General features: G+C 39.4%; 1 protein-coding gene across 1 annotated transcript; it reads right to left on the reverse strand.

Moving 5' to 3' along the window:
- Positions 1-29,610: 29,610 nt before the first annotated feature.
- On the reverse strand, positions 29,611-86,496 carry PIP4P2 (phosphatidylinositol-4,5-bisphosphate 4-phosphatase 2). The gene is made up of 7 exons (XM_090282921.1): positions 86,190-86,496; positions 67,711-67,859; positions 63,196-63,302; positions 60,715-60,838; positions 39,168-39,220; positions 31,885-31,975; positions 29,611-31,093 (listed from the first exon to the last, which is right to left on the reverse strand). Exons 1-7 carry the CDS (start codon positions 86,293-86,295, stop codon positions 30,950-30,952), a joined length of 774 nt encoding a protein of 257 aa, XP_090139047.1. The 5' UTR covers positions 86,296-86,496; the 3' UTR covers positions 29,611-30,949.
- Between the last annotated feature and the right edge of the window lie 57,683 nt (positions 86,497-144,179).

Genomic DNA, 144,179 nt, shown 5'->3' on the forward strand with positions numbered 1-144,179 from the left:
ATAATAGTAAAAGTTAATTCCAGGACAACAGCTGCTCAGCTGGACTGAAGAGCAACTGGTCTGTCCTTGAACAGGACCATGGAGGGTTATCAAAGGAAAGTCTCCTTTAGGATTCTGAGCATCTACAACAACTGATAGTGCCGCATAACAAAAATATTACAGAGTGACAGAATTATTGGAACATTTGAGGGAAAAAATTAAGTTACACACACACAAATAAGGCAAACATTAGCTCCAGGGAAAATAATAAACTGTATGGAAAAGAGCTATGCATCTCTTAGCTAAGCAACTGTATTTACATAGTCATATAATATGAAGAGTGATAATGCTTTAACTGAACTTATGAAATAGCTATGTAGTGGGAAGGGGATACAGAAGGTGAAGCTAGGGGACTAATGAGGAAGATGTAAGTTCTCATTTGTCAAAATATATATCAATAAATGAGAAATTTGGAAATAGCTTAAACACTATTTAGAAATATGAAGTTAAATCTAGGAAAAAAGCTAACACAGTATTTCATAACTTAATTTTTAAGCTACACACATAAATTGATAAAAATGTAGAAACTAAATTATTTATTTTTTATTTTATTAAAAGTAGTTGGTGTGGAAGAGACTACTGATTCACCATCGGAGTTCTTCCCTTCTGGTTCAGTAAGAGAACTAGCTGGCTGCACAACTCTGCTTTGTGCAGCATGACTAAGTTCTGGCTAATGAGGTATTAAGTGGAAGAGTCATACATAACTTGTGTGTCCTACTTTTAAGGAATACTTCCTTTCCTTGGCTAGATAGGGGACATGGTGGCTGGAACAGAGGCATTCATCTTGGGCTATTTGAGAGAAGCCATGCGTTAAAGACAGCAAAGCAAATAAGACAGTATAGTTTACCCTTCAACAACATGGGGGTTAGGGCTGCCAACTCCCCACTCAGCCAAAAATCCATGTATAATGTTTAATTCCCTCAAAATTTAACTACTACTAGCCCACTATTGACTAGAAGTCTTACCAATAATATAAACAGTCAACACCTATTTTGTATGTTATATGTATTATATACTGTATTCTTACAAAAACATAAGCTATAGAAAAGAAAATGTTATTAAGGAAATCATAAGGAAGAAAATTATATTTATAGTATTTACTTAAAATAATTCACATGTAAGTGGATCTGCACAGTTTTGATCAAGGGCCAGTTGTATACATGAGCCAACAGCAACTTCACAGAACAGAACAACTACACCAGTTTAAAATGTTATAAGACATAAATAAGTTTATACCTATTTAAGCCATTGTTATTATGGTCTCAACTTTGGAGCAAACTTACAGCCTTACTAAAATGAACAGAAATAAACCAAAAAAATACAATAAAATTTCTTATGTACATAAGGTCTGCAACTAAGCAAATATTAACTCCACATATGCTAACATTCTCTTATGAAATCTTGGAATTATAATAAAAATTTACCCTTTTTAACTGGAGACTGATGTTGCTGTTCATCATTCAGACCTTGAGAAAAGGCTTGCACTCCATTCATCTTACACTATTAAGAAAAAAGAAAATACATTTTTAAATTAAAGTTTAAAATTTTAATATAATAGTTCTTTTGTACCATCCAAAAATATTCTCCTTAAATAATCAAAGTATTAGTCAAGGTTTATTTTTGGGATAAAGAATAAACATCATAAGTATATTTATTAAAACAAGCAACATTTATTCTGGTGACACAAGGTTGGTACAATATCTGCAAACCAACAAACTTGATATAACATATAAACAAAATTAAGAATAAAAACCACATGATAATATCAATAGATGCAGAAAAAGAATTTGATAAAATTCAGCATCCATTTATGATAAAAAATCTGAAAGGATCAATGAGTTCAGGAGTTGATTCTCTGAAAATATAAAGAAAATTGACAAACCTTTAACCAGATTCATCAAGAATAAAATCAGAAATGACAGGGGAGAAGTAGCACTGATACCACAGAAATACAATGTATAATAAGAAATTATTATGAACCGGGACAACCTAGGCAAAATGGACAAATTTCTGGAAACATACAATCTTCCAAACTGAATCAGGAAGAAGCAGAAAACCTGAATAGACTGATAATACCTAGTGAAACTGAGGCAGTAATCAAATAACTCCCAGCACACAACAGCCCTGGACCAGATGGCTTCACAGGCGAATTTTACCAAACACTCAAAGAAGAACTAACTATTCCAAAAAATTCAAGAAGGGGGAGGATTCCCAAACTCTTTTTATGAAGCCATTTTTAACTTAATACCAAAAACAGGTAAAGACACAACAAACAAAGAAAATTACAGGCCAATATCTCTGATGTTCATAGATGCTAAAATCCTGAACAAAATATTTGCAACCAGACCCAGTAATACATCAAAAAGTTCAAGTGTCTGAGCTACTACGGCTGGAGAGCAGTGATGGAAATTGCTTGGCTCTTATATCAAGATTACCTTCTTATTAAGAATTAAAATATTTTGACAGTGGGTAGCTCCACTGGCACGGCTGCCCAAAGGTCAGAATTTCCAGACCCGCGGCTCTGGGATTGGGCAGACACAGCCACTGCCGCTGCCTCGGTTGTTGGTTCCTGGGCTTCAGAGAGGGGAGAGAGAGGGAGAACATTGATCCACTGCTCCAGTCATTTATGCATTCACTGGTTAACTCTTGCTTGTTCCATGACCAGGATCGAACCTGCAACCTTGGCATGTTGGGAGGATGCTCTCAACACCTGAGCTATCCACCCAGGGAAAGAGGATGATAACTACGTGAAGCTCCATGCTGAGGACTTGTGCTTAGATTTCCTTGGCCACTTCAAGCTGCAACCATAGGTTATTTAGAAGTTTACAGTGCAGCAGAACATTCCTGGATTGACCACACGCCAGAGCAGGGGACCACTACTGGCCCACACACACACTAGTCAGTGCAGCACACGCCCCTGGCTCGCCCACCCACCAGAACAGGGAATAGCTATCAGCCCGTGCGCACGCCAGCTAGTGCGAGGGAACACTTCTGCCCGCTAAGGTGGGAAAATGCTCCAAGCACGCCTTCCAGCACCTGCCCACTGCCCCGGCCCACCTGCCAGCTGGCAGAGAAAAGCGCACTTTCCACACTCAACCTGGACTACAGCTGAAAGAAGGTGAAATGAACTAGAGGAGCTTTGGAAAACTTTGGACGCTGGTTCTGGAGAAAAAACTGGAGGAGCAGCAGACCAGATCACAGGGCAGACTCAATCTCAGTGCTACAGGAGAAATCTCATGAGCAGCCTACTCCCCTACAAGAGGCATCACCCAGAAGGAGCTCAACAATTGTCAGAAGTGGGCAGAGTGACTCTCAGTCATGTAATGTAAAGGAAGGACCCACCAAAGAGCAACACAACAAACAAAACTAAAATACTACTAGAGTTCAAATAAAAGGCATAAAGGGCATCCCAAGAGCACAAGTTAAGGAAAGCAAGGAGTCTGCACTACTGAATAACAGATTTCTATCACAGAAGGTCACAACACAAAGGCAGAAAATAAAAGCAGATCAATCTAAGAAATGGAAATAAACAACACAAACCACCCAAATGGGGAGGTGGAATAACACCCCACAAAACAGGAACAACACTCCACTGAAAGGAAATGAAGAATTTCCAGAAGGAGGGGTAGATGAAATAGAGGCAAGCAAACTATCAGACATGGAATTCAAAATAGTAATGAGGAAGCTCAAAAAACTCAACAAACTCAAGGAAAACTACAACAAACTCCAGGGGAACAACAAAGAACTCCAGGGAAACTATAAAGAACTCCAGGGAAACTACAAGGAACTTACTAAGAACTACACTAGCATGAAAAAGGACATAGAAACTATCAATAAGAAACAGGAAGAAATGAAGGATATAATTTCTGAACTGAAGAACACAGTAGAATCAACAAAAAGCTGGCTAAATAAAACAGAGGATTGGATCAGTGAGATAGAGGATAACATAGAAAAAAAAGTCCCAGACAATACAACAAAGTGAAAAAAGACTAAAAAAGAATGAAGACAGTTTAAAAGAACTGCAGGACAACATGAAACTAAACAAGATATATATCATAGGGATGAAAGAAGAAGAGGAGCATGGGATAGAAACCCTGGTTGAAAAAGTAATGACATAAAATTTTCCGACCTTGACAAAAGAAAAAGTCATGCTAGTCCAGGAAGCACAGAGGGTCCCAATGAAGATGAACCCAAAAAGGCCCACTCCAAGGAATACCATAATTAAAATGACAACATTCAAAGACAAAGAGAGAATTCTAAAGGCAGCAAGAGAAAAACAGCAAATAACATACAAGGGAGCTCCAATAAGACTATCAACTGATTTCTGAACAGAAGCACTACAAGCCAGAAGGGAATGGCAAAAAACACTTCAAACAATGAAAAACACAGGCCTACAACCAAGACTACTCTGTCCAGCAGGACTCTTTCAAAATGGAAGGTGAAATAAGGAATTTCCCAGACAAGGGAAGACTAAAAGAACATCTCCACCAAACCAACATTGCAAGAGATGCTAAAGGAAATGCTGTAAGAAAAAGAAGAGAAAGAGAGAGGGAGAGGAACACAGGTACAAAAGGAAATGAATAAACACCTGTCAATAATAACCTTAAATGTAAATGGATTAAATGCTCCAATCAAAAGACATAGGGTAGTGGAATGGATATGAAAACATGACCTACATATATGCTATCTACAAGAGACACACCTCAAACAAAAGATTTCCACAGACTGAAAGTGAAGGGATGGAAAAAAGTATTCCAAGCAAATGGACATGAAAAAAAAAGCTGGGTAACAATACTTATAACAGACAAAACAGATTTCACAGCAAAAGCCATTAAAAAAAGAGACAAAGACATTTTGTAATACTTAAGGGAACAACCCATCAAGAAGATATAACCATTATAAACATATATGCACTATGAACCCAACATAGGAACACCCAAATATATAAGGAAAATACTGAAAGACTACAAGAAAGATATCAACAGCAACACACTCATAGTAGGGGAATTTCGCACCCCATTGTCAACAATGGACAGATCTTTGAAGCAAAGAAACACCAAGGATATCGAGGCATTGAACAACACTCTAGATAAAATGGACTTAGTTGATATATATAGAACTTTTCACCCCAAAGAAGCAAAATATATATCCATTTCAAGTATACATGGAACATTTTCAGATAGACCACATAGTAGGACACAAAACAAGCCTCAACAAATTCAAGAAAATTGAAATTATATCAAGCATCTTCTCAGATCACAATGCCTTGAAACTAGAAATCAACCTCAAGGAAAAAACTCAAAGACATTCAAACTCATGGAGAATGAATAACATGATATTAAGTAATGAATGGGTTAACAATGACATCAAGGAAGAAATCAAGAAGTTTCTGGAAACAAATGATAATGAGCACACAACAGCCCAAAACCTATGAGAAACAGCAAAAGCAGTCTTGAGAGGAAAGTTCATAGCAATAGAGGCCTACCTTAAAAGGATAGAAAAATCTCAAATAAAAAATCTAACCCTACAGCTACAAGAACTAGAATAACAACAACAAACAAAGCCCATAGTGAATAGAAAGAAGGAAATCATCAAGATCAGAGAAGAATTAAATGACATAGAGACTAAACAAACAATTCAAAAGATCAACAATGGTCAACTAATATTTGACAAAAGGGGAAGGAGCATAAAATGGAGTGAGAAGAACCTCTTCAACAAATGGTGCTGGGAGAACTGGACAGGGAGGTGCAAAAAAATGAAACTAGACCACCAATTTACACCACACACCAGAATAAACTCAAGATGGATCAAAGACTTAAATGTAAGCCATGACACTATAAAAGTCCTAGAGGAAAACATAGGAAGGAAAATTTCAGATATCCCATGTATCAATATTTTTACTGATTCATCTCCTAAGGCAAGGGAAATAAAGGAAACAATAAACAAATGGGACTACATCAAACTAAAGAGTTTCTGCTCAGCAAAAGAAAACATCAGCAAGATGAAAAGGGAACGAACCATATGAAAAAATATATTTGCCAATGATACCTCGGACAACGGATTTATCTCCAAAATATATAAAGAACTTAATGTCTCAAAACCAAGCAGACAGCCCAATTAAAAAATGGACAAAGGACCTGAACAAACACTTCTCCAAGGAGAATATTAGGAGGGTCTATAGGCATATGAAAAGATGCTCAACGGGGTGGGGATTGACGGTGGGAGAAGGGGTGGGCTAGGTGGGGGGGAGCAATTAGGGAAAAAGTGGGACAACTGTAATAGAAAACCAATAAAAATAAAATTAAAAAAAAAGTTCATACACCATGACCAAGTGGGATTTATTCAAAGGATACAAGGATGGTACAATATTCACAGACCAATAAATGTAATACATCATATAAACAAAATGAAAGACAAAAATCACATGATCATATCACAAGATACAGGAAAAGCTTTTGATAAAATCCAACACCCATTCATGATAAAAATACTCTGCAAAATAGGAATAAAGGGAACCTATACTTGGAAAACTATCAAATACTGAAGAAAGAAACTGAGGAAGATACAAAAAATAGAAGCATATACTGTGTTCATGGATGTTCCCAATGAAACATCAGACAAGGGTTTAATTTCCAAAATATATAAAGAACTCATATGACTCAACACCAGGAAGACAAACAACCCAATTTGAAAATGGGCAGAGAACCTGAATAAACACCTTTCCAAAGAGGACATACAGATGGCCAATAGACATATGAAAAGATGCTCAACATTCTAGCCATCAGAGAGATGTAAATTGAAACCACAATGATATACGACCTCACACCTACCAAAATGGCTATCATTAATAAGTCAACAAATAAGTGCTGGAAAGGATGTGGATTAAGTGAGCCCTAGTCAACTGTTGGCAGGAATGCAGACTGGTGCAGCCACTGTGCAAAACAGTATAAAATTTTTTCAAAAAATTAAAAATGAAATTGCCCTTTGACCCAGCAATTCCACTGCTGGGAATATAACCTAAGAATCCTATAACATTAATTTCTTTTTTTTTATTAGATATTTTATTTCATTTTATTTTTCAAGTGTATTTTATTATGTTGTTACAGTAGTCCCAAATTTTTTTCCCCTTTGCTCCCCTCTGCTCAGTAGCCCCCTTCTCTCCAGCAATCCCACCTACCTTAGTTCATGTCCATGGGTCGTGCATATAAGTTCTTTGGCTTCACCCTTTCCTATATGATTAACTTCCCCCATCTATTTTGTACCAACCGATTATGCTTCTTAGTCCCTGTACCATTTCCCCCCTGCCCCCCTACCAGCTGATAACTCCCCAAATGATCCCATTACCTATGATTCGGTTCCTATTCTGGTTTGCTTAGTTGAATTTTGTTTTTATTTTTTCTATTCAGTTGTTGATAGTTGTGTTTGTTGTCATTTTAGTATTCATGGCTTTGATCTTCTTTTTCTTAAGTAAGTCCTTTTGACATTTCATATAATAACGGCTTGGTGATGATGAGCTCCTTTAGCTTCACCTTCTCTGGGAAGCACTTCATCTGCCCTTCCATTCCAAATGATAGTTTTGCTGGATAGAGTAATCCTGGTTGCAGGTTGCCTTTCATCACATTGAATACTGCTTGCCAGTCCCTTCCTGACTGCAAAGTGTCCTCTGTGTAATCAGCTGATAGTCCTATAGGCGCCCTCCTGTAGGCAACTCTCTGCTTCTTTCTTGCTGCCCCCAGGACTCTTGTCTTTATCTTTCACTTTTGGCATCTCAGTCATGATGCGTCCTCTAGGTCCAGCTCACCCAGGACCCTCCGTGCTTCCCAGACCTGTATGCCCATCTCCTTCACAAAATTTGGGAAGTTTTCCTCATTTTTTTCAATTCTTTCTTCCTCATTCTGCACTGGCGGACTGTTTTTTTCTTCCTTATATTCCAAATCATTGATTTGAACCCCGGTTTCCTTCCCTTCATCATTGGTTTTGTGTGGATTTTCCTTCATTTCATTTAGCATAGCCTTCACTTCTCTTATGTGTTTGCCATACTCAAGCATATCTGTCAAGCCTGTGCATCTTTATCACCAGTGTTTTGAATTCTGCACCTGTTACGTTATCTCCTCATCTGTTAGGTTGGCTATCTCCTCGTCACTTAGTTCTCCCACTGGAACCTTGATCCAGTTCCCATTTTGGGTCACACTTTTCTGTCTCGTCATTCTGACAGGATCCTGTGTTTGTTTGCCTCCACATCCCAGGTAGAGCTGTCGCTCCTGTTACATTGTAAGGGGCAATGCCTTAGGGATTCATCAGTGCAGGGTGACCTGTTTCACCATGTTGTAGTGCTGTATGTGGGGGAGGGGTCCAAGAGGGAACAATGCCACCAGCCCAGCACTCACCCCTTTTCCAGGCACCTCTTCCAATACCGCACCAGAGTGGCTCCCCTCTAGCTGCTGCCCTGGCAGTTGTTCGCAGAGTGGGCGGATGTTCTAGGACCATGGGGGCCCTTTAAACAAGCAGACTCTGCTGAGACCAGCAGTTTCTGCCTCCACCCCAACCCCCACTAGTCTGCACAGTCAGAAGCAATGAGGCTTGATTTTCCCCAGTGCTGGGACTTTGAGCTGTGAGGTCCAGTGAGGAGCTGGGAACGCTCCCCAGGTGTCCCTCCTGACTTTTTAAACCATGTGCCTGCACTTTCCGCTGGCCTGCCGCTGCTGCCGCCACCACATCGCGTCCTCTCCTCCCCGGCTGCACCCCTCTACCTGTCTGGACAAGTATTTCTTCTTCATATCTTTGTTTGCTGGACTTCTGTGCAGTTTGATTTTCTGGAACTTCTGGTTGTTTCTAGTTTTGAGGTAGCTGTATTCCTTCTTAGTTGTGGACGGAGATGCAGTGTGTCTGTCTATGCCTCTATCTTGGCCAGAAGTTCCCATAACATTAATTTCAAAGAATTTTTGCACCCCTATATTTATAGCAGAGCTATTTATGATAGCCAAGATTTTGAAACAGCCTCAATGCCCATCAGTAGATAAGGGGATTAAAAAACTATGATACATTTACACAACAGAATACTACACAGAAGACAAAAGGAAAAATTCCTACCTTTTGCGATAGCATGGATGGAACTGGAGACTATCGTGCTAAGTGAAATAAGACAATTGGTATGATCTCACTGATAAGTGGTATCTAATGAATGAAATAAACTAGTGGGCAAAATAGAACCAGAAGCATAGAATCATGGAATAGACTGATAGCTATGAGAGGGGAGGGGTGAGGTAGGGACTGACTGAAAGAAGGTGAAGGGATTAGTCAAAGAACATATAAGGTGGACAAGGACAATGGTGGTGGGATTGACTATGAAAGTGGGGGGAGGGCTGAAGGAGGATGAAGGGGTGGAAATTGGGACAACTATAATAGCATAAACAATAATAAATAAATACACACATACATAAAATTTTCTAAAACAAATATAACAAAATATTTAGATTTGAAGTTGCAGGGTAACAGATAGAATGAGTGTTTTATTCTCTTTAATATATGCTTGAAATATATCATAAAGTTTTTTAAAGTATTTAAGCACTTAGCACAGTAGCTGGCACATAACAGCCATCTGACAGATGTTACTTTCCAGTCAGTAACACTTCATGTTATAATTTCTAAGACTTACTCTGCTAACTCCACTTTGTAAGTACTGAGTGTTGCATGGGTATTCATTTTGAAAGTTGAAAGGGAATACTGTTCCTGTTAGGAGAGAAAAAAGAAACTATTTTAAATATCCATGTCTTCAATAGATGATATAATATCACCTAAAAACCTTAATTATCCAGGACAGTCTAAGCACTGTTTTAAAATGTTTTCTGATAATTCACTTATTCAACACTATGAAATGTCAGCCACTGTATTATGTATAAATGTGAAAATAAAAACATTTACACTCTATTTTAAAGCACAAGCTCATAAATAATGACTATAAAAAATAAGTTATAGCAGATGTGCAGAGAAAATGCTAGTGGAGAGCTGAGTGGGCTTTGTAGTATCAAGGGAGTTGTCACAAAAAGAAATAATTCAATTTGGGTTTTAAAGGCAACAATTTCTTTGGGGGTGTGAGATAAACAAGAAGTATAGAAGTATGTTGAGAAAAGCCAAAATTAATTTCTGCTTTACTAAGCTTTGCCTAAATAAACCCTAATCTTGCCTGGATCTTAAAAGGATATAATTCAATGAGAGATCAGGGCTACCAGCCCACTCCTATTTACCTCTGCAGCAACCTTGGAGGGAAAGGATCTATGAAAAACTGAACCTGTAGGTGTGAGAAGGGAAGGTGTGGTATAAACACACAGGTCATAAAAAGGAGCTGCTGACAATGGCTTTATATCCTTCCCTTTAGGATAAAATCTGAGACTTGACCCTACACAACTATTTCTTCAGCACATTAGAAGGGCATGGCATCAGCATTGCTAAGATATGATTCAGAAAACCCATTAATTTAATTTGTCTTACATCACGGATGTTTTCAAAGGAAACATCACCAAAGTGGCCTTCCTTGTGGGAATAAAGGATGGTGAAAAAATGGAGGACTGAGAAATTGGTGCCACTTCTATCTTTTCCACTTCATGTTTCAACCCAATAAAAAGTTATTTTCACCTTTTTTCTAAATTAGAATATAGAAGCCATTCTGGCAACAAGTAATAAAAATAATAAAATGGTCAATATTCCAATTTAGGAATTAAATACCAAGTATTCCAAGAATTTTTTCCAAAAGATTAGTTTTTGGTGAGCTGGGCAGAGGAGGGTGAGGGGAAAATTTGGGACAACTATAATAGAATAACAATTTAAAAAGATTAGTATTCCATTAAAAATTTAGTTTTTGATATACCATTTGTTTAGATTTCCTGAATAATTAGATTATAGGTTCCAACTCAAGCACAGCCCTAATCTGTACATTGTTTTGCATTATTTTTTTTTCAGTTAGATATATTTTTTAAAAGCTAATTCTCTCTCCAGCAAGTGTGCTCTGCAGTGATCATAATCACAGGGCACAATTTGTATTGAGAGTATTATTCTCCACAAAAGTCAGCTAACCATAAAAATTGGACATAAAAAAATACACAGAGATACTCTCACATCAGAGCTATTCCTACCTCAGTTGGTCTGGTAGACTAGTAAGAGTCCTTTTCTTTGGTAATACTTTTAAATGCTGCAGAGGAGATCATTAGTTTTCATTATTTCTTTAATATTCACCATAAACAATAACTTTATATATTATTTAGCCTTTGAAATGCTAATTAATATTTAAAGATGTGTGCCCTATGTTACTCACCAGAGGAAGAAGTCAGATGACGAATAGGTCTTGCTGGTCGAAGTGATTTACCAATCAATTTTTTGGTTTCCATTTTCACAAAGACCTTGAGGTACCACACTTTAGAGGAAAATACACATTTTTTGTTTTTTGGACACTATAACCAAAATTCTTTAACATATATTCAAATAACTATAACCTTTATTTGAAGATGCCTGTTTTGTAAGTTAAAGTGCAAAACATAAAAAGAAGCATTTACAACAATATGCAGAGTGGGAAGATGGCGGAGGAGTGAGGAGAGGCTGCGGTTTCAGGCTCCTGAGACCCTTCTGCAGTTTGGGCTAACTGCAGACAGAACATCTCAGTGAGCAGCTGGACACTGGCAGGAGTCGAGCCAAGGCACTGCTGGATTAGAGAAAATCTATCTGGGAACAACCTGTTTAGTGAGGATAGCGGAGAAAAAGGGGACGAAACGGGATTCCTGACTGGGAAGGCTGCCGGAGCTGTGGCTGGAAGTAAACAAAGGCTTTTTGGCGACCGCAGGCTACCCAGGAGAGGTGTTGGGAGGAGAGCGGATCTCTGCCCGTTGGCAGAGACCAAACTCGACCAAGTGGCATTAGCGCTGAAGGACAGGAGACAGCGTGCTGCCGGGCAAGTGAGAACATAATTCTCCTTTATATTTTTCCTCTAGTGGATGGTGGAGAGGGGAGGAAAGTTTGGGGGTGGTAGGCCATTCTTGAGGAGCGCAGGCGCAGTAGTGCGCTCATCCACCCCCCCCCAACCCTCCCCCTGGGTCACGGAGGCGCGCATAGGGAAGTGCCCTCATTCACTGGCCCAGGTGCGCAGGGCTGCGCGTCCAGGTGCCCTTCGGACACACACCAACAGACATAAAATCAGTGACCCAACGGGCGCAGGGAGGGCCCACTGGACACGCAGAAGACTGTGCGCAGTCGCCCCTGGCAAGCCCAGTGGGCGCCAGGCCAAAGTACCAGGCCGGAATCCGGAGCGCAGAGCACTTGCCCAGGCTCTGCGCGTGCCTGCTCAGGAGGTGCCGGAACGGTGGGCAGCAGCGACTTACAGACACTCACGTCTACTGAGCACAAGTGTCTGCGGCCCTGCCCTAAGAGGAGAAAGACAAACTCCCGGAAAACAGCGCTGCAGGCCTGAGGCTAGCTCCCCAGCCTCTTGGGTGCACACTGGCACTGGAGCCAAAAAACACCTCAAGGGCTTTACCGGAGTGCGGCGCAGCCGGGTTTCTCAGAGCGCGGCGTGGCCAGCTTTCTAGGAGCGCAGCGCGGCAGGCCGGAGCTTAGTTCCCCGTACACCTTGGGCGCCCACCGGTGCTCGAGCCAAAAAGACACCTCGAGGGCTTTCCCGGAGCGCAGCGCGGCCGGCTTTCTCAGAGCGCGGCGCAGCAGGCCGAAGCTTAGTTCCCCGTACACCTTGGGTGCCCACCGGTGCTCGAGCCAAAAAAACACTGCACGGCTTTCCCGGAGCTTGGCGCGGCCTGCTTTCTAGGAGCACGGCGCGGCAGGCCTGAGCTTAGTTCCCCAGCCGCTTTGGGTGCACACTGATGCTTGAGTGAAAAAAAAAAAAACACCTCACCAGCTTCCCCAGAGCGCAGCGTGGCCTACTTTCCTGGAGCGTGGCGTTGCAGACCTGAGGTGTGCTCTTCTTGGCTGCCTTGCATTGTGCCCTGCCAGCCACCTCGCACACACCACGGCTGCAAGGAATAGGAATCTCTGACCCATCACATTAGACCAGCTGTGGACGCAGAAAAAGAAGACGACACAAGAAGGCTGAACTGACATCTCCACAAAAGAATTCGAGATAAAGTGGCTAGAGTGACTCTCAATCAACAAGCCAGAAGGAATATCCTAACAAAAAAAAAAAAATCTGAAATATCATCAGACAGCATAAACAAACGATATAAAAGGTACCCCAAGAACATCAGGCTCAGGAGAGACTGCACCACTGAAACCCCCAGATCTACCATAAAAAATCTCATACCACAAAGGTGGGAAGGCAAAGCAGACAAATCCAAATAACAAAAACAAACAAGAAGAATCCAACATGGTAAGACGCAGAAACAACCTCTCAATGAAAAGAAAAGAGGAATCCCCAGAAAGAGAGGTAGATGGAATAGACATAGCCCAAATGTCAGACATGGAATTCAAAACTATGGTGGTGAAGAAGCTCAATATGCTCGAAAACCTCAAAAACAACTATGACAACCTCCAAGGAAGTTACCAACAGCTCCAAGAAAATTACAGGGAACTTGCAGAGAACTACATCAGCATAAAAAAAGACATAGAAACTATTAACAAGAACCAGGAAGAAATGAAGAATGCAATCTCTGAACTGAAAAACACAGTAGAATCAGTCAAAAGCAGACTAAACGAAGCAGAAGATCGGATTAGTGAGTTAGAGGATAATGTAGGTAATAATTCTCAAATGATACCGCAAAATGAAAAAAGATTGAAAAAATATGAACAAGATGTAAGGGAATTAGAGGATAGCATTAGAAAAATAATTTAAGGATCATAGGAATAAGAGAGGGAGAAGAAAAGGAGCATGGAATTGAAAAACTGATAGGAGAAATAGTGACAGGTAATTTTCCGAACCTGATGAGAGAAAAAGTTATGCAAGTCCAAGAAGCACTGAGAGTTCCAATAAAGAGGAACCCCCAAAAACCCACTCCAAGGCGCATCATAGTTAAAATGGCAACATTCCAAGACAAAGAGAGAATCCTAAAAGCAGCAAGAGAAAAACAGCAAATAACTTACAAGGGAGCTCCAATAAGGCTATCGACCGATTTCTCAACAGAAACATTACAAGCCAGAAGGGAATGGTCAAAAATATTTCAAGCAATGAAAAACAAAGGTCTACAACGAAGACTACTCTACCCAGTAAGGCTCTCAAAATGGAAGGTGAAATAAGGAGTTTCCCAGACAAAAGAAGACTAAAAGAATACATCTCCACCAAACCAGCATTGCAAGAGATGCTAAAGGGAATGTTCTAAGAAAAAGGAGGAGAAAAAAAGAGTAGAGGAACAGAGGTACAAAGGGAAATGAATAAATACATGTCAATAATAACCTTAAATGTAAATGGATTAAATACTCCCATTAAGAGACACAGGGTAACAGAATGGATAAGAAAACAGGACCCACATATTTGCTGTCTACAAGAAACACACCTCAAAACAAAAGATTTACATAGACTGAAAGTAAAGGGATATAAAAAAATAGAGACTTCCGGACAAGATGGAGGCTTAGACGGACGCGCTCGGTCTCCCTCTACAACTAGAGAGGAATACAACTACTTCAAAACAAAGGATAACTAGAAATTCCAGAAAATAAAACTACACGGAAGCCCAACATATGAAGTTATAAACCAGCGGCGCCCTTTGGGCAGGTAGGGGGAGCGAAAGGGGGCGGCGCTGTTTGCGGTCGCACCAGGGACAGCGGCAGGGAGAACAATCCCAGCGGCAGGGAGAACAATCCGAGCGGCAGGGAGAGCAATCCCAGCGGCAGGCAGGACAATCCCAGCGGCAGGGAGAACAATCCCGGCTGCAGTCGAACCCCCGGCAGCTTGCAACCCCAACGCTGGGGAAAGCAGCCATCACATCGCCTTGAACAGTGAGGCCCAGGGGGGCGGGAGGACGGATCCCGGTCTCCTAGCTGAATAACTGTGTGAATCCATCTTGGACCCCCACCCCCAAAGAAAGCGCCACAGGGCTGCGAAATAGGTCGCAGACAGGCGCCGGTCGCTGGGTCGTGACGAGTACACAGGCACTGCCCCCTACAGCCGGCCCAAGAAAACAAAACGCATCTGTCAAAATGAGGCAGACAACTATAGAAATCCCGGTGGCACAACTCACCAGGCAACAGATGAGGAATCTGACAGATGAACAAATAAGAAACCTGTCAGAGGCTCAGTTCAGGGCCATTGTTATCAGGTGGCTTACAGAATTAACAAAAGATCTGGAAAAAGATGAGAAAGAAGCGAAAAACACTCATAACGAAAGGAACAAAACCACATACGAGACAGATGGTGAGGACAAAAAATCCAGAGTTCATTTCAACAAACTGGAATATGGAGAAGGAACAAGCAGTCAACCAATGCAGAGAGAGGAAATGGGAAGCAACGATGAGAGGATCAGAAACCTCTGGGACAGCTATAAAAGGCCCAACATAAGAATCATTGGTTTGCCAGAGAGTGAGGAAGATGAACTAGAACTTGAAAAATTGAGTGAAAATATAATAAAGGAGAACTTCCCAGACTTGGGGAAGGAAATAGACTTACAGGTCCAGGAAGCACAGAGAATTCCAAAACAACTGGACCCAGGGAGAACCACTCCAAGACACATTATAATCAAAATGTCAAAAGTTAAAGATAAAGAGAGAATCTTAAAAGCAGCAAGAGAGAAGAAAAGAATCATGTACAAAGGGGTTCCAATTAGACTATCAGCTGACTTCTCAAGGGAGACCCTGCAGGCAAGAAGGGACTGGCAAGAAATATTCAAAGTAATGAAAATCCAAAACCTACAACCACAAATACTCTATCCAGCGAAATTGTCATTCAGAATAGAAGGGCAGAGAAAGTGTTTCCAGGACAAAATAAAACTGAAAGAGTTCATTAGATCCAAACCACTGTTATATGAGATGTTAAAGGGACTGGTTTAGAAAAAGGAGGATCAAGACTATGAAATCTAAAATGAAAACTGCATCACAAGAAACAACAGAAGCTAGGGAATTGAAACAAAGGCAAACTAAACAGGCAACGAGAGTGGAAAAAGAACTATAGGTACGGGGAACATATTGGGGGGAGGTCAACAGGGAGGGGGAATGGGGAGAGGGAGGGAGATGATATAGGAATTAAGGATCATGGTAGGAGGGAATGGAATAGACAGAGAGAGGTTGAGAAGAACTGTATGCACAACTAATGGACATGATCTAAAAGAGGGGGACAACTGGAGGAAGGGGGGCCACTGGGTGGAGGGGAGCAGAGGGAAGGGAAATTGGGACAAATGTAATATTATAATCAATAAAACACATTAAAAAAAATATTCCAAGCAAATGGACCTGAACAAAAAGCTGGGGTAGCAGTCCTCATATCAGACAAAACGGATTTCAAAGCAAGGGCAATAAAAAGAGACAAAGAAGGACATTTCATAATACTCAAAGGAACGATTCATCAAGAAGATATAACACTGATAAACATATATGCACCCAACATAGGAGCACCCAAATACATAAAGCAAACACTAGAAGACCACAAGAAGGATATTAACAACAACACACTCATAGTAGGGGACTTCAACACTCCATTATCAACAATAGACAGATCATCAAAGCAAAGGAACACCAAGGATATACAGGCATTGAACGACACACTAAACCACATGGACTTAACTGATATATATAGAACTTTTCACCCCAAAGAAGCAAAATATACATTCTTTTCAAATCATAGCAGCCGACCGTCTTGAGAGACGATGGTGTAGCTTCTTAAGAGTCTATCTGCACCGCCGAGAATGGCTGTGCAGTCCGACTCGGGAGTGACACGGTATCTGTCTCCTCCCGTGTTGAATCGACATCTTGCGATGAAGCTACAGAGCCTGGGCAGGGTGATATGGAGGGTCTGCTGTTGCCCATGCAGTAGACCCCCCCTCTCTTCGCAGCTGAAGGATCCAAGGGAAAGACGGAGTCAATACAGCTTGGCTTCAGGTGCGCCGCAGGAGTTGCCGGTGTTGACTACAACGTCAAACCGCCTTAGGGACTCCGGCTCCGGATTTCCTGTCGGGGTTTACTCCCTTAGCCTTTCCCCTGAAGAGGTATGCCGCAAGGCAGCGGAGGTTTTTTAGAATCAGAGTTTTCCTTCTCTGATGTGCCCTGACTGGAAGATCGAACCAGCGACACTTAGCTCACAGGCCGACGCTCAATTCACTGAGCCAAACCAGCCAGGGTTCATAGCAATACAGGCATATCTGAAAAGGCTAGAAGAATCTCAAATAAAAAACCTAACCATAAAGCTACAAGAACTAGAACAGCAACAACAAACAAAGCCTAGGGCAAAAAGAAGAAAGGAAATCCTCAAGATCAAAGCAGAATTAAATGACATAGAAACCAAACGAACAATCCAAAAAATCAACAAAACTAGGAGCTGGTTCTTTGAAAAAATAAACAAAATCGACAAGCCTCTAGCCAGGATCATTAAGAAAAAAAGAGAGAAGACTGAAATAAACAAAATCAGAAATGAAAGAGGAGAAATCACGACTGATACCTCAGAAATACAAACAATTATAAGAAATTACTACAAACAACTATATGGCAAGAAATTTGACAACCTAGTAGAAATGGACAGATTTCTAGAAACATATAACCTTCCAAAACTGAATCAAAAAGAAGTAGAAAGTCTCAACAGACCAATAACAAAGAAGGAAATTGAAACAGTAATCCAAAATCTCCCTGCACACAAAAGCCCTGGACCGGATGGCTTCACAGGAGAATCTTACAAAACATTTAAGGAGGAACTAACTCCTACCCTCCTCTAACTATTCCAGAAAATCCAAGAAGAGGAAAAAATCCCAAACTCTTTCTATGAAGCCAGTGTTACCCTAATCCCAAAACCAGGTCAGGACACAGCAAAGAAAGAAAACTACAGGCCAATATCACTGATGAACATAGATGCTAAAATCCTCAATAAAATTTTGGCAAACAGGATCCAACAATACATCAAAAAGATCATACACCATGATCAAGTGGGATTCATCCCAGGGATGCAAGGATGGTTTAAGATTCGCAAATCAATAAATATAATACATCACCTAAACAAAATGAAAGACAAAAATCACATGATCATATCTATAGATGCAGAAAAAGCATTTGATAAAGTACAACACCCATTTATGTTGAAAACACTCAGCAAAATGGGAATAGAGGGAGCATACCTTAACATCATTAAGGCTATATATGAGAAGCCTGAAGCCAACATCATACTCAATGGACAAAAACTGAAAGCATTCCCCCTGAAATCAGGAACTAGACAAGGCTGTCCACTCTCCCCACTTCTATTCAACATAGTGTTGGGAGTCCTAGCCACAGCAATCAGACAAGAAAAAGAAATAAAAGGCATCCAAATTGGGAAAGAAGAAGTAAAACTATCACTATTTGCAGACGACATGATAGTATACCTAGAAAACCCTATAAAATCCACTAAAAGACTACTTGATATAATAAGTGAATTTGGCAAAATAACAGGGTACAAAATAAATATACAGAAATCTAAGGCATTTCTGTACACCAACAATAAAATCTCAGAGACAGAGGCAAAAAAGAAAATACCATTTACTATACCAACAAGAAAAATAAAGTACCTAGGAATAAACTTAACCAAACAGATAAAAGACCTGTACACTGAAAATTATGCAACATTGAAGAAAGAAATTAAGGAAGATACAAATAAATGGAGGCAAATACCATGTTCTTGGATGGGAAGAATCAACATCATCAAAATGGGCATACTACCCAAAGCAATTTACAAATTCAATGCAATCACTATTAAAATACCAATGACATATTTCACTGACCTAGAACAAATCTTCCAAAAATTCATATGGAACCAAAAAAGACCCCGAATAGCAAAAGCAATCTTGAAACAGAAGAACACAGCAGGAGGAATCACGATACCATACATCACACAATACTACAAAGCCACTGTGATCAAAACAGTCTGGTACTGGCATAAGAACAGACATATAGATCAGTGGAACAGAATTGAAAGCCCAGAAATAAACCCAGGCCTCTATGGTCAACTGATCTTTGATAAAGGAGGAAGGAACATAAAATGGAGTGAGAAGAGCCTCTTTAACAAATGGTGCTGGGAGAACTGGACAGGGACGTGCAAAAAAATGAAACTAGATCACCAACTTACACCACACACGAGAATAAACTCAAGATGGATTAAAGACTTAAATGTAAGCCATGATACCATAGAAGTCCTAGAGGAAAACATAGGCAGGAAAATTTCAGATATCACACGTAACAATATCTTCACGGATACATCTCCCAAGGCAAGAGAAATAAAGGAAACAATAAACAAATGGGACTACATCAAACTAAAAAGTTTCTGCTCATCAAAAGAAAACATCAGCAAGATGAAAAGGAAACCAACCATATGGGAAAACATATTTGCCAATGATATCACAGACAGGGGACTTGATCTCCAAAATATATAAAGAGCTTATACGACTCAACATCAAGAAAACAAACAACCCAATTTAAAAATGGGCAAAGGACCTGAACAAACACTTCTCCAAAGAGGACATACAGAAGGTCCATAGGCACATGAAAAAATTCTCAACCTCATTGGCCATCAGAGAGATGCAAGTAAAAACCACAATGAGATACCACCTTACACCTGTCAGAATGGCCATCATCAACAAATCAACAAGCAACAAGTGCTGGTGAGGATGTAGAGAAACGGGAACCCTACTGCACTGTTGGTGGGAATGCAGACTGGTGCAGCCACTATGGAAAACAGTATGGAATTACCTCAAAAAACTAAAAATGGAACTGCCATTTGAACCAGTGATTCCACTGCTAGGATTATACCCGAAAAATCCTGAAACCCTAATTCAAGAGAACTTATGCACCCCTATGTTCATAGCATCCCTGTTTACAATAGCTAGGTGCTGGAAACAGCCTAGGTGCCCGTCTGTGGATGAGTGGATCAAAAAACTGTGGTACGTCTACACAATGGAATACTATGTAGCAGAAAGAAAGAAGGAACTCCTGCCATTTGCGACAACATGGATGGAACTAGAGAGAATTATGCTTAGTGAAATAAGCCAGGCAAAGAAAACAAAATACCATATGATATCACCCAATACAGGAAACTAAAGAGCAAGACAAACAAACGAACTAAATAGGCAAAGACTAGAATAGTAGTCAGTAGGGGGGAGGGGGGAGGGAGAGAAGGGGGATAAGTAAGGGAAGGGTCAGGTCAAGGAACGTATATGAATGACTCATGGACATGGACAACGGGGAGGGATATAATTGTGGGAGAAGGGATGGGCTGGGAGGGGGGAGCAATGGGGTAAAAATGGGACAACTGTAATTGAATAACAAAAAATAAAATTAAAAAAAAAATAAAACAATATGCAAAAACTTTAGACCCTTTTATAGCATCCGCCACAACTGAACATTCCCTTTCCAAAACATTTTCCTTCCTTTCTTTTCTTTTGGTTTATTTCCTATTTCTTTAATTGCTTCTCCTAATTTCCTCAGCTGGTTCTTCTTTACTCCAAATCAACTTACGAATTCTTCCAAATTTGGCTTTGGTTCTGCTAACTTCACCTATTCTCATTATTGCAGCTATCTATACCTGCATGGTAAATAATATCCAACATCTACTTCTCTTTTAAATTTGTTTATTTTTCTAATTGCCCCCAAATATTTCCATTTATATCTTATCACACCCCTGGCTGGTTTGGCTCAGTGGATTGAGCGTCGGCCTGCGAGCTAAGTGTCGCTGGTTCGATCTTCCAGTCAGGGCACATCAGAGAAGGAAAACTCTGACTCCAAAAAACCTCCGCTGCCTTGCGGCATACCTCTTCAGGGGAAAGGCTAAGGGAGTAAACCCCGACAGAAAATCCGGAGCCGGAGTCCCTAAGGCGGTTTGACGTTGTAGTCAACACCGGCAACTCCTGCGGCGCACCTGAACCCAAGCTGTATTGACTCCGTCTTTCCCTTGGATCCTTCAGCTGCGAAGAGAGGGGGGGTCTACTGCATGGGCAACAGCAGACCCTCCATATCACCCTGCCCAGGCTCTGTAGCTTCAGCTTCACTGGAGAGGACACTCCAGCGACATCGCAAGATGTCGATTCAACACGGGAGGAGACAGATACCGTGTCACTCCCGAGTCGGACTGCACAGCCATTCTCGGCGGTGCAGATAGACTCTTAAGAAGCTACACCATCGTCTCTCGAGACGGACGGCTGCCGACGAGGGGATATCTTATCACAGGCACCTCAAATTCAACATATCCAAAATCAAAACCATGACTTTGACTTCAATGATGTCCCTCCTCCTGCATTCCTTAAAGTTATCACTAACTCCCTCAGACCACCCTTAGTTAGAAACATTTCAATTGGACATTCTAAGTTAGAGACCCCACACAACAATCAGTCTCTAATTCCTGTCCACTGGATTTCCAAAATGTCTCTTAAATCTATTTTCTTCACTCCCACTACTACTCCACAGTAGTTTTCAATTCCTCTCCTTAATCACCCAGTCTGGTTTAAATACTCCCTCTCCCTATGTTCCTGGGACACAGTGAATATAGCTACACAGGGTATTCAGAGAGGATGTGCCATACTACAAGTGTCCAATTTATTTGTCTTCCATATTAGTCAAAAGTGAGGAACAGATTCTTCTTAAACTGAACAAATGGGTGAATGCAGCCTGTTTCTCTCCAAATTAGGATCCCTTTATACATACCTGTTTAAACTTCCCCATCAGTTCCCTATCACCTCCTGCATTATTAATAATAGAAACATGAGCCAACATCCTTGTCTCATGCCTAAGTTACATTATTTAATATTCAGAACCATTCTATAAATTAGCCACTATTAATAGAGTTTAGGTCTCAGATCAGCCTACCTGGGTTCATATCATGGCTCCACCACCTAGTAGAACAATGGAAAATAATAGCCTCCACCTCCTAGGTCTGATGTGAAGACTAAATTAGATAATCTGTATAAAGCATTAGCACAATTCTGGGTACATGGTAAGACTTCAATAAATGTTAGCTTTACTTTTTATCCTAATTTTATGTAAGGCTTAGAGAAGTTAGGTAACTTACCCCAGGTCATGACTCTACAAAATGATGTCTATGCCCATGCCTTCAACCAGCATTCTACGATCAAGCTAGCTTCTACCTCTTTTTTCACACCAGAACCAGAACGAACTATTCAAGTTTTGGTCAAGTATTCTTGCATGCTCACAGCATTCCTGTGTCCTCTTCCCATGTGGTACTTATTGCACTTGTTGCAATTACCTATGACCTATGAAATTATAGCCCTTTTACTCAGGTATATTTCCAGTGTCTATCACAGTGGATGTTCAATAATATGTTGAATATATAAATGGTATTTTGTTTCACCATATATCTATACATTCAGATGCTCTGTCTGAAGTTACCTCACTCTCCCTATTGCTCCTCTTCCAAATTGCTATTCATCCTTCAATGCTCTGTCTGAAGTTACCTCACTCTCCCTATTGCTCCTCTTCCAAATTGCTATTCATCCTTCAACACCAAAGTTAAGTTCTTGCTATGCCCTTGGAAAATGAAAATATCCTCATGTCTCAATAGTAACAGTAAACAAAATAGTTCACATAGCTATCTCATTCCTAACAAATAGTGACAGTAAAAAATAAATAAATTGATCTTTTCTCCTACATTGATTACTACTGCATTTTGCCTATCAGTTTTTCTAAAATGTAGTAAGTAAATCTATTACAGTCATACCTCAAAGATATTGTGGCTTAGATTACAGACCACCACGATAAAGAGAGTATCACAGGAATGCAAGTAGTAATCTTTCTGTTGGTGGACGGTCTTGCCTTCCATATGTAAAATACACAACACATGTGAAACACAATAAAATGAGTATGTCTTAATGTTCACACCTGTTTGATTAGACAGAACTGAGGTAAACACACACACACACTAGACCTTATTTATCTTTGTATCCTAATATCTGCAATATAATTAGTTTTACTAAATAAATCTATAAACTCAAATGCCTCCTAAATATAACTAAAATCTTCTTATGCCTAAATGGAATATAGTTTTTCAAATTTTGATGCCTAACAAAACAAAGTCAAAGGTAAAACTCACCTGAATTTGCATAGGTCTCATCCAGAAACAATTGTAACCATATGATCATAAGCAGGTCATTAGTCTAAATGACTGTTTCCTTAAGTATAAAATTTGGGTTCATACCTGCCTTTTAGCTCCAAAGATATGCTTTCATATATTTTTAAATGCCTTTGGATGTAATTCAAATGTTAAAATCATAAACTTATGAACAACCTCTCAAAGTTAGCAATAATGAATAAGCACAAAAGTTATTTTTTTTCCTGAAATTTAGAGGTAAACAAGCCCCTAAGTACTCCATATTAACACCTATCTAGCTTTGTAATGTGTCTGTTAACTGGTATATCAACATGGCTATTAACAACCTTCTACATAAAGCTAATGTCTGTATTTGCTGGCAATACAAATTTGACATAACATAAAAAATGTTATAAGCATAAGTAGCAAAAATATTTCAAATATGTATTGAATGTTTTTGATATGGAAGGGAATATTTAAAATGAGGGCCAAAAAGCAACCTAATATTGCATAATTTAACATTTATTCTAACCATTTTAGTTGGGACCCTAATACTGGTATGTAGTAACTTTCCATCCTATTTCTCATATGAAACACATGAATCAAAACACAATAGCGTTCTTGTTTTTCATTGCTCAGCTGAAATTGAGTTGGTAGATTTTAAAGTCTTTTTCAGTTGCTGAGCAATGCAAATCCACAGTACTCAAACAAGAGATTGTCAAAAGTTGAGAAATTACGGAACTATTGTATAATTTTAAAATACAAGAAAATAATCAAAAAATAAAAACTTTTAGTACTGCCTACCCTTCAATTTGTAGTAGGAAAACTGCAGCAAAAGTTCCAGACATAGAAATCCACAATAGTTAAGAAAATTATAAAAGATGGTGCCATAGAGACACTGACATTATGGGGAATGAGCTTAGCATGCATACTATGTACAGCATCATGTCTTAAACAGTGTTATTAATGGAACATTATTATTGTAAAAGTGATCCACAGGGTGATAATCTAAGGACAGGACTCCACAAACCAAAGCCTAGTTCTCAGTTTAGGTTAAAAATAATAGACTTTACTGAACTATGAAGTTGGTATATAAAATATTAATACTTCAACTTTAAACTATAATGTTTGCTTCACTCACTGAATGCACAGTTCCAAAAGTTTCTTTAAACTTGAGTGTAGGCATTTATATCAACTGATACAAAGTACAATAGTCACAAAAGAAACAATCCTGCCTACAACATCAGGTAGCAAGTAGTGGACCTCATAAAGTTTATGGGTGGGGCAAAAGTAGGTTTAGTTGTAAACATTCAAAACACAGAGTTTATTCCTGTATTATTATTCATTAATTATTGTATTATTTCCCATATGAACAACTGTAAACCTACTTTTGCCACACTCTGTATACTAATCTTTTAAAATTAAAATTCCTTTTTTGAGGTCCTACTACATGCTAAATCCTTTATATATGTATTATCTCTAAGTTTGAGCCATACAGTAATGTTATAGAAAATCATTATTCGTCAGTTTACAGAAGACTCAGAAAAATAAGACATGCTTAAGTTCACATATTTAATAATTGGTACAAATTAGGACTCTGACTATAAAGTTCATGTCCTCATCTGTAAACTTGGGTGTTCAGTGAGTAAAAGAAAGACATCTTATATGGATTAAAACATTAATTATAAATAGGGACATTTATCTATGAAGCCTCGCTGAATAAATGAGTATGTCCTAATAATTTCTGTTTCCTCTATAATTTTTCTTAGAATACAAAATAAATTGTGGAATTATTATGCTTCCCTCATTCTGTAGACATGGAATGCTGCCATACCAATCATAAATCACAACATAAGAAATACACTATGTACTGTATTTAAAAGCTGGGTATCATACTTAAAATTTCTAACTTGACCTTAAAGATTAGTTGAAAAAGTGCTGATGGATCTACTGCAATTATGAAATGAGACCATGTAAAATTCAAGAAATAAGCTAAGTGAAAAGACCAGGTTTCATCTACCTCATGTATATTTCCCACATGATAACCAAGTACGTTTTAATCTTAATTTTCCACTTCAAAATAGTACTTCTGCAAAGTCAGGATTCCTTGAAACCAAATGCAGCTTGTAAGTTAAGAGCACCTAAAAGCACACCTATGAAACATTGCAGGTTCGACTCCACACCACCCTAGTGAAGCACATGTCCCAGGGAAGCGGGTTGTAAAAAACTGCAACACTAGTGCGGCGCAATAACAGTGGAGCACAAAAAATTGAAGCCCAATACAAGGAGGTGTGCCCTAACCAATAAACCGAGATGAAAAGTAACATAAAGTACGTAGAGGAAATTAAGAGGCAAACCATCATGATTTAGGCGGTGAAGACATTTTCATCAGGTTACCACATTCAGGAAAAATTGAAACTAATATATCAAAAAGTCATAAACCGAGACTGTTCCATGACGTTTTCCAATTCCGCGCCTTCTCTTTAAAGCAGACAAAATATTTTTCTCTTCAGAGTGTCTTTCAATTCAACACAATTGAACATTTAGGTGGTGCTTTTGGTGGAACTGTACTTGTACAAACTTTTACAGTAGCTTTGCCTCAAATACCATTAAATAAAACTTTTGACACAAATATTGAATCACTGTGTTGTACACCTGAAACAAATATACGTCATTTGATAGCATATCATTATATCTTAATTATTTCGTTTTCTTCTGTGAATTGACCATACATGGTTCTTTGCTATTTTATTTCCCTATCGGGCTTTCTTTTCTTGACTATAATTTCAGGTAAGTAGTTACAAACTAGTTTGACATGTATTTTATTAGTAATAAAAACAATTACAGTAATATATAAAAAACACATTTGCCCAAAGTCAGTAAGGACGATGTCGGGGCACGGGCGAAGAAAAGTGGTTCCTACCCTACCTCCTAGGGCCTGGTCCAGTAACGAGTTCGCAGAGTACCTACTCCTGGGCGCTTTGGTTTGGTTTGGTTGTTTCCATCACCCCTCGGCTGGAATGCAGCAGGAGCGGCGTGCAAGTCGCTGGGCTTTCCCTTCTTTCCCAATGGCTCGCTCCTTTTCCCTCCACGCCCAAGCTCTTCCCTGTTCCCCTCAGCCTCCCGCACCACAGAGGAGGCCCACCAGCTCTTCATACCCAACCCGACCTCTGGCCAGCTCATCCTCGCTGACACCTACCGCCTCAGTATCCGGGAGGCTACTGCGCTCAGCCCTGACGCCGGTCGGGAACGGCCTCCGCCGCGTGTCCGCTCGAGTCCTGGACACCGGGAGCAGGCCGAGGGCGGCTTGGGTAACACACCGGCAGAGCCGAGGACAGCTTCGGAGAGTGAGGCTCGAGGGCTTTGCCGAGGATGGTCGTCGGGGAGGCTATGAGGAAACACCTATACTAGCCCGAGCCGTTGAAAGGGGTGCGGGAACGCTGCCTAAGGCATCTTGGGGAAAGGTATGGCGGGGTAGGGGCTGAGAGAGGTTGGGTGGGGCTCGTGGGTGGGGCCTAGGTGGGCCCGGGAGGCAGGACTGAGGGACCGGGTGGGGGGCATCTGGAGTGCTCGCGGGCGGAGCCAAGAGTGGCTGGGAGAGCACGAAGGTGGGGCGAGGGTCTAGACTGAGGGCGGATGTAGGCGTCGGGGCCCAGCCAACAGTGGCCGGTGAGGAAAGGGGTCAAGGCTTGGGGCCAAACTTGGCCGAAGGGCAGAATCCTGTCCGAGACTCTTAGGCTAGGGGGTGGCTCCCTCTGTGTGGTTCCTGAGGTCAAAGAGGTGGCCCCGCCCCGGCGTCCAGTTGGGCTAGGTGGAGGGCCGTCAGGAGTGACAACTTGAGACGAATACTTTATGTCAATGCAACTCCTTCCGAATCGAACCCTTTGTTTTCAGTCTTGTTTTGCAGGTTTATTCCAGCCCTGGGGACAGTTGTGGGGACCGTTATGGGGCCGCACAAACGGACGGCCTAGAGATTCGCTGCAGGAAGAGGGTTGAAGGGAGAAGCGTGTATGGGGTGGGCACGAAACAGGAGATGTGGCGTGAATCCTGTTTTGAACCTTTTACAGGTTGGTTTGTTTGCTTTTGAATATTTGAAAGATCACCCTGATAGCAGTAGGAAGGATAGAGTTTTGGAGAAAGCATACCAGTATTAAATCCACCACAGAAAGGCTTCCCTGGAGGTGTTTGCAATAACCCCAGGATGGAACAGGGTCTCAGAAAGTTGGGAAGTACAGTCAATGAAGTTTAGTGACAGTGGATGTAAGGGGTGAATGAGAGAGCATCTAGGATGACTCTTGGGTTTCCAATTTAGGAGAACAAGTGAGTAGCTGATAGTGACATAATGTAGGGAATACAAGAGACAGTACAGGTTTGGAGAAGGAAATTAGTTCAGTTTGGGACTTGTAAATATGACATTATAATAGGATATTTAATTTGAGGTGTCTGAACAGCTATTTTATATAAAGGCACAGAAAATATATACGCAGGCATTTTAGCATATAAATTCATAGGCATATTATAAATAAATTGAAACATTGGAAAGGGGTTACTGATTTAGAAAACGTACCCATTCTACTGGGAGAAGATGTCATCTAGGACTTTCACAGCTGGAGCAGAGAAGTCAGTTATGGCTTTAGAGCTTCAAATAATAGGCTTACTCTCTTGTTAGGGGCTCATGCAGTCGGTGACTTTAAGTTGAAGACAATGCTCATTTACTGTTATGAAAATCCTAGGGCCTTCAAGAATTATGCTATATCTACTCTGCCTGGGCTCTATAAATGGAACCACAAAGCCTGGATGATAATACACCTGTTGTAACATGGTTTAATGAATATTTTAGCCCCATGTTGAGGCCTACTGGTCAGAATAAAAGATTTATTTCAAAATATTACAGCTCACTGACAGTGCACATGATCACCCAAGAGCTCTGATGGACATGTATGAGGAGATTAATGTTGCTTTTTCATGCCATTAGTCCCTCTTTATATTAAAGATTAACTCTTCCTACTATCGTGAAAATAATCTTTGCTAGTTTGTCTTTTGGCTCTGCTTTTGATTATTTTCATACAGAAGTGTTTTTTTTTTTTTTTCTTTTAGTCATACAATGGATCTTTTCCTGTATGATTTCTGCTTTAGGGTTTTAACATAAAATTATGTACATATTTACCTATACATTTTGGAACAAAATATACAGTCCAGGCCCAAAAGTGTGTAAGAATTTAACATACCAATTCATTCAATCATTTATTTATCAATGCAACAAATATCCATATACATTAGGCACTGTTCTAAATGTTGGAGATAAAGCAGCAAGCAAGATCACCAAGGTTCCTGCCATCATGGAGATATATTCCAGAAGGAATACAATCATGTGGCATATACAATGTGTGGCCAAAGTAGGTGTACAGTTGTGAGTACCTGAAACACAGAGTTTGTTCTTGTATTATTATTTATTAATTATTATATTATTCTCCATGCAAACAACTGTGAACCAACTTTGGCCCACCCTGTCATTTAACCTGAGATTTCAAACTAATATGAAAATAATGGATTATTCAATATATAATGCTGTTACTAGTTAACCATTAAGAAAAAAAAAGATTCTTTTTTCATACCTTACAAATAGATACAAAATCGATATTTTAAAAATAAAATCATGAAAATACTAGAAAAAATAAGTGAATACTTTATTTAAAATGTATGTTCTTAAAAAAAATTCAGAATAAGATCTCAAGGCAATTTTAGAAATTACATCTTATTTTTAAAAGATGGAATATCGTCGGCAGCCGTCCGTCTCGAGAGACGATGGTGTAGCTTCTTAAGAGTCTATCTGCACCGCCGAGAATGGCTGTGCAGTCCGACTCGGGAGTGACACGGTACCTGTCTCCTCCCGTGCTGAATCGACATCTTGCGATGACGCTGGAGTGTCCTCTCCAGTGAAGCTGAAGCTACAGAGCCTGGGCAGGGTGATATGGAGGGTCTGCTGTTGCCCATGCAGCAGACCCCCCCTCTCTTCGCAGCTGAAGGGTCCAAGGGAAAGACGGAGTCAATACAGCTTGGCTTCAGGTGCGCCGCAGGAGTTGCCGGTGTTGACTACAACGTCAAACCGCCTTAGGGACTCCGGCTCCGGATTTTCTGTCGGGGTTTACTCCCTTAGCCTTTCCCCTGAAGAGGTATGCCGCAAGGCAGCGGAGGTTTTTTGGAGTCAGAGTTTTCCTTCTCTGATGTGCCCTGACTGGAAGATCGAACCAGTGACACTTAGCTCGCAGGCCGACGCTCAATCCACTGAGCCAAACCAGCCAGGGAAAAGATGGAATATAACAAGGTGAGTTTTGAACAATAAGCTTTATTAGTATATTTTCAAAGGTACATAAAATCCTGAGCTATATAGTTATCATTCACTTTTCGAAGTTTACATGTATTTTGCTGCAAAATTTTTGATGAGTACATTTTTATACAAATAAGGAACATAAATAAATTAAAATATTGTTCTTATCCCTGGAATAGCCAATTAATTTACTCAGATAACTCATTTTCTAATTCTACATTAAGAGCTTAAGAACATAGTTTTTCAACTGAGCAATTTCTTTTTCAAAACTGCAAAAAAGATGGGCAATATGAGGTCTGATTCCTTAAATCCTAGTGAATTCTTTGAAAACTATGTTGCTTTTGGTTTTTAATCTATTTTCATGAATAAATTTGTAATTATCTGACCAATTATATTTGAGAAAAATGGTAAGAGTACCTCTAATCTTAACGTTTTAGCTAGTGTAAAATGTCATGGGCTCCCTTCACATATAAGTAGTCCACAATTATCCCAATAAGAAAAATTTAACATGATTTAATAAAGAGGTCAATCTAATGTAAATATATCATTGTTTAAATGGTTAAGTATTATAAAACATATTTTGTAAGCTACTTCCTCCAGGCTCTATAAAGAAATACATACAGCTAATTAACATTGAATTCATCTACCAGAACTTTTATAATTGGTAAATAAAACAACAAATAAATAAAAGATAAAAGTCCTGTGATCTTTGCAAAAAAATATCCAACATCTTCTTTAACTGTGAACAAGTAAATATTTTCATTCTTGTATTTTTAATTACTACCAAAATAGTGTATCTTTCTACAAACAACAAAAAACAAGCTTACAATATCTAGAAATGGTTTTTATCTGACAAGAATATCAAGTCTCTGAAGGTACACTCAAATATTTTTCCCAAATAAGGTCACTATGATCTTAGGTTAAAGTTACAATAAGCAGTTCAAGCAAAATGCACATCGCTTAGATTTTAAAGCAGACAATTTTGATAGTTTGATTACAATGTAAGTATAAATGTGAAGCTATTGTAGAAACATTTATAAACATTTCTATGATTACTCACAGATCAGCAAGTAATGGAATAATTGGTTTAAAATGAAAGGTGATATTAGATCTAATGCTTGGTGACAAATCCAAAAATATCTTTCAAACATATAAATGAACATGAAGATACGGGCTTTATTACTTGGAGCTTGAAAACCTAGCAGCAAAACAAACTTATTATTTGCATATAATGTAGTGCAATGACCTTTCATTCATAAAAGACTCCCAACATCTTAAAACTTGACACATGAACCAGAATGGAATTCATTAGGATAAATGATTTAAAGATGTCCAGAGCAACTTACTAAGAACTGCTAGATACTCTCACCTGCATTGCTTACTCATAAGCAAGCTCATGCAAAACTGTGTTCTGGATAACTCACTTTTATGGCTCCCCAATAACAAGCTCGGATAAGGCAGATCAAGCCTAAGAGATAAGCAATTGCCCATGAAACATAGGTTGCATGAAATCGCCTTGCAAAATCTTGAGTGCCAACCTAAAATAAAAAGCAATATAAAAATAAAAGGTTGGGAATTATTTTTTAATTACTTGCTTAAATACTTTATGTTGATTTACATGTGATTTTTATGTAAAAATCACAGGCCACAAAATCCCTATAAGATATGAGTTGGTGTACTTTTGACTATCACTGACAGGGTGAAATTTATTAAGATGATACTGCTAGTTATATCAACAACTAATTTTGATGAAATAAGCAAAGAAACCCACTAAACTATGTTATCTCTAAAAGGAACTTACTCTATATAATTTCACCTGGCTAATGATATGAGGACAGGTGCAACAAAGGTGCATGGAAAGTAAATGGCAGCAAAATAGATCAGTCCCTTCCTCTCCTCCTGGGATTATCCCCATGTCAACAGTTTAGCTTCAGTCTCTTCTGGAAACAAAAAAACAAAAACCCATATTGATAACAACCTGTGCTTCACTTGAATAAAGAGGAAAGCCTCCATAGTTGATTAAATATTGCTTCTGTTTTGGCTGGGGCCAAATTGGTTCTGGCATAAAGTGAAAACAAATGGGCTTTTGTTAAATAAGATGGTAAAGTCCCCAATGTCAAGGACCTTCAGAGGAGTCCCAAGACACCATTTCCCCTGGATGTGCAAGCACCACTAAAAACAGGTCCATGGACTGAACTTCCATTTGCCCATAGTCCTTCAGAAGCTTCTGGGCCTGATATGCCAGGGTGGCAGGCTCTTCAGAACTCACCATTTGCTTGAGATAAAGTTGAGAGGAAAGAATTCTAATAGTGAGTAGAGTAATACTCACAGTTAATCCAACTCCAATGAAAATACAGATAATTCCAATGGTAATATATGCACAGCAGCGTCTTCGTGGAAGAGCAGTACCCACTGAGGAACTACAAATTCATGAGAACAAGAGAGAAGATTACCTATATAATCATTCTCCATTTCCTCTTTGTGAGTACTCATCTAATGGCTTTAGTAACATACGCACTTCCATTTATTTCTTCAACTTGAGAGACAAGAACATGCATAAAAATGTCATTGTTAAGAACTAGTGAATCATAATCATAAATAATGAATTTGTGATATATTATTGTAGCTTTAAATAAAGGTGAAGCCTTGGTCATTGACAATATCCACAAAAAACAGTGTGGTCAATAATGATCATCCAAGATAAAAATCTACCTCCAAAAATTATATTCCAGAGTGGAAAATTAGTGCTATCTTACAAATACCATTTGATTTTTTAAAAGCCATCTTGATTTTATGTCAACAATAAAGTTAAAAGACTAAATCGTGTACCTTTGAATCTGCCTCCAGCAGTCTAATCTACCATGGATTAGAAACCAATGAAGTTTATTAGAATTATGTATTGAATAAATCAAAGATCCTTCTTAATTATGTTTTTTAAATTTTATACTTTTCACTGAAGAAAGAAACTTGGATAAGAAGAATTAACTATTAAAATGTCCATACTACCCAAAGCAGTCTATAGGGTCAACACAATTTCTATCAAACTACCAATGACATTTTTTACAGAACTAGAACAAATAATTCAAAATTTTATATGGAACCACAAAAGGTTCTAAATGAATATTAGAGCAGCTATTTTGTGGGTCAAAAGAAATCAATTTAGTACATTAATTTCAGTGCATGAATTCTACTTGGAAAACACGCTCACTTTCATCACAACTTAAATAGTCACTACCTCTGGGAAATCTTCCCAGAAAAGAAAGAACCTACTGTCCCTCTACTACCCAAGTGCTATCTCATCACAGGAATAAGGCAATGACCAATAAGCACCTATTGCATGGACAATAAAATTTATTATACTTTGAATACATATGTGATACATGTATGTAATTTATAGTATTGTTCTGCATGTGTTAAGACTTTATGTATATGTGTTAAACTGTATGCTTCTGTGACTTGCCTTTTTATTTTCTCCATACTCTACATGAGACTATTCCATGTTCATATGTGGATACCTAGTTCATTCATTTTTACAACTATCCTTCTTTATATGAAAATATCAGTTTATTCTCCCTGTTGATGGACAGTCAGGGTTTTCTTTAAATTAATTTTTTGCTATTATAATAAGGCTGCTTTAAACTCTGATAGGCTTCCTCATGTACATATGCAGGAATTTCTCAAACATATACATAGGAATAGAATTGCTGGGTTGTATTGTAGACATAACTTTCACTTCAATAAATGTCAAAGTTATATCCCCACCAAGACTGTATGGAGCTCCCATTGCTCCCCCCTTACCCTCCTCAATACTTCCATACTTGGTTTTCTTTTTTTCATACTTGCCAATTTCATGAGTAGGAATGGTTTTCCATTGAAGTTTTAATTTGTATATCTCTGATTTCTAGCATGTTGGACATCTTTTCAAATGCTAGTTGGATATTGGTTTTCTTTTTCTAGTAATTGCTTATTTATATCTATTGTCCTTTTGTGTTTGGCTGCCTTATATTACTGATTCACAAGTCAATGTAAGAAACATCCAAACCTGTAAGAATTTTTATGATTTTATTTGAGCCAAACTGATGACAGCTAACAGAAAGCAAATAAACAACATAACCTTACGTCTAAAAGAACTAGAATAACAACAACAAAGCCCACAGTGAGCAGAAGGAAGGAAATAATCAAGATCAGAGTAAAATTTAAAGGTAGTCCTTTGCTGTGTCTGCCATTTTATTTTTCATTCAATCCCAAGGTTTTCTTGCTTTGCTTTTTCCCTGCCTCCCTAATCTATCACCAATGGATTTTATATAACCCCCCTTACGCCTCCTCTTTTAATTGTAATGTATAAAATAAGGAGCAAAATGACCATTTTCCAGAGCACTTTCTCAATCTGTTGAGGTTTTGCTTCCCAGCAATTGTCATCAGTTTGGCTCAAATCAACTCATGAAAATTCTCATAGGTTTGGATGTTTCTTATGTTGACATATAATAGCAAAATCTAGAATATAGTAGCTTAAGAAAAAGTATATTTCTCTTGCATATAGGAATGTGAAGGTAAATGTACGGGCCCGGGGTTGATAGCTGGCTCTGCTCCATGATGCTATTGACTCAGCACAGGTGACTAGTCTCCTGCTGCAACTTCCTCTTCCTGCCAATTGTGGAGTTAAGTAGGTGTTTTTCAGGTTTAGAGGAATGAGAAAGGGATTAACCAGGTCATTCCAGGCCTAGCAGCATGAGATTTAAGGGACAAAAGCAAGGAACTATATTGTATATTTATGTAAGTAGAAGACTTTGTTTAAGCAGGGACACACAGAGTTGTGTGCAGAAGTGGAAGAAAATGTAACAAAGATATTAGAGAAGTTAGGCAAATACCTACACCTGGAGGGTTTTATATATCTTACTAGAAGTTAGTAGTTTGATTTTGCATTTTAGGCAATGGGCATATTTTAGGCAGAAGTCCAAATAGTGCATTGATGTCAGTAAGTAGAAAATGCCCTTCCTCTGTATACCTTATATGCCTCTAATAGCCAAACCTAGGATAACAATAGAAATATCACTTCTGTGGGTTGTCCAGTGTTTAACCTACACAACCATATACCATAGTCATGAATTTGGAAGCTACCAAAAGATCTGAGGCCAGAGCATTTAAAATCCATGTTTGCATTTGAAGACCATCACTCTAGCAAATGGATAGAAAATTGTAAGGCTAAAGGCCAGGAGATACATGAGAAAGTTGTTGTAGTTGACTTGTAGAGATTTTGAAAGCATGAACAGTGAGACTAAGAAATGAAAATTAAAATGACAAACAGAATTGATAGGATTTGTTTTCATTTGAATGGGGAATAAAGATGCCCTTAGATATCTAGATCCGTCAGCTGGGCAGATGGGATAACGTTCATTAATATAATAAATTCACCTACCAATACATTAATATAATACATTCATCAACTGTAGAATGGGGTAAGGAAGCTGGATATGTTGTATTTGAGAAGCCTATGGACACCTGGGTTGAAATAACAATAGGTAAAATAGTGAATACAGATTGTATAGTTTTATCTGAAGCTGCAAAGAGTGAGCAGGGGTGATTTAAAGGAATATTGGTTGGGTTTACTGACATGCAAATGACAGCGGAACCTATGAGAAAGCCCAGATGTAATGTGGGCAAGTCGCAACCCTGGAGAATAAAAATATTTGATAAGTTGGCAGAGAAAGTGAAGTCAACAAAGGAGATAGCAAAGCAAGGATCCAAGAAGTGAGGGAAAAATGAGAGAAAGTGGTGTCTGGAAACTAAGAAAAGAATAAATGTTATGGGGGGAAAAAACAGCATAATCAACAGACCCCAACACTACAGAAAAAAACAAGCAGGATGAAGGCTGAACAGATCTATTAGAATTTGCAACAGGGATGTGAATTTTATCAGAACAAACTCAGTGGCCTAGTGACTAATTGCACTCTACTCCAGAGAGAATGGAATGCCATGATCACATGAAAGGAAAAGACCTGCTCCTCTCTGAAAAGAAAAAAGTGAAGTGAGCACATAGAGAGAGGTTTCTAAGTAAGACGTGACAGGAGAAGTAGTTCACAGATAGCCTAAGTAATCTCAGAGACATGAGGCAACTCCTTTGCTGAGACAGAGTAATAGGCATAAGGGATGGACATTTAATAGGAACAGTAACTATCTGGAGATAACTGATTTGGGGCTTAGGGGAGAGAGTTAATCAAGAACACTTAAAAAAGGAATACCAAGCAAGGGTTTAGCTGAAGTGTAAAGCTATATGTTTGCAAAGAGCTAATCAATACAGAGTTTCTTCAGCTCTCAGATATCTCGGGGTGAAGGAAGGAAGAAGTCATGGCCATATTGGTGGTTTGAAAAGCAGATGGGTGTATTTGAATTTTAAGGGATGAAGATAGCTAACTAGAAAACCTAGAAGTCTCTCTAAATCTTATATAACCAAAATGAACTTAACGTCTCTCTGCCAGACACAATTCTAGATCCTATATTCCATATCCTAGTAATGGTTCTGTATTCTCTCAGATGTGTCGCTTTTGACCCCGGCTTTCTCTTATGCCTTCATATCCAACCCTACTTACCACATTTCTTTAACATTTCCACTGACCCCTCTTTTCAAGTAGGTCCTCCCCACAGGGCATCCCACCATTTTTCACATCATCCCATATATCCCTCCATCTTGGACACCTTCTCCCATTTTCCCTTTCCCTCCAATCTGAATCAGGGGCTCTTCAGAGCAGAGAATGTGGGACATACCTTTTTCAAAGCAGTTAAAACTTTATGGTGATGGTTTATTCTTATTTTTATACCCACAAGATGAAATTCCCTGAAGGCAGGGTTATATCTTTAATTTCAAGTACAGTACCTAGCACAAGACTGTTTGTTTAATTAATGAACAATGTAAAAGAAAGCACTAAATTGCAAAATAAGAGTAAGAGTCTGCTGTTGTTTAAAATGGTAGGAGGTGATCCACAAAGAAGTATATCAGTGGTATGGAGAAATTATATTTAATGATCATTGTAATCACCATCTCTACTTGCCTTAGGCTTATTATAATATTTACATGGAAATGTAACCCAGCTTGTATTTAAAAATTCTAGGACTTCATCTCCTGGCCAGCAGTGAACGCAAGGTGCCCAACTGAAAAAGAACCTCACCATCAGCTGCAATAGAGCAGTGGCTACTTGAGTAAGAAGCAGTGATATGAAAAAAAGACTTCTTAGTCTCAGGTGCCCTGAGGGAAGCCTTCCCCACATGTCTTGTGATAGTTTTACAGTAATGATTTAAAAATAACTTAAAAATAATTTTAGGGTATTTGCTATCTGTGTTTAAAGAAATAAAATTCTGTATTAGAATTTTACTTCAACAGATGATTTATCATTTTGTTATGAAGAAAAACATTCAAAGAGAAAAGAAATCTAGATATGAGCCAAGAGTGTTCATGTGATAACAGCATCTCTGCTCAAATGAATTCCCTGAGTCTTCCCATGTTTAGCATGTGATTCCAATTCTACCAACATTCCTCTAGGATGACATTTAGCTTATTTAGTCCATGCGAATTTCTAGTAAGTTGTTCCTTATGTAATTGATAAAAGTTTTTCTTCACATTAACCCACTGTCTTGTAATGTTTTAACCAATCACAGACTACCTAGACATTTAATACTTCTTTATTATTTGCAAAATATTGCCACTGTTCTAAAATAATTAACCAAGCAACATCACTTCAGCTAAAACTTTAACCTCTCTAACAGTTCCTCATCTGTAAAATAAGGATAATAACTCTTGCATTCCTGGATTGTGGGACAGATTACAGCTAGTAAGTCTGTGTCTAAAAGCACAGAGACTGCTAATCACAGGAAGTCTTTGTTTTTTACTTTCTATAGAATTTTAAAATCCAATTTAGTGTTCTCAGTGAGGATATCTACAATTTAATTTTCTTTGTTTTTGTGAAAATACAGATGATGCACAAATATGGATCATTCACATACATATTCACATACTTGTGTTTGTGGGGAGAGTACCCCCCCAAGTAAATATTTTTTCTACATACTTATTTGTAGTTATTCACTTTTTTCCATACACAGACTTATAATAGATTCAACAAAGTAAAGAATTCAGATTATTAATTTCACAAATAAATAAGAAAAGAAATAGTTGTTCCTTTGAAGCTAGAAATATGCTGTAGAGTTACTCCCTCAAGGCTATATTTAGCTGAAACCAGTTTAGTAGAGATAAAGGGAGATATTTTGTTACATATTCCTTACTTCTCAGACAGTTTTAAATTATTTTTTCCTATAAATCATTCTTAGGATTTCTCTGCTATCAAAATAGATAAAGTATTGATGTCAAACTAAGGATCACACAAATTAAAAACTAATATTTTCAAAACTGAATTGTCAAAACATTATAGTTTAATTTCCTTAAGTTACAATTCACACACATATATAGAGAATAATAATTTTTAAATTAAAATTTATTATCAAAATAGATGCTGTGCAGAATATTGTTAATCCAGTAGGCCTGAGACTGCAGTCCTTGGAAAGATCTGCTTGCTATGTCAGCCCTTGGCTGGGTCTGGAAACTTAGATTTCTAGGAAGTTCCCACCATTCCCTAACTAAAAAGAGTGGCTTACCATGCCTAAATAGTGGAAAAAATATGGTTAATGCTGAACATTGGCTTTCCTTCTGGGAGTCTAGAAATGAGGTTTGTGCTATGCAGCAGGTGCCTATGGGACAAGCTCCAGTAAAAACCTTGGATACTTAGTCTCTCATGAGCCTCTCCCATAGACAACATTTCACATGTGTTACAACAGTTTGTTGCTAGAGGAATTATAAGGGTCAGGTCCTGTGTGACTCCACTGGGAGAGAACTCTTAGAAACTTGATACTCTTTCTTCCAGACTTTGCCCCATGTGCCTTTTTTCTGTTGCTCATTTGTTTTGCATACTTTCACACTAATAAATCATAGCTGTGAGTACAAGCACATATTACTAATTCCTACTAGTTCCCCTAGAAAATCATGGAAAATTGGGGTTACTTGGGGAACTCCAACACAGCTGCCATAAAATGTCTTTAATAAAAATATCTTCTATTTTTCACAATAGTTATATTGTCTTTTATTTTCCTTAAGTATACCATTTAGAAATATAAAGAAATAGACTCAATAGTTAAGGTAGATTAATAATTATGTAAGCTTTGCTGTCAGATAATAATCTTAGGCAGGAGATGAGAAAAGCTAACAACTACTTTTTCTCCCAAATATAGCCCATATTTTAAAATATAAATTTTAGATTATCTGCAATAGACTATAACCTCTTAGAACATTTTAAGATGCTCACAAGGTTATTGATAATTTTAGTAATTTCTTAGAAATTGATTTCCTTGCAAAGAGTGATAGTCAAGCCTAATCATTTAAATTTCACAGTGAAATATATATCAAGGTTTATTCTCTTTTTTTTGTTTGTTTGTTTTGAAAAGCATAAATATATTAAGTATCCATTCATTCATGGCATGTCTTAAAACAAAGTCTACTTAAATGAGAATTCTGAAATCTTTAAATTGTTCACAAGTATTTCCCAGTAGCATTTCCAATGGTAGGGAACTTACATTTTTTTGCAGTGTGGACATTTTGCCAGAGTGTTGAACCTCAGTTCCATCCACTGTAAAATAAATAAAGAGAGGGATTGAAAAGAAAAATAACTAAAAACTACCCTAACTGTTAAAATGTTTCTTTTAGTTGAAATGTCATCCTGGATCACAGCAAAAGCAATCACCTTCTCATGTTGCATGATCTTTTCCCTCTGACGGTTCTCCCTCTGCCTTAAAATAAACTTTGGAATTCCCATCTGAAACGGTTCCCCTGATTTTTTCAAGGTTCTGACGCAATCTGGGTTTGCTTTACAATGAAAACTGAAAGTACTGCTGTTAATTATGGTCATTTCTTTCAGATTTATGTCTTAGTTCACTCCCGGAAAATAAAAACATAGTTCATGTATCTTCAAAGTTATTTTTCTTTTAAATCCTGAGAACTAGCCTTTTAAATACATGGGTATTTAGATTTATTAATAAAATGTAGCTATTTATTATATTAATGTAGGAAACCCACAAAGTAAATAAACTAAACAAATTAGATACGCGTAGAACTCAAGTCAGGAAGCTACTTCCTGTTCTGTCCTTGCTCATTCTATGTAACAAAAACACATTCTTGTGATGCAACCTTCTCCTTCAGTTCCCTTCTCTGTACAGGTAGGTACTAGAACAGGCTACCTTCCTCACAGAAATGTTATTCAGATACTTAAAATGGATCACTGGTAGCAAATTCACTGGTTGAAAGAATGTGCTATATAAATTTAAAGTAAATCTTTACCACAAAAAATATATATTTTAAAATGCCTTCCTCACCTTGCAGCTTGTTTGATTTTCTATGTACTTTCTTGTAAAGTATATATTTCCTTTATAGTTTTGGAAGAATTCCTTTAAGCATGTTAGCAGTTTTATCATCAAAACTTTTATTTTATTAAAATTAATTTTGTTTAGGATTTCAGGTCACTCGCTTCTCTTTTCAGAACTTTTCAAGTCTAGGTACTTCAACTCTCTGCTGTCTAGGTGTCTTAAGAAACTTCTTTATATTCATGCGGGACTACCTGATAGCTATATATTTCCTTTATTCTTCTGCAAATTTATTTTCTAAGCAATGTCCCTCAAAATATTACTCTGGCTAGATGATCCACATGAAATGGTTTGGAGGTTAAAAAATATTTTTACATACTACATTAAAACTGCCTCCCAGATATTAACAATGATGCACGCTGAAATGGCCAAAGAATGCACCAATTAAAAAAAAAAAAACGTGTATTTTTTTATCCACCCAAATTCCAATGACCATGAAACTCTTTACTCACATAACACCTATTAATATTCTATAAAATCAGTATTCTATGCAATGCCTTCTGGAAAACACAAATTTAGCTTTTCTAAACATTATTCACAGTTCTAACCAGGCTATGAATTCCTGGTAAATTTAACTTTAGTGTTATAACACTGATGTAACAAAAAATGTTGAGGATCCAATCCATTGTATTGCTATTTTATCTTTATCCATGGGAATAATTCTCTTTTGAGTTGCAGTAGTCCAATAAAGGTTCTCCTATGTGACCTTTTTAAAGCATCATGAAAACCTTGTAAAAGATTGTGTTTTCCTCCTTTCATTGATTTTAGGAGACTCAGAGCTAAAATTTAGTCTCATTTTAACAAATACACAGGATTAAATATTACGCATATTTATATTCTTATGGATTACATCATATTTTTTCTGTCCTTTTAAAAATTTTCCCTGAGTTTTTAAATTTTATTTTCAGTGCTATTGAACTTTGTGACTTGTCGATTGTTTTTGGCCTTGTAAGTCAAGGAGAAAAAAAGAGAATAATCAAATGAATTATCCTAATAGTTAAAAGCTTGAAGAGCAAAGAACATACTACAAACGACATGACTATTTATGATCAGCATAATAATAAAAAGGTAAAATTCTCAAGTCAGAATTTAAAACTTTGCAGTTTGTTCATTCTTCATACATTGAGCATCTCTCATTTATCTCAAACTCTCAAAGGTAATAATCATCCTATAGATATATAGTGCATTCCCTTACTCACCAAACATTTTGTTTTCCAGGAATTTTGAAGTCATCTTCAAATACCATATATTAATCCAAAACACCCTTTCCTGCTAAAAAATTAAAGTTCCTAATCATAATAACTGAGCTAATATGCTAATATGATTCACTCACCTGCACTGAATATTAAGTAAGAAAGAGCCAGTTTTAGAAGTTAGTCTTTGGCTTGGATATTACTTTAGTAATTTTCTTCCAGGAGGAAAATATCTAAATGTATAATTGCTTTAAAAGTAGTAAAAATCATGTCACAAACATATCTATTTAACTTCTCAATTGGGATCATTCTCTAAAATTTACTACCAGATGATTTCAAAATAGTTGTCTTTGATTTTTATTCTTCATTTCCTTATCTACCCTTTTATCAGTAGGTATGGTGATTCTCTCTCTCAAATTCATTATGCTATTCCCGACCATATTCATCACTTTTCTGAATGATAAAAGCCAAACATCTACTTGTGTGCTCCCTCAGTCTTGCCCCATGCAATCTATTCTGTGCACAGCATCTGTGTGTACAGAATTAATTATAAAGCTATATATAGCATTCTGCTACTCTTAGGATAATGTAAGGTCCTCTAGACTAGGCACTTCTATGTGTGCACTAAGAACACTATATTTCATATAATTCTTGTTTTAATTGTCTTTCTCCTTCTATTAGATTAGAAAAATCCATGAGGGCAAGGAATGTGCTTTCCTCTCTCCCTAGCACTTAGCCCTATGCCAGAAACTCACTCAATGTATAATTTTGAACACATACAGTCAGCTGGCTTATAATGTGACTATAAAAGATTATCCACAGCAAGAACTTGGAAGATAAAATATAACTAGGAAAAATGCAAGGAAATAATGGAGGGGAGCTCATTGAAGTAAGTGGAAAAAAGCTTTTTGAAGATTTTAAAACAGAATTTCAAAATATAATTTTCTTACATGTAAGAAAGAAAAAAATATATATTTAATTTAGTCCAAGTTCTAAATGTAGCAATACCTATAGTGTATCATTCTATATTAAATCAATAGATAATTTTTTAAAAATTTGTTAACTACCTTCACCACGTATATCCTCCAAGTTATGTAGTTTGTCACTGACATCAATAAAATATAGATGAAAGGAAGATTTATCTTGCTCTACTAAATAAGAAAAATCTTAGCAATTCTGGCTAAATGTAGTAAATTGGATAAATGCATGCATTTCCATTTCCTTGCCCAAATCTGACTAAAATAATAGTAAATGGATTTTAAAATGTATCATACAATAAAGACAAAGAGAATCAGAAGAGAAATGGCCTCAGATTTTTGGACAGTGGAATGCTGATGTAGACTTGGCACCTAACTTAGTGAATGGGTGCCTAACCACCTGTTGAGGTCCTATCAGTGAAAAGCAGGTTGATTCACATGAAGAACAGCAGACAGCTCAGGTGTTGGGGCTAGCAGGTGTTTTCTCTCAACAGTAGAATTTAGGAGTAGTGGTAAAAACAAGGGTATCAGTTGTAAACTTCCCACCACATCACAAAATCAGGAGCTTCTCCTTCCACAAAACATGCAAGAGAAGAGTTATTTATTCTGAATGAAAATGGACTAAAGGTTTGTGGCCTGAGCAACACTATCCACAGCAGAGGACAAGATTAAGACAGCATTCTAAAAACAGGAACTAAGTGAAAGTCTACAGTTTGAACAGTGGGTGAGACCTTCACCCTATTACCTTTCTTATCTCCTAGAAAGCATCTTCCAGGCATATCCCTCACAAGATATCTCAGATATGGAACACCCCATAGAAACAACATAAAAAAATAACATTACTTCCAGCCAAGATGTAGGCCTAGACTGACATGCTCCATCTCCCTCCACAACTAAGAAGGACTACAACTATCGCAAAACCAGAAATAACCAAAAGTTCCAGAAAATAAAGCTACATGGAAGTCCAACATATGAAGTTATAAACAAGTAGTGCTTGTCCGGATGGGTAGGAGGGGCAAAGCTGGGGTGGAGAGGTCAAGCTGTGTCAGCGGTGGCAGCAGTGGCGATCAGCAGTAGGACTGTGGTAAGCACAGATGCCTGTATTTAAGAGGAGGTGAGAAGCACCAGGGGAGCACCCCCAGCTGCAGACCAAACCCGTCAGCTCGCAATTCCAATGCCAGGGAAGGCAGATCCCTATTGCCTCAGACTGTGAGACTCACAGGGTGTGGGGACAGAGGAGGAGGCTCCCGGTCTCTCAGCAAAGACAGAATGGCAGGAATCCATCTTGGACCCCTTACCCCCACACAAAACGCCACAGTGTGGTGAGAAGGGTTGTCTGGTAGTGATGAGTGCATGGGGCTCCACCCACTATAGCATAGGAGGTATGACAGCCCCATCCAGGAAGCAAAAAACTGCCAGGATGGCGGGAATAATGATAGAGATCCCAATCATGCAGCTGACCAGAAAGCAAATACATGAATTAATCGACGAGCAGATAGAAAACCTTTCTGAGGCTCAGTTCAGAGCTATAGATATAAGACAGCTCACAGAAATAACAGCAGGACTTAATCAAGATGGAGAAGGAATGAAGGCTAGTGAACAAAAACACATACAAAACAAGTGGTGAGGGAAGGAAAGCCATGGTTCAAATCAACAAATTGGAACATAGGGAAGGAACAAACAGTCAAACAGTGCAGAAAGAGGAAAGAAAAAATGAGGAAAATGAGGAGAAGCTCAGAAACCTCTGGGAAAACTATAAGAAAGAGAACATCCAAATTATAGGGTTGCCAGAAGGTAAAGAAGAAGAACTAGAAATAGAAAAATTATGTGAAAAAATAATGGAGCAGAACTTCCCTAACTTAGGGAAGGAATTAGACTTACAGGTCCAGGAAACACAGAGAGTTCCAAAACAACCAGACCCAGGGAGAACCACACCAAGACACATTATAATCAAAATGTCAAAAATTGAAGATTAAGAGAAAATCTTAAGAGCAGCAAGAGAGAAGAGAATTACATACAAAGGGGTCGCAATAAGACTGTCAGCTGATTTCTGAAAAGAAACTCTGCAGGCAAGAAGGCACTGGCAAGAAATATTCAAAGTAATGAACATCAAAAACCTACAACCATGATTACTCAATCCAGCAAAGCCGTCATTCAGAATAGAAGGGTAGAGAAAGTGCCTCCAGGACAAAGTAAAACTGAAGGAGTTCATCAGATCCAAACTACTGTTATATGAGATATTAAAAGGACTTGTTTAGAAGAAGGAGGATCAAAACTATGAACATTAAAATGAAAACTGTATCACAACAACCAACAACAGAAGCTAGAGAATTGAAACAAAAGCAAACTAAGTAGGCAACGAGAGTGGAAAAACAATTAATAGGTATGGGGAACATATAGGGGGGACGTCAGCGGGGAGGGGGAAGGGGGAAAGGGAGGGAGATGATGCAGGAATTAAGAAACATAGTAAGAGGGAGTGGAGTAGATAGGAAAATGTTGATAACTATATGCACAACCACTGTGCATGGACTAAGTTGGGGGTACAACTGGAGGGAGGGGGGTCACTGGATGGAGGGGAGAAGAGGGAAAAAATATTGGGACAACTGTAACAGCATAATCAATAAAACATATTTTAAAAAAGCTAACAAACATCAATAAAAAAGCAATAAAACTAGGGTTATCCCAACCTCTATTAACGAAGACTTGGCCATCTTCTCACACTATCCAAGATGACCAAATAAATCCTTAGGAATGAAACCCATTTTTTAAAACTGTATATATAAACTACTTAACTGGTAAAAAAAAATAATAACTTAGTGACACTAGTAGTTGACAATTCTTCACAAAAAGGGAAGGAGGAGAGGAGGGGAAAAGGTGGGAGAGGAAAAGAGTAAGAAGAAAGATGAAGGAAAAATTTAACTCCTGTTACATGCTTAGAAATGCCATCAGGAACTTGCCCTCCAATAAATAAACTTTTCAGTAAAACCTATCACCGAAGAAGAACAGATAAAAAAGTGGATAGAAAATAGAGATAAGGTATAAAAAAGAACAAATCTCAGAAAACATATAATAGCTGCAAAAAAATGCTATAAAGAAGTTAATGCTCTTTAGAAAAAGGAAAAGTTAATCAGAGAACACAAGTAAATTCATGCAAATCAAAAAATAAGTTATATCAGTGAGTAAAAGAAGCCAAAAGGGAAGAGAAATTATATGAGAGAGAGAGAGACAGAGAGACAGACAGAGAGTCAGTCAGTGGAGGTGATTCATAAAGAGTTCTAGAAAAAGGGAACAAAGCGAATATTAGTGGACTGGGAAGAACCACTGGAAATTCAGTGAGTTTGCACACATAACCCCAAGGCATATCTGAATGCAATTTCAGAGCACTGGACAAAATAAAAGAAGAAAGGACTATATAGAGGAAGAAAGGGTCACACAGAAAGGATGAGGAGTCAGAACAGCAGCCAAATTTTTCAACAGCAGAGCACATCCTTAGAATGTTTGAGAGGGAGGAGAAACAAGATGGCGGAGGAGTAAGTGGAAGCTACACTAACCTCCTCCCACAACTAGTCAGGATTTACAACCTAATTTTGGAGAAATCATCTGGAACAACCAACAAAATACTAGCTGGAGAAAAGTTTTATAACCACGGAGAGACAGAAAGGCCACTAAATCACAACGTGACCGGTAGGGAGTGCAGAGACATGGAAGGGCTGGCTGGGCTCCCACGGGTGGCAGCTGAAGGGACTGAGAAACAGCTCAGGAGCTGGGGGTTCCCCCTGAGAAGGGCAGGGTCTAAACCCCCAGCTGGGCTTCCCAGCCTACAGCAACAGAGTGGAAAGTAAAATAGTATCCAGCTGAGAAAAGCGAAAAGCCACAGGGTTTCTTGCTAGCTGGAGAGAAACAGGGGGATAAAAAGAGCTCTTAAGCGGATCACATACAAAAATATTTTACCCCCACTTACCCTGGGCTCAAGCAGAGGGAAGGCAGAGAGGACTGGAGATGCTTGGGGAGAGTTTGGTATGGTGGATTTGAGGGGAGAGCTGGGGAAGCGGCCGACCGGGTCCCAGTGCTGACTCATCCCCAGTACTGCAGGCAGACCATTCCCCCACTCCAAGTGGCATCATCCTGAGGGAAACAGAAGCCCTGCCTACAGGAATTAAGCTGCCACACCCACGGTCCTTAAACCTGATGGCTAATCACAGATTGAATAGATTAACAACTAAAGAAGACAGACAAAGGCAGTAGATCCCTGGAAGTCTCCAACAGGTTGCCGAGGCCCAGACTGGTACAGGATCTGACACCACCAGTGGCAGATCCAGGAAGTGCAGATCATTCTAAGAAGCACCAACAAACAATAGGAGTCACAAAAATGGGGAGACAGAGAAACAACCCCCCATCGAAAGGAAAGAAAGAATCCCCAGAAAGAGTGCTAAATAAAATAGAAGAGAGCAAACTATCAGACATGGAATTCAAAACATAGATTATGGAGAAGATCAATGAGCTCAGCGGAAACTACAAAGAACTCCAGAAAAACTACAAGGAACTTACTGAGAATTACACCAGCATGAAAAAGAACATGGAAGCTATCAATAAGAGCCAGGAGGAAATGAAGAATACGATCTCTGAATTGAAGAACACAGTAGAAGGAATTAAAAGCAGGCTAGAGGAAGCAGAAGATCGGATCAGCGAGCTGGAGGACAACTTAGACAAAAACTCTCAGACAATGCAACAAAATGAAAAAAGACTGAGCAAGACGGAAGAGGTTCTAAGACAGCTGCAGGACAACATGAAACGTAATAATATCCGTATCATAGGAATTCCAGAAGGAGAAGAAGAAGAGCAAGAGATAGAAAACCTCTTTCAAAAACTAATGACAGAAAACTTCCCTCACATGAGGAGAGAAAGAGTCACGCAAGTCCAGGAACCACAGAGGGTCCCAATGAAGATGAACCCCAACAGGCCCACGTCAAGACACATCATAATTAAAATGGCAACATTCAAAGACAAAGAGAGGATCCTAAAAGCAGCAAGAGAGAAACAACTAATAACATACAAAGGAACTCCAATAAGGCTATCATCAAATTTCTCAGCAGAAACACTACAAGCCAGAAGGGAATGGCAAAAAATATTCCAAGCAATGAAAAACAAAGGCCTACAACCAAGAATACTCTACCCAGCAAGGCTCTCATTCAGAATGAAAGGTGAAATAAAGAGTTTCCAAGACAAAAGAAGGCTAAAAGAATACATCTCCACCAAACCAGCATTGCAAGAGATGCTAAAGGGTCTGCTTTAAGAAGATGTAGAAACAGAGAGAGACAGAGAGGAACACGAGTACAAAGGGGGAAAATGACAATGAATAAGTACTGAAAGAAAGAAGGAACTTCTACCATTTGCAACAACATGGTTGGAACTAGAGAGAATTATGCTTAGCAAAATAAGCCAGGCAACAAAAATAACTTATGCTATCACCTATTACAGGAAACTAATGAACAACACAAACAAATGAGCAAGATTGAACCAGAGGTATGTAAACAAGGAATAAACTAACAGTAACAAAGGAGGAGATGGGAGGGAGAGAAGGGGGTAAGAAGGGGAAGGGTCTAGTCAAAGAACATGTATAAATGACCCATGGACATGGACAACTGGGTGGGGACTGAATGTGGGAGAAGGTGGGGGCAGGGTGCAGGGAAGCAAGAGGGGGAAAAAGTGGGACAACTGTAATGGAAAAAAAAACTTTTTAGTGGAGGAAAAATAAAAATATAAAGAATAGAAATGCAAGTTCAGTGAATATTAGAAGGACAAGGATTTTCCTTCACACTGTATATTTTTCTCCTTATCTGATCCCTCCAGAGTTCGACATTCTAAAGAAGTAAGTAATGACATAAGTTTCTTTGCATAAAACTAATAAGACCAGTTGTTAATAGAGGTTTTTTTTTGTTTTTTTGTTTTTAACTAAGACTTTGAATGGAATGTCATGCCTAAAGGAGACATGCTTGGACTTTGGTTGTTACCAAAAAGCTCTGAGGAACTGGGATTGACTTTCAAAGGTAATAAAAGTCCACAAGATAAAAGGCCTGGTACCTTGGGTGGATGCGTGGTCCATGGCAATCTTTCCAGGGAAGGAATGAAGGCTGTTTTCCTGAAAGATGGCTATATGGGACCTTAAGGCACAATGGAAATGCAGAAGGACTTGGAAAAGACAGGTGTTTACAGGCAAGGCTGAATGCCAGATATGTGGTTCTGCTTCTGTGCCCTGAAGAGCAGACTGAAGATCACCCTAAATGTTCCTTGCATAAGTTCCAGCAAAGCAGAACTAAAGATCATAAGTGATCATTTTCTGCTCTTGTGTTTATGCAAGTGAGCAGGATAAATTAAAAACGGACTTAATGCAGTCCCTTTAATGACAAGGAGGGTAATCTTAGGGAGAAAAATCGCGATTCAAGGAGAATCACAATGCTCAGTGGTAGACTATAAAGTAGTGCAGCTAACCATCTTTAAAGTTTCTTTTCTTTTCATTTAAAATTTGTTTTCATTTGAAAGTTAAACTATGTCTGTGGCATTATCAAAGATGTTTAATTTACAGGCAAGAAGAATGTCAAATGTCTTGCAACTGGATGTCTTTCCAATAAGATAGTCTTACAGATTTAGACACTTGTTTGTGGGTTATATTGCATAAATTAACATGTGTTTTCTGTTTTCAAAGGGCATAAGCCTATGATCTCATTACCTGAGTGATTGTCTGTGCATATAGGCCTCACTTAATCCTGTCTGCAGCGCTGCCTCCTGAGACTCAATGGTTTGGCTGAACCAAGTGGATGAGTTTGTGAAGAATGGGGTTGTCTGTGGGCTTCACTTTAAAACTGGTTTCTCTTTTCTGTCCTAAAGGCTTGGACAGAAAGAGCACAGAGGGCTGAGAGTGGGGAAACCTAAAATATTTCCCTCAGCCCAAACTAAGTATAATGGGCTAAAGGGTTTTGGAGAGGTGAGATGTACCTGGCACACCTTCCTCCAAAGAAGCCTTTCTTTTTTCTAATGTGGGACATTGAAAAATTAATACCTGTCTTTTGTTATCTAGTGTTTATGGATTGAATGATGTCCTTTAACCTGTTGCCAAATCTGTTGCCTCCAGAATACAACAAGAGTGCCAGCCTGTTAAATCAAGCATGCCATTGTCCGGGAACAGCCAACCAACCTGGAGTCTGCACGATCCTTCCCCATGTGGGAAGGCTAACCTCCCCACCACACCCTTATTAGGGATTTCTGGACCCAAGGGTAGGTAGGACAACGTCCATGTCCAGTTTGAAGCAGCTAGAGGAGCTCGAGACCTTTGCTCATTGTTTTTTTATAAGATTATGAAAAGTCTTAAGTCTGAGAAGAAGGGATTGTTATTTTTTATTGTTAAAATAATTAATTAATTAATTATTTTTTAAAAAAGAAGACGAATATATGAAAGGGTGAGGCAGGAGAGCTTGTATGTATGACCCATGGGCATGAACTTGGGGGGGGATTGTTGGGAGGGGTGCTGGGAGGAGGGGAGCAAAGGGGAAAAAATTGGAACTATTGTAACAATAAATAAAATATACTTTAAAAAAATGTTTGAGAGGAAACAATGGTCAACCTATAATTCTAAATCTGAACAAATTATAAAGTGAATGTGAGATTAGATTAACAACTGTTTAAAGAGTAAAAGTGCTCACATTTATATTCCTACATCTTTTCTTAGAAAGGCAAGAAATGATGTACTCCACTTGAAGGAATAAACCCAGGGATCCCACATGGGAAATGATTCAAGGAATTCCAAGGATAATATGAAGGGAAGTCCCAGGGTGATGGCTGTGAGGCAGGAAGTTGAAATAACAAGTTCCTTGACTATATTGATAGAAATTTTATAGTTCTGTGAAAGAATATGAGAAGAATTAATGATTTCTATATACAAAAGTAAATTAAAGAGGGGAAAGAAAATTATTAACAAATTCAAGAAAAAATTTAAAAGCCATAAAGGAGAGAAATGTACTGTAGTATTTGATTCAGATGGGAACACAGATTACTTAATTATAAGAAATGCAAGCACTAAGTATTAAATAAAATATAACTCTACTGGGAGTATGGAATGAGAAAAAAATATGAGTTGGGCAAGGGTGGGATGAGTGCTAAATCCTCAATTTGCATTTTACAAGGTAATAACAATATCTAAGATTGTTTAATCAAAAAGAGAAAGGATAAGCAAACAATTTAAACACATGGAAGTAAATGTCAGCAAGCAGCTGAAAGAGGTGAAGGTTTCCTTTTTTTAAAGTATATTTTATTGATTATATTGTTACAGTAGTTCAGATTTTTTCCCCTTTGCTCCCCTCTGCCCAGCACCACCCCTCCCCCATCACCCCCTCCACCCCCCAATTCATGCCCATGGGTTGTACATACAAGTTCTCTGGCTTCACCCTTTCATATATCATTCTTTTTTTAAAAAATAATTAATTAATTAGTTAAATATTTTAACAATTAAAAAAACAATCCCTCCCTCTCAGACTTGAGACCCTTTACAATCTTATAAAGGACAATGGACGAAGGTCTCGAGCTCCTCTAGCTGCTTCAAGCTGGACATGGTCATCGTCCTACCCTTCCCCATGTGGGAAGGCCACCCCCCGCACACACACACACACACCCTTATTAGGGATTTCTGGACCCAAGAGATGAAGGTTTCTCGGTAGAGGTGTTCACAGGTGAGTTAACTAAAGAAGTGACCACCATTTTCCAATAAAGCTTTATAGTTCTATTTAACATTTGAAATTATGTACACAAACTACTAAAATAAAAATTGGAAGAAGAAAAAAGCAAATCATCTTAAATTCATTTATTCCTTAGTGACAGGTTTTGTTTATATGGAAATTGCAATCTCCAGAGCTCCACCCATGCCTGCCCTCAAATAAGTTTTTTTAAAGGCCCTAGGGAGAGAGTGAAAAATGGCGGCAGAGTAGCTAGCAGCCCTGTCAACTTGCTCCCATCCCAAACCGAACTTGGAGTGAAAACACAGAATGGAAAGTCAAGGAGAGCAGCGGTGAGTAAGCGCAAACACGGACGGGAACATGGGGACTGAAGAGGAGCAGCCAAGAACCCATGCATGCAGGGCTCTTGTGGGAACCTGTGCTTCCTAAGCAGGGACCAGCCACCGCTGCCAAGCCTAGCACTTCTGGGTGCACAGTGTAGAGACAGCTGCTGATCGGCTCAGGAGCCATGAGCTACTGGGGAGGAGAGAAAAGGCCTGGGAGGTGCGGTCCCTAGCAACTGCCTGCCCTAGGTGGAAGATCGCTGGAAGGAGCAGGGCTGGGACTCCACCACTGCCCCGTATTACTGAATCACCACAAGGCTCTTACCGGTGTCATGCCACCCAGGGAAAGATCCAGTTAGAAACTTTATATTCAAAAGTCGGAGGCTCAGGAAAGCACAGGCCAGCCCAGACCATGAGAGACTGTGATTTTGCGGGAGGGAGTCCGCATGGAAAACCAGACACCCCGGGATGGGTACTACAATGAGAGGACCACACAGAGACTTTTAAAAGGGGACCTGAGGCAAGACCTGAGACTATACAGAGACCAGGGGTTTGCTTGCCTTTTGGCGGGCACAGTGGCTCTGCTAAACAAAAACTCAGAGGGACACAGTGCACAGCAGGACCAGGGGCTGGGACCAGACCCAGTCTGGCTTAGAGCAGAGGGTAGGTCAGAGAGGAAAATATGACAGAGCAACCAGGGAGAGAACAGCAAGCTCAGTACTGGGAGGCAGGAACTGAATGCAGGAGTACCCTGCTGAGAACATTTCTGCAGGGGAAAGAAGAAAAAACTCTGAAAAGACCCTTCACCAGACACCAGGAGCTACACAGTTTCTAGAGCCAAGGAGGCACAAACCTCCCCCTTGCATAGCTTTTAAACAGCCATATGTTGCCCTTCAAGCTAGAGCCTAATGCATCACCAGGTTTTATATTATAGTTTATTTCAAACCTCATATATTGCCCCCTCTTTTTCTTACCCCCATTTGCCTTCTTCCTTTCTCTTTTTACCTTGGATTTAAGTTCTATTTTTCTCTAGCTACGACTTATTTTTATTCTCCACTCTTACTACTCCCCTCCCCTGCCTCCAGCCTCTCAAAACCATTTGTGATTATCATTAGCTATCTTAAATTCTTTTACCTGTTCTTAAAATACCCATATTCATGCCTCACCTTTATTAATCTTACTCCGTACTGTGGATAAGGTGGTTGTTAATACATTTCTTCAATCTCATATCTACATAGTCACTATTTTTGTATTTTAAATCTCAAATTTTATCACTCCCCTCTCCTACTCCATCTTGCCTTCCTCCTGTACTTTATATTTTTCATTTTAAATGTAACTTTTTCCCTGTCTTAGCCTGGTTTTCATTCCTCACTTTAAGTACTCCTTCTCCCTCTACCCTCTCCTCCCTCTAATACCCAACCCACCTATATAAATATTAGCTCATTTGTTGTTGATAGTGTTGGAAGGGATCCTTTTCTCCAGTTAGATCCCTATTACTTCTTACATTTTTGTTTTTTGGTTTTTTCCTTCTTTTTCTCCCATTATTGGTTGGTGCAAAAGTAATGTCCGACTTTTTTAAAAGGAAGTTTTAGATAGTATTTATTAAATTTGTGCCTCTTCTTATAATTTTTTGACATCACTGACTAATTTATACCTTATTTTTCAGATTATCAAAGTACTGTTCATAATCATAAGCAATATTTGCATCCATGTTCATCCCATCTAAAAGCCACATTAGAAATGTTTTACTCTATGAGTTTCATAAAGGTGCCAATGAAAGTACAGCAGCAAAGTCTATTCAGAACGCTTATGGGGATGATGCAGTGACTGAAAGAATTTCCAAGAGGTGGTTTTCCCATTTCTGAAGTGGGGATTTCAGTTTGAAAACTGAGCCAAAAGAGGGTCATCCAAAAAAACTTGATTCCGAAGTGTTGGAAGCTATTGTCACAGAAAACCCCAGCATTACCTCTAAGGAACTTGCAGAACAATTTAACGTAGCCCATACAACCATGCTACACCAACTAAAAAGGATCAGAAAGGTTTCAGTAGTTGGAAAATGGGTCCCACATGAACTGTCTCCAGAGAATCTGCAACGGTGTGTTGCTTGTTGTGAATCATTGCTTCCACGACACTTTTAGGCACCGTTTTTAGGTAGGCTTGTTACGGTGCTGAGAAGTGGATCCTTTACCATAACATTAAATGCCACCAATCGTGGATCAATTGAGGAGGAAGAAGAGTTCAATAACCAAGAGGAGGACTTCATCCAAAGAAGATCATGTTGAGTATATGGTGGTATATGGAAGGAATTGTCCATTACGAACTATTAGACAACAATCAATTACTGCTAATCTTTACTGTGAACAACTTTGTCATTTAAAAGCAGCTTTGAATCAGGAGTGACCTTCCTTAATCAATAGAAAGGGTGTCATCTTCCATCACAATAATGCTCATCCTCACACAGCTCAACTCACCAAAAATTTCTTATAAGCGCTTGGTTGAGAAATATTGCTTCATCCTCCATATTCTACTGACCTTGCTCCTTCTGATTATCACTTGTTTTGGGAACTACAGAACCATTTTGATGGTCTTAGGTTGACATCAAGAGAAGAGGCTGAAAATGAGTTGGATTCACATTTTGCTTCAAAACCTAAAAAATTTTACAAGCGTGGCATTTATAAGCTAGTTGACAGATGGAATGCAGTTCTAGAAAGCAAAGGAGATTATATTAATGAATAAACATTTTCATAATCATGGGCTTTTTCATTTTTAAAATAGACCTCAAATTGGACATTATTTATGTACCAACCTTATATTTAAATTTAGGCTTAAGCCTAATACTATATGCTTCCCTTCTCTTACTCTACTCAACCTTCCCTCCTCTCTTTTTCTCCTGTGAGGTAAATTTTACCTTTTTTTCTATGCCTCATCTGTATTCCCCACTCTTATTATTCTTCCCCCCTCTACTCTCACAAAATCACTTTTCTCTGTTAGTCATCTCATATTTGTTTTTCCTTTCTTATAACAGTCTTAATCACTTTACACCTGTGTTAATATTGGCTTACTTGCTGTTGATAATGTGGTTGTGGCTGGGGGTTATTTTGGTGACTGTGATCTGTTTCCTGGGCTGTTTGGTTTTGTTCTGACAGCACCAGTACAATGGAATAAAAGACGTGGTGGGCAGAGTGACCTTCAATCAGCCAGCTAGAGAGAAGGACCCACCAAAGAATGACCCAACAACAACCAAAACACAATCACAACCAGAAAGCCCACAAAAACAGCAAAAAAGGACCATCCAAGACCATCAAGCTCAAGAACTCACAGGAACTATACCACTAAGTCCCGCAGTTCTCCTAACCCAGAAGGTTACACCACAAAGACAGGGAGGAAAAGCAGACCAAGCTAATACACAGAAACAAGTAAGAAGAGTCATCTAAAATGAGGAGACAAAGAAACAACCATCAATTGAAAGGAAAGGAAGAATCCCTAGGAAGACTGCTAAATGAAATCAAAGCAAGCAAACTATCAGACCTTGCGTTCAAATTAATAGTTATAAGGAAGCTCAACAAGCTCAATGAGAACTACAAAGAACTCCAAGAAAGCTATAAGAAACTTACTGCAAATTATAGCAGCATGAAAGAGGACATAGAAACTACCAATAAAAGCCATGAAGAAATGAAAAATTCAATTGCTGAAATGAAGAACACAGCAGAGGAATTAAAAGCAGGTCAGGTGAAGATGAAGCAGAGGATTGAATCAACAAGCTGGAGGACAAAGAAGTAAAAAATTCCCAGCCAGAGTAACAAAATGCAAAAAGGTTAAAAAATGAAGAGGCATTAAGAGAGATACAGGGCAACATGAAACATAATAATATCCATATAAGAGGGATACCAGAAGGAGAAGAAGAAGAACAAGGGATATAAAACCTGTTTGAAAAAAATAATGACAGAAAACTTCCCTAACTAGGTGAGAGAAAATGTCCCACAAATCCAATAAGTATAGAGGGTCCCAATGGAGATGAACCCAAGACACATAATAAGTAAAATGACAAAATTCAAAGACAAAGAGAGAATCTTAAAGGCAGCAAGAGAAAAACAACTTATAACATACAAGGGTGATCCAATAAGGCTACCAGAAGATTTCTCAACAGAAACACTTCAAGCCAGAAAGGAAAGGCAAAAAATATTCCAAGCAATGAAAAGCAAAGGCCTACAACCAATACTACCCAGCAAGGCTCTCATTCAAAATGGAATGGGAAATAGGAAGTTTCCCAGAAAAAAGGCTAAAAAAATATATATTTCCACCAAATTAGCATTACAAGACAAGCTGAAGGCACTGCTTAAAGAAGATGAAGAAAGAGAGAGGGGAACACAGGTACAAATGGAAAAATGGTAATGAACAAATACCTATTGGTAATAACCTTAAAGGTAAATGGGATATATGCTACAATCAAAAGACATAGGGTAGCTGAATGAATAAGAAAATATGACCCTCAGATATGCTGCTACTAGAGACCCACCTCAAAACAAAGGATCTGCCAGGCTGCAAGTAAAAAGATGGAAAAAAAATATTCCCAGCAAATGGACATAAAAAAAAAGCTGTGGAAGCAATACTTAAAGCAGACAAAATAGACTTCAAAACAAAGGCCATAAAAAGAGACAATGAAGCACATTTTACAATAACTAAGGGAAAAAGCCATCAAGAAGATATAACCCTGGTAAACATACATGCAACCAACATAGGAGCACCCAAATATATAAGGAAAATCTTGGAGGACTTCAAGAAAGATACAGACAGCAACACACTCATAGCAGAGGATTTTAACACCCCACTGTCAACAATGGATAGATCTTCCAACAAAGAATCAACAAGGATGTTGTGGCACTGAACAACACTCTAGATCAAAGGTACTTAATTGATACACACAGACTCTTACACCCAATGAAGCAAAATATATAATCTTTTCAAATCCACATGGAACATTTTCAAATATAGAGCACATGGTAGGACACAAAACAGCCTCAACAAATTCAAGAAAATTGAAATCATATCAAGCTATCTCTAGGACCATAATGACTTGAAACTAGAAACCAACCTCAAGGAAAGAGAAAAATTCAAATTCATGCAGACTGAATAACATATTATTAAGCAATGAACGGGTTAACAATGAGATCAAGGAAGAAATCAAGAAGTTTCTGAATACAAGTGAAAATAAACACACAAGAGCCCAAAACCTATGGGACACAGGAAAGGCAGTCTGAAGAGAGAAAATCATAGCAATACAGGCCTACCTAAACAGGATAGAAAATTTTTAGATAAACAACCTAACCCTACATCTATAATAACTAGAGGAATAACAACAACAAAGCCCAGAGTAAGTACACGGAAGGAAGTAATTAAGATCAGAGCAGAATTAAATGACATAGAGACTAAAGAAAAATTCAAAAGATCAATAAATCCAGGAGCTCGTTCTTTGAAAAGATAAATAAACTTGTCAAGCCTTTAATCAGACTCATCAAGAAAAAAAGGGAGGACTCAAATAAATAAAATCAGAAACGATAGCTGAAAAATCACAACTGATACCACAGAAATACAAAGGATTGTAAGAATTACTATGAACAACTTTAAAACAAGAAGTTTGAAAACCTAGATGACCTGGGAAAATTTCTGAAAACATATAATCTTCCAAAACTGAATCAAGAAGAAGCAGAAAGCCTGACTAGACCAATAACAATGAGTGAAATTGAAGCAGTAATAAAAAAAACTCCCACACACAAAAGCCCTAGACCAGATGGCTTCATAGGAGAATTTCACAAACATTTAGAAAAGAACTAACTCCTATCCTTCTCAAACTATTCCAAAACATCCAAAAAGAGAGAAGACTCCTAAACTCTTTTTATAAAGCCAGTAATACCCTAACTCCAAAACCAGGTCAAGATACAACAAAGAAAGAAAGCTACAGACCAATATCACTGATTAATAGATATTAAAATCCCCAACAAATTAATGGCAAACTGGATCCAGGAACACATTAGAAAGATCATACACCACGATCAAGTGGAATTCATCCCAGGGATGCAAGGATGGTTTAATATTTGCAAATCAATAAACGTAATACACCACATAAACAAAATGAAAGACAAAGATCACATGATCAAATCAATAGATGCTGAAAAAGCATTTGATAAATACAACACCCATTTTTTATGAAAAAACCCAAAAATCTGGAAGAGAAGGAGCATACCTCAACACAATAAAGGCCATATACAAGAAACGTGAAGCCAGCACCATAGTCAATGGGCAAAAACTGAAAGCATTCCCCCTAAGATCAGGAAAAAGACAAGGATGTCCACTATGTCCATTCCTAATCAACATAGTTTTGGAAGTTCTAACCACAGCAATCAGACAAGAAAAAGAAATAAAAGGCATCCAAATTGGAAAAGAGGAAGTAAAACTGTCATTATTTGCAGATGACATGATAGTGTACATAGAAAACCCTACAGACTCCACAAAAAGCTACTCAACCTACTAAGTGAATTTGGCAAAAACAGCAATGTACAAAGTCAATATTCAGAAATCAAAGGCATTTCTGTACACCAACAATAAAATGTCAGAGATAGAAACTAGAAAAAAAAAGCCATTTACTATAGCAACAAGAAAAATAAAGTACCAAGGGATAAAATTAACCAAGAAAGTAAAAGACCTGTACTCGGAAAACTACATAATACTGAAGAAATAAATTAAGTAAGATACAAATAAATGAAAGCATATACCATGTTCATGGATGGGAAGAATCAACATCATTAAAATCTCCATATTACCCAAAGCAATTTATAGATTCAATGCAATCCCTATTAAAATACCAGTGACATATTTCACAGACCTAGAATAAATACTTCAAATATTCATATGGAACCAAAAAAGACCCCAAATAGCCACAGCAATCTTGAGGAAGAAGAACACACCAGAAGGAATCACAAAACCTGAAATCAAACTATACTACAAAGCCACTATAATCAAAACAGTCTGGTACTGGCACAAGAACAGACATAGAGATCAATGGAACAGAAAAGAGAGCCCAGAAATAACCCGGGTCTATATGGTCAACTGATATTTGACAAAGGGGAAAGAAACATAAAATGGAGTGAAAAGAGCCTCTTCAACAAATGGTGCTGGGAAAACTGGACAAGGACATGCAAAAAAATGAAACTAGAGCACCAACTTATACCATACACCAGAATAAACTCAAAATGGATCAAAGACTTGAATGTAAGGCATGACACCATAAAAGTCCTAGAGGAAACCATAGGCAAGAGAATTTCAGATATCCCGTGTAGCAATATGTTCACCGATGTATCTCCTAAGGCAAGGGAAATAAAGAAAAAACAAATGGGACTACATCAAACTAAAGAGTATGCTTAGCAAAGGGAAACCTCAGCAAGATGAAAAGAAAACCAACCATATGGGAAAACATATTTGTCAATGATACCTCAGACAAGGGTTTGATCTCCAAAATATATAAAGAACTTATATGACTCAACACCAAGAACATAGACAATCCAATTAAGAATGGGCAAAGGACCTGAACAAACATTTCTCCAAAGAGGACATACAGAGAGTCCATAGGCATATGAAAGAATGCTCAACATCACTAACCATCAGAGAGATGCAAACAAAAACCACAATGAGATGTCACCTCCCATAGGTCAGAATGGCCATCATCAACAAATCAACAAACAAGTGCTGGTGAGAATGTGGAGAAATGGGAACCCCAGTGCACTGTTGATGTGAATGCAACTGGTGCAGCCACTATGGAAAACAATATGGAATTTCCTCAGAAAATTAAAAACGGTACTGCCTTTATATCCAGCAATTCCATTGTTAGGATTATACCCAAAGAATCCTGAAACACCAATTCAAAAGAACCTATACACCTCTATGTTCATAGTAGCACTATTCACAATAGCCAAGTACTGGAAACAGCCTAAGTGCCAATCTGTAGATGAGTGAATCAAAAAACTGTGGTACATTCACACAATGGAATACTATGAAGCAGATAGAAAGAAGAAACTCCTACCATTTGTGACAACATAGATGGAACTAGAGAGAATTATGCTTAGTGAATAAGCCAAACAATGGAAAACAAATACTGTATGATATCACCTAATACAAGAAACTAATGAACAACGCAAATAATTAAGCAAAATTGAAATAGAGGCATGTAAACAAGGAACAGACTAACAGTGACCAGCAGGGAGGGAGAGAAAGTGGGTAAGAAGGGGAAAGGTCTAGTCAAGGAACTAGCATCAATGACCCAATGGCATGGACAATGGCGTGGTGACTGACTGTGGGAGAAGGGGTGGGCAGGGTGTGGGGAGCAATGGGGGAAAAAGTGGGACAACTGTAATAGAAAAACAATTAAAAATAAATAAATGAGAAAAAAACTGTGGTACATTTCCACAGTGGAATACTATGTGGCAGAAAGAAGGAATTTCCACTTTTTTGTGACAGCTGGATAGAACTACAGAGTATTATGCTAAGTGAAGTAAGCCAAGCTGTGAAACACAAATACCATATAATCTCACCTATAAGTGGAAACTAATGAACAAAACAAACAAACAAGCAGAGCAGAACCAGAGACATGGAAATAAGGAACAAAATGACAGCGACCTGAGAGGACAGGTGAGTGGGGTAATGGGGGCAAGAAGGGGAAGGGTCTTGTCAGGGAACAAGTATAAAGGATCCATGGACATGGACAACAAGTGGGAATTGACCATTGGGGGGTAGGGAGGCAGAGGAGATCAATAGGGGCAAATCTGGGACAACCGTAACTGAACAACTATAAAATTTTTAAAAAATAAAATATAATTGTTAGGGAATTTTATTTTCTACGGAGGCTGAATAATAAAAGAAAGCCTGTTTTTACTCTTCCTGACAGCATAAGTCATTATGAAATTAACTTTTAAAAATCAAACTTAGGGTTAAGGGTAAAAGTATAAAACAAGAACTCAACTTTTGCTTATATCAAATTATATATCTCTAAATTTTTATCCATTGGTTTATCTAATTACAGAGACCAGAGTTAATTCCCTTTATTTCATTTGTTTTTTAAATAAGAAAATTTTTGAGAAGTTATACTAAGAGTTTTTTCCTGAATCTATAAACTTGTACTTTGTGTTCCACTAAGGAGGTGAGAGTAGGGTGAAACTGCCATTAGCCAGGCAAAGGGAAACTAGTGCTCCTTCTCTCTTTTAGCCTATTCAGAAAGGCCCACTTTTGTAAATGAACCAAGCAGGTGATGCACCTTTTATCTAATTCACAGAAAATGCATTATATTCTAACTGTACCTCTTTCTCAAAAAGGCTCCATTTTAATCTGTTGATGGGTTTACATGGGACAAAACTATAAGACCATGAGCAGTGGTCAAATCCACGTGATCATGATCAACACTTACAGATTGATGTCATTGTAACAAATGCCTGATTACTTACCAGGAATGTGTTTCCACAGTGTCCACACATGACTCTTGTACCTTCCGGTTGGATTGGCAACACAGATTGAGCTGGTTGTTCTTCAGAAGTAAGCATTACTGGGCCAAGATTAATTATGCGTCTACTGTGGAAAGAGAACGGAAACAACTTAATTATCCCACCAATGGGCTGGGAAAAACCTGCTATGTATAGCCAAAAACATGTAATACAGCATTAAAAACGGTTTATAATAATTGTTTTTAAAATTAAGTGAATTAAGTATTTGGCTTTGGAACCAAAAAATAGCCAATATTTTAAACAACAACTTGGGAATCATTTAACTGCCATTTGCAGGTTCTTATAAGTTAAAATCAGAAAATAGTTCTTATTTCCTATATCTATGAAGACAACTTGAGTTTGGAAGAAGACTAAAGTAAAATATTCTACATCAACCAATAGTGTATGCCATGAAGGTATCAATGTGCTGAGTCACAGTGACATTTTTTAGAGAAAGCTGGCATTCATTCCTTGATGTCTACTTAGAATCAGACAAAAAAAGAAAGTGGGTGAACTCCTTTTCTTTCAGGCAGGATTGCAAATGATTTATATACTGGTCCAAAAGCCAGAAACCACACAAAAAAGCAGTCAGGGTCTTGATATTCTACAACCTGGGCAGAGCCTTGGTGACATTTGGCATGCGAAAAAACTCCAGAATTTATTGTACAGATTATGCTATATAGAAATTAGTGCAGCAGAAGGCAGGTACACAATGATGATTAAAACAGAAAACACTTAACTGTCTTTAAAGTTTCTTTTCATTTAAAATTTGTCTTTATTTGAAAGATAAACTATGTCTGTGGTATCATCAAAGATGTTTAATTTACAGGCAAGAAGAATGTCAAATGCCTTGCAACTGGATGTCTTTCCAATAAGACAGTCTTACAGATTTAGACACTTGTTTGTGGGTTATGTTGCATAAATTAACATGTGTTTTCTGTTTTCAAAGGGCATAAGCCTGTGATCTCATTACCTGAGTGATTGTCTGTACATATAGGCCTCACTTAATCTTGTCTACATCGCTGCCTCCTGAGACTCAATGGTTTGGCTGAACCAAGTGGATGGGTTGGTGAAGAATGGGATGGTCTGTGGGCTTCACTTTAAAACTGGTTTCTCTTTTCTATCCTAATGGCTTGGACAGAAAGGGCCCAGAGGTCTGAGAGGGGGGACACCTAAAATATTTCCCTCAGCCCAAACTAAGTATAATGGGCTAAAGGGTTTTGGACAGGTGAGATATGCCTTACACACCTTCCTCCAAAGAAGCTCTTTTTTCCCCTAATGTGGGACATTGAAAAATTAATACCTGCCTTTTGTCATCTAGTGGTTATGGATTGAATGATATCTTGTAACCATGTTGCCAAATCTGTTGCCCCCAGAATACAACAAGGATGCCAGCCTGTTAAACCAAGCACACCATTGTCCAGGGACAGCCAACTGACCTGGAGTCTGCAAGATCCTTCCCCATGTGAGAAGGCCACCCTCCCCTCCACACCCCAACTCTTATTAGAGATTTCTGGACCCAAGGGTAGGTAGGACGACGACCTTGTCCAGCTTGAAGCAGCTAGTGGAGCTCAAGACCTTCACCCATTGTCCTTTATACGATTATAAAGGGTCTTAAGTCTGAGAGGGAGAGGTTGTTATTTTTTATTGTTTAAAAATTAATTAATTTTTTTTTAAAGAATAATATAGGAAAGGGTGAAGTCCATGGGCATGGACTTGGGGGGTGGGTATCGCTGGGGGAGGGTAGCAAGGGGGAAAAGATTGGAACTATTGTAACAATATAATCAATAAAATATACTTAAAAATAAAAAAGAAATTCACAAGAAAAGTGAAAAAAATAAAAATAAAAATAAAACAGAAAACACTTCTAGGTTAAGATGAACTATATTAAAGGCAAGCTAATTAGTTATTTTTAAATAAGTTTAATAAGGAACTAATTTATCATAGTGCATTAAGTATGTACATAACATCAAGAAAACTTCCATTGCACATTCAGGAATATTATATCTTACAAATACTTGCAACCATTAATTTCAAACTAAGCATTTAATTCCTTTAACAAAAAAAATAATAAACTAGGTTCTGTAATTACTATAAGGACAATGACTCTTGTTTAGAACAATGCCTGGCACATATGAGCCTTAAAAAAATACTTGTTGGGATATGATTGTGGGAGAAGAGGTGGGCTGGGGGGCGGGGGGGAGCAATGGGAAAAAAATGGGACAACTGTAATTGAAAAACCAAAAAATAAAATTAAAAAAAAAAAAAAGTAGAACTAGGGTTTGAAACTTGTGTAACTCCAAAGTTCAGGCTCTTAAGCATTCTGATATACTGACTCCACAGTATATGAAATGATTGATGCATATTTTTAATAAATGTATTTTTATTGTGCTTGTGCAAAAAAAAAATACTTGTTGAATGAATAAATGAATCTTCATCTCTTACCAGTTGGGTCTCGGACAGCCTATTCGCCGAGATGTGTCCTTGCAAATGAGGAGACAGTTACAAGGGCATCTGACATATTTCTTCCCTGTTGGGGGATTTTTGATTGGCTAGATAAGGGAAGAAAATGCAAACACAATAAATTAACCAAAGTACAGATTAGTTTGTATGGGTCTTTTAACATGGGAGGAATATTTAGTGTACACCAAGAGTTGTTTTCTCTTTGAGGTTCACAAGACAAGCTCATCTCTCTGTCTGGCCAGTTGCAAACATTCACTGGGAACCTGTGCTCCTGTCTGGGAAGAGCAGGTTTTGTAAGAATAGTGGGCAAAGAGTATATGATAAATTTAAAGTTTTCCTAAACTTTCCTCACTAGAATATCAGAAGTGGTTAATTTTATGACAGCTTTTATTTTAGAAAAATTTATAACAGCACTTAATGGTTGTAGTCCTTTTTTTTTTTTTCCTTGAATTTTACAATCAATTTAAAAGCAAGAATAAGTAATATCAAAGAAGACACTTCCTTCAATCTTAGGACTTAAGCTTGTTAAATATCTATGGTGCACTGAGAGAAACATAATATCACTCCTGTGGCATTTCTACCAAAAATGTGTAACCTGAATATAACCATGAGAAAACATCAGATAAACCCAAATTCAGGAACATTATACAAAATATTTTCCATGTACTCTTGAAAAAATACCAAGGCAATAAAAGGTAAAGAAAGATTAAATTTCAGATAAAGATTAAAAAGACATGATAGCCAAATGCAGCATGTAATTCTACACTGATTTAGGGAACAGAAGTTTATTTTTAATATAATATTAGACAAACATGAATTAAGTCAAAAGATTAGATAACGGATTCTATCAACGTTAATTTCTTGCATTTGTTAATTTTCCTGTAAATGTGTAAGTGGATGTTTTATTTTTAAAGAAAATCACACTAAAATGTTTAGGGGTAGACAAGCACCCTGTCTGCAATTACCTTAAAAGTTATGAAAAAAGATAATTTATTTATTTAAAGAGAGAAAACTAATGTTACAAAATGTTAATATTTGGGGATTGTGCATAAAGAGCTCATGGGAAGTCTCTGTACAATCTACTATTATTTTTATAGCTTTTCTGTAAGTCTAAAGCTTATTTTTAAAATATTTTTTAAATTTAAGTTAATAATCTTGGTAGAAATATATAACAGTAATAAGCCACCTATATTTTATTAATCCATATTATATAGAAAATAAATCTCAACATCTCAAATTCACAAACATCCAGAATGTATTACTATACTATCAAAAATATCAAGAAAACCAGAATTTGGCTTAATTTTTGTATCACCAAATTTTGCCATTAAGTAAACATGTGCTTGGTAAATGGAAAGACTTGTTTTTATATTATATTCCCACCACACTTCTAGACCTCAGTTCCTTGTCTTGTAAAACAAGACTGTTGAACCAGAAAAGTTCAAGCATCAGCTTCAGTGCCAGCCCAGGCCATGTCACACCTGATCTATAGTGAAAGCAGCCAGTGGGGGTGGGGGGAATGACACTGTCCTTATGCAGAAGTTTTAATATTCTTACTTGGCACAGTAAACTTGCATGTTCCAGGCATTGTGCTGGGCAATTTACCCTCAACAGCAACACTATGAGGCAGGTATTAATATTATTTATTATTACTATTATACCACTTTTCAAGAGGAAACCACAATTTAGAGAAGTCCCCAAGTATATATCACTGCTAAGTGACAGAGCTAAGATTCAAACTCCAGTGTATTGACTTCCAAATCTCAGTCATCATCAGTTCTGTAGCCAACTAGCTCTACTCTTCAGGACTTCTCAAATTTTCCATTCAGTTGTCTTAGAAATTGCTTCTCCTTTAACCTTAAACTTTGTATTCTCTAAAGCTTGCTAAAATTTATCCATATTCTCTCTCTCTCTCTCTCTCTCTCTCTCTCTCTCTCTCTCTCTCTCTCTCTCTCTCTCTCTCTCTCATACACACACACACACACACACACGGGTTTTTTTCCATCTGCACAGGAATATCAGGTTCCTCACAGAGGTGTTTGACATGAGGACAATAAATCAGAGTAAAACTGAGCTGTGTTTGACCCTGGTCCATTATATGTGTTATTTTCAACTTAGAAATTCTCCTCACTCCTAGTTGCCTAACACCTCCTCAATTCATAAATCTAACACCAAATTACACAAAAAAATAGCAAGTAATGCTAAAGCACTCCTCAAAGACTTTTTCTCCACTTTTTTCCTCCTCTATAATGTTACTGATTCCACACAAGGCAATCTGATTGAATACTACTCATTTTCTCTGGAATATTCACAATTATTTACATTTCTTTATTTAGCAGGGGTAGTAATGACATAAAATTTTCAGCACAATTTCCTTTATGTCCAGAAGTAACTTATTCGTAGTCAAATCCTTTTGGTCTTGTATGAACTCATCACCTCTAAGTAGCCAGATTGAGGGTGGTGGCTAAATCCACTGTGACTTTTAGATTCTGGCATAAACAACCTAGTCTGTGTGTTTACTGCCAAGTGCAAATATAAAGTTTTAAAACTCATTTTATCCTGTTCATTAAAGAACAAACGTTTGTATGGCTGGAGTATTGTGTATTTTTGTCTGATATGATTTCAAATCCACCTGTTTATTACTTAAAGGAAGTGGTTTCAATCCACTTGTTTATGAGAAAGACTAAAAAAGGTTTTTTTCAGAAGTAAAGTTGTTTCAGGTCATCATCACCTGCTCTGTTGTGGATAAGCACACAGTGACTCTGGTGCTGAGAGCTTATCCACAAGACCAGGTAGAGAAGTAACTATGGCAAGGGGACCTTTAAGCTAAATACTAAGAGCCTCTGAAGTCTAGTGGAGAGTTTCTGTCTGAGCAAGGCACACTTTGCTGACCTCAACAGCTCTCCAATGATGCTGAAACATTTGTTCCTGCCTTGGCGAAGGGGACTCTTTGGGTGGATGTGTCTCTCAACTGTGTGGCTGTAGCTCTCGACTGTGCATCAGTCCTGGAGTGATAATCCCCAGAGCAGCCTCCAACACCAGTGCTTTGGTTCCCTAGGAGCATGACCTATCAACAAGGGACTTTGATTTTGGAGCTGGCAGCTGGAAGTCAGGTGAAGCTGGCTCTCTGAGAAAGGTCACCTCTGTTAAATTTGTATTTTATTCCTTTTGTCTCCCCTTGCCTGGAACAATAGTGTGATTAATCTGCCATTTGTTTGGACTCTGCTTTTCTGTTCTGACTTTTAAAGAGATACTGTCTTGTATTACATATTATTGGTTTGTGAGATTATTTTAATTCCTGTGACAAACCTGTGATAAATCAAAGACAGAATCAGTCTCTGATCATAATTTTGCTGCATCTCCCAAAACAAAAACAAAACAGTACAGGAACAGAAAAAAAGACCCACTAATATCAAATCCAGGTACACCTTCGGTATCTTTTTTAAATTACTATTTATATCTAACAACTCATATTTGCTTGCCAACTCTAAAAAGAGCACTTAGAAAATTAATGCTAATTAAATTTACTAAGTGTTCAACTTTTTTAAAAAAGCTCATTATCACCTATCTATAACAATAAAGTTCTCCAAATAATGTCCTTATAGAAAAAATATTCACAATAGAATATATTGTGTTGTAACTTAAGGTTTTATTTTATGACTTTTACATAAAACATATAAAGCCCAGGTTCCACATTTGATGTTTTTTAGAGACATAATAATACTCACTTTTTTAGACTTTTCTAAAGAGGAAAAGAATACAAATAACAAAAATTAAATTAATATTTAATTGCAGATTTGAGAGAGATTGACATTTTAAAAATAAAGCCTAACCATAAAAACAGAAATATATTGAATCTAGCCGGTATACACTTTACCAGTTTATTACTTTAAACTATAAAAATTTTACTTAAAATTTAGTTGCTTTTCCCAAGGCTCAGTAAAAAAAAAAAAATTGTCCTTCAAATTTTTTTAACGTTTCACCAAATTAATATCAAGTAAATGGAATAAAACATCAAACTTCTTGTAAACATTTTGGCACAGAAGTCAATAATAACTCATAATCAGAAAATCCATACTGACAACATACAGAAATAAAATAAATAAATAATTTTCCACATAAGTACAAAGTCCACATCTGTGGCACACTTCAGTATATTTTTACTTTACTGAAAATCAGATTGGATTTCATTATGAGGTGGATAAACACTGAAGATAATTATAAATAACTGTTTATGGTCAGTCTGTTTTAGAAAATAAAGAGCCAAATGGCATTATATTTAAATTCACCATGATATTTTTGTAATGAAGTAAGCTTTAAACACCTGGAAATATCCTTGCATGCTAAAAGAGACAGCCAGAAAGAAGAAAGAAAGGATAAAAATATACTCCATATCTGTGTCCACATTTACCTTTAAAGTACATTATTGGTGTACTTCCTTGAGGGAAAAGATCTCAGATAACAATTGATGCTTTTATTAATGGTAACCGTACTTACTGTAGCTTCACTGCAAACTGTGCACTTAACCACATGCTGGTGAAGTTTGCCATCCAAGTTGATGAGTGACTGGCACACGCGACAGTTTATCACTGGAATGCCACCAGCATCTGGACTGGCAATGGTGGTGTATGGAGGGGGGAGTTCCGCTGAAAAGATACCAGTCACTGAAATCAGTCACATATATTATAGCTGGTTTGAGCATATAAATAATAGAAGTAAAGTAGGAAACTATAAAAAATAACCCCTGTTCTTTTAGTTATGTGTTGAAAGCTAGTCAATTTATCACAGTTTCAGAGCAAAAATACACATGGGACTATCTTGTGAAGTAGAATTCCTAATTCCGATAAAATCCAAATCATTTTTCTAAGATCTATCCCAATAACCCAGTTCCCATTTACAAACCTATACCCAAATATCCACTGCATTTCTATGTGCAAACCTGTAGAGCTTTTATTAGAAAAGTGATGATTTATGCTTAAAAATATTATACTAACAATCTAACTACCAAGAAATAGAAATAATAAATAAAAGCAAAGTTTTTATTTTATTTTATTATTATTTTTCCATCCAATGCAGCTCAAGCCCCATTCAGAAGAGTGCAACATCACTACGTGGATGGGTAGGTGAAAGCAAGGTTTTTAAATAGCTTATAAATGTACAGATAAATAATGTAGCTGTCATGCTGAGTTTATACTAAAACCAGTGTAATAATTGCTAGTTATGACAAACAAAATAGAGTTTTGGTGTCAGTCAAGGAAAGACAAAAATGAACCTAGAGAAAACAAACATCAATATGGAACAAAGCTAGTTAGGATGGAACCAGTTAATTTCAGGCACAAAACAAAAATAAACTTAATTTTTTGTTTCAAATTTTTACTTAACATTAACAATCTAAGAGTTTCACTATAGTATGAGTTAAAAATACTCCAAGAAAAAAATGAAGAGATAGATAAAACAAGAGTAGCAAAATATTGATAATTGATTATATAATGATATAGAAGGTCATTTTGTTCTTACTATTATACTTTTGTATGTATTTGAAAATCTTCAGAATACAAAGATAGAGAGAGAGAGAGACTGTTTTTTGATAGTCCAAAGGTTGACTGATTGAGTAAAGGGCAGAAGACCAGTTTCAGAGTCCCATTTATCTACCAGAAGTATATACTTGTTAGGAAAATCAGACAAAAATGATCTAGATATACTACTCCATGATGGGTCTTCTAAGGGGGACGACCTAACATTCCTCTGTAGGTTTCTCAATTGAAAGCAGAATAGAACGCTTCAATGTGAAGTATTATCCTAGGATGCTTAGGACACATGATTGAAATCCCAAAAAAAGAACTGATATTTCAAGGGGTTCCTGTAACACTATAAAATACAATCACAATAGCTAATCATGAAAAGAGCTACTTTTGAAATAGAGATTTTTCTATCCAATGGATTGGATTCTGAACTCTGTGATATTTTTAAATGAGTAGAGCAGAGCTCACTATATATGTCTAAAATTCACATGTGACCACCTAGCATTGTTGCTGTTCATCACATAGATTTTTTTCAGTTTTGCAAAGGATTAGCAATAAATATTGTTCATTAAATGATCCATAAGAAGCTAAATTTCTGTGGCACCCAAGGCTCTGACCTAGCCACTCTAGAATGATGATACATAGACATTTCTGGGAGGTTTATACCAGAGGACTCCTGAACACTGAACTTCAAAAGGAACTATAGAGCCCTGGTGGCTCAATTGGTTGGAGCATTGTCCCATACAACAAAAGGTTGTGGGTTGAATTCTTGTTCACAGTACATACCTAGGTTGTAGGTTCAATCCTTGGTTGGGCTCATAAGGAAGGCAACCAACTGATGTTTCTCTCTCACTTCAATGTTTCTCTCTCACTCTCTCTCTCTCTCTCTCTCTCTCTCTCAAATCAATAAACATATCTTTGGGTGAGGGTTATAAAAAGCAGCTAGAAATGCCTTAAATTTTAAAAAGTAGCTTTAAATCTTTGAAAGAATTTGAGGTTCATTCAGAGTGACTTGTAATAATCAAGAAGACAAAAGCCAGCCAAAGGAACAAGGAGTCAGCACAGATGTGAGCCCTTATGAGTGGCAGAGAAGTTATCAGATCTCAATAAAGTAAGTATAGTCCTGGCTAAAAATCACATACTTCATGAGACAATCAAGGCACACTGCCCGGTATATAATAAATATCATTTTTAATAATTATTAACAATAGCATCATTAATAAAAGTGAGTTTCCTCTCTTGCCTTTCCCTTGTTTTAAAGTAACTTGAAGTAGTTTTCCCATAATTCTAGGTCTCTATCTTACATAGTATGATAGAAATTTAAAGACAAGACCATACCACAAAGAAAACAAGTGCATTGGAGCTGAGGGAAGGAGGCCACACATCACAACCGCACAGAAGGACAGTAAAACCCAGACAAAAGCTTTGCTCAAAGAGAAAATTTCAATAGATAACCTTAAGAAGCATTTGAGGTGCATCAGAGCCATTAAAACCCTGTGAGTTTTTCCGCTAAAATTTGCACTATGTAATTTCTAACCTGTCAAAAAAAGCCATCAATGACAAAAATATGCCCAAATCTATTCTTTTGGAAGCTTGGGAAGCAGAGGGAGGGGAAAAGAATATTAAGTGAGGATTATAAACCAAAATGGGGATATTATAAATTCTGTGAGGCTTGCTCAGAACTGATTTACGAGCACTGCCATAGTGTCTGGTCTATAACAGATGTTCATAAATATTTATTTTATGGAAGAGTGAATGAAGGAATAAATGAATGAGTGAATCTCTAAAATCTATCAGACACGTGTATGTCTCTTAAGAAAATAACATTAAGTATATTACTGCCACTCTCCTTATGGAAGAGCTGGGTCCTAGTAGGTGACTCAGCTTGGGTGAAAAAAGTGGTCTTTTCTACGTAGAAGAATACTCTCCCCAAACCATGCAGAGAGAGGGAAGGCAGTCAGGGAATATGTGGACCCACCAGAGGAATGGAATCCATTCAGGAGATCAATAGAATGACAGATGTTGCCGCCTAATTGTTCCCATAAACAATGCTCTCAGGCCTATCATTTTAATTTTCTGTTAGTTACTTCAGCCCTAAGGTGCTTAAACATATTTCTTGTACTTTTATCCAAGGAAACCTTCACTTATAAGTCAATATCCTCTTATAAGGGACTTGCAATTCCAGAAATTTATTTCACAGTTAGTCGTCGGCAGCCGTCCGTCTCGAGAGACGATGGTGTAGCTTCTTAAGAGTCTATCTGCACCGCCGAGAATGGTTGTGCAGTCCGACTCGGGAGTGACACGGTATCTGTCTCCTCCCGTGTTGAATCGACATCTTGCGATGACGCTGGAGTGTCCTCTCCAGTGAAGCTGAAGCTACAGAGCCTGGGCAGGGTGATATGGAGGGTCTGCTGTTGCCCATGCAGCAGACCCCCCCTCTCTTCGCAGCTGAAGGGTCCAAGGGAAAGACGGAGTCAATACAGCTTGGCTTCAGGTGCGCCGCAGGAGTTGCCGGTGTTGACTACAACGTCAAACCGCCTTAGGGACTCCGGCTCCGGATTTTCTGTCGGGGTTTACTCCCTTAGCCTTTCCCCTGAAGAGGTATGCCGCAAGGCAGCGGAGGTTTTTTGGAGTCAGAGTTTTCCTTCTCTGATGTGCCCTGACTGGAAGATCGAACCAGCGACACTTAGCTCACAGGCCGACGCTCAATCCACTGAGCCAAACCAGCCAGGGTGGTTCCCTTACATATAGAGGAGAAAACTGAAGCCCAGAGATTCTAACTTTTGAATAGAGTTTTTCAAGCCCTTCAGCAAAGTCAAGAGCTGACTCCTGTCCCAGAGGCCCCTGCACAATAACAGCTGCCTCTCTTAATGAATACAGTAATTTTACTACAGGAAAGAGAATGTCAGGACTAGTGTGGGTTTTGTAGGACCACTTAGACAAGAATCATGTTTGAGTTAAAAGGGATTAGGAGCAGGAGAAGGAAGAGTCAGGGAAAATAAAAACTAGAAGAGGGTATGAAAAACTGAGATTCATAAAAGAGACAAGATGGAAGAATTTAGATCGCAAGATACATGTAATGTTCTTTCTGAAACACTCAAAAGAATCTTTATTATTCTGTAAACCCACAAGTGATCAATTTACATTTTCCCATCACAAACATCAACCTAATTAAGCTCTTTATGGCAAACAGATCCTCCATTCTGTAAATTCATCCTGGTGTATTAATCTGTACATCCTTTTTTATTTTTTTTCAAGATTTTATTTGTTTATTTTTAGAGAGAGGGGAAGGAAAGGAGAAAGAGAGAAGCATCAATATGTGGTTGCCTCTCACAGGCCCCCAATTGAGAACCTGGCCCACAACCTAGGCATGTACCCTGACTGGGAATTGAACTGGCGACCCTTTGGTTCACAGGCCAGCATTCAGTTCACTGAGCCACACCAGCCAAGGCTCCATACTTCTTTTTTTTTTACCAAAAATATCTCCAGCATTTAAAAGGCTGACCTTCGTTTGTTGGACTGCTCCAACCTTTATCATCTCAGTTATGTCTTTGTCAGTCTCTTCAATGGGATATTTTCCAGTTAATTAACTTATTTAATTAATACACTCTTTTTAAATTTGTATTGAATTTATAGGGGTAACATTGGTTAATACAAGTATATAGGTTTTAGGTGTACAATTCTATAATATAGAAGTGTATTATATAATGTATGTTAACCACCCCGAGTCAAGTCTCCTTCCATCCCCATTTATCCTTCCTTTACCCTCTTCTACCACCCCCTCACCCTTTATCCCTTTGGTAATCACCATACTGTTGTGTCTATGAGGTTTGTTTGTTTGTTTGTTTGTTTAATCCCTTCACATTCTTCATCCAGCTCCCCAATGCCCCCTCCCCTCTGACAGCTGTCAGTCTGTTCTCTGTATCTATGAGTCTATTTCTATTTTGTTTATTTTGTTCATTAGATTCCACATGTAAATGAAATATATTTGCCTTTCTCCGACTGATGTATTTCATTTAGCATAATACTCTCCAGGTCCATCTATGCTGTTGCAAAAGGTAAGATTTCCTTCTTTTTCACAGCTGAGTAGTACGTATTCCATTGTGTAAATACACTCTTTCTTCTTCCTTATCTTCCAAATCATTGATTTGAACTGTGGTTTTCTTCCCTTCACCATTGGTTTTGTGTGGATTTTCCTTCATTTCACTTAGCATAGCCTTCACTTCTTCTCTTATGCATTTGCCGTACTCAAGCATATCTGTCAACCCTGTGAGCACCTTTATCATCAATGTTTGGAATTCTGCATCTCTTAGATTGGCTATCTCCTCATCTGTTACATTGGCTATCTCCTTGTCACTTAGTTCTCCCACTGGGACCTTGATCCATTCCCTCTTTGGGGTCATACTTTTCTGTCTCCTCATTCTGACAGGGTCCTGTGTCTGTTTGCCTCTGTGTCTTAGGTAGAACTGTCACTCCTGTTATGTTGTAAGGGGCGGAGCCTTAGGTATTCATCAGTACAGGGTAATTTGTTTCACCATGTTGTGGCACTCTATGTGGGGGAGGGGTCTGAGAGGGAACAATGCTGCTTGCCCAGCACTCGCCCCTTTTCCAGACACTTCTCCCACTTCCGTATGGGACTGGTGCTTCTCTAGCTGTTGCTCTGGCTGTGGTTCCCAGAGTGGATGGGTCTGAGGACATTCTAGGACTGTGGGGGCCATTTAAACAAGCGGACTCTGCTAAGAGACCGGCAGTTTCTACCTCCACCTCAACCCCCACTGGTTTGCACAGTCAGAAGCAATGAGGCTTGATTTTCCCCGGTGCTGGGAACCTGAGGTGCACATTCTGGTGAGGAGCTGGGAACTCTACCCAGGTGTCCCTCCTGACTTTTTAAAACATGTAAATGTGCTTACTGCTGGCCTGTTGCTGCCGCCATTGCTGCCACCACCACACTGTGTCCTCTCCACCCCAGCTCTGTCCCTCCTACCTATTTGTTTTTTGGACTTCCATGCAGTTTGATTTTCTAGATCTTCTGGTTGTTTCTAGTTTTGTGGTAGTTTTATTTCTTCTTAGTTGTGGAGGGAGATGTATGCAGCGTGTCTGTCTAGGCCTCTATCTTGGCCCTCTACCAAAAGGCAGCCTATTGATGTTTCTCTCCCGCTCTTTCTCCCTCTCTTCCCCTCTCTCTAAATATAAATAAATAAAATTTAAAAAATAAAAAAATAAAAACTCACACCAAGAGTCATCCTGGGAAACAACCCACAGAAACAGGCTAGAGGAATGGTTTGGTCATATCTTGGGCTGGACTGCAGTGCTGCGCTCCCTTTCCAGTGGGATACAAGTGTGGTGACAAATGGCAACATGCAGTGGCATCCTCATGAATCAGATCATTCTCTGTAGATGATTGTGAGGTTTGTGGCTCCTTCACTTGACCACTATTGCAATAGTAATCACCATATGGGTTGTGATAAGAGGTGGATTCCCATGAACACACTGGAGCCTTTACGGAGAGAAAATGAGAAACTCTCAGCTCACATCCTAGTCAGAGGATCAGAGAACTTTATCACAGCCCTAAAAGTATCACTTATTTCTAATCTTCACAGGGCTTATATTGTTAGAAATAAAATACAAAACCTAAGAGTGTAGATTGTAAAATTATATCAGGTAAATTCATAGTCTTGCTGAGTCTCTTATGAAAGTTAGGGGACAAATTGCAGAAGAGTTGAACTCTGGATTCAGAATGGGGCCACCTGGTTGCATTAATTAGAGCAGATATTGAGTAGAAAGCAGGTAATCTTCTTTTGTGTTTGAAGAAATGAACCCTCACTTAAGGGAAAACTGTCATAATCTCACCTGAGGCAGTTGTCTTACAGAGCACAGCTCTTCTCCCTAGGACCCATCCTTCAGCCCCTTGTTTCCTTAAGACATGTAACTAGGGTCTGATTTCAAATTGCCTTAGGAGGTCAAGTATAGGTGTGACTCAGAATGAAGCAGCTGACACAACAAGAGATTGCAAAGTTTTGATGAAGTATATTGTCAGATACCTAGAGAATATGAATACTTTTAAAGAGGGTGGAATCTAACTCTGTGCTGAGCCAAATCTAATGATATGGGTGCACCTTCCAGATAGATGTTCATGATCTGATGTTTGTTTTGGAGCTGGAAGTTGCTCAATCAGTTTACTTGGTGGTTGATGAGACTTGATCTTACATTTATTGAGCTGAGGTGTTAGAACATCCCTAGCATGATGCAGAAGCAATCAAAGACCTGGGGAGTTAGAAAGGCTGGAGTGAATCCATCATATGAAATCTGCATACCCATGCCCCACAAATCCCATGAGGACCTGGAGGAGACACCTTTTGTTAAGGCATGGATATGCCCATCATTCAGGGAACACATGTCCTATGTGGGCCGGGAACTGCAGTGCAGGACGACTCTCTGAAGATTGCAGAAGATTAGAGCAACAGAGGCTAAACAGCAATGCTTAAAAAGCAAAAGACAAGGTGAGTGCTTTTATATAATGAGAAATAGTCAATATTAGAAAAACGTTGACTCATATGGGCCTCTGACAGTAGCTAACGGAAATATGTCTACAATTGAAATGGATTGGTAACCTACAAAAATGTTACTTGGTTATATATAATAGAAAATGCTACATCTTGTAACCAGCAGCCTGACTTGAGTAGCCACAGTGGAGAGTCACAAGTTTTCAACCAATATGTAACAAAGCAAGTTCACAGACCCAGAACACCTTTATTGAAAGGTTGGTTTGTGCCCCTTACAAAGAAGCCCCCCCCCTTTTTTTTTTCCTAATATGGAACATTGAAAAATTAATCCCTGCCTTTTGTCATCTAGTAGTTATGGATTGAATGATGTCTTTTAACCCTTTTCGCCAAATCTGTTGCCCCCAGAACACAACAAGGACACCAGCCTGTTAAACCAAGCACGCCATTCACCGGAGACAGCCAACTGACCTGGAGTCTGCACGATCCTTCCCCATGTGGGAAGGCCACCCTCCCTTCCACACCCCCACTCTTATTAGGGTTTTCTGGACCCAAGGGTAGGTAGGACGACGACCATGTCCAGCTTGAAGCAGCTAGAAGAGCTTGAGACCTTCGCCCATTGTCCTTTATGAGATTACAAAGGGTCCTAATATTTGAGGGGGGGGGAATAGTTAATTTTTACGAACCAGGGGTATGGACTTGGGGGGGATTGCTGGGGGAGGGGGGTGCTGGGTGGAGGGGAGCAAGTGGGAGAAAATTGGAACTGTTGTAACAATATAATCAATAAAAAACATTAAAAAAAAAGAATGATAAAGCATCACTGGCATAATTAATTACTGTAAATATCCATGCCTTCCTTAAGAGACCTGGATCCATTACTAGAGTGACTGGGGAAAATTACTACATATATCAAGAATTAATAGAAACTGGCTCTTAAATGGTGCTAATTTCTGACTCAAAATTCGACTGTGGTCTGCCAGTCAAAGAGAGGGCTCATGGCTACCAGGTCATAGGTGATAGCTTACCTCAGGACAAACTCACAGTGGCCCCAGTAGATCAGAGGACCCACTCTGAAGTTATTTTCCCAGTTCCTGAATATATTAATTGGGACATTCTTGGCAACCAGCAAAATATGCACCTTAAATCTCTGTTCCATTGATTAAGGTAGGTAGTGTCACGTATAGGCCCCTGGAAATAGTACTAAAAGCAATGCCACTACAAAATATATGAAAAATGTAAGAGTGGTGATATCTGTCACATCTTCGTTCAGCTTGCCTGTTTTCTAAGTTTGACTGCTTCTCAAGGGCAGTCCCAGGTCTATAATGCAGGGGTTGTGTTATAAGGCCTCTCTATGAGCTCCGATGCCATAGAAAGTCCATAGGTCTTTAGCTATAATCAGGTGACAAGCAGAAGCCAGTCAGGCACTTTGTGGTGCATTTGCAGGAATTAGTAAGCATACAGTTTGTCACAAGTATCAATCCTATACCAGATGCTGTGCTAGACATGTCAAGGCCACCATGAAAAAATGAGTTATGGTTTGGGGCTCAAAAGGCTTATGTTCTTAATATGTAGCGAGGCACAATTTCATGTGGCAAGTGCTCTCACAAGAACATGCACATAGAGTACTTCTGTCAAGATGGCAGAATAGATAAATGCTGTGTCTTCCTCCTCCCACAACCACATCAAAATTACAACTAAATTGTAGAACACTTACCCTTTAGAACAACCTGAAGACTAGCTGAACAGACTTCTATAACTAACATAAAGAAGAGCAACAAAAAAAAGCCACATCAAAACTGGTAGGAGGGTTACAGCCACATTAAGAAGAATGGGAATGAATATCTTGGCTGAGGAGGTCGCCCTGTGGAGTGAGGAGTACTACCTGCACACTGGGCTCCCCATCCTGGACCATCAGTGCAGGGAAGAGGAGCTCCCACAACACCTGGCTGTGAAAATCAACCAGGGATTCTGTCTGGGTGACACTGAGGACTGTATTTATTTTTTAAAGTTGTAGATATATTTTCCTAGGTGTAACTAGATTCCTTACCAAGAACACTGTGCCACATACTATGATTGCAAAAGGAAACATGACATACCACTTCTTATCAGGTGGGAAACTGAGTCCCAAAGATGTAAAGTAATGATTCTAAGGTCAACAGCTGATAACAGGCAGAAAGTGTGAGGTTCCCAGGCCAAACAACACTTGGAGTCAGATTGCCCCTGAGGTCATATTAGGAATTTAGTTATAGAATGCTTGGGAAAATTACCTGAAAGCCAGAAAAAGGAGCTATGTTTTTCAGTTTTTTTTCACATATATACCTTTTAATCTTACAGAGGAAAAGAAATTCACTTTACAACAGCAACCAAGGTAAGAACATAAATATAGAAAAGTGCCAAAGCAACACAAACTCTGAAGCACCCTCACTCCCCCCTCCCAAAAATAAAAGTTTAAAAGTAATCCCAAAAGAACAGAAAACAGCAAGAAGAATGTATTCTCTTTTAGGAGCTGTTAAAGGGATGTCATTGCCAGGTTATACTGTACCTCTTCTTCTTTATAAAAATGAAACACAAAACAGTTGAGCACAAAGCTGTATCCAGGGTTGTCTGCTTTCCCCCAGAGTGGAAGGATTAGGGTTTCCAGTTGGATCACCTCCCCAATAGCTGCTTCTCTTCTAACAGATGTCCTGCTACATCTTCTGGCAAAGCTTACAAGTTTTTAACAAAATACTCTATCTCAACAGTTTGACATTCCTGGAAAAAGTCTGTAGAGTCCTTGGAAATAAGATGAAAAACTGAGAGTATCATCTCTCACCACAGCAAAGTGTTATCATACATATAATAAATAATTGGGGAATGAAATATACTCTTCAGCCCTGATGACCCCTCAGAATCAGAGCTGTACATCCAACTATCTAATCGATATCTACAGGTATTTCAATTCAGCTTACCTAAAACAGAATATTGATTTCCAGTATCCTCCCCTTTCCTGCACATAAACTCCTCCTCTTGTTTGTCCATCTTAGAAAAACAAAACAAAACATTTTTTACCTAGTTGCTTAGGTCATTTTGGAGATTTGTGATTCCTTTGTTTCCACTCACAATATTCCCTGAATCCCACAACTTTCACCACACTTCCCTGGTTCAGACATATTCCACTCGGACAGTCTTCTGATTCATCTCATATATTACTAATCTCTCCTCAATTTCCCCCAATCTTCCACTGCCCACATACCAACCAGAATGATCTTAAAAAATAAAACATTTCAGTGACTTCTGGCCAAGATGGAGGCCTAGACAGACATGCTATATCTCCTGCCACAACTAAGGAATACAACTACCTCAAAAACTAGAGACAACCAGAAGTTCCAGAAAACAGAGCTGCATGGAAGTCCAACAAACAAAGATATAAGGAAGAAATACTCATCCAGACAGGTAGGAGGGGCAGAAAGGATGTTGTGTGGTGGTGGCAGCAGCAGGTGGGTAGAAAGCACGGTCAAATATTTTAAAAAGTCAAGAGGGACACCTGAGGAGCACTCCCCAAACCAGACCAGACTGTAGAGCTCATAGTTCCAATACTGGGGACAATAAAGCCTCATTGCTTCTGACTATGTAGACCAGTGGGGGTTGGGGTGGAGGCAGAAACTACTGGTCTCTCAGCACAGTCCATTTGTTTAAAGGGACCCCAGAGTCCTAGAACATCTGCAGACCCACCCACTCTGGACAACAGCTGGAGAAGTGCCATGACTATAAAGAAGTGGGAGAAGTGCCTGGAAAAGGGGCGAGTGCTGGGCAAGAGGCATTGTTCCCTCTCAGACCCCTTCCTGACACACAGCACTGTAACGTGGTGAAACAGGTCGTGCTGTACTGACAAATACCTAAGGCTCCACCCCTTAAACCTAACAGGTACAACAGCTCTACCTAAGACACAGGCAAACAAACACAGGAGCCTGTCAAGATGAGGAGAAAGGGAAGTAAGACCCAAAAGAGGGAATGGATCAAGGTTCCAGTGGGAGAACTAAGCAATAAGGAGATAGCCAACCTAAAAAATGAGGAGATAGCCAACCTAACAGATGCAGAGTTCAAAACACTAGTGATAAAGATGCTCACAGACTTGACAGATATGTTTAAGTATGGCAAACGCATAAGGGAAGCAGTGAAGTCTATGCCAAATGAAACGAAGGAAAATCCACACAAAACCAATGGTGAAGAGAAGAAAACTGGGGTTCAAGTCAGTGATTTGGAACAAAATGAAGAAAAAGACAGCCAACCAGTACAAAATGAGGAAACAAGAATTGAAAAAAATGAGGGGAGGTTTAGGAACCTCTGGGACAACTTTAAACATGCCAACATCCGAATTATAGGGGTGCCAGAAAGAGAAGAGGAAGAGCAAGAAATCAAAAACTTATGTGAAAAAATAATGAAGAAAAACTTCCCAAATTTGGTGAAGGAAATGAACACACAAGTCCAGGAAGCACAGAGAGTCCCAAACACGTTGGACCCAAAGAGGACCACACCAAGACACATCATACTTAAAATGCAAAAGGTGAAAGATAAAGAGAGAATCTTAAAAGCAGCAAGAGAAAAGCAGTTACCTACAAAGAGGTGCCTGTAAGACCGTCAGCTGATTTCTCAAAAGAAACTTTGCAGGCAAGAAGAGACTGGCAAGAAGTATTCAATGTGATGAAAAGCAATGACCTAAAACCAAAACTACTCTATCCAGCAAAGCTATCATTTAGAGTGAAAGGGCAGATAAAGTGCTTCCCAGACAAGGTAAAGCTAAAGGAGTTCATCATCACCAAGCCCTTATTATATGAAATGTTAAAGGGACTTATTTAAGAAAAAGAAGATCAACACTATGGACATTAAAATGACAACAAACTCACAACTATCAACAACTGAATCTAAAAAATAAATACAAAAACAAACTAAGCAAACAAACAACAGGAACAGAATCATAGGTGTAGGGATCATTTGGTGAATTATCAGCTGGGAGGGGAGAGGGGGGGAAATGGTTCAGGGATCAAGAAGCATATTGGTTGGTACAAAATAGGGGCATGTTGAGAATAATATAGGAAAGGGTGAAGCCAAAGAACTTATATGCACAACTCATGGACACGAACTAAGGGGGTGGGATTGCTGGAGGAAAGGGGGGTACTGGGAAGAGAGGAGCAAAGGGAAAAGAAATTGGGACTACTGTAACAACATAATCAATAAAATATACTTTAAAAAATAAAAAATAATAAAACATTTTATGTCTCTCCTTAGCTCTAAACCATCTATGGCTTCCCATTACCCTTGAAATATAATCCCATTCCTGACAGTGGCCTACAAAGCTCTCCTGATTGTCCCTAATCTAGGCTTCTAACTTCTTATACTAAACCTGCCCTACATCACATGCTCTAACTCATGGTTCTCCTTGTTTTAAATCAGCATGTTTTATACTCGCTCCTCCAACTGCCTGGTACACTCCTCCCCAAAGTCTTCCAACAGCTGATTCTGACTCATTTTTCAGATCTCTAAGAAATTGTCATCTCTAAGATATATTTCCTGAACACATGATGTGAAACAATCCTATGCCACCAGTAATCCTCTGTCCTCATGCCCCACTGTGTTCTCTCCACTCTCTGAAATTATAATACTCCCATATGTCTCTCTCACTGAAATACAAGCTCTTCAACATCTGGGACTATATACTACATGCTCAAATATTTGAAAGGATGACTGATGGAGTGCAGCATTTCATGATTCATGTTTTAAAGATGCTAGCTAGAGCCAGGAGAACATGTGGGCATTATAAATAGGATAAAATGGTCATGAAGCCTGATGCCTGCTGAACAATGGGAAAGGAAATTGGCTCCCACAATACTGGAAAGCTGGAGCAGATACACTTCACCAAATTGGGCTCCATTTTCCCTTCATAAGAAAGTGGCCTCAGCAAAGCAGATTTTGATTCAAAAATAAATTTTTAAAAATTCCCTTAAATGGATTCTTAGCTTTAGTGTAGCACAAAATCAAGCTTCAGCAAGACCCTCTTTACTGAGTATCAGCAGGTGTACAGCCCTGCTGGGGCCTTCAGTGAGGTTTCAGTAGCTGCTCTCTAATACATTGCATCTGTTTATGCTCATTGTGACAACCTGGCTTCCAGAAGGTTTCAAAATCCTTGGCAAACAAAGTGATAATTTAATCTAATCTTACAGTGCATTGTGTGTGGTGTGTGTCATCCCTTCCTGCCAATCCACACCTAACCTTAAACTCTGCAAGGATGAAAGGAGGTTCAGAAGTAAATGTGCCCAAATACAGGGCATGGGTAAAAGTAGGTTTCCAGTTGTTTGGGAAAAGACATGCAGGTTATGATTATTACAATAATTTTATTAACTCAAAAGAATGTCACTCACAACTGTAAATCTATTTTTGCCCACCCCTGTATATTCAAGGACGCTCTGTGCAATGGATTGAATGCTTGTATTCCCTCAAAATTAATATGTTTAAGTCCTAACCCCCAATGTGATGGTATGAGGAGGTGGATCTTCTTGTAGAAATTAGGTCATGGAGCCTCCTTGAATGAAGTTAGCACTCCTTCGCCCTCCTTCCACCACATAAAAATCTGTCATAAAATGATGTTATGTCTCATTTAAGTTTCTTATTTCCTAGGTATAATGCCATTTGAAGTTAGTTTCTAATTATCTAATTATCATTTACCAGTTAAGAAGAAAAGTTAGGACATGGCCAGGCAGCTCAGTTGATTGAAATGTTGTCCCAATATGCCAAGGTTGTAGGTTCAATCCCTGATCAGGGCATAAACAAGAATCAACTAATAAATGCATAAATAATTGAAACAATGAATCAATATTTTTTTCTCTCTCTCTTCGTCTCTCTCTCTAAAAAAAAAAAAAAATGCTACAGCTTTAGAAGAAGAAAAGTTATTCTACCATAAGGCAGAAAGACCTTTTCGGCTAAACCAATAGTTAAAAACAAAACAGTAGGCTCAAAATGGAGTCACTTATGCTAAGCCACAAGTCACCAAAAGGAGACACAGTCACACTTCCAGCCTCCCCCAGAAATGGAATCTTAAACCAGCCAATAAGTTGCTACTTGATCCATACTAGTAAGGTAATCTGTCATCCTCTAGAAAAGTGACCTTGTCACAACCAATACATATTTTGCAGTGTGACTTCCTTGTTCCACTGTCTTCTGCCTATAATAGTCTTTCATTTGGTAAGCTCCTCAGAGCTCCTTTTTATCTGCTAGGTGAGATGCTGCCCGATTCATGAATCACTGTATAAAGCCAATTTTTTCCCAATGTCTGAACTGAAACTTGTACTTTATTGTTTAATTTGAGGAATCTTATGAGGTTTAACAAATGTATGACAAATGATGAACTCTACAGGAAGATCTATGAGCATGACCATTTTGTGGAGTAATTTAGCCACTATATGACCAAAAAATAGATGCTTGAAAATCTATTACAGGAAAGTTGCTTAATTGCGAACTCTGCCTTTTAATATATTGTCGAATATTTTGTCTTAAATGGTGACTTGATAAAGTTTGAACATTAATTGATAAGTATTTAAGCCATTCTGGACCATATAATTTAGATAACAATAAAATATTAGTATCAAATTTGCCCATGAGAGAAAATTCTACACCTGGAATCCTCTGGCACAAGTTTAATGCTGATCAAAAATCATAAGTTGTATGCTTTCTAGGGTGAGTCTCTGTTCCATTTTGTACCTTATTTCTCAACTCATTGATAATGCTGAATTATTCACAACTAAACATATGTCCCCTTTCTCTGCTCTTTTTTAAGTGTGGATTAAGATCTCAATTGTTGCTTTTCAAGTTATAATGTGTTAAATGAAAAAAAAATTAAAGTATATTTTATTGATTATGCTATCACAGTTGTCCCAATTTTTCCCCATTGCCCCCTTCTACCCAGTACCCCTCTTCCCTCCAGAAATCCCCACCTTAGTTCATGTCCATGGGTCATGCATATAAGTTCTTTGGCTTCTCCCTTTCCTATACTATTCCTAACATCCCCCTGTCTATTTTGTACCTACCAATTATGCTTCTTAATCCCTGTACCTTTTCCCCCATTCTTCCTCTTCCTCTTCCCCACTGATAACCCTCCAAATGATCTCCAGGTCTATGATTCTGTTCCTGTTCTAGTTGTTGGCTTAGTTTGCTTCCATTTTTGTGATTCAGTTTTGATAGTTGTGAGTTTGTTGTCATTTTATTGTTCATAGTTTTGATCGTCTTCTTTTTCTTAAATAAATCCCTTTAACATTTTATATAATAAGGGCTTGGTGATGATGAACTCCTTTAGCTTTACCTTGTCTGGGAAGCACTTTATCTGCCCTTCCATTCTAAATGATAGCTTTGCTGATACAGTAATCTTGGTTGTAGGTCCTTGCTTTTAATCACTTTGAATTCTTCTTGCAGTCCCTTCTTGCCCACAAAGTTTCTTTTGAGAAATCAGGTGACAGTCTTATAAGGAACCCCTTTGTAAGAAACTCTCTTCTTTCCTCTTGCTGCTTTTAAGATTCTCTCTTTATCTTTCACCTTTTGCATTTTAAGTATGATGTGTCTTGGTGTGGTCCTCTTTGGGTCCATCTTGTTTGGGACTCTCTGTGCTTCCTGGACTTGTATGTTTATTTCTTTTGCCAAATTAGGGAAGTTTTCTTTCATTTCTTCAAATAAGTGTTCAATTTCTTGCTGCTCTTCTCCTTCTGGCATTCCTATGATTAGAATGTTGGCACTTTCGGAGATGTCCTCAAGTCTTCTCATACTCTCTTCACTTTTTTGAATTCTTGTTTCTTCATTCTGTTCAGGTTGAATGTTTATTTCTTTCTTATGTTCCAAATCGTTGATTTGAACCCCGGTTTCCTTCTCCTCACTGTTGGTTCCCTGTGGATTTTTATTTTACTTTATGTAACCTTCATTTCTTCCCTTTTGCTTTTGCCATACTCAGTGAGTTCTCTGAGCAGCTTTATCACCAGTGTTTTAAACTTTGCATCTGATAGACTGGATATCTCTGTTTCATTAATTTTTTTTCTTGGGTTTCATTCTGCTCTTTCATTTGAACCACATTTCTTTGTCTCCTCAATTTGGTAGCCTCCCTGTGTTTTTTTCTGTGTGTTAGGTAGAGCTGCTTTGACTCCTTGAATTGGTGCACCTGTGACATTGTATAGGTCAGAGCCTTAGGTAATTTCCAGGGCAGGACAATCTACTTCACCACTTTGTGTCTCTGTATGTGGGAGAGGGGTCAGAGAAGGAATAATGCCACTACTTGGCTGCTAGAAGCTTGCTTGGCACTCACACCATTTCCAGTCACTTCACTCACTTCCCATATGTCACTGGTGCCCCTCTAGCTGTTGCTCTGGCGGTGGTTCCCAGAGTGGGTGGGTTTGTGTACATTCTATGACAAGGTGGGCCCTTTAAACAGACTCTCATAAGAGACAGGCAGTTGCTCCCGCCACCCCCAATGGTTTTTACAGGCAGAAATTATGAGGCTTTATTTTCCCAGCACTGGAATCCTGGGTTCTGCACTCTGGCTGGGAGCTGGGATCACTCGATCCACCACACTTGAATGTGGAGCCACCCATTCTTCCAGCTGCCACCACCTTGTTGCCACAACACATCCCAGCTCTCCATCTCTGCTCCTCCTACCCATCTGGATGAATATGGCTTTTAAAAATCCTTGGTTGTCAAACTTCCATGCAGTTCAATTTTCTGGTAGTTCTGGGTGTTTTTGTTTTGACTTTAGTTGTGATCCTTCCTATGGTTGTGCAAGGAGGCAAAGCGTGTCTATCTATGCCTCCATCTACACTGGAAGTCTCAGACTCTCTTAAGTGAGAAATATTAAATACTAGACAAGTTCAACCTGTTCTACAGCTTGCTCCAATTCCTCAATTGAACTTGAAAAAAGTATGTACAAGAAACATGATCTGCCCATATAGTAAAAATTAACATTTGCCTCCTAGGATTTTTAAACTTCTCTCACATTCAGTTAAAGAAAAAAAGAAATGCACTTAAGCTACATTTGCAAAAGCTTTGTTTGACCAATCTTTTCACTACTCTTAAGTGTTTTTCTGTTTTTTGTTTTTTGTTTTTTTTTGTATTGCCTTCCATTTTCTATATTCCTGACCCTACCTTCTTTCTCCTACAGGGATCAACTAAAAGGCTTCGAACAAAGATCTTTGAATAAATTTAATAGTTTAATAAATAGATCCCTCTTCCTTCTCCAGACCCTATGGCTATCAAATCATTTTGGAATTTATCTTGAGAAGAAAAACGCATAGAAATATACACAGTATTAACTTGGGTTAATTTTTAGAAGTTCATTTCAATCTCCCCTAGATATGTATCAAAAATATCCCAAATCCCCTCCCCGCCCCGCCCCCCAATCCCAAATCCCTTTTCTCCCTCCTCATTCACAAGCTAGCAGGGGTAACAAGGAAGAGCAGGAATTTCAGACATACTGGGAATATTGATTAATTCCATTCCTTTTGGTAAGGCAATTTCCTGATTGAACAGAGCACTAGTGGGTAAACCTAGGAGATGCAAATCTTTCAAGCTAAGCCTTTTCAAGGACAGATGCCAAGGTGAGCAGTGCTCCCAGTGTTTCTCAGCAACCTGAAAGGGTTTGGAATGATTGTGAAAGATGAGCACCACCTTCCAGCTGTACTTGGGTCTGCTCTGAAACAGAAAAGCCCACCTCAGAAATTAACGCTGCATTCTGTACCCCTGGCTCAGAAGGGGTGGCACACACAGTACACACATTTTCAAAGACACACACACCCATACACCAGAAAGCCTAGTGCAGAAAAAGGTCAGGCTTGCAGTCAGCATCCATCTCCCAACCCAGGGGGCAGCTCCTCTTCGCGACATCCACAGCTGTTTGTCTTTGTTTTTCTAGGCTTTTCCCACCGGGTAGGAGGGTCGGTGCTGGCCTTACCTCGGGGGCTGCTTTCTTGCAGGTACGATGGGGCTGTGAGGATGACGTTTCCAGAATGGGAGTCTGACAGCAGCGGTGAGCGTTCCTCTGCCCCATCAGCAGCCATGACTGCGGCAGCCGCGGGCCGGGACGGACCAGCCGCTGCAGTGCCTAGGCCTGGAAGTGTCACAAGGCAGGAGGCGGAGAGGGGAGCCGGCAGGGGATCAGGACTGGTGGGAAGGAGAGGCAGTGGGAAAGAAAGAGCGGAGAGAAGAGCGGGGAGGGAGTGGTGGAGACCCCGGAGGCAGAGGCGGAGGCGGGAACCCAGGAAAAGGGGCAGGGGGAGGAGACCAGGAAGGAGGGGTAAAAGGGGAAGAGGAGGGAAAGGGAGGGGCAGAGGATCCGGGGGGAGGGGGTGACAGGAGGAAGGGACCAGGGATGAGTGACTGACCATGGGAGGGATAAGCAGGAGGAAGGGTCTGCACTCATTTTCTCTCTAAACTTGACATTTCCGTTACTAAGGAAAAGGGTAAGGAGCTGTCTGAGAGGGTCAGGAGGAAAAACCCACGACTCCATTCCAGGAGACCTGCAGCAAACACGGATCTCAAGTTCAGCCCCTCCAGAGAGGGATTCTTTGCTGTCAAACTTTGCAGCTTATTCCTTGGAGTATCAATTCTTTCTTGAGGGCTGCTTCTTTCTGCTAGAAAATCATTTTTCACTATGTGTCATCTAAGAGAAAGTAAATTTTTGATGATGTTTTGTTCATTTTTAAATAGCTGTTTGGCACTCTAGTAACAATGCCTTATTGAAACGATGCATACTGGTTTAGGGCACCATTTTAGTTTTGTTTTTGTACTAAATTTTCCCTAGCACATAGACAAGACTGAAGTTTATGAATAACATAAGACAATGAAAAACCATTTTCTTGAGATAATGCTTTAAAATTATGTTTCATATGTAAAAGTAAAAAAAAACTGGGCACTGTTCTTGTTTTGCTTTTTGAGTTTATTTTATTTTTTTCTTTCTTTGTTTTTCTTTTCTGGTAGTTTGCTAAAGTGACTTAAAAATCAACGTTTTGAACATGCCCAGGCAAAAACGCAATAGGAACGTAGTCATGGTCTCGAATAGTAATATCTCTGCAGTGTTTCTCTGCATCATACAGCAAATATTTATTTTGTTCTTGCAGAGTCTACAAAGGTGAAGAAGGTAGGTCTTAGTCCTCAGGTGCCTGTGAGGTAGCATAGTCAAAAACAAACAAAAAAAGAGGCCAGTGGTCCCAGCCGTAGACCTAAAGTGGCATGAGAAAACATAGACTTCAGGTAATTGAAACTACTTCTCCTATGTTATTAAGAAGAGTCTTCATTTTGCTCTCTGAAGATTCTCTTTCTTTCAAAAAATGCATTTAAGCACCAGCTGAAAATCTTAAGAAACAATCAAAGAATGAGTTCTAATATGCATCATCTTTTGTGGGTCAGTAGTATCAGGATACAATATAATATAACAATCCTCCTATGATAAAATGCAGGGGCATCTATAGGTCTCCAGGAACCTGGAGTCAAGATATAGCACTCTTTGCAAAAGTGAACAATTTAGAAAATAAACATCAACTTTTTTTACATTTGCAGCCTGGAAACTATTGAGCTAAAGAAACTTTTAAGAAAAATCAACTAAACCGTATTACTATATTGTCCTATCTTGTGAGCAGTCACACTCTGTGGTAACAGTGTGTTCACATTTCAATCATCCACCAGCCCTTAACCCCCAGCTGACTTTGTGGGGACAGAAACTACATCTCTCATTCACCATGACATCTACAGCATCTAATACAATGCCTGGCATAATAATAAGTGCTTAATAACTATTTGCCAAATCAGTAGGCAAAGGAGTATATAAACAAATCCCACACAGTCCCAGAATCTCACTAAAGGAAATTGTTAGAAAAAAGTTAAGAACATTTCTTGATTTTTTTGATAAGGCTGATAATTTTGCCATCTGACTGACCAGTGTTTTTATTGTTTGATTATATCTCTATAACTAGGTGTTCTTTATTATCTATGTAAAAATTATCAGTATATATTTTTCTTTCTTCTGTTATGGCTTCTCTATCCCTTTCAGACCTCTTTTGAGGGTATTACAGCTAATGGAAATAACTCTTCTTATAAAAGGTAGTGGGTCTACTGAGATTATAACTGTAGCAATGTTGAGTTTTACAAAAATTTTAAAAAATGTTTATTAGATGAACATCACTTTGTTCTAGTTTAAAGATAATACTATAGTTTATAGTTACTCAGTAAATGCTCATCAAGCTGAGGCATTCATTAGTGATTATACCTTATCATCTCTCTTCATATGAGCTAAAATGTCTTTTGGAATAATAGCACAATATAAATACATAATGTGTGATCTAGTAAGAGATATATCTTATTACTTATTTAACTCCTGAAAATACAGTTTCAGTTATCTATTACTGAATAACAAGCCAAATCAAAACCCAGTGGCTTAAAACAACATGATTTATTATTTTTCATGATTCTGTATGTTAAATTAGCGGTTATTCTGTTGGTTTTTCCTGGGCTGGCTGAGGGCTGGACTCAGCTGAGCCAGCTTGAATAACCAGGCATCTTTCTCTCTCCCTCTCTGTAGTCTTTCATTCCAGGCTGTTCATATGCCTGGTAGTCTCAGAGCAGTAGCCCAGCATGGTCCAACAGCACAATTGAAAAACTCTCCACAGTCTAGGCTGAGTAGTTCAGTTGGTTATAGTGTTGTCCCGATACACCAAGGTTGTTGGTTTGATCCCCAGTCAGGGCACATATAAGAATCAACCAATGAATGTATAAATAAGTGGAACAACAGTTAATCTGTATTCTCTCTGTCTCTCTCTCTCTCTGTCTCTGTCTCTCTCAGATCAATAAATAAAATCTTTTTTTAAAAATGAAAGAAAAACTCTCCACAGCACCCCTTAAGATCTAGGCTCTGGATCTTAAATAATGTCACTTATACCACATTCTTCTACCTCCTTCAGCCTGCTTCCTGCCCAAAGAAAGTTGGGGGCCCAGAGGTCTCTTTTATGATCAAAGGAAGTCACAAGACCAGTTGAAGGACCAGGTTCCATCTCTTCATAAGTGGAGTGGCAATGTCACACTACAAAAGGGTGTGGAACACAGGAAGGCATGATTCTTTGAGGTGGTTATACAGCAATCTAATGTAATGTGTCCTCTGGTCACAGTAATTCATTCCCAAGACTCCAATGTCTCATTTAATCACCAAAGTCACTTTTTGTGTATCTTGTCATTTAAATCAAGTCCAGGTGCAGACAAAGCTCCTTAAGTATCATTCTACAGGTTTATCTTCTTGGCACCCATTGTTTCAGAGGACTGTGAACTGGAAAGACAAATTGTGTGCCCTCTTTCTTTCCTCCCATCCCAGCCTCCAACATTTAATAGTAAAACATGAACAGGATAGCAGCAATAAACAATCCAATTTTTTAAGGCAAGAAGTGGGAGGTGATTTGTTTTCAGAATGGAAGGTACATAGCATACACAAAACCACAAGATTCTGAAATCCAGTTGGGCATGTCACCAGCTCCCTTAACGCTAGAACCAGGGGGTGCTTCTTAATTACAACATGTTCTGCTCCTGGCATTACTGAGTTTCTTCATCTATTGCTTTTCTTGACTTTTGGTCCTGCCACTGATTTCAGTTCCTTTCCATAAGATATGAGTGGGCTCTCTGTAGTTGGCAGGTGGGCTGCAAATCATGCAAACTTGCCCAGCTCACATGCTCATTGCATCTGTCAGTTCTATCTGAGCCAGCACCTCAGTGAGGTTTTCAGAGATATCAGTGCAATCAAATGAGGAGACTCAGCAAAGTGGTTGGAAATTTTGGAAGGCGCTATATTGCCACTATGTCTGGCAGGCACCCCACAAAGGTCCTAGACCCAGGAACTCAGTTTTCATTTGTGAGGGGAACACCACAGTGCTTCTCTGACCTGTTTTATGGTGATATATTGGCAACCAAAAGAGACACCAACCAAGGCCCACTTTGAAATCATTAAAGTGCTGTGTCAGTATAAGTGGTTGGAGGGGTCTTGTCCTTCCCAGGGAAGGTGCCAGGAATGGGAACTCTGCCCTTGTGGAGAGTGGGACCTAAAGCCATGTTTAGAGCATGTGCAGTAGAGCAATGACTCAAGGGAATGATACAGCCCCTTAGCATGCCCAGTATTGTGTGGCAGACAATATGTGCTTATATGAAGGGTAGCACCACCCTCTCAGAGCATGTGTAGCAGAGCAACATAAACCATATGTGTGTATGGAGGCTGCACAAAATAACATGTGCCTCTCGGAACTGATGTAAATATGTGCCTATCAGAGCTGATGTATACATGTGCCTATCAAGACTGGGGAAAATAATATGTGCTTATCCAAATTAAGAAAAACATATTTACAAGAAATTGTTCAAAATTAACGTGGCTTTGCAATAAAAAGAAGCATAAAAACAGAAGATTTCAGACCATGGATGATGAATCCAGAGAGTGAGTCATTTTGAGACATCCTGCACATTCTGCCGCAAGAGAGAAAGACCTACATTGTGCTTCTCTCCTTCTAACTCTGCCTTGCAAGATGTCGATTGACCTCTGTTGCCTCCCGGACCCAGACATGATCTGGACTCTTGGGATTTGAGTTTGTTATTCCTCAATTCTCTTGTATGCGATGTCATTGCTAATTGTTTCTGAGTGATTATTTTTATCAGGTTAGTATGGATTTGGATTGAATATGCATTAATAAAAGCTGAGTGAATAGTTGACTCACTGTTATTCCTCAGTGCCAGTGTCATCTGTAGGACTGGTGGTCATATAGGCAGCCCAGCACTTTCAGTTCCTGAGGCCCTAGTCAGATGACCCAAACAGGGACTGAGGGCTGACTTATAGGAAAGACTATATTGTAAATCACACACTCATGAAACCCAGCCAGAGGCATTCCTTCACTGAGGCCAGGGCTACAGCATTGTACACTCACCATTTATATAGGGAGAGATAGGAGCCTAGTGCCCCTCAAATCTTTGACTTCAAATAGTCTATCCAGAACTGGTGCCTAATCTCCCCAGGATCAAAAAGAATACATGTAAACATTGGACAATGTGTTCCCCCAAAGTCCTAGGTTTGCTGTTACAGTCGTCATTAGCTTAAATAGAAGAAAGAGTAGCCTTGAAATCTCAAAGTTCTAGGTACATGGAAACTAAAGATATTTTCACCAGAAAGAAAGGGAGATTTAATAATGAAATAGAGGTAGATTGTTTTTAAGACCCTGATAATAGAGAGAAAAAATATAAACCTCATGTGAGTTGCTGATGCAGAAGATCTCGTTAATTCTTACTGTGATGAAGAGGAGACAGTAGTGGAGAGGAGACCATGGTGGAGAAGAGACAGTGCTGGAGAGAAGATTGTTGCAGGGAGGAGACTATGATAGGGAGGAGACCACAATGGAGAGAAGACTGTTGGGGATAAGAGCCCATGGTGGAGAGGAGATGATGAGGGAAAGGAGATCATGGTGGAAAAGAGACCACGATAGGGAGGAGACAATGGTGGAGAAGACAAAGCTATCAGGGAAAGGAGCCTGCAACAAGGAGGAAATGAGATTGTGAAGGGGAGGAAAGCTTGGCAGGGAGAAGACCATGGTAAAGACAAGATCATAATATGGAGGAGATCTTAGTGGGGAAGAGACCATGAGGAAGAGGAGACTGTGACTGGGATGAGATTATGGTGAAGGAGACTGTGGCAGTGAGGAGTCTGTGACCAGAAGGAGAATGTGACAGGGAGGAGAATGGTGGGAATGAGGTGACGGTGTAAAGTAGACTGTGGCAGGGAAATGAGACCATGTTGGGGACAAGACCATGGTAGAGAGGAGACTGTGGTAGGAAGGAGATCCTGATGAAGAAGAGACTGTGATGTAGAAGGAAGAAAGATACTTCAGCTACCTGCAACTCAGAATGCCTGGCTAGGAGGTGAGTCCTGTTTGCTTGGAAAGATCCAGAGATGTTTGAACCCCAAATCTGCGTGGCAGGGTAAAGCAGAGTTTCCTAAACAAAACAACCTTACCCTCATTTCCCAGTGGCACTTGGTAATGTCTGGAGGTTTTTTTGTGACAGGTAGAGGCCAAGGATGCTACTAAACACTCTACAATGCACAAGAAAACTCCTATCACCAAGAATGACAGTAGTGCCAAGGGTGAGAAACGTGGGTATCTCAGCCAGGAGACACCCAGGATCCCAGCCCACCCCTCTTCTTGCCCTGTAACTTGATCAAGTTTAAGACCCTTTTGTTGAAAACTGGTTGGGTGAACTGACACCCTGGTTTCAAAAATCAGGAATGAAGGATCTCATGAGCTCCCTACCTGATGGGCTCAGAGTGGCTCTCCACACACCACTTCCTCCCTGCCCTTCCATTGTGGAGCAGTGTTTAAAAAGCCCAGGCAAGCAGCTGCTGGGCTTTGTGGTAAAAAGTTTGGTTATGGTCTCACTAGTAATGTACAATGTGGTATTTGGGTAGAAAATTTCAGTTGTGCAAAATGAATAAATACTGGAGGTCAACTTTATAGCATGTTCATGTAGTTAGCAATACTGTGTTGTGCACTTGAAATTTGCTAAGAGGATGGATCTTATGGTAAGTGTTCTTACCACACACACAAATGGTGATAACAAAAATAAATAAATAAAACATTTGGAAGTGATGGATGTGTTTATGGCATAGATTATAGTGATGGTGTCTCCATTGTATACATTAATTATGTACAGCTTTTTGTGTGTCAATCATACCTCTATTAAGTAGTTTTAGAAAAATAAAATAAAATAGGAAAGAATATAATCACCCAACACTGAGCAATTGCCTGCCACAATAAATACACAACTAATATGATTATATCTTAACCTCAGCTCAGGACTGGGAGATGGGCCCACAAACACTTGGTGCCTGTGGCTACTGAGTCCAGCCCAACATGGCCAAGCAATGCTTCTGCTAATTGTAAGGCCCAAAAAGGGACCCGCTTGTTCCTGGCAGTTGTAGAAGGTGAGCTGCTCCAGACACATGACACTTTTTTCTGGTTACTTGCTATCTTCTCCTTTTTCTGATGCCCAGGTCCCTAATCTTTATCACCTATAAGGATTTTATCTTGAAGATTGTTGTGGACATTTTGAAGTGTAAGATCTGTGTTGTCTTTGTTTCCTGTCCTTGAGTCTGGAGATAAAGGTGGGAAAACTTCACACACTGTGAAAGTAACAATAATACAAGGAGTGCTTTGTTCTTGGTGCCTGAGACTTCAAAGAAATGCCAAAGTGCACACCTCACTTTATGCACAGCCCTCTTTAAGGGTGTATCTATGTACAGAAAATAAAATTGAACTGAAAGAAATCTCATTACTGTACTTTTGCTTTACAGAAGACACTTTGGTATAAAAATCTCTATGAAAATGTGTTTTTGAAGGAAAACAATGGGCCCTGACTGGGTAACTCAGTTGGTTAGAGTGTCATCCCATTATGCCAAGATTGTGGGTTTGGTCCCCAGTCAGAGCTCATACAAGAATCAACCAATGAATGCATAAAGAAGTAGAACAACAAATTGATGTTTCTCTCTAAAAAGAAAAATCAATAAAAAATTTTAAAGGAACAAAAATAGGGTAAGATTGTAAATGCAAAGTATGTTTCATGGGTAGAGTCTGCTTTTTCTGTTACTCAAGGGAAAATGGGCAGACTGTACAATCCAATTTCAGCTGCACCTCCATCACTGCCACCAGATGTGTTTGCAGAGCCCCAGAGAGCTTATCAGCTGGGAGGGGTTATAGCCTTGTGCCCCTTCTGAAAATACAGAGAATATCTGTGGTGCTCTAGGTGCTGAAAGGCCTGAGGTGGGTGAGGGCAAAGGAAATGGGAGGTGGGTGAGAATACAGTTTTGTCCAGATGGCTAATTGGTCTATTTGTATTTTCTTTCTTTTAGATTCCGTTTTATTAACATGTATTTTTAGTAAGAAGTCACCCATTTCTTCTAGGTTCCCAGTTTGATGGAATAGATTTCTATTATTTTACTTTCAATTTCTCCTCTCTTCTAGTTTTCTACAGAATTGTTGCAATTAAAGAACAAATATTGACACATTATTTTTAACCTAAGTCCATATTTTATTTGATTCCCACTCAAGGCTCAGTCTCTGATCTTCCAACCAAAGAAGTTAATGCAACAGCAGGGGTGCCTGGTGATCAAATTGAATGGTATGATAGGAAATGAGACCAGGAGAAGAAATGAGACTGATAAAGACTCTCAACACTGTGCAAGTGATAGACTTTATTCTCAAGTTTTGGGGGGGGGGGGCAACTGTTGGTAGTTCTTACACATGAGAAGTGATAGGATTAGTCCCCAATTTGGAAAGATCAAGCTGGTCATAATGTGGAGGCTGAACTAGATGACAGAGGGACAGGAAGCAGAGACCACTGAGTGAACTGGTGAGAAGTGGTGCAGGCCTGAGCTGAGGTAGGTACCATGGGGTTGCAGGGGAATGAAGACCAGAGAGGGCTGTCATCAATACCCTTAGGATAAAGCCAGCACAGGTGCAAGAGTAGTATGTAGGGGGAGCTTGGCTTTTTGGACACCAATAGGAGAGCTCATTCTGCTAAAAGGAGACAGTTTGCTAAATTCTTTATTTATGTGACATATAGAAGATTTTAAACGGGACAAAGAAAGGAAGAGGAAGGGATAATGAAGGATGATCACATGTTGGGCAGGAGATAACATGCAGCACCTCACTGAATCCTGATAGTCACCATGAGAGGGAGTGGTTATCCCCATCTGACACATGAGGAAACTGAATTTGCATTTATTTTTCTGAAATCACACAGCTAGTAGATGGTAGAGCCAGAAGTCAGCTCCGCACCGCTCTGGGGTTCAGGCACTCCCCATAAAAAATGCCACCCTAGACTCTATTCTGAGCAGTTAGGAAGCTCTTGTCAGTTGAGGCCTCAGGGGAAGGGAATACGGAAAGAAGCAGATTGGTGATCTAGACAGAAGGACAGATTTTAAAACACCAGAGGGTGGGCAAAGTATAGAAGCAAGGAAAGCATGTTATAGGAACCTGTTCCTTGTTGTGCTCCAGTGAAGGGCCAGACCACCTGTCGCTTTCTCTAGCTTCTTGCCCAAGCCCCACTCCAAACACTAACTTTGGTGAGTGCATGGCAAGCTGGACCATTAGGCTATGTGCAGATTTTCTTTAAATACCAAGATTCAACCCAAAGCTGCAGGACTACTTGGATTACTCTATTTGTCCAGATTCTTGTGTGCGCGTGTTCTTCTGGCCCATTTTGGCTCATTTAATCCAAACCTGTATTAGAATCAATCTTTAGTTTAAATATCTTTAAAACAGAGATAATAATTGTCCCTGTCTCCTCTGGCAAATGAAAGCAGGTGAGATGAGGCATGTAAAGGGCCTAAAACAGGAATTACAATATTCCCTCACTTATCGCGGGTATTACATTCTAGACCCCCTGCCCTCGGCGAAGTAGGAACCTTACATTTATTCTACACTCTTAAACCTATGTAGCTTTAACAACATATGTATACAGTACTGCAAAATCCCGTGATATAGCGAAAAACCTATGATAAATAATTAAATATAATATTTTTTTAAATCCCACAATACAGTGAGGCCAAGATAAGTGAACCGCGATATAGAGAGGAACTACTGTATCTCAAAGTGAGCTTAGTATCAGGGGTCTGGATTTTCATTTTTATGAGTAGTGGGGAGAACCCTCAAGGCAGGAAAACACTCTTTGCTGCCATCTCATGTGGATCTTGGAAATAACACCTAAGTACAGGTCAGCAGGCAAAGTTTTTCTTTGCTGCTACAGTATCTCCTGTGCTTCTGAAGAATACCTGCGTGGAATTCACCTTGGAAAGCTACTCTCTGCTGCCGTCTAGTGTATAACTACTGAATAACAACTGAGTGTAGCCCTCATAAAACGTTTTGTCTGCCAACTAGTGTGAATCTTTGAAATACACCTTAGTGTAGCTCACCAGAAAAAGCTCCTCTTTGCTGTCATCTAGTGTGCAAATTGAAAATAACATCTGAATGGAGGTCACTAGGAAGCACACAACTCTATTGCTGTCTAGTATCTCATAAAGTTACTCTCTACTGCTATCTAGTGTGCAATCTGTGAATAACGGTGTCACCAAAAAAAGCTGTTTTCTGCTGCCATTTAGTGTTTACCTTTAATAACATCTGAGAGTAGGTCATGAAGAAAAGCACATCTCTGTTGTCATCTAGTGTGAAAATCAGAAATTACTAAATAATAAAAGTCACCGAAAGGTACATTTCTCTGCTGCCACCTAGTGCTCAACTTAAAAATAACAGCTAAGTGGAGCTCAAAAGGAAAAATTCTCCACTGCCATATTGTGGAGGTTACCAGGAAATGCACTACTCTGCTGCCATATAGTTCACAACCAGTGAATAACACCCAAGTCTATGTTATAAAAACCTATTCTCTGCTGCTGTCTAGTATGCATTTAGTGAATAACACCTAACTGGTTCTACCAAAAGAGCTCTTCTCTACAATCATCTAGCACTCATCATGGTAATAAAACTTGAATGCAGGCTACAAACAAAGGCACTTCTCTGTTCCATCTAGTGTGCAAATCAGAAATAACTTTTAGTGAAGCTGAAAAACAATACTCTGCTCCCATCTAGTGTGAAACCAGTAGATAATATCTGAGTTATGCCATCATGAAAAGTAAATTCTCTGCTGCCAATTTGTGTTCGTCTTGGGAACAACACCTGAGTGGAGCTCACTAGGCAAAGCTCTTCTCTGTTGCATCATGGCAATAACACCTTAGGAAAGTAACCAAGAAAAGCTAATCTCTGAAGCAATCAAGTGTGCCAATTGCTTGTGACACCTGAATGTAGTTCACTGGGAAGTCCACTACTCTGCTTCCATCTAGTGTGCAACCAGTGAATAACACCTGTATGTTACTAAAAAATATATTCTCTCTTGCCATCTAATGTACGTCTGGTAAATAACACCTGACTGTTCTTATCAAAATGAGCTTTTCTCTGTTGCCATTTAGTGTTCATCTTGGAAATAACACCATATTGTATGTCATGAAGAAAAACACTTCTCTGTTGTCATCTAGTGTGCATCTTGGGAATGATATCTGGGCATGTACCATAAAAATTGCTCACTACTGCAATATTAAAATAACACCTGAATGAAACTCACTAGGAAAATCTTTTCTATGCTGTCATCTAGAAAGCAACCAATGAATAACACCCGAGTGTTATTCTGCTGTGTGACAATAACACCTGAGTGGAGGTTACAAGAATAGGATATTCTCTACTGCCACCAAGTTTGCAACTGCTGCATAACAACTGAGTGTATGCCATCATAAAAAGTAATCTGGCCCTGACTGGTGTGACTCAGTGGATTGAGCACCAGCCTGTGAACCAAAGCGTCACAGGTTCAATTCCCAGTCAGGGTACATACCTGAGTTGCAGGCCAGGTCCCCAGTTGGGGGCGTGCGAGAGGCAACCACATATTGATGTTTCTCTCCCTCTCTCTAAAAATAAATAAATAAAATCTTTGGAAAATAAAGTTACACATTTAAAAAAAAAAAAAAAAGTAATCTGCCCTGGCTAGAAGGTTCAGTTAATTGGAGTGTCATCCTATACACTGAAATGTTGCAGGTCTGACCCACCATTAGGGCACATACCTAGGTTGAGGGTTTGATCCCAGGTTGAGGTACATACAGGAAGCAACCAATCAATGTTTCTCTCTCACATTGATGTCTCTCTTCTTATCTCTCTCAAATCAATAAACATATCCTCAAGGATATGGTAATTCTCTGCTACCATCTAGTGTGCATCTTGGTAATAACAGCTGAGTGGAAATGAACAGAAAATGCTATTCTCTGCTGCCATCTGGTGTGCAACTGGTGAATAAAACCTGACTATATGCAATCATAAAAAGTTACTGCTGCTATCTACTATGCGTATTTGAAATAACTGAGTGGAAATCACCATGTGCATATTTTTAATAACACCTAAGGGAAGTTCAACAGAAAAGCTTGTCTCTGCTGCTATCAACTAAGCAACACATCAATAACACCTGAGGGTATGTCATCTGAGAAAATTGTTTTCTGTGGCAATGGAGTGTGCATCTTGAGAATAACCCCTGAATGAAACCCTCCAGGAGATGGTCTTATCTGCTGCCATCTCATTTGTATCTTGACAACAGCAGCTGAGTTGAGGTCATGACAAAAGGGTATTCTGTGCGGTTATCTGGGGTACAACTAGTAAATAACAACCAAGTGTAGGTCATCATAAAAGTTAATCTCTGCTGCCATCAATTTGTATCTCGGAACTAACAACTGAGTGGAGGTTACCAGGGAAAGCTTTATTCTTCTGGTATCTAGTGTGCATGTTTGATGTAACGTTTCAGTGGAGCTCATCAGGGAAGGCTCTTTGCTGCTTGTATTTAGTGTGCAACTAGAAAATAACATCTGAATGTATACCACTATAAAAAGTAATTCTCTGCTGACATATACTGTGTGTTTTGAGAATAAGACTTGATTGGAGGTCAACAGAAAAGGTTATTATTCTTTGCTGTCATCTTGTGTGCATTTTGGAAACAACTTAATAAATGTCACTAGGAAAAACTCTTCTTCTCTGGTGCCATCTAGTGTGCAAATTGTGAATAACACCTGAGTGTATAACATTAAAAAACCATTATTTTTGCTGGCATGTAGTGTGAATTTTTAAAATAACAGACTGGAGCACACTGGAAAACGCTTTACTCTGCTACCATCTTTTGTTAATTTGAGAATAACACCTGAGTTGAGGTCACCAAGTTAAGCAATTCTTAACTTCCATCTAGTATGCATCTTTTGCATAACACCTCAGGGAAGATCACCAGGAAATGTTATTCTCTGCAATAATTCGTGTGCAACAAGAAAATAACACCTAACTGTATGCCATCATAAAAAGTAAACATCTGCTGTCATCTAGTATGCACCTTGGTGGAGATCACCAGGAAAGTCACTTCTCTACTGCCAACTAATGTGCAAATTGGGACTAGCACCTGAGTGCAAGTCATGAAGAAGAGCACTTCTCTATTGCAATAGGTGAGCAAATTAAGAATAACACCTTAGTAAAGGTCACCAGGAAAATGTATTCTCTGCTGCCAGCTAGTTTGCCTCTTTGCTCCTGCCATTTAGGGTGTAGACTGAGAATAACACTCTTTTGCTGTTTAGTGTGCATCAGGAGAATAAAACTGGAGTGAAGGTCACCAGAAAAAGCTCTTCTCTGCTGCCCTTTAGTTTGCTCATTGGGAATAACACCAAAATTGAAGTCATGAGGACAAGCACATCTCTGCTGCCATCTACTTTTTTTCTTGGGAATGACGCATGAGTGCAAATGGTGGTTTGGGATCAGCACACCCTGTGTATTTCATTCCCGTAAGTTATACAAGTATATACTAGGTACCATGGGCAATGTTATTTTTTTGTTACATTTAGAATGAGAAAGAATAAAATTTTTAAAAAATAAAGAGATATTCAATAACTTCTAGTTTCTTGTATGGGTGGTATATTCAACTATCTCTCTAAATAAATGTCATCTTTCCACTATAATCTTGTGAAATATTTAAATAAGCACCAAGTCAAAGCTTTCCAATGTTGTCAGCTTCTGGCATTGATGGCCTTTTGACTATGGAAAAGCATCTTTGATAATCTTTATCAGCCATTCTCTCTGTTAGGATGGAAGACAATAGTTTATTTTATTATAATTTAAATGTATACACTCACCTGAGAATATTTAATTTCCATGTCACAGTCTTGCCATGGGTAGCAACAGAGAGAACCCATCTCTGTTATTCATGACTCAGTTTCTACTGCATACTCATTACTTTTTCTAAAGAGGATTTAATAAGGCACTTGCATGTTTCAAAGAAGAGGAAGTTTACCTTCCTGGTTTGTGATCAGCTTAACAATAACAGTTACACAGTAGCATATTTCTTTGTATACTTAAACTGTCAATATTATTACCACAATGAACTTTAATTAGAAGAGAAATAACCTAGTAAATGATGCATGGATATTTTATACTCAAGGTTTGTTCTTCTTAAATAATATGAATGTAAAAAAAAAAATTTTTTTAAGATGCCTCCTAAAAATTTGATGTTTCACCTGTAAAATAATTTTCTAAAATTCTTGGCCAGAGTATTTGGGACAAAATTAAGCTGATAAGATCTGATACCATCTGTGATTTTGCCTGGAAGTTTATTGTAACATAAACAAGTGAGGTTTAAATACTTGAGGGTTTTTTTCTTCACTGACTTAATTAGCACATCAAGAAAACAATCTGAGCTCTGGCCACATGGCTCCATTCGTTGGAGCATCATCCTGTGCACCAAAAAGTTTTAGATTTGATCCCTGATCAACAAACATACCTAGGTTGTGGGTTCAATCCCTGGTGGGGGTACGTACAGGAGGCCACTGATAGATGTTTCTCTTTTACAACAATGTTTCTCTCTCTCTCCTTTCCTCTCTCTCTCTCTAAAATCAGTTTGAAAGCATATCCCTGGGTGAGAATTAAAAAGAAAAACAAACCAATCTGATTCACTCTTATGTCATAAAATGTACTTTAATCATAATTTAGTCAAATATATTTATCTAGAGTATTATTGGGTATTTCTTAGCTTTAAGAAAAATCAGAACTCAGCATTTTTTATTTTTTTAAATACCCTAGTTTAAATTTCTTCCCAAGAACTCTGTTAACAATACTCCAACAAGAGGAACTGCATTCTGGTGAAAGATAGGGTTGTTTTACAGTGTGCTCTATTTTGTTACAAGAAAAACTAAATTTGTACTTTATTTCTTATTTTCTCTTTGGAAATAACAGCTTTGTTTCATACCTGGTTTTTATCACCTTTCCCTCCACATGTACTTCAGCTAATCAATTATTTTCTGTTTACATGTGCATTTAGTTCTGGCTCTTTTTCTTGTGTTGACGATCTGTTCATCTCTCAATAACCAAAGCAGCATCTTTCTTTTGGCCACATTTTCAGAATATTGGCTTACTTTTTCTCACCACCAGATTTTCCATTTTGGAAATTACCTTACTCTTATTTATATCTTTCATTTTTTTTGCCACCTATTCTCTTATTAATTCAGTACACTTGTAAACTATCATCTATACTTGTAACTCTAAACCACATCATTGCACAACCTCCAGAGGCTACTTTTCCTCATCTTTCTGTAGTGGTCATCATAGCTAATCACCTCTTTTCCTCAAACTGTTCTTTGTCACAGACTCCAACCAGCAGGGTCCACAGTGTTGTGGATGAGGGGGAACAAATGCACACAGACTCAGTGAATTCTGTGGAGAAAACGGAGAGTGGCCACCTTATAGGTGTGAGAGCTCCTTGACCTTTGGCCTAGACAGGCTTTTATTACCGTTCTTGGGGAATTACATCCACGAAAGTCATAAATTATCATACTAAAGTTACTTTAAATGGTTATAGTTTACAGATAAAAAATAAGAGAATGTTGTGCATGTAGGGGGATAATAAGGATGGGCAAGCTGGCCACAACCTCTCCTTGAAACAGCTCAGAATAAACCCTAGGAAGTTACTTCAAGGTTATACAGTGAACATCTGTTGTTCTCAACCTTGGAGTGAGAAAATTTTAGCAAAAGCAAGCTTTAAAGCCACCTAGATACAATACAGGCCTGATTCACACAGGAAAGCTTGTGTGCCGCCTCATGCCTGTTGGTTTTCTGGACCAGCGCTGAGCTACATTTGCCACTGCCATGCGGACCAGTTTCCTATAGTCTCCTTCCTCTATGCCACACCAACTAAACTCTCTTGATCTGTCTCCTGCCCTAGGTTACTCTTCTGATTCCAGGCATCCTCTGCCCAACACACACACACACATACACACACACACACACACACACACACACTAAACAATATGGTTTCAATTGGACACTTTCACTAAAAAAAAACAACTTGAAGATGGAGGCGTAGACAGACACGCTGCGTCTCCCTCCACAACTAAGAAGGAATACAACTACCTCAAAACTAGATACAACCAGGAGTTCCAGAAAAGCAAACTGCATGGAAGTCCAGCAAACAAAGATATAAGGAAGATATACTCATCCAGACAGGTAGGAGGGGCAGAGCCAGGGCAGAGAGGATGCGGTGTGGTGGTGGCAACAGCCACGGCGGTGGCAGGCCTGGGGAAAGCACAGTCAAATGTTTTAAAAAGTAGGGAGAAACACCTAGTGTTATGTTCCCAGCTCCTCACCAGGCCAACAACTCACGGTCCCAGCGCCGGGGAAGGTCAGGCCTCATTGGTTCTGACTGTGCAAACCAGTGGGGGTTGGGGTGGAGGCAGAAACTCCTGGTCTCTTGGCAGAGCCTGCTTGTTTGGAAGGCCCCCACAGTCCTAGAGTGTCCGCAGACACACCCCCTCTGGGAGCGATGGCTGGAGCAGCAGCTGGAGAGGCGTTGGTCCTGTGTGGAGTTGGGAGAGGTGCCTGGAAAAGGGGCGAGTGCTGGGCAAGCAGCATTGTTCCCTCTCAGACCCCTCCCCCACATACAGCACCAAAACGTGGTGAAACAGGTCACCCTGTACTGATGAATCCCTCTCTGCTTCTTCCAATGTAACAGAAGTCACAGCTCTGCCTAAGACACAGAGGCAAACAAACACAGGAGTCTGTCAAGATGAGGAGACAACTTCAAACCAAGATGGTGACCTAGGCTGACACACTCCATCTCCTTCCACAACTAAGAAGGAATACAACTACTGCAAAACCAGAAATAACCAGAAGTTCTAGAAAATAAAGCTACATGGAAGTCCAAAGTATGAAGTTATAAAGAAGTGGTGCTCATCTGGATGGGTAGAAGTGGCGAAGCCAGGGCGGAGAGGTCAAGCTGTGCTGGTGATGGCAGCTTCGGTGACAGCGGCGGGACGGCGGTGGGATGTTGGTAAGCACAGACACCTGTATTTAAGGGGAAGCGAGAAACACCTGGGGAGCACCCCTGGCTGTAGACCAAACCCATCAGCTCGCGATTCCAATGCTGGGGAAGGCAGACCCCATTGCCTTGGACTGTGAGGGCCAGAGGGCATGGGAACGGAGGAGGAGGCTCCTGGTCTCTCAGTTAAGAGTGAATGGCAGGAATACACCTTAAACCCCCACCCCCACGCAAAACACCATAGTGTGGTGAGAAGGGTCACCCAGTAGTGATGAGTACATGGGGCTCTGCCCCCTATAGCATAGGAGGTGTGACAGCCCTACCCAGGAAGCAAAGGTAAACACAAAACTGTCAGGATGGAACGGATCATGATAGAGATCCTGATAACACAGCTGACCAGACAGCAAATATCTAATCTAATGAACCAACAGATAGGAAATCTTTCTGAAGCACAGTTCAGACCTTTGGTTATATGAATGCTTACAGACTTAACAGCAGATCTTAAACAAGATGAGGAAGGAATGAAAGCCAGTCCTGCTGAAATGAACAAAAACACATATGAAACCACTGGTGAGGGAAAGAAAACCAGGGATCAAATCAACAAATTGGAAAATAGAGAAGGAACAAACAGTCAACCAGTGCAGAAAGAGGAAGTGAGAAGTGAGGAAAATGAAGAGAGGCTCAGAAACCTATGGGACAGCTATTAACGGGCCAACATCCGAATCACAGTGTTGGCAGAAGGTGAAGATTATGTGAAAAAATAATGAAGCAGAACTTCCCTAACCTGGGGAAGGAATTAGACTTATAGGTCCAGGAAGCACAAAGAGTTCCAAATAAACTGGACCCAGGGAGAACCACACCAAGGCACATTATAATCAAAATGTCAAAAATAAAAGATAAAGAGAGAATCTTAAAAGAAGCAAGAGAGAAGAAGAGAATTATGTACAAAGAGGTCCCAATAAGGCTATCAGCTGATTTCTCAAAAGAAACCCTGCAGGCAAGAAGGGACTGGCAAGAAATATTCAAAGTACTGAGAAGCAGAAACCTACAGCCACGATTACTCTATCCAGCAAAGCTGTCATTCAGAATAGAAGGGCAGAGAAAGTGCTTCCAGGAAAAAGTAAAACTAAAGGAGTTCATCAGATCCAAACCACTGTTATATGAAATGTTAAAGGGACTTGTTTAGGAGAAAGAGGATCAAAACTATGAGCATTAAAATGAAAACTGTATTTCAACAACCAACAACAGAAACTAGGGAATTAAAACAAAGGCAAACTAAGTAGGCCATGAGAGTGAGAAAAGAATTATAGGTATGGGGAACATTTTGGGGGGAGGTCAGCGGGGATAGGGAAGGGGGAAAAGGGAGGGAGATGGTACAAGAATTAAGAAGTATAGTAGAAGGGAGAGGAGTAGATAGAAAGATGTTGAGAAGAACTATATGCACAACCAATGGGCATGGACTAAGGAGGGGTGACAACTGGAGGAAGGGGCATCGCTGGGTGGAGGAGAACTAAGGGAAAAGAAATTGGGACAACTGTAACAGCATAATCAATAAAGCATATTTAAAAAAAAAACTTTTTGGCTGCTTGATTTAGGTTCCATTGCCATGGTTTCAAATGATACTTTTATTCAACTGACTTTTGTATTACATGAACTGCTCACATGTTTTCATTAAACTTCATGTTCATAACTACATCTGGTTTTCGGCTATAGTTTTTTTAATGAACCACTAACACCTAATTTGAAGGTGTCCCAAAATGAGTTATTTCTCTTCTTCCTAAATATCTATGCCTTCATACTGACTTTTCAATTTGAGAAAGTCTCATTGTTCTAGTCACATAGATTAGAATTTACCAAGTTTCTTCCTGTTTCCCGCCCCCCAGGGTGAATGGATTGTGTTTGTTTGTTTTTTCTATTAAAATTGTCCCACTTTTTCACCTCATTGCTACCCCCCACCCAGCTCACCCCTTCTCCCACAGTCAATCCCGACCCAGTTGTCCATGTCCATGGGTTATTTACACTAGTTCCTTTACTAAACCCTTCCCCTACTTACTCCTCTTCTCTCCCTCCCTCCCTTCCCCCCGATAACTGTTACTCTGTTCCTTTTCAATTTCATTCATCCGTTTGTGTTGTTCATTAGTCTCCTGTATCAGGTGATATCATATGGTATTTTTCTTTCATTGCCTGGCTTATTTTGCAAAGCATAATTCTCTCTAGGTCCATCCATGTTGTCGCAAATAGCAGGACATCCTTCTTTCTATCTCCCGCATAGTATTCCGTTGTGTAAATATAACACAGTTTTTTGACCCACTCATCTACAGGTGGGCACTTAGGCTGTTTCCAGCACTTGGCTATAGTATACAGCGCTGCTATGAACATGGGGGTACATAGGTTCTTTTGAACTGGAGTTTCAGGATTCTTCGGGTATAATCCTGACAAGAGAATTGATGGTTCAAAAGACAGTTTCATTTTTAGTTTTTTAAGAAATTTCCATGCTGTTTTCCACAGTGGCTGCACCAATCTGCATTCCCACCACCAGTGCACCAGGGTTCCCGTTTCTCCATATCCTTGCCAGCATTTGTGTGTTGATTTATTGATGAAGGCCATTCTGACTGGTGTAACGTGGTATCTCATTGAATGGTTTTTATTTGCATCTCTCTGATGGCTAGTGATGTTGAGCATTCTTTCAAATGCCTATAAACCCTCTGTATATCTGCCTTGGAGAAGTGTTTGTTCAGGTCCTTTGCCCATTTCTTAATTGGGCTGTCTGTCTTCTTTCTGTTGAGACATGCAAATTCTTCATATATTTTGGAGATCAATCCCTTGTCTGAGATATCATTGGCAAATATGTTTTCCCATATGATTGGTTCCCTTTTTATCTTGCTGATGTTTTCTTTTGCTGAGCAGAAACTCTTTAGTTTGATGTAAATGTAGTCCCATTTGTTTATTTTTTTCTTTATTTCCCTTGTCTTAGATGTATCAGTGAAAATATTGTAACATGGGATATCTGAAATTTTCCGACCTATGTTTTCCTCTAGGACTTTTATGATGTCACATCTTACATTTAAGTCTTTGACCCATCTTGAGTTTATTCTGGTGTATGGTGTAAGTTGGTCATCTAGTTTCATTTTTTTTTTTGCACATCCCTGTTTAGTCCTCCCAGCACCATTTGTTGAAGAGGCTCTTCTCATTCCATTTTATGTTCCTTCCCCCTTTGTCAAATATTAGTTGACCATATATACCGGGGTTTATTTCTGAGCTCTGTATTCTGTTCCATTGATCTATATGTCTGTGCTTATGTCAGTACCAGGCCGCTTTAATTTCATTGGCCTTGTAGTATAGTTTGATGTCAGGTATTTTAATTCCCCTTACTGTGTTCTGTCTCAAGATTGCTGTGGCCATTTGGGGTCTTTTTTGGTTCCACATAAATTTTTGAAGTATTTGTTCGAGGTCTGTGAACAAATAATTTTAATAGGGATTGCATTGAATCTATAAATTCCTTTGGGTAGTATGGACATTTTAATGATGTTGATTCTTTCCATCCATGAACATGATATATGCTTCCATTTATTTCTGTCTTCCTTAATTTCTTTCTTCAGTGTTATGTAGTTTTCCAAGTAGAAGTCTTTTACCTCCTTGGTTAAATTTATTCCTAGGTATTTTATTTTTCTTGTTGCAATAGTAAGTGGGATTTTTTTCTAATTTCTATCTCTTATATTTTATTGTTGGTGTACAGAAATGCCTTTGATTTCTGAATATTGACTTTGTACCCTGATATTTTGCCAAATTCACTTATTAGGTCAGGTAGTTTTTTGTGGAGTCTGTAGGGTTTTCTATGTACACTATCATGTCATCTGCAAATAATGACAGTCTTACTTCTTCTTTTCCAGTTAGGATGCCTTTTATTTCTTTTTTTTTTTTTTGTCTGCTGTGGCCAGAACTTCCAACACTATGTTCAATAGGAGTGGAGAGAATGGACATTCTTGTCTTGTTCCTGATCTCAGGGGGAATGCTTTCAGGTTTGTCCATTGAGCATGATGTTGGCTTCAGGTTTTTGTATATGGCCTTTATTATGTTGAGGTATGCTCCCTCTATTCCTAGTTTGCTTAGTGTTTTCATCATAAATGGGTGTTGCACTTTATCAAATGTCTTTTCAGCATCTATTGATATGATCATGTGGTTTTGTCTTTCATTTTGGTTATGTGGTGTATTACATTAATTGATTTGCAAATATTAAACCATCCTTGCATCCCTGGGATGAATCCCACTTGATAGTGAAGTATGATCTTTTTAATATGTTGCTGGGTCTGGTTTGCCAATATTTTGTTGAGGATTTTAGCATCTATGTTCATCAGTGTCTTTACCTGGTTTTGGAATTAGGGTAACATTGGCTTCATAGAAAGAGTTTGAGAGTTTTCCCTATTCTTGGATTTTTTGGAATAGTTTGAGAAAGGTGGGCATTAGTTCTACCCTGAATGTTTTGTAAAATTCACCTGTGAAGCCATCCAGTCCAGAGCTTTTGTTTGCTGGGAGATTTTTGATTACTGTTTCAATTTCACTTTTTGTTATCAGTCAGTTCAGGTTTCTGCTTCTTCTTGATTCAGTTTTGGAAGATTATATGTTTCTAGAAATTTGTCCATTTCATCTAGGTTGTCAAATTTCTTGCCATATAGTTGTTTGTAGTAATTTCTTACAACATTTTGTATTTCTGTGGTATTGGTTGTAATTTCTCCTCTTTCATTTCTGATTTTGTTTATTTGGGTCCTTCCCCCCCTCTTTTTTTTTTTTTTTTTTTTGGTAGAGCCTGGCTAGAGGCTTGTTGACTTTGTTTACCTATTCAAAGAACCAGCTCCTACTTTTGTTGATCTTTTGAATTGTTGTCTAGTCTCTATGTAATTTAATTCTTTTCTGATCTTGATGATTTCCTTCCTCTACTCACTCTAGGCTTTGTTTGTTGTTGTTCTAGTTCTTGTAGCTGTACAGTTATATTTTTTATTTGAGATTCTTCTATCCTTTTCAGGTAAACCTGTATTACTATGAACTTTCCTCTCAGGACTGCTTTTGCTCTGTACCATAGGTTTTGGGCTCTTGTGTGCTCATTATCATTTGTTTCCAGGAACTTCTTGGTTTCTTCCTTGCTGTAATTATTTAATAGCATATTCATTCATTCTCCATGAGTTTGAATGTTTTTGAGTTTTTTTCTTGAGGTTGATTTCTAATTTCAAGGCATAGTGATCTGAGAAGATGCTTGATGTAATTTCAATTTTCTTGAATTTGTTGAGGCTTGTTTTGTGTCCTACAATGTGGTCTATTTTTGAAAATGTCCCACGTGTATGTGAAAAGAATGTATATTTTGCTTCTTTGGGGTGAAACATTCTACATATATCAATTAAGTCCATTTGATCTAGAGTGTTGTTCAATTCCTCAATTTTCATGGTGTTTCTTTGCTTTGAAGACCTGTCCATTTTTGACAATGGGGTGTTAAATTCCCCTACTATGAGTGTGTGGCTGTTGATATCATTCTTGTAGTCTTCTAAGATTTTCCTTATATATTTGGATGCACCTATGTTGGGTGCATATATGTTTAACAGGGTTATATCTTCTTGATGGATTGTTTCCTTAAGTATTATGAAATTTACTTCTTTGTCTCTTTTTATTACTTTTGCTGTGAAATCTGTTTTGTCTGATATAGGTATTACTACCCCAGCTTTTTTTTTTTTTTCATGTTCATTTGCTTGGAATACTTTATTCCATCCCTTCACTTTCAGTCTGTGTAAGTCTTTTGTTTTGAGGTGTGTCTCTTGTAGACAGCATATATGTGGGTCATGTTTTCATATCCATTCTGCTACCCTACGTCTTTTGATTGGAGCATTTAATCCATTTACATTTAAGGTTATTAGTGACAGGTTTTTATTCATTTCCTTTTGTACCTGTGTTCCTCTCCCTCTCTCTTTCTCTTCTTTTTCTTACAGCATTCCTTTTAGCATCTCTTGCAATGCTGATTTGGTGGAGATGTATTTTTTTAGTCTTCCTTTGTCTGGGAAACTTTTTATTTCACCTTCCATTTTGAAAGGGACCCTTGCTGGGTAGAGTATTCTTGGTTGTAGGCCTTTGTTTTTCATTGCTTGAAATATTTTTTGCCATTCCCTTCTGGCTTGTAGCATTTCTGTTGAGAAATCAGTTAATAGTCTTATTGGAGCTCCCTTTTATGTTATTTGCTGTTTTTCTCTTGTTGTTTTTAGGATTATCTCTTTGTCTTTCAATGTTGCCATTTTAATTATGGTGTGCCTTCGAGTTGGCTTTTTTGCGTTCATCTTCATTGGAACCCTCTGTGCTTCCAGGACTTGCAAGACTTTTTCTCTCATCTAGTTAGAAACTTTTTCTGTCATTAATTTTTCAGTCAGGTTTTCTATCCCATGCTCCTCTTCTTCTCCTTCTTGTATCCCTGTGATATGGATATTGCTTCATTTCATGTTGTCCTGCAGTTCTCTTAAATCCTCTTCATTCTTTTTTAATCTCTTTTCATTTTGTTGCATTGTTTGGGAATTTTTTTCTACATTGTCCTCTAACTCACTGATCCGATCCTCTGTTTAATTTAGTCTGCTTTTGATTGATGCTAATGTGTTCTTCAGTTCAGAAATTGTATTCTTCATTTCTTCCTGGTTCTTATTGATAGTTTCTATGTCCTTTTTTATGCTGGTGTAGTTCTCAGTAAGTTCCTTGTAGCTTCTTGGAGTTCTTTATAGTTTCCCTGGAGTTCTTTGTAGTTCCCCTGGAATTTGTTGTAGTTTTCTTTAGGTTTGTCGAGTTCACTGAGCTTCCTCATTACTATTGTTTTGAATTCCATGTCTGATAGTTTGCTTGCTTCTATTTCATCTATCCCTCCTTCTGGGAATTGCTTCTTTCCTTTGGGTGGGGTGTTGTTTCTGTTTGGTGGGGTGTTATTTCACCTTCCCATTTTGGGCACTAGTCTTGTTTCTGCTTCTTAGGTTTATCTGCTTTTATTTTCTACCTTTATGATGGAACCTCTTGTATTACAAAGTGCCTCTAGTTCACTTCACCATCCTTTGGCCTCAGCCAGGTGCGAATGCCTGCATCAGGGCAGGTGAGGCCAAGGCAGGCTGGCTGCTCACCTGTTCTGGTGGATAGGGAGGCCTCTGTGTGCTGGAAGTGGGTTTGTTGTGCACCTGTTCAGGTGGGCTCAGGGGAGCCTGGGTGCGGTGGTTGGCGAGTTGTTCTTGTGCCTGCTGGGGCAGGGCCAGCGGCGCCTGGGTGCGGTGGCCAGCGGGTTGGTTTTGTGCCTTTTGGGGTGGGCCAGGGGCACCTGGGTGTGCCAGCAGGCAGGCTGGTTGTGCGCCTGGACAGGAGGACTGGGGCACTTCCCTGTGCGCACTCACATGACCCAGGGGGAGGGTTGGGGAGTGGACAAGTACGCTCTGTGCCTGTATTCCTCAAGAATCTCATCCCACCCCTAGCCTCTCCTCCCCTCTCTGCAAAAAAAAAAAAGAGAAAAGGAAAAAGGGAAAACACATTCATATACACACAACAGTACACTGTTCTTGTCTGTCAGAACCAGATGCCACCTGGCCCACTTCTGGCTCTGCCAGTGGGAAGAGCCTCGCTCTCCTCCTGAGTCCTCTCTGGGGAAACCTAGGGTCACTAAAAAATCTCTGTGCCCTGTCAGCCGCAGATCAGGGAACCAAGCCAGTCAGAAACCCCATCTCTTCCCATTCTCCTCCACTTTCCTCATCAGACAGGTCACTCCCAGATGGTCTTCTCTGATCCAGCAGTGCCAAGGCTGAACTCATGCCAGTATCCAGATGTTAACTGAGATGTTCTGTCCATAATTAGCCTAAACTACAGACAGGGCTTGGGAGCAAGCAAGCGCAGCCTCCCCTCACTTCTCCACCATCTTCTCTCCCTCTTTCTGTTTTCTTCCATATCCAAGCAATTGTCAGCGTCTGAAGATTTAGTCATCCTAATCTATTTTCTCTTCTAATTTCTTAACTGTCTGTATTGGTCAGGGTTCTCCAGAGAAACAGAACCAATATGACATGAAAATTTAGAGAAAGTGCTTTATTTTAAGAAGTTGGTGTATGCAAGTATGGAGGCTCAAGTCCAAAATTTCAAGTTCGAAATCTTTAGCATAAATTGGCAGACTGGAGATGCAAGAAGAGAAAATGCTACAGCTCAAGTCAAAAGTCCTGTCACCTACTATATAGTAATAGCTCTGGAGCTACTGTTAAATAGTGATGTGTCTGGAGAAATGTTTCACTATAGTGGAAAGGTTATGCTTTCCCTATTTTCTCAACTTATGCTCAGAATAGAATGAACTAATAATTTTAAAATTAAGTGTTAATAAGTCATAAATCCCCTGTAATTAAACATAACAGAAAAAATGCTAAAATAAATAAATGTACATTTATCCCAGTTGCTCTTATACTGAAGAGCAAGAAGCTTAATTAGAAGAACATTAATTTGCTTAGGAGCACTTTTAAACATTTGGAGAATGACTTATGATCATCTTTACTATTCTTTTATTTTTCTACCTACTGTATGTTTAAATAATTTATTTAGTCATTCAAAAATTGTTGGGTAACTTAGGTTATCTTATGTACAAAAGTTTTCTAAGTATTCTAAAATAAAAGCTTATGTTTGAAGGACCCTCACTATTTTCCAAAGTCCTTTCTATATAGACTACTTGATTTTATTTTTGATTTCTGAATCAATCTCCTTATCAGTTATAGGTCTATTGAACTTTTCTGTTTCTTTGTGATTTAGTCTATTAGGTGTTGTATTTCTAGAAATTTTAAAAGATTGTTACAATATTGGTGCTATTTTAAATAATTCTACATACTTCACGATTATTTCCCACTGTATAAATATTTTGTGTAAGTGTGATTGTAAATGGTTGCATAGTGTGCCATTACATGCATATGTCATATATTATTTAGCCTCTCTCCTGTATTAAAATGTAGGTTGAACTTCCGGCCAAGATGGAGGTCTAGGCAGACATGCTGTGTCTCCCTTCACAACAACAACAAAAAAATACAACTACCTCAAAACTAGAGACAACCAGAAGTTCCAGAAATTCAAGCTGCATGGAAGTCCAACAAATAAAGAAATAAAGAAGAAACACTCATCCAGACAAGTGGGAGGGGCAGAGCCAGAGTGGAGAGGATGGTGTGGTGGCAGTGGCAGCGACGGCAGTGGCAGGCTGGTGGAAAGCATAGTCACACATTTTAAAAAGTCAAGAGGGGCACCTGTGGAGCATTCCCAGCTCCTTACTAGAATGCATAGCTCATGGTCCCAGCGCCGGGCAAAATCAAGCCTCATTGCTTCTGACTGTGAAAACCAGTGGGGTTTGGGGTGGAGGAAGAAACTGCTTATCTCTCAGCAGATTCTGCTTGTTTAAAGGGCCCCCACAGTCCTAGAACATCCACAGACCCACCCACTCTGGGAATGACAGCCAGGGCAACAGCTACAGAGGCGCCAGTCCCATACAGAAGTGGGAGAAGTGCCTGGAAAAAGGACAAGTGCTGAGCAAGTGGCATTGTTCCCTCTCAGACCCCTCCCCCACATACAGTTTCACAACGTGGTGAAATAGGTCGCCCACACTGATGAATCCCTAAGGCTTCGCCCCTTACAACATAACAGGAGTGACAGCTCTACCTAAGACACAGAGGCAAACAGACACAGGACCCTGTCAGAATGAGGAGACAGAAAAGTATGGCCCAAAAGGGGGAACGGATCAAGGCTCCAGTGGGAAAAATAAGTGATGAGAAGATAGCCAACCTAACAGATGCAGAAATAAAAATTCTGGTGATGAAGATGCTCACAGGCTTGACAGATATGCTTGAGTACAGCAAACATATAAGGGAAAACTTGAAGGCTATGCTAAGTGAAATGAAGAAAAATCCACACAAAATCAATGGTTAAGGGAAGGAAACCTGGGTTCAAATCAATGATTTGGAGCATAAGAAAGAAAAAAACAGTCAACCAGTAAAGAATGAGAAAACAAGAATTGAAAAAAAAATGAGAGGCTTAGAAATCTCTGGAACAACTTTAAACTTGCCAACATCTGAACCATAGGGGTGCCAGAAGGAGAAGAGGAAGAGCAAGAAATCAAAAGCTTATGTGAAAAATGAAGAAGGAAAACTTCCCAAATTTGGCGAAGGAAATAAACATACAAGTCCAGGAAGCACAGAGTCCCAAACCAGCTAGACTCAAAGAGGACCACACCAAGACAGATCATACTTAAAATCCCAAAGGTGAAAGATAGAGAGAATCCTAAAAGCAGCAAGAGAGAAGCAGAGAGTTGCCTACAGAGGGGTGCCTATAAGACTATCAGCTGATTTCTCAAAAGAAACATTGCAGGCAAGAAGGGACTGGCAAGCAGTATTCAATGTGATGAAAAGCAAGGACCTACAACCAAGATCACTCTATCCAGCAAAGATAACCTTTAGAATGAAAGGGCAGACAATGTGCTTCCCAGACAAGGTAAAATTAAAAGAGTTCATCATTACCAAGCCATTGTTATATGAAATGTTAAAGGGACTTATTTAAGGAAAAGAAGATCAAAACCCTGAATACTAAAATGACAACAAACTCACAACTATCAACAACTGAATCTAAAAAATAGAAACAAAATCCAACTAAGCAAACCAGAATAGGAACAGAATCATAGGTATGGGGATCATTTGGAGTGTTATCAGCTGGGAGGAAGAATGGAGCAGAGATTAAGAAGCATAATTGGTCAGTACAAAATAGGGGGAAGTTAAGAATAATATAGGAAAGGGTGAAGCCAAAGAACTTATATGCACAACCAATGGACATGAACAAAGGGGAGGGTGGGATTGCTAGAGGGAAGGGGGTATTGGGCAGAGGGAAGCAAAGGGGAAAAAAATTGGGACTACTGTAACAACATAATCAATAAAATATACTTAAAAAATAAAATGTAGGTTGACTTTAACTGTTTTTCTGCAATAACTATTCTTATACTGTGCACACATCTCTTTTTAGTTCCGTAGGATAAATTCCCTGGAGTAGAGTTTCTGGATCATTGGGCCTGTAAGCAATTTTCTCTGCTCTGACAAAGTCTTTTGAGGTAATGTCAGGAAGGAAATTTGGCTCAAAGTTTAAGCTACCAGTTGAAGACTGGGAACATTTTATTTAGACAATTTTGTTCAGTATCTTACTACTCTAGTTTTATTATTCCAGTAAATTAACTGTTTAATGATGGGATATTATGAATATAAATAGTTTTGTCTAATAGCAATAAGTCTCTAATACTACTTTATTTATAGATGTTTCACTTTTTGTTTTCTAAATCCTCAGCTGAGGATATGTTTATTGATTGAGGGAAAGAGAGAGAGAAATATCGATGTGAGACAGAAACATTGATAGGTTGCCTCTCACACATGCCCTGACTGGGAATCAAATCCACAACCTAAGTATGTGCCCTAACCAGGGATTGAACCCATACCCTATTAATGTATAGGACAATGTTCCAATCAACTGAGCCACTCAGCCAGTGTTCATTTTAATTTTTTTTTCATTTTTTTTATTTTAATTTTAATATGTTAACTCATATGTGCATTAACTAACCTTATTTTAAATGAGATAAACAGCTGGCTAATTTATAACTATCATCATCAAAAATTAATTTAATATTTATTGAAAATTTGGTCTGTACCATAGTGCTAAACCCTTTATGTATATGATATTATTAACTAAACAAAAATCATAGCAGTTTGTATAATGAGTTCTAATTTACAAATGAGTAACCAGGGGCATTGTGACACCCAAAGTTATAGCCTTTCAGGAGGCAGAACTGAGGCCTAAGCTTAAATTTTTCAGCAAGGAATTTTACAATTTACAAAACAAAACTACAAGAGGTTTGTTACCTGTCCAAAGGAACATAGCTAGTAAGTGGTGGACCCTAGCTCAGACAAATTCTAGAGGCCCAATGTTTGGGAGTCCCCTCTTTCAGAACTCTCTGGGCACTGTGGTCTTCTGTGGCCTGTTCTTCCCATGCAGAGGCGGAGCCAGGAAACTGCAGAGGTGGTGCCTACATACCAATAAGGTGTGGAGAAAAAAGTCTTCTCACTGGGATGTGGGGGTTCCTGTTTTCCTGGGTGAGGTGATGCCAGCTGGTAAGCTGAAGAACCCTTGTGTACTTTGGGGGGTTCACACAGTCACTCACTTTTGCTTTACAGGGTTTTTTTTTTTTTTTTTTTTAGGACAAATACTGTACCTTAGCAGTATGAATGGTCAGCTTATTTTCTCAACTTATCTTTTGTCTTTTGCACTTTGATGATTGTGAATTTGCCTTGCAGCGGGTTTGGTATTTTTTAAAGTAGCTGGATTTATCAACCAGTCCTTTCTGTATGGCTTCATGATTAATGGCATACTTGGAAAGACAGTCTCTATCCTGATAATACAAATTTTTTAAATTTTACTTCTACAATTGTTATGAGTTTTTTTCTTCTTTGGTCCAGTTGGAATGTGTGTTTATGTGATATAGAGCTAACTTTTTCCCTAGAGGACTAATTTTTTTTTTTTACTACTATTCATTGAAATGTACTTTTTCAACTTTTTGCAGTATTATCCTTTTTTTGAGAGTAATAGAAAAAGTTATTTATTTTAAAATATGGTATACTTTAAAAGTACAGAAACACAGAGACAGTTTGATCCTAGTAAGTACTTTCATGAGCTCAGCATTAAGGGGAGTTTCAAAAATATTACTTTATTTGTGCTAAACATATCTCAGTTTTCTTTTACATACCCTTGAAATATCTACAGTGCACAATGATGTAAATAATTGCTGGTAAATTCCAAAATATCTCCCCTCCAGCTGGAATAAACACTACTCTAGAATACTGGTCACTTGAAACATCGCAATAAAGCTGTGGAAGTTTTATCCAACTTATCTTGATGGCTTTTGGCTTGCTCATCTGTATATTTAAAGAGATAATTGGTTGATGTTGCTTTATATCCTGTATTTTTTACAGGATTCCACATGACCAGTCTCTGGTTGTAGTTTCTCCTGGTTTAAAACCCAGCCATGGATCAGAGAAGTCAGGAAGCACAGACCGTGTGCTCCAATCTAAGCACATGCCCAAGGTCACCATGGCCAGTTGCCTATGAAGGCTGCCTAATGTTCTGTCAATTTGAAAGGTCTGAATGAACTTATGTTGGCTATGTTCTGTTGCACAGGGTAATGCTGAAAATGGTGGGGCCATGGATGGAAAGGGCTGAAGATAGCACATAGTCTGATAAACAAGTGCGAGATGTGGACAATGAGATTCAGAATACGTACTCTGGGGCTGCAGGCAGCACAAAGCCAAAGCAGAAAGCGATGCAGAACTGACCTCTAGGTGGCACTCTTGGGGACTGTTAGACTTATCAGAGGATGATGGGCAAGGATGGCAGCATTGAGATAACATGAGTCATTCTTTGTTTGCCTAAAGGCAAGAAGGATGATTTAACTGTGCCATTTACTTGCAAGCATCCATTTGGACTCACTTTTGCTCTTGGTGCTTCTTTGGGTGTGAGCTGCCGGGCTGCATGGTCTCCATCACAGGGGGTGAGGGGACTGGGGTTAGTAGCACTGGTTGCAATGTCATTACTCAGAACCACAAAATTGTAGTTTCTATTGCTGCATGCTTCAATTTTTTATCTTAATGAGAGACTTGATTTAAATTTCGGTCTAACCTTAGAGCCCATAAGTGAGACCAGTGGTTGTAAAAGTATGGTATGAGATGTCTGCATATCTGGTCACCCAGCAGAGCAACACCAGGCAGCGGTAGGCTAATAGGCATGGACTGAGGACACAAGTGCCTGGTATATTTCAGCTCTGATTCACATCCAGAGGTAAACTTTGCAGTATTGTCTTAATCTTATACTAAAATCAAGTGTGGTTTTAGGTCGATGTCTGGCATGTGTATTATTCTGTTAATGTCAGTGAGTCCATGCACCAATACCATCCCAAGGCATATGATTTTTCACGCTTCTAAGATATTTGAGTCAGAATGCATCTAACAAGTCATAAGTTCATTGGTAGTGCTTTTCTTAGTGGTACATGAACCAATGATGCACGTTAAAATAAGTAGTGTCCTAAATTTGATGAAATGGTATTAATTGTGGATTTAAAATATTTTACTCCTTGGTATATCTTACTGTACCTCACTACCCCCTTTTTTCCTTCTCAGTATTTTGGGTACATAGAAAGCGCAAAACAACTTCTTAGGGATAATGTGTAGTACTTTTCTTAGATGATTTAAAAGCTAGTTTTGCAACTATGTTTTTAATCAAATGATGAACAAGTTTCATATACCTGTGTTATTACTTGCAATAAACTTGGCAAATCTAGGTCCACCTGTTTTTTGTAAGCTCACCCAAAGAAAATGGCTTCCAAATCATAAGCTGCAGAATGGTAATAACCAAAGGTGTTCAGGCCTTGGACCCATCACACACCAAATTATCCTGAAACTGTAGCTGAGTTGGTGAGGCCTCCATGCTGGGCCTGACCCTCACAAAAGGACAACATGTCTTCATTTTTCAGAGATTCTCCTGTATCTGCTGGTCTTTTAAAAAATTAATCAGCTCAAAATAATCATTTTGCCAGAGAAGCTTATTTTGGGTGGCATGCTCTGCTCCCTTTCACACCTATGTACTCTAATTTTTTTACACATTCATCAACTGAAGAACACCTAAATTATTTTCCATTATGAATAAAACTGCTGTGCATAATTGTATGCAAACTTTCATTTGGACATAGTTTTTTTTTTTTAAATACGTTTCATTGATTATGCTGTTACAGTTGTCCCAATTTCCCTTCCCTCTGCTTCCCTCCACCTGGTGGCTCCCCTCCCTCCAGTTGTCCCCCCCTTTTAGTCCATGTCCATTGATTGTGCATATAGTTCTTCTCAACCTCTTCCCATCTATTCCGTTCCCTCCTACTATGCTTCTTAATTCCTGTACTATCTCCATCCGTCTCCCCCTTCCCCACCCCTGCTGACCTCCCCCCAGTATGTTCCACCTACCTATAGTGCTTTTCCACTCTCATTGCCTATTTAGTTTGCCTTTGTTTTGATTCCTTAGCTTCTGTTGTTGGTTTTTGTAATGCAGTTTTCATTTTAATGTTCATAGTTTTGATCCTCCTTCTTCTAAACCAGTCCCTTTAACATCTCATATAATAGTGGTTTGGATATAATGAACTCCTTCAGTTTTACTTTGTCCTGGAAGCACTTTCTCTGTCTTTATATTCTGAATGACAGCTTTGCTGGATAGAGTATTTGTGACTGTAGGTTTTGGATTTTCATCACTTTAAATATTGCTTGCCTGTCCCTTCTTGCCTGCAGGGTCTCCCTTGAGAAGTCAGCTGATAGTTTAATTGGGACCCCTTTGTACATGATTCTTTTCTTCTCTCTTGCTGCTTTTAAGATTCTCTCTTTATCCTTAATTTTTGACAATTTGATTATAATGTGTCTTGGAGTGGTTCTCCCTGGGTCCAGTTTTTCTGGAACTCTCTGTGCTTCCTGGACCTGTAAGTCTATTTCCTTCCCCAAGTTTGGGAAGTTCTGCATCATTATATTTTCACATAATTTTTCAATTTCTAGTTCTTCTTCTTCACCCTCTGGCAATTCTATAATCCGTATGTTCGATCTCTAATAGCTGTCCCAGAGGTCTCTGATCCTCTCCTCACTTTACTTACTTTCTGTTTCCTCTTTCCTCACTGGCTGACTGTTCCTTCCCTACGTTCTGGTTCTTTGATTTGATCTCTGGATTTTATTTCCTCACCACTTGTCTTGTATGTGTTTTTGTGCGTTTCAGTATGAGTGGCTTTTGATCCATCCCGGTCTTGTTCCAAATCTTTTGTTAATTCTCTAAGCCACCTTATAACAATAGCTCTGAATTGAGCCTCTGAAAGGTTTTTATTTGTTCATCTGTCAGATTCCTCATCTGTTGCCTGGTTAGCTGCGTCACTGGGATTTCTATAGTTGTCTGCCTCATTTTGACAGAATTGTGTTTTGCTTTGCTTCCTGGGTAGGCTGTAGGGGGCGGTGCCCCATGTACTCATCACTACCCAGAGACTGGCGGTGATCCTCAACCTTTTTTGCCATGCTGTGGTGATTTGAGTGGAGGTGGGGGTCCAAGCTGGATTCCTGCTGTTATTCTCTGCTGGGAGATCGGGATCTGTCCTCCCACCCTCTGGACCTCACCGTCCGAGGCAATGGGGGGACTGCCTTTCCCAGTGTTGGGGTTGTGAGCTGCCTGGGCTCAACTGCAGCCAGGATTGCTTCCCCTGCTGCTGTCCCTGCTGCTACCACAAACAGCACCGCCCGATGTTGCCCCTCCTACCTGTCCGACGAGCACCGCTGGTTTATAACTTCGTATGTTGGGCTTCCATGTAGTTTTATTTTCTGGAATTTCTGGTTATCTTCTGTTTTGAGGTAGTTGTATTCCCTTCTAGTTATAGAGGGAGACTGAGCGTGTCAATCTAAGCCTCCATCTTGGCCGAAAGTCCTGGACATAGTTTTTAAAGCAGATACATAAACAAACACTAGAGGCACAATTGTTGGACTCAAGGTGGGCATTGTTTAGCTTTGGGAAAAATTTCCCAGCTATCTTTCAAAGTGGCTGCATATTCCACCAGCAATAAATTAGAATTTTTGTAGTTTTTCACTCTCCAGCAACTGCTGCAGTTATTTATTTATTTGTTTGTTTGTTTATTTACTTATTTATCTATCTATCTATCTATTTGTGTGGGGTGGAGGGGAGGGAGTTAGCAGATTTAATAGATATGTGGTAATGTGTTATTACTATTTTAATTTATAATTCCCAGATGATTTATGAGATTGAGCTCCTTTTTGCAAGCTTATTTACTATTTCTTGTCTACATAAACATCTAAATTGTAACCAAATGCCTGCTGCAATGAAAGCCAAACTCATGAGACAGGTGTTGATGAGAAGAAAAGTGGTTTATTTGGATGCCAGCAATCAGAAAAAATGGGGGACTCGTCTCAAAGCCCATCTTCAATTCTCAGTGCAAGAAGAGGTTTTTATGAGGAAGAAGAGAGAACAAAGCAGACCAAAGACATTAAGGAGATGAGGTTGAAAATTTTCTACATACAGACCAGCACAGTCCATTCCGTTAAGGACCTCAAAATTGGGCAAGTGATGTTCTGGTGTGTGCCATCCTGGTTTTTATCATCCTGGTATTATGGTTGAAGGTTAGCAAATCTTTCAGAGCAGAAAGATACAGAAAGTCTGTATCTTTTGAAGTTAGTTTCTAGGATTTTTATACAAAAGTGCTGTTTGTCATAAGCTACATATTAGTCAGAGTCAGGATTTATAAAACAATGTTAAAAGAATGGTGAGGTGGGTTAAAATACCCCACTGTTAAAATTCTCCGTTGTCAATTTTTCTTCTGTCTCTATGGAAGTTAGGGGGTTGTAGCCAAAATATTTCAGAAAACTATAAAAATCAGGATTTAGTCCAGTTTATAGGTGAAAAATAAAATTTTGCAGACAATTCACTGAATTCATCTAATTTTCATAACCGTGTATAATATATTTTATTAAAACAAAAGTTTTCTCTTAAAATCACCCTCATTTCTATTAAAGAGCCAACAAGGCCAATTTATTTACTTTATTAAGTCTAGTATCTATTCAGTCTGATTATTTGTATAAACACAACAGGAATAGCAATTGATCATGTAGGCTCTCTTAAATTGGCTTTTCTGGAATCTCTTTAAGAATTTCTAAACTGAATTTTAATTAGCCTCTCAGAACAAAGAAGCCAAGCCACAAAGTTGCCATCAGGCCTGCCTACAATACCTATAAGTTTGGGTGGTTTCTTCAAGTTCTCAAGATCCCCAAAATGTCTTGACATTCTTTTCTTGCTATCTCCAAGGAAAGAACCCTTTGTTCCTTATGGAGAGACTACCATTAACCATATAAATAAGCAAGGAACCAGGCCATTTCTCCAAGGGGTTTTTATTGGCTTCTAAGTCAATCTTTATTCCTTAAAGCTTTTTGCTGACATCCAGAGTATAGGCATGTCTCTTTCAACCATAATATTCTAGTCAAAATCTTATTTAATAAAAACACAATTGGAAACTGGATTTATGTGTTCTGTTATAAAGAAATCAGATTCCTATTGGATTCCTACAAATAAGTATATTGCCATTAAAATAATAATACACATTAAGAGTTTTTAACTTCTGGAGGGATCAATAGGGAGAAAAGTACAAATGTTTCAATATTGCTTCTTAAGGTACAATTTGCTAAATTGCTCTAAAACACAAATTTTTAAAAATTATCAATGTTTTAAATGAAGTCATGAGAATAATAATCTTCAGTCCCATAATTAATTCTTATTTATCCTGATAATTTGCCAGTATTTCCATGGATCCAGTTATTCCTTGAAGTTCTATAATATTTTTGCAAATACATTAGAGTAAAACAATGATTGTCTCTAAAAGAGAAAAATTACTTTAAATGACATGATTATAGGTCTGAGTATAATGCAACTGACAGAGAAATTTGCTTTTTTGTAATAAGATTTTAAGATAACATTCAAAATTACAAATGAAAGTATATCAGAATAAGAAATCAATTAACTTGTTCACTATGGTCAATTTTATGTGGAGCTCCTGTGGGAATCTTACAATTGGTTTTTAAAAATCAAGAGGCACTTCCCAGCTTTTTTCTTATTAAAATTATCACTTTGCTTTACCATCTATTTATGTGCCTTTTTTTCTTTTTTCTTTTTTTCCATTTTCATTTCCCTTCTTGAGTAATTTATTTTCCACATCTTTCCTTCCTAAATGTCCCTTTCCTTTATTCCTTTCTCATCTTTTTTTCTTTCTTAATTCTTCTCTTTTTGCTTCTTCCTCCTATAGAACCTTTCTGAAACTTGAACAAACCTTTTGTGACTTACACAGATCCTCTGCAACTTGCACATACCCTTTTAGTTCGCTTTTTCTTAACTAATTCAGAAATAAGCAACTTCAGAACAACCTACCTTAAATTCTACTTCTTTTGCCATAATTTACACCTTTTATTACCAAAACCATATATATATTCCAACTTAATTAGAATTCTTAATTCTTGTAAACGTTAATTTTGGTGATAACTAAAAGTAAATAATTAACATTCTTTAGATTGTCAAATTTATGAACACATTTTATAATTTTCAGAAACAGGTTTTTCAACTGACAAATACACTGACATTTTAAAGAAGCATAACAGAGTTAGAATGGATTCTTTTTGTAAACCTGGGTAAAAATATATATTTTATGTTAATAACTTTAAAAGAGATCAATTAAATTACTTATTTGGATTCTTGGTGATTACTGCACTCCTTTAGGGTGCTCAAAAGTGAGCTGTTTAATTATCTAGAGTCCTTGAAAACATTTAGGAGGCTGGACAAGAGGCAGAGGAGATATCAGGCTCAGGTTACTTTCCAGGACTGCAGCATCTCCCAGGCCTCCAGGAGGAGGATTTAGGGTGTTTAAAAGACTCATTTTTTTCCTCCTAAATTTTATTGTCCGGAAAGGAAGTAAGATCCTTTCTCTCTTTTGAATTTCCCTCAATTTTAATTTTTAGAGTAGAATACTTATGATGTAAAAGCATGAAAGTTTGCATATAAGAGATATTATCCTGTACCGTACCTTTGGCAAAACAATTCTAATTAGTCTAAAATGTGACATAATGGACTCTAATGAAATCAAGACTGAGCTACTCCTTTCAAAACAGAAACCAAAACAAAATCTAAAGCAAAGACAAATGTCAAACAAATGAGTACTCTCAAACTAAATCCTCTAAAAAAAGAGACTGGGATTAGCTTTAGAATCTTATCTCACACCAACTAGTACTGCAAATGTCCCTGAATAGGTTCAAATAGCACAAAGTCCAAACAGGAGACAGAAAATTGATGGTGTGTACAAAACAGCAAAAATCAAGCCAAACCCCCAAAAGATAAGAATGCAAGCAAAGGACAACTGTAACCAAAGTTTCATTACAGACAGACAAGAAAGCCAAAGTTTAATTTCAGAAACATGAGAGCTTTCAAACAGAAATTGACTTACTCTCATGTGGGAACTGGGATTAGTATAAAGAATATACCCAGGCTTGGAGTACATTGACTCCCCAGGTTGGAGATTGTCAACTCCCCAGAGACCCATTTCCTTTTTACCAGCAAAGCATTTAAAGGCAGCTGATATCTTGAGAGGGAGATCAGGGAGAGGCCCTGAGATAAAGAATTCTCAACAGCTGCCAGGAAAATGTTGCAATCCTAATCCCTGCCATGGGGGTCAGCCTGCCCCAAGCAGCTGGGACTTCAGTTTAGGTACTCCAGGTCTTACTGGGGTCCATGTTGTTCTGACATGGTTGCCATAATTTGTTACCAAACACAGATCAGGCTGCTTGCCACTATGAAAGCCAATACTCAAGAGACAGATGCTATTGTAAACAAAAGAGATTTATTCAAGTACTGGTTGGTTACTTGAGAAGATAAAGCACACAAGTCTCAAATCCCAACATAGCATCTCAGTGCAGGCAGAAGTTTTTATAAGGAGGGAGAGGGAATGTGGAACAAAGAGATCAAAGGAGGGGGTTAAAAAGTTCTCTATGTGCAGATGAGCACAGTCCATCTTAATAAGGCAAGTGATGGTCCAGTGTGTTTCATTCTGGTTTAGTCATCTTGGTTTCACATCATCTTGGCTTTACCTAATACTGGCTTCATGGTTGAAGGTGAGAAGATATCCTGGAGTTGGGAGGCCTAAAGGTTAGAGTTTGTATATTTTGAAGTTATTTTCTAGGATTCTATACAAATATGGGGTTTATCTACAAACTACATATTAGTCAGAATTAGCACTTATAAAAACATCATTAAAAGAATGATGAGGTGGGTTACAATTCCCCATTGTTACAATTTGTTCCATGTCCAAAAGAACATAGTTTGTAACTGGCCAACATATGCTCATAAGCATTTCAGATGCCCAAATCTTAGGAGTTTCCTCTATGAGAACTGGTGCCATTGCACACCAAGAATTGAAAATTGGAAAAGGAGTCACTTTAGACTAAACAATTAAAAATAGTTGTCATTCCCCACCGACTGAGATGAGATCAAGCTGGGTGAGCATAGAAGAGGCTTCTGTTAATATCACCACAGCAACCTAGATTATTGTTATTTTTAAATTATGTCATGTTTTCTTTTAGTTTTTTTTTAACCCAAAATGACAATGGCTTTTTTTTAATTGCAGCTTACTTAAATAATACAGAAAAATAAAATTACTTCAAAATTCTATCCCAAGTGCTAACTGCTACCTTTTTAAGTATATTATCCAGACATCTCTATGTACACATTTTTATTCTGATAGTTTCTCTGGATTTTATATACTATTCTGTGTTTGTAATATGAGTGCAAAATATAAAATTTCAGCTTTTTTCCATAATAGGTGGATTTATCACTACATTTTCCCATAGGGTTTTTATATACTATTTTTATTATTACTCAGTTTGAATTATTTTCTAACCCCAATTGTAATTTATTTTCAGGGTTATTTAGAAGTGTATTTTATACCTTTTAAATCTTCTAATTACTTTTTTAATGATTTCTGGGTTAACTGCAATGAGAGCAAGAAACATACTTTATATCATTCAAAACCTTTGAAGTTTGTTGAAACTTGTTTTTATAGTACAATATTGTTACTTTTAAATATGTTCCAAGTGTGACTTTCTGATGCCACTTCATGTACATTTTAGGAATAACACCTTAGTGCAGGTCAGTTGGAAAAGTTGATGGTATAGTGGATTATCTATGAATGTTGAATCCAATGTTATTGAGAAGTGTGTTCCATAATTTCTAAATATAAGGATTTTCTAGTTATCTTTTTTACTGATTTCTAGATTAACTGCAATTAGAGCAAGAAACATACTTTATATAACATCAACCCTTTGAAGTTTGTTGAAACTTGCTTCATAGTACAATATGGTCACTGTAAAAAAAAAAAAAAGTTCTGTGCTTCACTGCTGCCATTTTTGTTCATTTTGGAAACAACACCTTAATGCAGGTCAGCAGAAAAAGTTGCAGGGTATAGTCAATTATTTGTGAATGTTCAATCCAATTTGCTGCACATGTTAAGTTTTTTATATCCTTACTGATTTTTTGAGGAGGTCTATTGTTTCTGAAAAAGGTATGATTTATCCCTGAACGACAGAGGTGTGTTAAGTTTGTTATGATTATAAAGTTGCCTTCTTTTTGCATTTCTGTTCTATATAATTTGAGTTTGTGTTATTAAGTACATGTGAATTTGGACTTTTCTGGGAAAGTAAATGTATTGATATAAAGTGCTCCTTATTTCTAGTATTGTTTTTCTTCTTCATTTGGTGTATATTTGCATAATACAGGTTGGGGCAAAAGCAGGTTTACAGTTGCTTATATAAAAATGTATAATAATTAATAGATAACAGTATAACAATAAACTTTATTATACTCATAACTGTAACCTACTTTTGTCCCACCCTGTACATCTTTTCTGATTCTTCTACTTTCAAACTTTTTGTATCTTTATGTTTAGGTACTTTAGATTTAGTTTGTGCCTTGTCCTTTTATTCCCTGAAAAAAAAATTCAGAGTAGTCTTTAGTTTTATAAAGTCTACATTATTAATATATTTATTCATTAAACTGTATGTCCACAAGTATACCTGATTCCTGATTGTTTTTATTTAAATAGACCACTAAAACCCAAACTAATGGATGAAGGTCAGGGACTGTCCTGAGGCCAGAGGTGGGACTTGGCTGAAACTAAGAGATAAGACCAGGTCAGAGATGTAGGGGTGGAGCTGAATGGGAGACAAATTGCAGCTGGCAGACGTGAGGTGAGGGTGGTTCTTGAGAGATGAGAAACTAGGAGAACTTGAGGTGAGGTGCTTCCAGAATCAGGTTTCTGTGGGTCATGAGATGTGACTCAAGCCAAACATCATAAAAGGGAGAGTACACAGAAGACAGTGGAGTGGACATGAGGTGAGGGGGTTGGGTAGCAACTATAGCCAATCTGTGAGGAGCAGAAAAGGGTGACCACGGAGGGAAAAGCTGGCAACCAAGAAAGTGGAAGCTGAGTCCACTTGCTCTTTCCCCAACTCAGATTTGTGGCTGATCATTCAAAAAATAACCTGATAAATAATGAATGGGTTAACAATGACATCAAGGAAGAAATCAAAAAGTTTCTGGAAACTAATGATAATGAACACACAACAACCCAAAACCTATGGGATACAGCGAAAGCAGTCCTAAGAGGAAAGTTCATAGCAATACAGGCCTACCTAAAAAAGCTAGAGGAATATCTAATAAAAAATTTAACCCTACAGCTACAAGATCTAGAGGAAGAACAACAAGCAAAGCCCAGATCAAGTAGAAGGAAGGAAATCATCAAGATCAGAGCAGAATTAAATGACATAGAGTCTAAACTAACAATTCAAAAGATCAACAAAAGTAGGAGCTGGTTCTTTGAAAAAATAAACAAAATTGACAAGCCTTTAAGCAGGCTCATCAAGAAAAAAAGAGAGAGGACCCAAATAAATAAAATCAGAAATGAAAGAGGAGAAATCACAACTGATACCACAGAAATACAAAGGATTATAAGAAATTATTATGAACAACTGTATGGCAAGAAATTTGACAACCTAGAGGAAATGGACAGATTCCTGGAAACCTATAGTCTTCCCAAAAAGAAAAAAAAAAAAAAAAAATAACCTGAAAAATCAATGGAATCTTAGCTGATAAGTTTGGAAGCCAAGGAGTACAGAAGATGCTTCATAGTGTGTGGTAAGAATATTTTATAAGTGAAAGGGAAAATACCCCATGTGTGGCACCTGCAGCCACAGAGAGACTAGTCAGAAATTGTGTCTTTGTGGCTCTGTTCCCTTACATGGCAGAAAACATCCAGACTTGGGCCAGGAGTGACTTGGGAGGATATACAAAGTAGGGGATATCCAGGCTATACATGCACACTGAGCAGCACATCTATAGCTGCAGTACCAGGAGAGTACCAGAAGAGAGAGACTCTATCTCCTGAAAGAACCAGGGGCTGCACCTGGGTTGGATGGAGGAAAGTTGTGGCCAGCCATGACCATGAGAAATTTTTGGCTTTTTGGAGAAGTGGTGTACATGAAAAAACAGACAATGACTCAATACTGAAGTGGATGTGCTGTAGAAAGACTTTAAAAGGGAAGCTGAAGTGTGCTGGGCAGGGATCTCATGCATAGCTACACTGCCTGCAAAGGAACAAAACTGAAAGTGCAGTTTATTCCCACTGAATAGTTTGTCAGGGAGATCAGAAAGTTGCATAGTAAAGGGATTTCTGGGCCCCAGTCCAGTATGGCTAGCAAGTTGGAGCTACACAAAACAGAGTTTGGGACTGTGACTACTGTGAGAGCAGTGGGCTGGGAATTAGAAGGGCAAGAGTTGAGTGTCTGAGTTTGCCTCCGTTTTATCCTTTCCTCTTTCTGGGGATTCCTCCTTTCCTTTTGGTGGAGTGCTGTTTCTTCACCTTCCCATTATAGGTGGCTGTTCTTGTTTGTTTGTGCTTCTTAGATTGATCTGCTTTTGTTTTCTACCTTTGTGGTGTGACCTTCTGTGGCAGGAATCCTGTGTAATTCAGTGGTGCAGAATCCTTCATCTCCTTAACTTGATGCTCTTGGGATGCCCTTTATGCCTTTTATTTGGACTCTCTAGTAGTATTTTGGCTTCAGTTGTTGTGTTGCTCTTTGGTGGGTCCTTCCCTTAAATCAGCTGACTGAGAGTCACTCTGCCCACTTCAGACAGTTATTGAGCTGCCTCTGACTGATGCCTCTTGGAGGGGAGTAGTCTTCCAGTCTACCCTGGAATCTGGTCTGCTGCTCCCCTAGCTCTTTCTCCAGAACCAGCGCCCAAAGTTTTCCAAATCTGCTCTAGTTCACTTCACCCTCTTTCTGCTGCAGCCCAGGTTGAGTGTGGCAAGTGCACTTTTGCCAGACAGGTGGAAGATGGGCCAGGGTGGCAGGCAGGCACAAGGGCTGGGGGGCATTCCCCTGTGCGGGGTGGAGGTAAGGCGTGCAGGCAGTCCAGGGCATTCCTCTGGGCTGGGGGCTGGGTACGTTCCCTATGCTGATGGGTGGGGACATTACTCCGTGCCTGCCGGTTGGGCGTGCTGACCAGGGGTGATCCCCTGCACTAGCGGTTGGGCTGAGGGCATTGCCCGGCTCTGCCTGCGTTGCCCGTGGGTCAGTAAGGTTTCCCTGAGCCAGCAGGTAGGCCGCTAGGCTGCCTGGGGGCTTTCCCCCATGCCGGCAGGAGGCAGGCCATGCTGACCAGAGGCGTTCCCCTGCACCAGCTGGTGGGCAAGCCAGGGGCATTTCCCTGCGGCGGGGGTGGGGGTGGGGGAAGCAAGGGTGCCCCTGTGAGTGGGCTCCTTCGTGTGTGCTCCTCAAGGATCTCACCCCGCCCCTAGCCTTTCCTCCCTGATCTGCAAAAAAACAATCAATAAATTAAAAATAAAAAACAAAAAACAAAAGAAAAAGAACACTGCTCCCAGCCTCCCAGAGCCAGATGCCACCTGGCCAACTCCTGACTATGCCAGCAGGCATAGCCTGTATCTCTACCTCTGACTGCTCTCAGGGGAGACCCAGGGGCATTGAAAAAACTTTGTGCTCTACCAGCCACTGCCCAGGAAGCCAAGCCAGCCAGAACTTGTGTCTCTCCTGTGTCTCCTCCATGAACCTCACCAGATTAGGTCACTCAGAGGTGGCCTCCTCCACTGCCAGTAGCATCAAGATTCAACTCCTGCCAGTATCCAGATGTTAACTGAGATGCTCTGTCCACATTTAGCTGAAACTATAGACCAGCCTCAGGAACAAGCAAGGGCAGCCTCTCCTCACTCTCTGCCATCTTCCTCCCTCCTTCACCTTCCATTTTAAATGAGAGCCTTGCTGGATAGAATCATCTTAGTTGCAGGTCCTCACTTTTCATAACTTGGAATATTTCAGGCCAATCCCTTATGGTCTGTAGTGTTTCTATTGAGAAATTAGCTGATAGCCTTAGCAGAGCTCCTTTGTATTTCACTAGCTGTTTCTCCCTTAGTGCCTTTAAGATTCTTTGTCTTTAAATTTACCATTTTAATTATGGTGTGTCCTGGAGTTGGCCTCTTTTGAGTTCATCTTGATTAGGACCCTATGTGCTTCCTGAACTTGCATTATGTTTTCCCTCACCACATTAGGGAAGTTTTCTCTCAAGTTTTCAAACAGGTTTCTATCCCTGGCTCCTTGTCTTCTCCTTCTTGTATTCCTATGAGATGAATGTTGTTATGTTTCATGTTGTTCTGAAATTCCCTTAAACTATCCTCATTTTTTGAGTCTCTTTTCATTTGTTGCTCTGACTGGGTGTTTTTTCTACCTTGTCTTCCAGCTCACTGATTTGGTCCTCCATTCATTTAGCCTGCTTTAAAATTCTTCTAGTGTATTCTTCATTTCAGATTTGTATTCTTTATTTCTTCTTAATTCATATTTATAATTTCTGTGTCCTTTTTCATGCTGCTATAGTTCCCACCAAGCTCTGTGTAGTTCCCATAAAGTTTCTTGTAGATCTCACTGAGTCCTTGAGCACCCTATAATAATTTTTTGAACTCTTGGAATTTCTTCTTTCCTTTTGATTGAGGATTGTTTCTTTGCTTCCCCACTTTTGGTGACTTTTTCTTTGTTTCTGCATCTCAGATTTCTCTGCTTTGACTGCCTGTCTTTGTGGGGAGTATTTCCATGATAGTAGTTCTGTGAGACTCAGTGGTGAACTCTCTTTGACCTCCTGTCTGTATGCTCTAGTGATGCCCTTTATTCAGCATATGCAGGCTCTTTTGTGTACTTGGGATTTTATTATTGATGGCTCATCTGTTGGTGGTTTTAATCCTTAGCTTGCTGACTGAGAGTCACAACCACCACCACATCTTGCATGCTGTTGTATAGATGCTGGCAGAACAAAGCAAAACTATTCAGAAGACCAAACATCTGCCAGTGAAAATATGCCCCTCCAACACCAGCAATATTAACAGCAAATGAGCAAAGATTAATAAAGGTGTAAACAGATTACAAATATTATAAGATGGGGAAAAAAATATGAGATGACTAAAGAAAAGAATGATTTTGAGACTGAGGAGGGAGGAGAAATAATGAGTGGAAAATAGAAGCAAGGCAAAGAAAGGGAGAAAATAAAATTGAAAACGTAAGTAAAAAAAGGAAGAGTGATGGCAAAATGGAGTAAGAAAGGGGAAGAAGATAATAGGAGATTTTGAATAAAATTTAAAAATAGTGAACCAATAAAAACGAAATTGAAGAAAAACCACAACAAGGCCAATAACAATAACAGGTCAGCAAAGATTAATAAAAGTGGAAAGAGAATAAAAAGTGTTATAAGGAAGAGAGCCCTGGCTAATGTGGCTCAGTGGATTGAGTGCCAGCCTGCAGACTGAAAGATCACTCACTGGTTCAATTCCTGGTCAGGGCACATGCCTGGGTTGCATGCCATGTTCCCAAGTTGGAGGAGTTCGAGAAGCAACAGATCTACGTTTCTCTTACACGTTTCTCTCCATCTCTTTCCTCCTCCTTTCCCCTCTTTTTAAATCAATTAATGAATCAACCAATCAATAAAATCTTTTAAAAAGATCGCCATTATAAAGTGATCTTTTTAAAAAGAGAAAAGAAGGGAGGGTGTCAGAATCTGTTGGCAGAGGTTCAGGTAACGGCTGACTGAGGAGGCCCCGGAGTGAGTAACTCGCCTCTGCTAGTACTTCGCAGATTCGCCTGTCCTGCAGGCTGCTCCGGACGTTCCACAGAGCGGCCGCCCGTGGTGATGTCCAGCATCCTCAAGGAGCCACAGGGGACTCGAGGAGGCTCTCACTCCCCCGCGTGGAGCAGGCAGGAGGGGTGGAGCAGCGCCCGCCTACAGATGAGGAAGGGGGCGTGACGGCTCGAGGAGCGGGCTGCAGTTGCAGCGGAGTGGATCCAGGGTGCAGAGAGGGGCTGCCAGTCTCTTCTCTTTTCTGCTCCCTGCTTGTCTTAGTCACCAAGCCTCAAGTGGTTTTCCTGTTAGGGTTCTGAGGGCGAGATGAGGGGTTCCCAACTGCCACTCTGTGCCCCGCCATTCTGCTTCCGGCTCTTCGGGTCACCCCGATCCCTTGTCCTCAGTAGCTGGTCCTTAAAAGATGCAGGTTCTCATGGTAGAGCCCTACGCCATGAGCTCCGAAGTGAGGCGTCAGTCCTGCGCCCGGCAAGCCATGCTGCCGCAGGGTTGGCCCACTCTGCCGCGACCACGTGGCTGCCCTAGGGAATGTCCCGAGGGAATGGCTGTCAGGGTGCGTGAGTGACCTTGAGCTCGTAGCCCTTGGCTTCCTTGACGCTCACCCCGGGACCTGGTCTCACTGCTGAAAGGGACAAAGCTGCCCTGGATTCGGTTACGAGTCTTTCTTGGGGACTCAGATGGGGTTTTCTGTAAGCTGTACATTTGAACTCTGCTATGATCTGATCATCCTTGCTACACGCTGTCTCTTGGCCTTGTGTGGGGGTTCTGTTTTCCTTAAGACAGAAGCCGACTGAACACCTCGGGTTCAGTGAACGCATTGAGAATATTCGGATTGCTTGGCTCTCCTTACTGTGAGATGGGAAACTATGGGAGTAAAACTTCTGCTTTGAGAAAGGTGTGGTCTAGAGGCTTAGTAAAAGCTATTTGGAGTGGAATCAGCTTCCTCCTTTAGGAAATCCGCGATATGGTCAAAGGGCTGTGCTGTGTTGATACACATCTTTAGAGGCCCATTGTGTCATTGTTTCTGGTGGTAACGGGGACAGTGGGTAAGAAAATAGTATTTTGTTCACTTGGATCTTTTCAGTTAATATTTTACCTCTGCACCCTGTAGTGACCTTGGGTATATCAGAGAACTTGATTGCTGTTTTTCCTGTTTGTTTTCTGTTGGGTTTTTGTGGGGTTGGGGGGGGGGGTGCTCTGTAAATAGGATTGAGGTGAGAAACAATTGTCCCGTTACCAAATTATTTAGATATCTGATATCTTTATTTTCTGCTTAAGTAAAAGTCTGAAATACTAGATGCTGGCTCTGTTGTATCTGAACTGGGGAGTTTGACTTTATTGACAAACATTTCAGGTGATTTACAGAAGTTTTTTTACCGTGAAGATTTAGGTGCTCTAACGTACTTGTTGGCCCTGCTCTTCTCTGCTCTTCAGTTTTGGATTATAATAAACTCAATTTTTTTTAAAAAAGGAATGAAAATATAAGATGTATACACTAAAGAAAAATGATTTTGAGAGGATAAAGGGAGGATAAATAATGAGCAAGCAATAGAATTCAGGTTAATAAAGGGAAAAAATTCCAAACTCATATTAGCAAGGGCAGGAGGAAGGCAAAATGGAATAAAATGGGAGGATAGTAACCTATAAGACTTGAATTTAAAAAAATAGTGAACAAATAGGAATAAAATTGAAGAAAAACAGAAATAACTACAATGTCCATGCCAAATAAGCAATGATTAATAACGGTGGAAAGAAAATAAAAATATTATAAGAAAGGGAAAAATAATGTTAGCTGACTAAAGGAAAGAAAATGATTTTGAGAGGACAGAGGGAGGAGAAATAGTAAAAGTAGGAATAGTAAGAGTAAGGAATAGAAAGGGGAAGAATAAAATTTAAGACCTAAATAAGAAAGGACAAGAGAAGAGTATGAAAAGGTAAGAGTACAATGTGAGATTTGAAATAAAAATCTAAGCAAAAAGAATTAAAAATAAAAGATAAAATAGTGAATTAGTTGGAATTTAATTGAAGAAAAAGAAGAAATTGTTATAGCAGCCTTACTCTGAAAAATCACCTGGAGACCACTATGGGAGCAGGCAATCGGTTTATTGAGGGTAAATGGGAGGGGGAAGAGGACCAACTTGAGGGCCTGTAGGAGCAAGGGGAATGAGGAGAAAGGGAATGGTCCTCCACACAGGCCCATAGAAGTCCCACCCACACTTCTGCAAGGACACTTTTTAAAAACTTGCCAACCACACATTTCAGTGAGGGTGAGTTTGCTTATTAACATACTCAGTAGGTAATTTGCATCTCATTGCTTCCCCCCCCTCCAGATTAGTTAACATATCCTATTGGTACAGGTTAAGTCCATTAACATATCCTGTGGGAACAGGCTAGGTCCATTAACATATCCAAAGTCCAGGTGTGCTTTCTAGCTGGCACCATGTTCTGACATTTCCAGTCTTTTGTTTATAATAAAAAGAATGATGCAAGAAGTTCTAGGACTTTGGGCCAAGATGGAGGCTTAGACTGATACGCTAGGTCTCCCTGTACAACTAGAAAGGAATACAACTACCTCAAAACAAAAGATAACCAGAAATTCCATAAAATAAAACTACATGGAAGCTCAATGCATGAAGTTATAAACCAGTGGTGCTCGCCTGGACGGGTGGGAGGCGCAAAATCGGAACCGGAACAGAAAGGTTGGGTGGGGCTGTTTGCGGTAGCAGCGGGGAAAGTGGCAGGGGGAGCAATCCTGGCTGCAGTCGAGCCCTGGCAGCTTGCGACCCCAGCGCGGGGAAAAGCAGCCCCCCCCCCCCCATTGCCTCGGACGGTGAGGCCCAGAAGGCGGGAGGACAGATCCCGGTCTCCCAGCAAAGAATAATGGCAGGTATACATCTTGGACTCCCGCCCCCACACAAAATGCCACAGCACATTGAAAAAGGTCAGGATCTCTGCCAGTCACCAGGTAGTGATGAGTACACGGGGCTCCACCACCCCCAGCCTGCCCAGGAAGCAAAGCAAAATGCAAACCTGTCAAAATGAAGGAGACAATGATTGAAATCCCAGTGACCCTGCTCACCAGGCAGCAGATGAAGAACCTGACAGGTGAACAAATAAGAAACCCGTCAGGGGCTCAGTTCAGACCTATTGTTATAAGGTGGCTTACAGAATTAACAAGAGATTTGGAACAGGACAGGGAAGGAAAGAAGACCACCCATACTGAAAAGAAAGAAAACACATACGAGACAAGTGGTGAGGAAATAAAATCCAGAGATCAAATCAACAAACTGGAACATAGAGAAGGAAGAGTCAACCAGTGCAGAAAGAGGAAACAAAAAGAAAAGAAAGTGAGGAGAGGATCAGAAACCTCTGGGACAGCTACAAGAGACCGAACATAAGAATTATAGGATTGCCAGAGGGTGAAGAAGAAGAACTAGAAATTGAAAATTTAAGTGAAAATATAATAAAGCAGAACTTCCTGAACTTGGGAAGGAAATAGACTTACAGGTCCAGGAAGCACAGAGAGTTCCAGAAAAACTGGACCCAGGGAGAACCACTCCAAGACACATTATAATCAAATTGTCAAAAATTAAAGATAAAGAGAGAATCTTAAAAGCAGCAAGAGAGAAGAAAAGGATCATGTACAAAGGGGTCCCAATTAGACTATCAGCTGACTTCTCAAGGGAGACCCTGCAGGCAAGAAGGGACTGGCAAGAAATATTCAAAGTAATGAAAATCCAAAACCTACAGCCAAGAATACTCTATCCAGTGAAGCTGTCATTCAGAATAGAAGGGCAGAGAAAGTGCTTTCAGGACAAAGTAAAACTGAAGGAGTTCATTAGATCCAAACCACTATTATATGAGATGTTAAAGGGACTGGTTTAGAAAAAGGAGGATCAAAACTATGAACATTAAAATGAAAACTGCATCACAGGAACCAACAACAGAAGCTAAGGAATCAAAACAAAGGCAAACTAAATAGGCAATGAGAGTGGAAAAAGAACTATAGGTAAAGGGAACATACTGGGGGGAGGTCAGCAGAGGTGTGGAAGTGGGAGAGGGAGGGAGATGGTATAGGAATTAAGAAGCATAGTAGGAGGGAATGGAATAGACAGGAAGAGGTTGAGAAGAACTATATGCACAATCAATGGACATGGACTAAAAGGGGGGGACAACTGGAGGGAGGGGAGCCACCGGGTGGAGGGAAGCAGAGGGAAGGGAAATTGGGACAACTGTAACAGCATAATCAATAAAATATATTTTTTAAAAAAAGAATGATGCTGAGGTCCAGGGTCATGGATGGAGGGTTTAAGGAAAAAGGGCATTGCAGTTGTTCTGGCTACTTACTGATGATGTAAGGGCATAGTTAGAGTATACATTACCCTCTATATCTATATTTCCAATGTTTCTCAAACCGACAAGGGGTGGTATCGAGGAGTAGACAGGAGCATGAGGGTGTGAGATGTCTGCACTATAGCTATTGATGGTTCTATGAATAAAACAGTATAATTAATAAGGTGCTGTGTGGTGGTTTCAGGACTTGATTCCCATTAGCTTCAGGGAAGAATGTAGTGATCACAGGACATCATAGGGACCAGCCTATTGTTCAGCCAGCTGCTGGTCAGGGTCTTGAGTCAGCCGTGTCTTTAGTAAGATTTGATCACCTGGCTGGAACAAGTACAGTGGCTGGTCAGGTGGATAGACAAACCTGCAATAAGCAAACTTATGCAAAATGGTTAATTTATACAACCTATAAACTAGTCACTGAGTCTGTAAGACTGTCTTTTGGGAAGACATTCAGTTGCAAGGCCCTTTTTTGAATGACATTTAACAGTTGCAATTTGACAGATCCTTCTTGCCTGTAAATTGAGCATTTCTTTCTATGTGGAAGAAGTCATGTAGGGCCTTTAAAACCTTCCTTTGAGAGGTCTGGAGAAGAAGTCTCTGGCCAATGTAAATCAATGGCCCTTCCTGTGTACCTCCTTGCTCTATAGCCCAAGATTTCATCTCAGACATGTAGTAGGCTTCAAGTTAGTGTTGTCCATGGATGGGAATAATGCTAATCCTGCAACTGGCCTCTGAGTTGCCTTTCTAGCCTCTTGGTCTGACTTGCTATTCCTTTTAGTAACAGGAGACCTATTCTTCTGGTGACCCCTGTAGTGTGTTACTGCTACCTTTTTAGGGAGTCTAACTGTTTTTAACAGATTTAAGATTTCCTGTCTGTGCTCAATGGAGGAGTTCCTTGTAGTAGGGAGCTCCCTGAAACTTCAGAATAGCTCTTAATCTGGCCAAGATGTCTCATCCTAGCAATGGTATGAGGCATTGAGGAATAATTAGGAAAGAATGCTTAAAATTTTGGCATTCAAATTGACAAGTGATGGGGTGTACAAAAACAAGTCATAGATTTTTCTTCAATCCTCCATAATATTAAAAGTTAGAGGAGAGAGGACCAATGTAAGAGTTGAGGACAGAGTAAGTGGCCAAGAAAATTAATTTTCTTACCTGCCAGTTCAAGAGTCACCAGCAGTTCTTCAGTAGAGATAGAGATGCTGGTGCAGGCTGAGGCCAACCTGCTCCCTGGGCACCTTCTTCAGTTCTCAAGTGCTGCCACAGCTGTAGGATATGTCCTCTTTCCATTCTGTGAATGAGGGCAGTGTGCCTTCCAGTGCCAGGGATCAGGGTTTGTACCTCTGCAGTTAAGACATGGCCCTGGGGGTGGCTTGTGCATTCCTTCACCCAGTGTCCAGGGAGCTTGCACTTAAAGCACATTTTATCCTTGTGCCCTCCATGCCTTTGTGACTTTCCTAGATTATCTTGAGGTGGCTGTCCATAGCCAATGTTGCCACTAATAGCTAATGCAAGTAGCTTGGCCTGTCTTGCCTCTGAATCTTGATTGATAAGGCAGAGAAGGCAACATCCATCAGTTGTACCAAAGGAGGTTTGGGGTCCCGGTTATAATTTCCAAAGCTTTTTACAGGTATCTGGGGTTGACTGGGTAATAAAGTGTTGCCTTATTAATACTTGCCTCTGTGAACAAGGTGGGTCTATATTAGTGTATTTCTGAAAGGCCTCTACCAGCCTGTTGTTGAAGAGGGCTGGGTTCTGACAGGGTTCTCTTCCTTTCCTTGAATTATTTTCTTCACTTTATCATAATTCACTTTTTTTTTATATAGGCCCTCATTCCAGTCAATAAGCACTGTATTATGGTAGATTTACTTCTGTTTCCCCCTGGTGTATTATAGTACCAATTGGGTTCATAATCTGGGACAGCCTCAGCTGCTGGCCTTGTGTTTCCAGGGTCTTCAGTATGTAATTGACCCACATGTTTGTGGGCCCCTTCCCAAATTAATTGTTCTTCTGGAGAGCAACATGTAGTTAGAACTATATAAAGATCCCTCCAGGCCATATCAAAGGCAAGGGTTAAGATATGAAAGTTGAAATATAAATGGCACACTTCCGGCCAAGATGGATGCGTAGACAGACATGCTGCATCTCCCTCCACAACTAAGAATGAATACAACTACCTCAAAACTAGAAACAACCAGAAGTTTCAGAAAACCTAAGTGCATGGAAATCCAGCAAACAAGGATATAAAGAAGAAATACTCATCCAGACAGGTAGGAGGGGCAGAGTCTGGGCAAAGAGGACACGGTGTGGTGGTAGCAGCAGTGGCAACAGCAGCAGGCCAGCGGAAAGTGCAGTTACATGTTTTAAAAAGTCAGGAGGGACACCTGGGGACTGTTCCCAGCTCCTCACCATAGCAGCTCACTGTCCCAGCTCCGAGGAAAATCAAGCCTCATTGCTTTTGACTGTGCAAACCTGTGGGGGTTAAGATGGAGGCAGAAACTGCCTGTCTCTCAGCAGAGTCCACTTGTTTAAAGGGCCCCCACAGACCTAGGGCATCCACAGATCCACCCACTCTGGAGACGATGGCCACGGCAGCAGCTGGAGGGGCGCAGAAATGGGAGGGGTGCCTGGAAAAGGAGTGAGTGCTGGGCAAGTGGCATTGTTGCTTCTCAGACCCCTCCCCTGCATACAGCGCCACAACGTGGTGAAACAGGTCACCCATTACTGATGAATATCTAAGGCTCTTCCCCTTACCATGTAGTAGGAACAATAGCTATGCCTGGGACATGGAAGCAAACAAACACAGGAGACTTCTGGCCAAGATGGAGGCCTAGACTGACATGCTCCATCTCCCTCCACAAATAAGAAGGAATACAACTGCCGCAAAACCAGCAATAAGCAGAAGTTCCAGAAAAGAAATGGAAGTCCAGTGTATGAAATTATAAAGAAGTGGTGCTCAACCAGACAGGTAGGAGGGGCGAAGCTGGGGTGGGGGGAATCAAGCTGTGCTGTCCATGGCAGCAGCAGTGGCGGCGGCAGGACAGTGGTAAGCACAGACACCTGTATTTAAGGGGAGGCGAGAAGTGCCTGGGGAGCATCCTTGGCTGCAGACCAGACCCATCAGCTTGCGATTCCAGAGCCAGGGAAGGCGGGTCCCCATTGCTTTGGACTGTGAGGCCCAGTGGGGGTGGGGATGGAGGAGGAAGCTCCCAGTTTCTCAATGCAGAGTGAATGGCAGGAATCCATCTTGGACCCCCACCGCCGCAGAAAACGCCCGGTTGTGACGAGTGCACAGGGCTCCACCCCCTATAGCGTAGGAGGTGTGATGGCCCTGCCCAGATAGCAAAGGTAAACATAAAACTGTTCAGGATGGCACAGATCATGATAGAGATCCCAGTGATGCAGCTGACCAGACAGCAAATTTCTAATCTAACGAAGCAGCAGTTAGGAAATCTTTCTGAGGTACAGTTCAGAGCTTTGCTTATAAAAGTGCTTACAGACCTAACAGCAGATCTTAAACAAGACAGGGAAGGAATAAAGGCTAGTCCTGCTGAAATGAATGAAAGCACATATGAAACTAGTGTTGAGGGAAAGAAAACCACATATCAAATCAACAAATCGGATCATAGGGAAGGCACAAACAGTCAACCAGTGCAGAAAGAGGAAACGAGAAGTGAGGAAAATGAGGAGAGGCTCAGAAACCTATGGGACAGCTATAAGTGGGCCAACATCCAAATCATAGGGTTGCCAGAAGGTGAAGAAGAAGAACTAGAAATGGAAAATGTATGTGAAAAAATAATGAAGCAGAACTTCCCTAACTTGGGGAAGGAAATAGACTTACAGGTCCAGGAAGCACAGAGTTCCAAAACAACTGGACCCAGGGAGAACCACACCAAGACACATTATAATCAAAATGTCAAAAATTAAGGATAAACAAAGAATATTAAAAGCAGCAAGAGAGAAGAAGAGAATTACTTCCAAAGAGGTCCCAATAAGACTGTCAGCTGATTTCTCAAAAGAGACTCTGCAGGCAAGAAGGCACTGGCAAGAAATATTCAAAGTAATGAACATCAAAAACCTACAACCATGATTACTCTATCCAGCAAGGCTGTCATTCAGAATAGAAAGGCAGAGAAAGTGCTTCCAGGACAAAGTAAAACTGAAGGAGTTCATCAGATCCAAACTACTGTTATATGAGATATTAAAGGGACTTGTTTAGGAGAAAGAGGATCAAAACTATGAACATTAAAATGAAAACTGAATCACAACAACCAACAAAAGAAGCTAGGGAACCAAAACAAAGGCAAACTAAATAGACAATGTGAGTGGAAAAGGATTATGGGTATGGGAAACATTATGGAGGGAGGTCATCAGGGAGGAGGAAGAGGGAAAGGGAGAGAGATGATGCAGGAGTTAAGCATAGTAGGAGGGAGTGGAGTAGATAGGGAGATGTTGAGAAGAACTATGCACAACAAATGGGCATGGACTAAGTGGGGGAGAAACTGGAGGGAGGGATGTCACTGGGTGGTGGGGAACAAAGGGAAAAGAAATTGGGACAACTGTAACAGCATAATCAATAAAGCATATTTTTAAAAAAGATATGAAAGCTATTAATGAAGCATGAGGGATCCTGAGAGAAGCTTCCTAGCCTCTTCTTATACTGCTGTAGGTCAACTATTGAGAAAGGTGTGTGTACCCAAGCAGGGCTTTCTCCACCCACAGAAGGGGTAGGAGGCCAGAATGTGCAGGGAGATATGAGGCTCCCCTCCTAGTATACCCCACTGGACTGGATTTCTGCATCCTTCTGGAAGCTAAAAGTCTTAGCTGGGAGTTGAGGGGTTAAATAATGGCTGAAGCAGAGTTGCCAGGCTCAGGCTGAAAACTACCAGTTTTTTAAAAGTGACTTTTTCTCTTTGTGTTGGAGAGGCTGGCACCCAACTGTTTTGTGCATGGGTTTGAATAGCAGGTTAATTACCCTGTTGTTCCCAGGACCTAGTACCTCAGAGGTCTAGAAGTAACAGTGTTTTAAAGACTTATATGTTTATTTTTCTTTCTTATTTCTTTCCCACTTCCAATGTCCTTCCTTCCCATGCCACACATGAATGTGGCATATGTCTTTTTTCTTTATTTCTTAATTCATTTATTTCTCCTTCCTTCCCTTCACTTTCTTCAACTTACACAGACCATCTATGACTTACAGGAACTCTATTCAACATGCTCAGATGCTTTGTAATGTATGCAATTCTGCAATATAACATTCTAAAATAATTATTAGAATTATAAACAATTAGAACTTTGTAGACCTTTGGAAATTATTGTAGAATTTCCTTACTTGAAAAACCTTTTCAAGTATTTAAAAATGTATTAAGCCTGATTAGTTTAATTTTACCTTTTTGTAAGAAGAAAAAAATAAATCCTTGAGATATTTCAAGGGCCCTTTGAAATACCTCAGTGCCATAAGAAAAAAGTCTTTTAAATTTTAAATCCTGGAAATATTATCAAACATTTGATCTAAGGAATATATATTATGAAATAGTATTTGACTATTTATTTAAAGTGATAATAAAAGGTATATAATATAAATATAATCTGACAAAACTTCAGTGCTTAGCATTGAGAGACATGAATTTTTGAACATTAGTTAAGTATTTAAGTAATATACCATGACGCATAATTACTGAACAGAACCTTGGCTATTAGGCAGATATAGAAAAAACTTTTTTTTAAGTTTAACATTTTTTAATATGTTTTATTGATTATACTGTTACAGTTGTCCCAATTTTCCTTCACTCTGCTCCCCTCCACCTGGTGACTCCCCTCCCTCCAGTTGTCCCTCCCTTTTATTCTATCTCCATTGGTTGTGCATATAGCTCTTCTCAACCTCTTCCTGTCTACTCCATTCCCTCTTACTATGCTTCTTAATTCCTGTACCATCTCCCTCCCTTACCCCCTTAACCCTCCCTGTTGACCTCCCTCCAGTATGTTCCCCATACCTATAATTTTTTTCCCACTCTCGTTACCTATTTAGTTTGCCTTTGTTTCAATTCCCTAGCTTCTGTTGTTCGTTCCTGTGATGCAGTTTTCATTTTAATGTTCAAAGTTTTGATCCTCCTTTTTCTAAACCAGTCCCTTTAACATCTCATATAATAGTGGTTTGGATCTATTGAACTCTTTCAGTTTTATTTTGTCCTGGAAGCACTTTCTCTGCCCTTCTATTCTGAATGACAATTTCACTGGATAGAGTATTCTTGGCTGTAGGTTTTGGATTTTCATTACTTTGAATATTTCTTGCCAGTCCCTTCTTGCCTGCAGGGTCTCCCTTGAGAAGTCAGCTGATAGTCTAATTGGGACCCCTTTGTACATGATCCTTTTCTTCTCTCTTGCTGCTTTTAAGATTCTCTCTTTATCTTTAATTTTTGACAATTTGATTATAATGTGTCTTGGAGTGGTTCTCCCTGGGTCCAGTTTTTCTGGAACTCTCTGTGCTTCCTGGACCTGTAAGTCTATTTCCTTCCCAAGTTCAGGAAGTTCTGCTTTATTATATTTTCACTTAAATTTTCAATTTCTAGTTCTTCTTCTTCACCCTCTGGCAATCCTATAATTCTTATGTTCGGTCTCTTGTAGCTGTCCCAGAGGTTTCTGTTCCTCCTCTCACTTTCCTTGCTTTCTGTTTTCTCTTTCTGCACTGGTTGACTGTTTGATCCTTCCCTATGTTCCGGTTTGTTGATTTGATCTCTGGATTTTACTTCCTCTCCAATTGCCTCATATGTGTTTTTTTCTTTTCAGTATAAGTGGTTTTTAATCCTTTCTCGTCTTGTTCCGAATCTTTTGTTAATTCTGTAAGCCACCTTATAACAATAGCTTTGAACTGAGCCTCTGACAGGTTTCTTATTTGTTCATCTGTCAGATTCTTCATCTGTTGCCTGGTGAGCTGCGTCACCGGAATTTCTAATGTTGTCTGTCTCATTTTGACAGATTTGCGTTTTGCTTTGCTTCTTGGGCCGGCTATAGGGGGTGGAGCCTGTGTACTCATCACAACCCAGCGACCAGCAGCGATCCTGCAACCTTTTTTGCCACATTGTGGCGCTTTGTCGTCACTACCCAGCGACCCATGGTGATCCAAAATCTATTTCGCGGCACTGCGGCACTTTGATCTGCAACCTTTTTCGTGGCACTGCGGCACTTTGTGTGGGGGCGTGGGTCCAAGATGGATTCCTGCCGTTATTCTCTGCTGGGAGACTCGGGTCGTCCTCCCCCACTCTGGGCCTCACCGTCCGAGGCAATGCGGTCGCTGCTTTTCCCAGCGTTGGGGTCGGGAGCTGCTGTGGCTCGACTGCAGCTGGGATTGCTCTACCTGCTGCTGTCCCTGGTGCTACTGCAAACAGCACCTACCACTTTCGCTCTTCCTACCTGTCCGACGAGCACCACTGGTTTATAACTTCATAGGCTGGACTTCCGTGTAGTTTTATTTTCTGGAATTTCTAGTTATCTTTTGTTTTGAGGTAGTTGTATTCCTTTCTAGTTGTAGAGGGAGACCGAGCATGTCCGTCTAAGCCTCCATCTTGGCTGGAAGTCAGATATAGGAAAAACTTTTACAGCCCTTCTATCAAGGCTTGGGTCAGGGAGGCAAGGAATGGAGTCACCTCCTGCTAGAGCATTAGATGGTCACTTGGCTGGAAAACAAACACAGCAACTACTTTGTAAAGCAGATAGAAATGGGGGTGGTAGAGATGTAAATGGAGCAGTCAGAGAAAAGGGAAAAAGACTTATGAGTGAGGCGATTTAAACGAGAAGGCCTACTTAGATCAGGACGTGGAAAAGCCAGGACTTTCATTGAAGGCTAAAATCTTGCTCTCTCCTCGAGATCTAAACCTAAGTGGAGAATTTCACCACAAGATTGGGACTCTGATTGCCTTACTATGTGGAATTTTTCTTCCAGCTAGTGGGAAAACTTAGGTTATGTCCTGGTCTATGTCTTAGCTTCTCCTTTCCCAGGGGTCTTTGTTGTGGTGAGCGCCCTAGTGGCTTTTAAATGCTTGACCCGTGCCAGCAGGGTGTGGCAGTTTCTCAAGTAGAGTGATCAGGATATTTACCAGACAATGTTAACGTTGGCCCTCCTTGCTGTTCTGGAAAGAAATATTCAGATGCAAATTGAGTTGCTAAAGTCACCTGGGGGTGGAGAGAAATGCTGTAAGCTTACTATCAGACCAATAATTTAAATGGACTTTCTTTAGGACAGATTTAGAGGCAGAAAAGGCTGGGAAGTCCATGTAGTGGGTCAAAGTATGCTGTTTATTTTTAGGGTTTGCAAAGGTCATTATCCCTTTGGTCATCTCTAACTCTCTTACGTGACTCAGTTTCTCCTCTAACTTTCTAACACAGCCATGAGGGCTTGGGGTGCTGGTTGACCAGCCCTTATATTGCACATCTCTGGACAAGCCAAAGTTACATTATGAGGCCCCTGATCATCTTAGGGACTGACCTCAGACACCTCCACAAGGCCCCCACTCATGTAGGGATGTCCAAGAACTCAATCAGAAGGAAGAAGTGTCTCTTTTATCTTCAGAACCTAGGCAGAACCCAAGCACTCATTTCAGATTTCATTGTTTCTACCTCCAAACATGGGCCCAGCAAATTTGAATGGCCCACCCCCACAGCACAGCATTTCCTTTACCCCAAAGGTGAGAGACCATACTTACTGTGTTCCAAATGACTGATAATGGAGGAAATATAGGGGGCAGTGGTGGGTGGTTGAGACAGAGAGCAGAGAAAAATGCTGGTGAGCTCTGAGGAGAGGAGGAGGGGACATGTACCCTAATGGGTCCCT

Source organism: Furipterus horrens, unplaced genomic scaffold (assembly GCF_987537825.1).
Source record: "Furipterus horrens unplaced genomic scaffold, mFurHor1.1.pri manual_scaffold_7, whole genome shotgun sequence".
NCBI lineage: Eukaryota > Metazoa > Chordata > Mammalia > Chiroptera > Furipteridae > Furipterus > Furipterus horrens.

Bases quoted from the DNA above. Each gene is read 5' to 3' on its own strand.
- PIP4P2 (XM_090282921.1), bottom strand. From the start codon at position 86,295: ATGGCTGCTGATGGGGCAGAGGAACGCTCACCGCTGCTGTCAGACTCC. The intron at 31,976-39,167 runs GTAAGTTCCCTA...ATGAATTTGTAG, and splicing joins TGTCCACACTGCAAAAAAAT to TTCCTCAGTGGGTACTGCTC. The intron at 31,094-31,884 runs GTGAGTATTACT...TTTTTATTTTAG, and splicing joins TCATTGGAGTTGGATTAACT to GTTGGCACTCAAGATTTTGC.